This window comes from Anomaloglossus baeobatrachus, chromosome 5 (genome assembly GCF_048569485.1).
Source record: "Anomaloglossus baeobatrachus isolate aAnoBae1 chromosome 5, aAnoBae1.hap1, whole genome shotgun sequence".
NCBI lineage: Eukaryota > Metazoa > Chordata > Amphibia > Anura > Aromobatidae > Anomaloglossus > Anomaloglossus baeobatrachus.
Window position 1 is genome coordinate 234892754 of NC_134357.1, and position 144179 is coordinate 235036932.

General features: G+C 45.5%; 1 protein-coding gene across 2 annotated transcripts; it reads right to left on the reverse strand.

Moving 5' to 3' along the window:
• Positions 1 to 21001: 21001 nt before the first annotated feature.
• On the reverse strand, positions 21002 to 100910 carry LOC142311087 (uncharacterized). 2 transcript variants are annotated; one of them, XM_075349163.1, is made up of 8 exons: positions 100868 to 100910; positions 60396 to 60450; positions 60186 to 60296; positions 47830 to 47915; positions 35534 to 35645; positions 34971 to 35240; positions 28269 to 28419; positions 21002 to 28180 (listed from the first exon to the last, which is right to left on the reverse strand). In XM_075349163.1, exons 2-8 carry the CDS (start codon positions 60421 to 60423, stop codon positions 27271 to 27273), a joined length of 1668 nt encoding a protein of 555 aa, XP_075205278.1. In that variant the 5' UTR covers positions 60424 to 60450; positions 100868 to 100910; the 3' UTR covers positions 21002 to 27270. The 2 variants fall into 2 exon arrangements, with proteins under 2 accessions (XP_075205278.1, XP_075205277.1); XM_075349162.1 differs by having other exon boundaries at positions 100827 to 100899.
• Between the last annotated feature and the right edge of the window lie 43269 nt (positions 100911 to 144179).

Consider the following 144179-nt stretch of genomic DNA (forward strand, 5'->3'; position numbering starts at 1 on the left):
TGTCTGGGTGACCCCAAACTTTGGAACTGTAGTGTAGTTTTCCGGCTTTAATCCTCATTTTACTTCCTAGCCCTTACTAGTAACATCATTTTATGACATTAAGTCTGGTTGCCATAGACTTATATGATGTTCAGTATTTGGGTCAAGTTGGGTCCCAAACCTGACTTTTTTTTTTTTTTGTCCAGCTGTACCCACCAAACCCAAATATCTGTGGGTTCGCCCATTTGTGCCCCTAACATGACAACATTATAGGCTTTGGTCTGGAGACATGCTTGGCCAGTCAAGCACCTGTACCCTTGGTTTCTTTAGCAAGGCAGTGGTTGTCTTGGAGGTGTGTTTGAGGGTCGTTATAGTGTTGGAATACCTCCCTGCGGCCCACTTTCTTTGAATGGAGGTGATCAGGCTCTGCTTCAGTATGTCACAGTACGTGGTTCCCTCAATGAACTGTAGTTCCCCACAGCCGGCACTCATGTCACCCAAAACCATGACACTCACACCATCATGCTTGACTGTAGGTAAGACACACTTGTCTTTGTACTCCTCACCTGGTTGTCGTCACACACATGACACCATTTGAACCAAATACGTTTATATTGGTCTCATGATACCACAGGACATGGTTCCAGTAATCCATGTCATTTAGTTTGCTTGTCTGCAGCAAACTGTTTGCGGGCTTTCTTGTGCATCATCTGTAGAAGAGACTTCCTTCTGGACAACAGCCTTGCAGACCAATTTGAAGTAGTGAGCAGCGTATGGTGTGAGCACTGACAGGCTGCCCCACCCACCCTTTTAACCTCTGCAGCAATACTGGCAGCACTAATACATCTATTTTGAAAATACAGTGGAACCTTGGTTAATGAGAACAATCCGTTCTGGGAGTGTGCTTGTTAACCAAGTTACTCGTTCAGCAAAGCAAGATTTCCCATAGGAAATCATTGCAATGCAGACGATTCGTTCCACAACTTGTTAAATGTCCCATCCTGGTCGCCTATTTTGTCATTCAAAACACACACACACATATATTATGCTCCCCTTACCTTACGTTCCATCGCCAGTCTCCTGGGACTGGCTGTTTGCTGGTACGGGCTGTGTATCGGGTTACCATCACGACGAGGGAGGAACTTCCACTGCTAGAGCGCTGATGTCAAAGGCAGGAGCCACTTGCCTCTGATTGGCCAGCGCGCTGCCTTTGAGTAGCGTTAACAGGGGAAGTTCCTGCTTCGTCGCTATGGTTGCCGATGCACAGCCTATGCCGGTGAACTACAGGACCCAGAAGGCCGGCGATGGAACGGAAGGTACACCTATTATGCTCACCTTACCTTCCGTTCCATCGCCGGCCTCCTGGATCTTGTAGTTCGCCGCGAGGATTACTCACTCGTCGCGATGTACCGGGGAACTACAAGAACCATGAGACCAGCGATGGAACAGAAGGTAAGGTGAGCATAATACTGTATGTGTGTGCGTGCTTGCGTGTGTGTGTGCGCGTGCTTGTGTGTGTTTGTGCGTACTGCAAGAGCGGGTCAGAGCGCGGTGGATGTACGGAACCGGAAGTGTGTGCGATGAGTATTTTGCTCGTACCGCAAAGCTTTCTCGTAAACAGAGTTACAAATTTACAGAAAGCTTTGCTTGTTAAGCGAAATTCTCGTTAACTGGGTTACTTGTTAAGCGAGGTTCCACTATACATGTCTGGACATAACGCTGAGCCACATGCACTCAACTTCTTCGGTCAACCATTCTATTTTGAGCGGTACCTGTCTTGTTAAACTGCTGTATAGTCTTCGCAATCCTGCTGCATCTCGGTTTTAGAGTGTTAATATTCTTATAGCCTCGACCATCTTTATCTAGAGCAACAATTCTTTTTTTCAGATCCTAAGAAAATGCTAAGGGATGCCTGTGCTGATATTTTCGGGGTCTATAATTGCTGTGGGTATGCCTACAGTAGAGTTTTCGGAGTCTATGATGCCTGTGGTGTGATTTGGGGTGTAAGCAATACGGGGGGGATGCTTTTGGATTTTATAGGGGCTGCCATTCTGGGGGAATGCTTGTGGTGGGATTTTGGGGTGTGTACGATGACTGTGATGGGATATTTTTGAGTGTATAATGCTGTAGGTACGCCTGTGGTGGGATTTGTAGGATGGGGATACCTGCAGTGGGATTGTGGTTGTCTATAATGCTGTAGGGATGCCTGCAATGGGAGTATGTTCAGTGTGATGTCGGGAGTGGAGGAAGGAGGTTGATGCCTATGTAGTTCTTGGGGGGGGGGGGGGGGGTTTCAATGCTGTGGCGATGCCTGTGGTGGAATTTTAGTGGTCTATAATTTTGTGCATGTGGTGTGATATGGGGTGTGTAGTGCTGGGGAGGAGAGGGGGTAGCTAGTGGTGGGATTTTAAATCCAGACACTGTGCCTGTCCCCAGGTTTTTGCTCCCACATCTGAGAGCAGCATAACGTAGAGACAGAGACCCTGATTCCAGCAACGTGTCACTAACTGGGCTGTTTGCTGTCACTTTGATAAAATCACGTTTTCTCTGCTGCAGATCTAGTAGTACATACAGAGTTTATGAATATGCTGGCCTATGTGGCAGCAGGCCAAGTAGATCTCTAATGATAAAAATCACTGATTAATCATCAGTAGGTTATCAAAACTACACTAAAGCTGGTGTCACACATAACGACGACGACAACGACGTCGCTGCTACGTCACCATTTTCTGTGACGTTGCAGCGACGTCCCGTCGCTGTCGCTGTGTGTGACATCCAGCAACGACCTGGCCCCTGCTGTGAGGTCGCCGGTCGTTGCTGAATGTCCAGCTTCATTTTTTGGTCGTCACTCTCCCGCTGTGACACACACATCGCTGTGTGTGACAGCGAGAGAGCGACGAAATGAAGCGATCAGGAGCCGGCACTGGCAGCTGCGGTAAGCTGTAACCAGCGTAAACATCGGGTAACCAAGGGAAGACCTTTCCCTGGTTACCCGATGTTTACGCTGGTTACCAGCCTCCGCTCTTGCTGCCAGTGCCGGCTCCTGCACTGTGACATGTGGCTGCAGTACGCATCGGGTAATTAACCCGATGTATACTGTAGCAAGGAGAGCAAGGAGCCAGCGCTAAGCAGTGCGCGCGGCTCCCTGCTCTCTGCACTGTGACATGTAGCTGCAGCACACATCGAGTTAATTAACCCGATGTGTGCTGCAGGAGAGCAAGGAGCCAGCGCTAAGCGCGGCTCCCTGCTCTCTGAACTGTGACATGTAGCTGCAGCACACATCGGGTTAATTAACCCGATGTGTGCTGCAGGAGAGCAAGGAGCCAGCGCTAAGCGCGGCTCCCTGCTCTCTGAACTGTGACATGTAGCTGCAGCACACATCGGGTTAATTAACCCGATGTGTGCTGCAGGAGAGCAAGGAGCCAGCGCTAAGCGCGGCTCCCTGCTCTCTGAACATGTAGCACAGCGACCTTATGATCGCTGCTTCTGCTGTGTTTGACAGCTAAGCAGCGATCATAACAGCGACTTACAAGGTCGCTGTTACGTCACCGAAAATGGTGACGTAACAGCGACGTCGTTGTCGCTGTCGTTTAGTGTGACACCAGCTTAAGCAGCCCAGTAAGTGAAACACCACTGGAATCAGGATCTCTGTCTCTACGTTATGCTGCTCTTAGATTAGGTGTTGAAAACCTAGTAACAGATTATCTTTAAGCCCTACAACCCCAGGACAGCGCCCTTAGCCCTAAAACCAAGGGACAGCTGTTGCATAGCCCTACTACCCAGGGACTGCTTTCTTATATTCATACTCTCAGGGGCAGCTTTTGTATAGCCCTTCTACAAAAAGACAATGCTCGTACAGCAATACTACCCAGGGACAGCTGTTGTATAGCCCTGATATACAGGGACAGCTCTTATATTCTCTGGTCAGTTTGTTCATTGCAGTCTGTCATGAAAATATAATAAGCAGATATGTTTTCATGGTCCCTGGATCAGGGGTGATTCCCCCCGTCCCTCCAGAGCCCTACCAAATTAACAGCCAGGAAACTATTTCCTTGTCAGGAGATGTAACAGGTACCTTTTTAAATTATCTTACAACACCTCTTCCCAGCTCTTCAAAGACCCCCTGCGTAGCCAGAGACGCTCCGACTACAATCTGTATACACAGGGGCGGAGTAAAAGTTTCCTGCAGGAATATAGCTTTGCTGATCAAAAGGCTAGGGCAGCCGTATTGTCTCCGTTGGGGAAGTATTAATATTGCGAGATACATATGTCCCCCAGATATGGTGGGCATACCGCTGATTTTGAAATTCCATAACGCACATATTTAAGCTTAATCGTAGGACATACGGAAGAGCCACTGATTAATATCTGCCCCCTGAAACATGCCAGATCCCCCTTGTGTAGTATCCACCTTCTGCTAAAATCCTAAAATGAAATACGACGGTAATATCGTCTGCGTGGGATGCTCCCACACGGAGATATAAGGACCATGAGGATTCCATAATTTTGGAAGAGGGGAAAAACCCCTCCCTTAAATGATGTCAGCAGAGGTGGGGGCTGTGGGTCGGAGAGAGGTTAATAAAAGCCAGTGTCTTAGTACACTCTGTGTCAATGCCAGAGGATGTACATTCTGTGTATAGGATTCTCCATTTCCAAGGGACTGCCTCTCCCCCTATATCCCCTATATCTGAGCCATAATCCATGACCAGGTGTAGTAATCTTTCATTTTTGTTCCCTTTTATTTTTATGTAATTGTATACTGTACTTGTATTGTTCCCTCTTGTAAATTCTTGTATATGTTTATAAACACTGCCTATTTTTGGATTAAATATATAAAATTTAATAGTTTCTTTCCTCATGCTCTATATTTATGAATCCAAAACTCAAAGGTCCTTATGCTATCTGTAACGGATGTCCGAACTTCCTGTACCAAGTTTCGGTGGTGGCAGCAGAATTATTGTGGTGTAGAATTATTGTGGTGCTATCATTAAGGGTACCGAGGTATATATATATTCCATTAGCGAGAATCAGTGATATATACATTTACCCTTGCTGTGAGACCTCCAATATTTGGCATTATTAGCTCAGCAGCCTCATTTACTTATTGTCCGGCAGTTCCGAAATTGACCTGACACTAAGGGGGCGCTAGAGAGTAGTCGTGTTCTTGGCAAATCCGTGAACAGCTGAGGGATATCTGAGTGACTCCCCCGGCTGTTCATGACACAGTCCATGATCGTACTGTGTTGCATAGAGATCTGCATGAGCCCTTAAAATTACAAGCGGCCCTTTGAAGGCAGCCATAATGCTCATGTGGCCCTTGGTGAAAATGAGTTTGACACACCTGGTCTAGAGGACAGGAGTCCTAGATGCCTTACTTGAAAGATGTAATATTACAGGATATGTGCACTAGATTCTGTTATGGGACATTGATCTATGGAACTAGTCTGATGGCCATATGTGGAGTCGGGAAGGAATTCTTCCACTAACATGAGGCTATAAAATTCTTTCTGATGGGGATTTTGCCTTCCTCTGGATCAACATGTTGGGTGAACAAGATGGATTTGTATGTTCTCTCAACTTTAAAACTATGAATCAACCTATTGAATATTTTGTTTTCTTACATAAACACCCAGGATAGGACCAGGCACGACCATCGCTCAAAAGAACATGCCCTCATTATGAGTTGGTTAAAAGCAAATGTCCTCATTCTGAAAGCATTTCATGTCAAAGCAGACTGATTGAAGACGGGATGAGTGAGTTCATGCTCAAAGTACCATATCTATTTAACTTTCGTCTACATGAGGGCTTTTATTTTTGGTAGATGAGTTAATTTTGAATGGCACCATTCATTTTTACAGTGAACTGGACAATGAGAATAAAAATTCCAATTGTAGAGAAATTCTAAAAAGAAACCAACTTAATTCCATAAGTTTCTTTTGGGCGTTCATCTTTCTGTAAGGCCTCTTTCACACGTCAGTGATTCTGGTACGTTTGTGCTTTTTTTTAAACGTACCAGAATCACTGACATACGCAGACCCATTATAATGAATGGGTCTGCTCACACGTCAGTGATTTTTCACTGCACGTGTCTCCGTGTGGCGTACCCGCGTGTGCGTGATTGCCGCACGGAGACATGTCCATTTTTTTCTGGCATCACTGATGTCCAACGGACCACGCAGTGGTGTGGTCCGTGAAACACGTGCCAGAAAAAAACGTGCTTTTAAAATAAAAAACATTTTAACTCACCCGGCGTCCAGCGATGTCCTCTGCAGCCCATTCTGCCTGCTGCTTCTGAGCCGGCTCATTATTGTCGTGCATATTCATGATGCGCGACACAGCCGACCCGTAAGCAGCTGCTGCGGGGGTCAGCGCCGGCCGGATGCTGCACCGCGGGAGCGATCAGCACCATGGAGAGCGGGAGCGGGCGCAGGTGAGTTGATTACTAAGTGCAATCACGGGCCACGGAGAACGGAGCCCGGATTGCACTTAGACAACCCACGTGTGCCGTGATTCACGGCACACGCAGGGACATGTGCGTGTTTTACACGCCAGTGAAAAACATCCGTGTTTGTCACTGACGTGTGAAACGGGCCTAAGACTTAGGCCGGTGTCACACTTGCAAGTGCCTTACGTGCATCTCGCGTGAGTCTCGCGGTGCATCACCCGTCACGGACTCACACTCTCACAGGAGCGTCTCAGCTGCATAGAGATGAATGCAACCGACCCGCTGCTGTGAGGAGAGTGTGAGGCCGTGTCGGGTGATGCAACGCGAAACTCGCACGAGATACACGTCTGGCACTCGCAAGTGTGACACTGGCCTTAACCTGATTCTCCGTGTCAGGTTTTTTTTTTGTGAAAAAAAATTGGAAATCCGAAAAAAAAAATAAAATCTTTTTCTGAGACCCTGGGGGGCTTGGTTTTTTTTACATGGCAAAGTAATGCTTTTATTGATGTCATTTATACTCCCAAATGGTATTTTGATTACTTTCTACTGATTTTTTCTGTGAATGTTGTTGCAGCAGAGAAACCACAATTCTGGAGTTTCAATTTTTTTTTCTTGTTGCAGCATTTACCAATTAGGTTAAATAATTTTATTTTGATAGACCACAATGGTACGGAAGTGGCGATACCAAGTATAACCATTTTTTATTTTCTACATTTTTTTTAATCCTTAGTGGGAAAAAGGGGTGATTCATTTATTTTTAGTCCCCTTAGGGAACTTGAACCTGTGATTCTCTGATTGCTTATATTTTACAGTGGGTACGGAAAATATTCAGACTCCTTTAAATTTTTCATTGTTTCATTGCAGCCATTTGGTAAACGCAAAAAAGTTCATTTTTTTTCTCATTAATGTACACTCTGCACCCCATCTTTACAGAAAAAAAACAAATGTAGAATTTTTGCAAATTAAACAAGAAAAACGGAAATATCACATGGTTATAAGTATTCAGACCCTTTGCTCAGTATTGAGTAGAAACACCCTCATTTTGAGCTAGGACAGCCATGAGTCTTCTTGGGAATGATGCAACAAGTTTTTCACACCTGGATTTGGGGATCCTCAGCCATTCTTCCTTGCAGATCCTCTCCAGTTCCGTCATGTTGGATGGTGAACGTTGGTGGACAGCCATGTTCAGGTCTCTCCAGAGATGCTCAATTGGGTTTAGGTCAGGGCTCTGGCTGGGCAAGTCAAGAATGGTCACAGAGTTGTTCTGAAGCCACTCCTTTGTTATTTTAGCTGTATACCCACTTTATATCATGTGTATATCACAGTATTGAAGTATGTAGTAAACATTGTGGACCCCTATGAACATCAGCCAAAACACCAGCAGGCCCCCGGCTGCCATGGCATGGCCCCCCATCAGCAGCCCAGGGAACCTATGGGCACGTGAAATCTTGCACCCCCAGAATTTACTCACTAAATGCCACAGTCAAGAGATTGACAGTGGCACGTAAGTGGTTAACAGCAGTGAACAGAGCTCAGGGCTGTCAGAGGCACATTATAGCTGTACAGCACAGCCATTATCTACCACGAAAGATGCAGGCTAAGCTCCTGAGCCTGCATAAAAAATACTGATTATACTGAAAAATAGTGATTAATTTGTAGTTTCCTGGAGAAGACAAAGGATGACAGAGGAAGCCATTTTAATTGTTCCTTTTTGGCCAAGAAGGGCTTTATTTGCTGCATTATTGATTTTTAGAGGAAAATTATTGCAGACTCCTGAACAAGCTGAACCTTGAGTCTAATAGAAATTACCTATTCGCTTGTGGATATTCTTAAAATGTCACCAACACTATCCTAGGGTCTTGAAAAGCTCCAGAAGCCAGAACATACAGTAAAATTAAAAAAAAAATCTTCAGTTAGTGAGAAAGAAATAAAATCCCTTCCACGGGTCTTCCAATTTCTTCAAAGCGGCATTTATTAAGGTGTAAAGTAGAATTCATTAAAATCACAAGTTTTTGTTATCTCACCTGCTTTTTCAGGGAAGGTTGTCAAGAAAAACTTTTTTTAATAATGAAATAGACCTCCTATTTGTTCTCCATCTCCTTCTTAGAATCTATGTATCTATGCAGAATTTCATTTAATATAGCGACCTTGGAAAATTGTGGGGGCTTTCTATGTGATGGGTGGGTCAGTGGTTAGCATTGCTGGGTTCAAATCTCATCAAGACAGCAAGGAGATTCTATGTCCTCCCAATGTTTGCGTGTGTTTCCTCCGGGTTCTCCGGTTTCCTCCCACACTCCAAAACCATACAGATAAGGAATTTAGATTGTGAGCCCCAATGGGGACAGTGTTGCTGATGTACAGTACCTTGCGAAAGTATTCGCCCCCTTTGCATTTTTCAACCTTTTCCCAAATTTCAGGCTTGAAACATAAAGATTAAAATTTTAATGTTATGGTGAAGAATCAACAAGTGGGACACAATTGTGAAGTTGAATGAAATTTATTGCTTATTTTAAACTTTTTAAAAAAAAAATAACTGAAAATTGGGGCGTGCAATATTATTCATCCCCTGTAAGTTAATACCCCAAGCGACTGTAGCTGTAATCGCAGCAAAAGGTGGTGCTACAAAGTATGTGTCTATCAGTTTTGCACATCGAGAGACTGACATATTTGCCCATTCTTCCTTACAAATAGCTGGAGCTGAGTGTGGTTGGATGGAGAGCGTTTGTGGAAAGAGCTGAAAACTGCTGTTCACAGATTCTGGATTGGATTCAGGTCTGGACTGTGACTTGGCCATTCTAACACCTGGATACGTTTATTTGTGAACCCTTCCATTGTAGATTTTTCTTTGTTTGGGATTATTGTCTTGTTGGAAGACAAATCTCTGTCCCAGTCTCTTGTCTTTTGAAGACTCCAACAGGTTTTCTTCAAGAATGGTCCTGTATTTGGCCTCCATTCATCTTCCCATCAATTTTACCCATCTTCTCTGTCCCTGCTGAAGAAAAGCAGGCCCAAACTATGATGCTGCTGCCACCACCATGTTTGACAGTGGGGATGGTGTGTTCAGGGTGACGAGCAGTGTTGCTTTTACGCCAAACATATCGTTTGGCATTGTGCCCAAATAGTTTGATTTTGGTTTTAGCTGACCAGAGCACCTTCTTCCACATGTTTGGTGTGTCTCCAAGGTGCCTTGTGGCAAACTGTAAATGACACTTTTTTTTGGATATCTGTGAGAAATGGCTTTCTTCTTACCACTCTTCCATAAAGGCCAGATTTGTGCAGTGTACGACTGATTGTTGTCCTATTGACAGACTCTCCCACCTCAGCTGTAAATCTCTGCAGTTCATCCAGAGTGATCATGGGCCTCTTGGCTGCATCTCTTAGTCTTCTCTTTGTTTGAGATGAAAATTTGGATGGACAGCCGGGTCTTGGTAGATTTGCAGTGGTATGATACTCCTTTAATTTCAATATGATCGCTTGCACAGTGCTTCTTGGGATGTTTAAAGTTTTGGAAATCTTTTTGTACCCAAATACAGCTTTAAACGTCTCCACAACAGTATCACGGACCTGCCTGTTGTGTTCCTTGGTCTTCATGATGCTATCTGCGCTTTAAACAGAACACTGAGACTATCACAGAGCAGGTGCATTTATACGGAGACTTGATTACACACAGGTGGCTTACATTTATTATCATCAGTCATTTAGGACAACATTGGATCATTCAGAGATCCTCAATTAACTCCTGGAGTGAGTTTGCTGCACTAAAAGTAATGGGGACGAATAATATTGCACGCCCCAATTTTCAGTTATTTATTTATTTTAAAAAGTTTAAAATCCGCAATAAATTTCGTTCAACTTCACAATTGTGTCCACTTGTTGTTGATTCTTCACCATATCTTTATGTTTGAATCCTGAAATGTGGGACAAGGTTGAAAAATTCAAGGGAGCCGAATACTTTTGCAAGGCACTGTATGTAAAACGCTGCAGAATATGTTGGTGCTATATAAAAATAAAGATTATTATTGCATCTGCTCGCCGCCATGGAGAAATACAGTCATACAAACCTCTTTATGTTAGAGACTAATCAAATTCAGGTAGTCAGAATCTCTGCTTGCTTTTGTTCCAAAAGTGATTTCATCCTTAGCTTTCAATCAGGTAATCTATCTTGCGGTCCTTACATACATTCTCTGAAAATAACACAAAGCCTTCTTTTCATGTTTTGGGTGTTATGTGAGCAGTTCCAATATATACTTAAAGAAATACACATTTTAGGAAGGATGAGTCCCTGTTAACACAATTCTATGGTCCAACTCAAGCATAGAAAGCTACACTGGCCAGATTTACCAAGCCCGCCAATTGCAAGTGTTACCATGAGTGAGCGAACGGGTAACAATGTTTTGAACTTTTGACTTTCAGGCTCCATATCTCACGATCCGCTACAGCTTTCAGTGTGAGACTACCTTCATTTTATAGACAATCAACTTGGCTATCTCATATATAAATTTGACTTGCAACTATTGAGCATATGATTAGTTATGCAGATTCTTGTCATGTCACTGCATTGTTACTATTTTGCTCCTAAAAATCTAAATTTGCATTATTATTTTGGCAGTATTTTGTAAATACATCTTTGGCTTTCAACTCTGCCTGAATCCTTCTGGGAATGCTCTCCATCAGATTCAAGCACATCTCGACCGAAATCTGATCCCAGGTCTTTACACATTACAAATATTGGTGCATACTGGTCATTTGGGTACGTGTACAGCTTTTTCTTCTTCTCTACCCACAGATGTTTGATTGGGTTGAGTTCTGAGGACTGGGGGGGGTCACCCCAAAACCTCTACTTCATTGTCCTTGAACCATTTCTTCGCCAATCTTGACGTATGCTTCGGGTCGTCTATTCCTACCCATAGTACTCAAGTATATGAAGTAACTCATCTCTTCAGAAAATATATGTGTCCAAAAAACACACACACGTCGGAGTACAAATTTCCATAAAATTCAATTTTTATTAGACATATAAATAAACACACAATTGTATAAAATGACATAATTCATCGATCAAAAGGTATAAGGAGGACCTCTACCTGAAATCCACCCACCACAACCGTAATTGTATGTGTCCGGATAGTACAACCTATCATAAATATATAATATAAAGGGCAGACAGAGAGAGTAGATCCCAGGTCTTAATTTAAACTTACAGAGAGATCTGCTGCCACTATCTTTCTTTATAAAGCTCCCAAATAGTCCAGGGTAAATGCCACGTCATATGAAGTCATTCAGTCAGTCAATCTAAACAACATGTTCAAGGCTTACCCATATTGTGGACAAAGATAGGAGCGCCGGACGCACAACAGTGGGGGGAAGGAATACAGCTCCCAGTCCCGGACGCGTGTCGCTATCGCTTATTCAGCAGGAAGGAGGCAGGGGCGGAAGTGCGTTCGTTCCCCAATTATCCATGTTAAATACCCATGTGTTATGATCCGGAACCATGGAAGATCACCACAAATCATTGGCAAAAAGGTGACAAGAGCCTTGGCAACTAATCTGGCCGCCATCCCCTTACTAACCAACACAACTAGAAGTAGCCGAGGGGTGAACTAACATCCTGTGCACCGCGAACCCAGCCGGAGAACTAACTATCCTAAAGGTAGGAAAGATGAATAACTCTCTGCCTCATAAAATAGACAAGAATAGCAAGCCCCCAACATTCAAAGACTGCGGTGATATAGGAAAAACACAATACACAGGTAGATGACAGGATTAGCAAAAGGTGAGGCCCCCGCTGACTAAAATAGGAAAGGACAGGAAAGGGACTGATGGTAGCCAGAGAAAAACCCTGCAAAATACCAACTTCCTGATAGTACAAAAAGGCCCTCAGATCGCTCGATCTGAACTCAGTCCTATACCAGGTGCCCTTGTCATACCAATGAACAGAAAACAAGAATTATAACAAATTCAACAAGCCATAAACACATGGACCCAAAGGAGCTATACTCCACACAGAACTGCAGGGAGTTCCTCGACAATCCACTGAGGGGGAAAATCCCTGGAAGGAAATAAACTGAAACCAACCACTACAAATGACAAACCCAGAAAAGCAAAAGAACCAGGCAATAAATAAAGAGCAAGAACTTATCTGGAGTGGATGTGATGTAGAGCAGGATTAAGCAGGCTAGAGATACAAAGAACAACTGACATCCGGCAACAGCCTGCAATTAGACCAGGACTTAAATAAGCAGAGAGTTAGGAAAGGAAACACCCACTGCACAACACACCTGGTCTCTGTCCAAACCCTTCCTGGACACCAGAGGGAGCCTCCCAGCAGCCAAGACATAACTAACATTCACAACACCCATGTGTTATTAGTTAAGCTCCAGGTGATGTGTGTGCGCCGTGAACAGTCTCCAGTACTCATGTAAAGCAGACCACAGCACTCCAACCCCAATGCGCAGACTCAGGGAGAAATCTCCCAGTGACGTCACCGGGCATGCGCATTAGGTAAACGGAGGCCGTGAGGTGTCTACACCCAAGGAGAACTGTCAGAGAGCGCGCGCTCAGACACACCCACATCATCAGGAGCCTTGCGGAGGCTGGACGCAACACAAGCCACATCACGAATCTGTTTAAAGCCACCCAATATATACTAGACAGCAGGTACAAAGCATAAGGAAAACCTGAATATAGTACATTGCAGTCCTATGAGAATTACAATAGGAAAAACCGCATGAGCCAAATAGACATAGTATGTCAGTCAGAGTCATGTACAAACTCATGCACAATAGTGGATCTTACAATTGTATCGGGGGGGCCGTTCATATAGGAGTCACGAGGGACACAGTTCCATCCCACAAAAAACTACAAAGTTCCCCCTACCTTAAAGAGGGAGGGGGAGGAAGGGAGGAGGAAAAAGGTTTTTAAACTTAGGAGTAATACATCTGCAAGATCATGCATCCCATAATAATATTGCTAATGGATATAATTTATCCATATGAGTGTTAATTTCCTGACTAGGACACATAGATCCTCCTCCATATGTGATGGTTAACTCAAACTGCGGAACTGAGTCCCACATAGACCCCAAATGCAACTATGAGTATACAGTGTTCCTATATGGTATTATGAAAAACATTTCTTTTTTATAACTGAATGTTTTATTAAGTTTTTAGAACAGATACAAAAAAAATACATGCATGCATGGATATGTCTCACAAGCTTGTTAATAACTGTAAACCAGAAATCCGTATCCCTATTATCCACTAATACACTGAAAACAGGGAATATGACAAGACGAACAATACAATACTAGACAGGGAAACATAAGGGAGGGGGGGATGGATTGGGGAGGGTGAGCATATCAGGCTTCCATCAAGGCCGTACTTCACTGTTATTCTTTGTTGGCCCAATAAGTATCCCAAAGTGACCAAACACTCTCAAAAAGATCTACTGTGTTATTTGACAGGGCAGATAAATACTCCATCCTTCTCACATCTTGGATCAGAGATTGGAGATCTGTAAGTGAGGATGGATGGGCCAACCTCCAGTTACGGGCAATTAGACATCTAGCTGCTGTGGTCATGTGTAATAGTAACCGCTTCATTCTTTTCCCCAGCTGAGCAAGTGGTATATTTAATAAATAGAATTTAGGATCCAGGGGAATCTGAAGGTTAGTTACTTTATAAATAAGAGATTGCACCAACCTCCAGAAACACTGGATATTGGGGCATACCCAGAATATGTGCGGTATGTCTCCTCCTGTGGCTCCACACCTCCAACAATTGTCAGGTATAGCTGGGTTTAGTTTATGTAGTAGTGATGGGGTGTGATACCAATACATAAGTAATTTATACTGATTTTCCTTATAGACATAGCATGACGATGTCTTAGAGGCCGTATCCCAGATCCGCTTCCACATACACAAGGGAATGGACTCACCAAGGAAATCTTCCCATTTCCTCATATATGTATGCTTTGGCTTGTCTTCTGGGCACGGAGCCATTAAAATACGATATATATCGGAGATGAGGCCTTTAGTAGAGGCCCCAGCTCTACACAATCTCTCAAAAAGTGTAGGGATAGAGACTTCTAATGAGGTAAAAAGGGAATGCATCAGGTGTCTAACTTGTAAATACCGATATTGGGAATTGCCTGGGAGATTAAATTTATCAGCTATGGTGGCGTATGGGAGAAGGACTCTGGAACGTGCGTCTACTATGTCAGCAAAGCAAAAGAGTTTCCTGTCAAACCACGTTTTAGTCGCTGTACCCTGCATACCGTCCGTCATTCTGGGATTAAAAAGAAAAGAAGTCAATGGAGAGTGTTCAGATTTAAGTGGAAACTTCTTGACACAACAGTCCCATATCCTCTTCGTGAAGGCTATCGGGCCCAGAGTATTTGGGTCAGGCTTATTAGATGAGGTGCCCCAAAGGTAGGAGTTAGGGTGTATTGGGGCAAGCCATAACTTCTCTATTTCCATCCATCTAGAGAAGGCACAGCGATTAGACCATGCAGGGATGTGACGTAAGTGTGCTGCCCAATAGTACCTAGTAATATCAGGGACTCCCAGGCCTCCTCTCAGTTTACTGTCAAATAATGTTGTTTTCTTGATTCTATGTCTCTTATGGGCCCAAACAAATTGAAGTATACTAGACTGAATGTTGCGCAATTCTTTGTATGGTACACACACCGGAAGGGTCTCAAACAGGTAAAGGAGCTTTGGCAGAACAGACATTTTGACTGCAGAGATTCTTCCAAACAGAGACAATGGGAGCTTATTCCAATTGAGCAGGAGCCTTTTTATCTCAGGAAATAAACTAGGATAGTTCTGCTGGTACAAGAGCTTATACTTAGATGTTAATTGTATCCCAAGGTATGTCAAGGATATGTTTTTCCATTTATAGTTGTAGTTTCCCTGTAAGGAGGAGACCCGCACCTGTGGAATATTAAGAGGCAGAGCTTCCGTTTTGTTCTGATTGACCTTATACCCTGACAACCTTCCAAATTGTAGTAACAAGGAATGCAAATTCGGGAGGTTAATATGTGGTTGGGACAAGATCAATAGGACATCATCCGCATATAGAGATAGCTTAAATTCCTTATCTCGTACCATTACTCCATGTATATTAGGGTCATTGCGAATAGCAGCAGCCAATGGTTCAATACACATGACAAAGAGAAGGGGGGACAAAGGGCATCCCTGACGAGTGCCGTTGTGTATTTGAAAGGGTTGAGATGTGGCATAAGGAAGCTTGACCGAAGCTGAGGGGCATGAATATAGACTTTTCAGGGCAGTAATAAATGGACCTGAAATTCCAAATTGATGCAATGTTTCGAACATGAATGGCCACCCCAGACGGTCAAACGCCTTCTCCGCATCCAAACTAAGAAGGAGTGCTTCACTCTCTGTCTTATTAACAACCTCTACTAAGTCAATGATCTTCCTGGTATTGTCCCCTCCCTGTCTACATGGGACAAAACCCACCTGGTCTTTATGTATTAGGTGAGGAAGTAGAACTGAAAGGCGTAGAGCTAGTAGTTTAGTGAAGATTTTCAAATCAGCATTAAGGAGTGCTATGGGCCTATAGTTGGCACATTCCATAGCATCCTTCCCAGGTTTGGGTATAAGCGTAATATATGAATGTAACATACTTCTGGGTATAGGGGAGCCCGTGAGGAAGCTATTAAATAATTTAACTAAATAGGGGGTAAGTCGAGCCGCAAATGCCTTGTAGTAGAAGTATGTCAGGCCATCTGGACCCGGTGATTTTCCATCAGGAAGTAATTTAAGCACCTCTCCTACCTCTTCACACGTGATTTCTTTATTCAGTGTGTTTACAGTATTCTTAGTAAGGGTAGGCAGCTTACACTGCTCAAGAAAGGAGTGGATTAGCTCCCTCTGTTTTCCTGGGTCTGTAGGAAGGGTGCTGGGCAAAGAATACAATCTTGACAAATAATCCTGAAAAATCTTTGCAACTTTAGTGGGGTCATATAACGTATTCCCTCCCGAATCTCTCAAGGCATAAACGGATGAGTTCCCCCTCTCCTCCCTAAGTTGGCGGGCTAAAAGAGAGTGAGATTTATTTCCTTTGTCATAGTATTTATGCCTGCTATAGAGTAGTATTTTTTCTGTTATATTGACCTCTAGGTCCTTCAGTTGGGCACGAGTCTTTACTATACCTCTAAGGGTACGTATTGATGGGTTAAGGGTCATCCTATTTTCTAAGTCTCTGAGACTTTTAAGGAGCTGATCTCTCTGATATAGTCTATCTTTTTTGATGCGGGAGCTTAAAGCTATGCATTGCCCTCTAAAGACGGCCTTATGGGCTTCCCAAACAGTAGAAAAATTAGGCACTGACCCCTCATTGTTCTCAAAGTATTCCATCAATCCTGATTCCAGTTTGTCTCTGTAGGAAGTTCTCTTGAGAAGGGACTCATTGAGCCTCCAGTGGCAGACTCTTGTACATTGGGTTGTCTGATCTAGGGTGAGAGTCATTGGCGCGTGGTCTGACCACGTTATTGCACCAATATCTACTTTGCTCGTCCATCTAAGGGCCTGAATGTTGCCAAAGAAGAAATCGATCCTGGTGTGTGTACCATGAGGGGGAGAGTAGAAGGTAAAGGTTTTTTCTGAGGGATGTTTAACTCGCCACAAATCAAATAAGGCAAACCTGCGGATCAGTCTTCGAAAGGCAGCTGTCAATTTACGTTGAGACGGGCTCGACAATTGATTGTTAATAGTCAACCTGTCTAAAGAGTCAGAGAAAATAGTGTTAAAATCTCCACCCACTATCCACACTGAGGGGGGAAGGCGTGTTAATTTGAGGAATACCCGGTTCAAAAAAAGGATCTGGGAGGTGTTAGGGGCATAAATGTTACACAAAAGGATTGGAACTTCCTTATATGTCCCTTGTAGGATAAGGTATCTACCCTGTGGGTCTGCCAGGGAGGTAGTAACTTGAATGGGACAGGTCCTTGATATCAAGATCGCCACACCGGCTTTTTTCCTTTCCTGAGAGGCTAAAAAAATCGTAGGGTAAAGGTGTTTGGCGAAATTGCAGTTCCCGTTGAGATTCAAGTGCATTTCCTGCAAGAAAACCACATCAGCTCGCTGGGTCCGCATCTCACCTAATGCCATTCGCCTCTTAATGTTTGAGTTTAAACCCTTAACATTTAGTGTTAAAATTTTAACCATATTTTAAGTTATAGTGGTATAAAGCAAAATTAGCATTACATACAAAGGCTAACCGGGTATTGCCCATCTCAAACTTGCCTGACGGCCCATGATGGATGGCTCTCAATGGGGTACAAAAGATTCCCTCACCACAATCAGGGTAAACACATAAGGAATGGTAAAAGACAATGACAAAACACATAACATATAAAGCATAACATTTACATGTCATAAATGTTACCGGTGAGGAGTGAAGCCGCAGGCAAAAGCCTTCACCTCCGCTTCCGTCCTCCCCGGTCAGGGTCAAAGAAGAAAAAATTGGCATAATTTAAAACTTTACCAATATCTAAACCCTAACCTCCTATACCAACTCTTCCGTAGGAGGAACCAGGGTAACTCTAACCCTTAAAGGGAGTTTGTAGCTATGGACACACTGCTATCACAGTCAGTGTCTAAAGATAGATTCTAAACATCTAAGAGAGGGGAGCATTCGGTTCTCACCGCCCTAGTAGCAAACCAATGCAAATGATATGAGGAATCGTAACCAGATATATCAATATCAGAAAAGAAAAAAGAAAGTGAACAACTAGTTATGAAAGAAAAGACCAACCAAAGTCCTTATAATAAATCAGGGAGGGCATGAAGCCACCCCCCAAGGGGGGGACTACAGCCTGAAACCAGAGACTCAAACTCAAGGCTCCTGTTCCTAGAAGAAAGAAAAAATAAAATTGTCGTCTCAGGTCGGAGCCGGTCGTGCCTTAGGCCGTGATGAGGGAGAACCCCCCTTAGAGTCCACTTGTTGCCAGATCGGACGGGGTGGATTGGATGGCATCTCTAATTCCCAGTCTACCAGGGAGGGCGAAGGGATTCCCAGGTCAGTGCAGAAGGCTGGGAGGTCCTGAGTAGAGCGTAGCACAGCCGTACGACCATCTTTTGAGGCTATGAGGGCAAACGGGAACCCCCAGCGGTATCGGATGCCCTTATCTTTTAGGGATGCAAGTAGTGGCTGCAGATGTCTCCTTTTCTGTAAGGTGATCCAAGATAGATCAGGGAATAATTGGATCCGAGTACCTTTATATTCAATTCCCTCCGAAGTGCGGGCTTTGGCCATGATAGACTCTTTTAGTTGGAAGTCATGGACACAGCAAATAATGTCACGAGAGTAATTTTGAGGCCCCCTGGGGCGTAATGCTCTATGTGCTCTGTCCAATTTTATCCTTTGAGTTGTAGGGCGCTCCAGTACAGTGTTGAATATGGTTTCAAGTATGGCATGGACGTCTTCATTACCTGTAGCCTCAGGGACGCCTCTCACTCGGATATTATTACGGCGCCCTCTGTTGTCTAGGTCCTCCAGATGTTTGTTAGTTTCACTCAGAGCCCAAGCATAAGAGGTCACGTTCTTTTTTAATTTGATGATGTACTGTCTAGTGTTATCGTGATCCCTTTCCACCGAGTCCACTCTATCTGCTAGTATCCCAACATCTTGGCGGATTGAGTTAATCTCTGATTTACAGGTTTCTTTTACTTCCGAGATCAGGGATCTGAAGTCTTCCTTGGTAGGAAGGAGATCCAGGTACTTTTTTAATTTTCTGTGGTCACAATGGTGTTCCATGTCTCCCGGCTCAGATTCTGATGGGGAGTCGCGTGACCCTCCTCCGTCTTCCTGTTGAGACACCAAAGCAGACAGCGAAGGCGTAGAGTCTAGGTCCATATCCACGGAACCCGACCGCGTAGTTTTATTTTTCGCTTGATTGCTTTTATATGAAAAACATTTCTGATTAAATAAAAATAATAATGATGAGGAAAATGAAAAAAAGAAAAAAAGAAAAAGAAAAAAAAAAGGGATGGGAAAAAAAGGGAGAGGGAGGGGGGGGGGGGAATTGTACTATCCCGACACATACAATTACGGTTGTGGGGGGTGGATTTCAGGTAGAGGTCCTGCCTGCTTATACCTTTTGATCGATGAATTATGTAATTTTCTACAATTGTGTGTGTATTTATATGTCTAATAAAAATTGAATTTTATGGAAATTTGTACTCCGATGTGTATGTGTTTTTTTGTACACATATTTTCTGAATAATTGCTGATGGAGTTGTTCCAGTTATGAATCCGTACATAAGGGAATTATAAAAAATTGTCACTAAAATGATACAGTATTTTTCCCTTTGGTCTTTGATCTTGTTTATTTTGAAGTAACTCATCTCGTAGGATACTCACATATAGCTTAGCATTGAGACCACCATCGAACCTGGTCAAGCATTCGACAGAAGGAATCCAGTTCCACTGAAATAAATTAAAAATTTGTATTGGTAATGTCGTTAAAATCCATGATCCAAATGTGCTTAAAGTCTTTTCAGTTTAAATAAAGTGCATGGTAAAACCTGTGAATACAGCTGACACAGTAATCAACACTCTTCTGGTGGTAAAACACCCTTAATAATGAGAACAGGTTTCCAATTTTCTACTATCCACTTTTCGGCAAATTCGAGCCAACACTTCTTATGACGATATTGAAGTCGAGACTATTTTAACTTTTTGCGGGCCACCACTCCAGACTTGTGTAATGTGCTTCGCATGGTGCTCTCATGGATGTCTGTGATCTCACTGTTGACCTGTAGTCACACTTGTATGTGGCTCACTCGAGGATCGCATTGCACTGCCCGGACAGGCCGCCAGCTCTTCTGTCAGGAGCTGGTCAGCTACATGTATCTTTATGCAGTTGCACGCTCCTGTCAGGAGAGCGTGTGGCCTTTCTGGGTGATACGAACCTTGCGCAAGTCGGACACAAGTGTGACTCGCCACCTCCCACTATGGTGTTTGATGCTCCAGAATCGATAGACCTTGCCATGAGCCAACTTGTTTACTCCGATATTTTGCCTGCACATCCACCTTTTTAATGGATAGACGGACTTCATTTCGTATTCTTCCAACTGTCATGGCACTCGCATAATGCAGTTTAGCAATTTTCTTGGCCGAGAGACTGCTATCGATGATTTGTATGATGCAGTTTATCTTTTCTTGGAAAGATCTTCTTCATGGCTGCTCCTCTATTAAAACCAGGGACTTATCGTTTAGATATCAACTTATTAAAACACTGGACTATTAGTGAATGTGAGAAATGGTTGTAATTTGTAGTATACATGAAGAAAAAGAAGATCTGTTCACCACTCGGAGCAACAGCGTAACAATGCAGTGACATGACAAGAATCTGCACAAACTAAATAATTGCAAGTCAAATTTATGTATGAGATATGTATGAGCTAGCCAAGATGATTGGCTATAAAATTAAGGTAGTCTCACATTCTAAGCTGTAGTGGATGGTGAGATATGGAGCCTAAAAGTCAAAATTCAAGTTATCCTTTTGCTTGTCGATATATTCATGGTTAGAGATGAGAGAACCTGAAAAGTAAAGTTCTGCGTTTATACCGAACACTGACTTTACAAAAAAAAAAAAAAAACAAGTGTTGGCGTTCGCGTACTTTACGCATGCAAACTACTTGCTCAAGCATTGCTGCGCTGAGGTACGCGCATTGCTCAGTCCAGTGTGAGCAGCTTGCAGTATTTAACAGCTTGCACTGGCGGTAACAACGTGATCAACTGTAGTGTGCACCCCTCAGAAAAAAGAAAAAAAAAGTCTGCCCACCCTCCCCCAGACGTGATCTCTTTACGGCTGGCTGTATGTGCACGGAAATCCAAACTGCTCAATCAGTGACTTCCATTAGGGTTCAGGTCAAGTTCGGGTCCAGAACCAATCTTTATCTAAAGTCTACCTGAACCAAATTTCAACGGGTCCACTCATCTCTATTCATGGTATTTCCAGTTCCATTTCACATTAAAGCACACTCCACTTACTTCCTGGGCTGAGGCTGGTAAATTCTGTTGGAACAAATCTGTATTGTTACAACCTGGTCTCCCTTGACATTTGTTAAGCACCACAAATAGCATACTGGAAGAGCAAAAAAAAATAAATCATCTTTTGGCAGAACAGTGCTCGAAAAGGCTGGTGACTCTCCCCTACCTATCTTTGAGATTGCTTTTCAAAAATGTCCAGGGAGATACAAATTTCCTTGCCCCAAATTTTGTTTTCCTGTGGTTGATGCATGTGGTTATTGTGGGAAATAAATAGAGTTAATTATTGCTAATTAATCAGTTGTCTTTGATCAATACGTTTAACCCATTGTGTGCTACCTTTGGTCTACAGGAAAATAGCATTTCAGGTAAGGAAATATTAACTGTTTTATTGCAAGCAGCAAAGGCTTTCTTATTTTTACTAAGATAGCAATTGTACATATTCAAAGAACGCTAATAAGTTATTTCAATATCTTTTAAATAAAAATGTACTTAAACACTACAAAATAATAGATTAAAAATATATCAAATATAACCACATGGCTTACAACTAGCCTTACAGCTTTTGCACATACAGCAAAACTCAAAAGTGACATTAAAAGAAATATATGGTCGTGGCCAAAAGTTGAGACTGACAGATTTTGGTTAACACAAAATTTGCTGGTTTAGTGAGTTTAAATCTTATGAACAGATGTTTATATGGTTACTGAAGTACAATTATCAGCATTTCATAAGTTTTTACACTTTTCTTGACAAATGCATCAAGTTTATACAAAGACTCAATATTAACAATGCTGTTGCTTGTTTTAAAAACTTCTGCACTTTGCACAGGCAGCTGGATATCAGCTTCTTGGCCAGATCCTGAATGATAACACATTCTTGTCTAACTAGTGCTTGGAGTTTATCATAATTTTCTGTGTTTTTGTTTGTCCTTCTGCTGCTGATTGACCACAGGTTCTCAATGATTTGCGATCTGGAGTGTTTCTTGGCCATGGACCCAAAATGTTTATGTTGTGTTCACTAAGCCACTTAGTTATCACTATGCCTTGATACATGGTCTCCATTATGCTGGAAAAATTGTTCAACACCAAATTGTTCCTGTATTATTGGGAGACGTTGCGCTTGGAAGATGTTTACACACTATTCTATAGTCATGGCAGTGTTCTTAAGGCCTCTTTCACACGTTCGTGAAAAACCACGCACGTTTTTCACGGACGTGTCAGAGGTGCGTTTTGCCCTCCGTGAGCAGTGTTTATGGGCTAGGTATGTTCTCACACATGGAGAACGGGAACTTTCTACTCACCTGTACCTGGCGTCGCTGTCCGTGGCGCTGATCTTCGGTCCTGACGACTCCCCGCTGCTGCCGGCCGCAGTGAAGTGAAAATTCAATTAACATATAATGAGCGGCGGTCGGCTGCAAGTGACTGCAGGGCTGGTGAAGGGGAGTAAAGTTTTTTTTTTTCTCAGACACATGTCTTCTCTCCGGTGCGTGTCACACGGAACACATCCGTGTGGTCCGTGTGTGTTGTGTGTGACACGTTTGCGTTCCGTGTGACACCCGTGATGTCGGAGAGAAAACGTACATGTCGGCGTGAGAAACACATGGACACACGTAAGTACGGAATGGACACACATTCCGTGCGCAAATACGTGTGTCCAAAACCATAGGAATACCTAGATTACGTGTGTACGTGTCTCCGGTACGTCAGAAAACTGCCAAACACGTACCGGAGGCACGTACGTGTGAAAGAGGCCTAAAGGGAATCTGTCACAAGGTTTTTGCTACCTCATCTGAGAACAGTATAATGTAGGCAAAGAGATCCTGAATCTAATGATGTATCACTAAAATTACTGGGAGCAGCTGTGCTAACACAATCAAAGATTTTAGTTTTTAGCAAAGCAGCAGAAATTAGAAAGCTGCGCCCACCCACACCAGGCTTTATGTATACATTTCTATATACAGATGCTTGTAATCACAGAAAGGGGCAAAGTCAAACTTGAGCTCACCTGCTCCTCAGTCCCACTAATGATAAAGCTACTGAAGCTTAAACTAATACTGTAGGTAAACAAACACACACTTTGTGACAAGAGACACATGGTTGAAATCTCCGTTAACCCTTACAGCAAAAAGCCATCAGATTACATAGAAAAAACCTACAGACAGATTCCCTCTAAGCAAAATTGTTTACGTTTACGCAAAAGAGCTCACGCTTGGATGAAAAGAAACCTCACACATAAATGGTCTCACGATGCTTTACTATTGGTATGAAACAGGTCTCATGGTAGTAAAAGTGATAGACATTATCAAGGATAGCAGAGAAGCCACTTCTCTCAGAGAAAAAAAAAATCGTACAGACTAACCTTCTGCAGGAAGTACAGGGATTTGACAATTGAAGAACAGTTTACGCTTATTTTCTCTGATAACCCCCCCCTCAGACTGTGTGAGACATGGGAGAATGACGGTCCGGAGAAGAAAAGGTGAGCGCTACCATGAGTCCTGTATCATGCCAAGAGTAGTGTGTGTGTGTGTGTGTTTTTCATCCAGGAAGAGGACGGATATGTCCTTGAAACGCGTAGACCTGTGTAAAGACCTGTGAAAATAAAGAAAAGAGTTTTACTATCTCCACCTGGACTCCTGTGGTTTGGCGCGGTATTCTAATCCTGCATTTCCCCTGCTGATTTAAACCTGTTTTTCATCCATGGGAGGGGGCTCACTCGCAATTTTGTCTAAGAACGCTGCTGTCAGTAGAGAATGTCATCTAAATATTCTCCAAGAGAAACATCTCTCAACCATAAAGAAGCAATATGGTGATGAACAATACTTTTCCAGCATGATGAAGCACCATGTCAGAGCAAAAGTGATAATAAACTGTCACAGTAAACAAAACATTTAGATTTTCGTCCAAGGTTAGGAAACTCCACCTGCTGAGAACCAGTGATGAATACTCAAAGAGCGGGTGGGCAAACAAAAACACAGAAATTGTGATAAACTCCAATTACTGATTAAATCAAGAATCAGTTTTCATCAGTCAGGATCTGGCCCAGAAGCAAACATCCAGCGGCCAGGGCAAATTGCAGAAATCTTGTAAAATAAAAAAGGTCAAAACTGTGAATATTGAGTCTTGTTATCATCTTGTCACTAAAAGTCTAAAAAATATCAAATGCCTATATTTGTACTCCTGTAACCATATAAACATCTCACTAAAACACTGAAGGAGCACAATGTGTGAAAACCAAAATTTGTTTGTCTTAAAAACTTTTGGCCATGTTTTCAAAAAACATGACAGAAAACAAACCCAATTCCAAATAGTTGGGATACTCTGTAAGGAACACAAGAATGCAATAAATTGGAAGCGTCTTATAGCCATATTTTATTCACAACAGGACATAGATCGGAAGGTGAAAAGTAGACATTTCATTTGAAAGAATTCATTTAGAAATTGATGACTGCAACACACCTCAAAACAAGTTGGGCTCGGGTCATATCTACAGTTGTGCAGGATCCCTGCTTTCTTTCATAATAGTCTGTAGTCGACTGGGAAGAGCAGAGAGTAATTGCTGGAGTTTTGGGAAAGGATTGTTGTCCCATTTTTGTCTGATGTAGGATTTCAGCTGTCCTGCGTCCTTCTTTGCTCGATTTTTCGGTTCATAACACGCCAAATGTTTGTTAGAAAATCCAAACTCTTCTTCTGAGAAGCCATGCTATTGTGATGCGATTTAGCATTGTTGAAATACGCAAGGCCTATCCGGAGTCTGACGTGGTCTGGATGGGAACACGCAGTAGTGCTTAAAAGTCTGTCAGCCTTTCAGAACTTTCCATATTTCTGAATAAATTTGACCTAAAACAACATCAGATTTTCACACAAAGACCTAAAGCAAATAAACAGAACCAAAATCAAAAGTAGTAAAAAAATATTGGACTTCGTCATTTTTTTTCTTTAGCAAGGAAAAGGATCAATATTACGTGTGGGAGTGGGAAAAGTATGTGAACCATTGATTTCAATATATGGTATGACCCCTATTTTACAGCAAAACTTTTTCTAAATGTTTGTCTCCTCCAATCCACAGACAAATTATGTACAAACTATTGATATGGTTTTGAAGCCTTTTTCCAACCTGATGAGCAAAAGCTTCTTTTGAAGTCTTCAGAAATCTCATTTGTGCCATGATGCACTTCCATAAATGTGTTCGGAAGATTAGTATTTGATAGAGCCCTGTTCTTTAAAAACATGTAACCAACTCACACCTGATTGTCAAATTGATTGAAAACAGTACATTTAAACTTCAAATGATCACCTACTCTTAAAGGTTCAGCTACTTTTGACAGACATGTAATATTGGATCATTTTCCTCATTAAAAAATGACAGTCTGATATTTTTGGATTGGTTATTTGATTTCATCTATGTTTAATATGTGTAAAAATCATGGAGTTTTAGGTCAAATTTATTCAGAAATATGGAAAATTCTGAAGGGTTCACAAACTTTGAAGTACCATTGCTGTTTTAAATCTCTAAATAATGCTCAGGATAGTGACTAGAGATGAACGGACCCGTAGACGATCGGTCCGGCGGGGTTAGCCAAACTTAAATTAAAGTTACGTTTGGGACCCAGACTTGAACGGAATCACAATGGAAGTCACTTATTGGGCAGTTCAGGTCTCTGCCCACATGCAGCCAGCAATAAAACAGAGCTCTTGCGGGGGCGGGTTTTTCAATTATTTTTTTTTCGGCGCATACTACATGCGATCACACTGTTGCTACCCCCAGCGCGAGCCAAACACTGCAAGTGGCTTGCACTGGGCAGAGCACCGATCTTACCCGAGCATAGGGATATTTGCGTGAGTAAAGTTCATACATAAAGCACCCGAACAAGGTTTTTTTTCTTTTTGGAAAAGTCTGAACACAGAACCTCAGGTTCTTTAGTGACTTTCAAGATGTGTAAGCTGCCCATGCCATAGGCACTAATGCAGCCCCATACAATCAGTGATGTAGCTTTTTGAACCGAGATTTTAAGCTGGGAGGATACTCTCTTCTTGAGTATTCAGGATACGTCTTTGGTTTCTATAATCATAATTTCACATTTTGATTCATCTGACCACAGAATTGTTCTCAATTTTGCCTCCGTTCATTAAAATGAGCGCTGGCCCAGAGATGGCAGTGTTTTTGGATTGTGTTGATATATGGCTTCTTCTATGCATGACAGAGCTTTATCTTGCATTTATGGATTGCACGGTGCTCACCAACAATGATTTCTGTAGGTATTCCATACATGCAGCCATATAGCCCATGCAGTGATTTGCAACTTGTGGACCCATAGATCACGAACATTCAATATTGATCATTGGCCTTGTCCCTTTTACACGATATGAATTTCTCCAGAATCCCTGAATCTTTTGATATTATGTACTGTAGATAGTGGGACTTTCAACTTTTTTTTACAATTGTACTTGCTCTTTATAAGCAGCCATGTGACTTACTTGAAAACTGACCCTCCAATAGTTTTTCATTAATACGACTTACTTTTCAGTGTTTTGTTATATGAGATATGTTGCAGCCACTAATTTCTAAATAAGTTAATTTTCTCAAATGAAATAGAAAAATGTCTAACTTTCACCTTCTGATCCGAGCTCTATATTCTGTTGTGAATAAAATAAGGATAAAGGATTTCCAAATCACTGGATTCTGTTTTCTTTACATTTTACACAGTGTGACAACTTGTTTGGAATTAGATGATGTACATCTAAACTTTTTTTTTTTGTCTCAAACAGAAATAAAAATGACTTATTTAGGTCAAATCTGTTTGCAGAAAAGGTAATATTAGTATGCCTACTGTGACTGAAGCTGTGATGTAGTGTAGGAGGAGTGAGTGGATGGAGATGCAGACATGGAACCATACGCAGTAAGGCAAGATGGAGAAGTGGACATATGACCATGGTCAGAAGAACTGGAAGAGGAGGTAGGAATATTTAAAGATGATAATGGGGAGTTGTAGGAGACACTAGGGGGAAAAGAGGCAGGACGTCTGGATTCCCGATGAGAGTGGAAGGCATAGCTGGGTTGGGAGGGAGAGTCCTGGGTATAACTTGTGGAAGGATGTGAATGGTATGAAGAGAGTCGAGGGAAAGAATGTGAAATACATGGAGGGGACTGAGAGTATGAATTGGAAGTGGCTTGAGAGGAAGTTGAGAGGCAATATTGGGGTTGACTTGGTGATTGATAGGCAGCCAATGGGGATATGAACTCTATTTCTATAGGTGGTGCTGTATTCAGAGGACAGGCCAGCTTTACTTGGTCTATTAAACCAAGCACCTTCTCAGGATCATTGGGAGGAATGCAGGCTTCTATGAGGGTCTGAATGCTAGAACGCAACCAAAGCCTCCATCGCTCAGGAACTTTTCGGATATAACTTCCCAAACTGCGGACAAATGCGTCCTCTGAATCTTCCTCAATATTTCTTTGCAAGTAAGCCAGAACTTGGCTATCAATTGTGTCTGCACTGGTTGAGCTAAAGCTTGACTTTTTGTCTTTCCTCTCCCTGTATTGAAGTGGCAAAACTTGTTGGGTAACCAATGTGGCAGAGCCTGTGACTGGTGGTTCTTCATAGCACAAAGATCTGCCTCCATCACTAGGATCTGATGCTCCTCCTGCTGTTGCTGTCGGCAATTCCGGCTCAGATTCTCCCAGATGATGTTCCTGAGGCACTTGGACATCTATTTCTACTCCATTAAGGTTTGCGCTGTATAATGAAAAGGAACATGCATAAGCTTTAACCATCATGAGAACAGAAAAAACAAAACAAATTGTGTTACCGCAACAACACTTACGGCCGAATATCCAAGACCGGTATAAGAAACATTAATTCTTCCAGATGGATATAAGGTCTCTTGCTGGGGGGAGCTAAACCATTTTGACCCTGCACAATCTCCCTGCGAAATTGATCTCGAGCACTACGCCACCTTTTCCGGACTTCATTATCTACGAATAACAACACACACAACTAGGAATAACAAAACAAAAGTCAAACCAACATTTTTAATTAAACAATTACATCCTCCTCAGTAGCTTTCAGCAACAAAAAAGGATTTAAGTACAGGTTTATGGCTATACACATGTTAAATAATGTTTTAATTAAAAGGTGCATGCTAAAGAATTGCAGGCCTACAAAAGTAACTGTTACGAACAATACCAGTTTTCATGTAGCTCCTACTTGGTATCTTTCACGATCAATTAAAGGTGTATACATTTGGAGCCATAGATCTGTGGGACTGTAGTCAATGCGTGCAGCTCAAAGTGAAGGTTGTTAAATGCACAATAGAAATATATCAGAAATGCAAAGAGTGAAAAGAAGGAAAGGGCAATAAACTGCACTTCCCTTTTTTTATTATTTTTCCAGAATTACTTATATGCCCTCAGAATTATTGCTCCCGTAATTCTCACTCTCCTTCACAATCGCCAAACTTCAACAACCTCCTAAGAAATCTTTAGCTCTCCAACCTTCCTACATCTTTTGCAAACATACCCCTAATCCTCATATCACTACTTTTGAAAACAAACTAAAATTCTGCACTCCCCTTCTTCCACACACCCTCCCTCCCACTCTTTTCTTCTCGTCATTGCAGGTGATACGAGGGGCGATCCAAAAGTAATGATAATCGGTTATTTCTATTGCACACAGAAATTGAAATAAAATGTTTTCTTCTCTCTTAGGTACCCACTAGTCCAGGAAAAAAAGAAAATCACTTAAATAGGCCACGATTCCCGGGAGCTACATTCATTTGACTATGAACTGCCGAGGAGTGAACATCAAAATGGAAAAAAACAAGCTCAGAGCTGTCATCAAATACCTCTGCTTGAAAAAAAATGACTACCAAGGACATACACAGCGACTTGGTGGAAACATTGGGGGACTCTTCTCCTCCATATTCCACAGTTGCACGCTGGGCCAAGGAATTTAAGCTGGGAAGAACATCGACGGAAGATGAACATCGTGAAGGACGCCCATCCACATCCCTCAATGAAGAAAACGTGAAAAAAGTTGAAGTTGTATTGGCAGATCGAAGAGTGACTGTCAGGCATGTAGCTGAGGTCACAGGGATCTCATATGGCAGTATTCAAAGAATCCTTGCAAAAGAATTGCATATGAGAAAGGTCTCCACGCGTTGGGTGCCAAAAATGTTAACCGACGAGCAAAAGTAGAAACGAGTTGACATTTTAATAGCAAATCACCAAAAGTTTCAAGCAGACAAGGATAATTTTTTGTCACGTTTTTTTGACCATGGACGAGACCTGGATCCACCATTTTGATCCCGAAACTAAACAACAAATCGATGACATGGAAACGAGCCGACGAACTGACACCGAAGAAAATCAAAGTGTCAAGCTCACCAGGGAAGGTTATGGCGACCGTTTTTTGGGACGCTGAAGGAATTATTATGGTGGACTATTTGGAGAAGGGAGCCACTATTACGGGCTCCTACTATGCAGAACAAATAAGAAGATTGCGGGAGACTATCAAGGATATCTCCCATTCTTGATACTTCGCAACTAATGCCTACTAATATTTTGCCTTCCTATCAATCTGCAATTACTTGAATTTCTAGCAACCTCTGAAACCAAACACCCATTCATTTGAACCCACATTTGAACCTCCATGCTCATCTCCCTCTCTCTGGGAGGACTATGGAACACTGGGTTCATGTCAATCACAACCTTTTTATTTCTCTTAATCTTTCCTTCCTGGTCCTCACAGAAACATGGCTGAGACTCTCTGACACAGCCTTCCCTGCAGCATTGTGTTATAGTGGCCTTCACTTCACCCACGCCTGGCAAAAAAAAAAAAAAAAAAACAAACAAACCGGTGGCCGACCTGGCCTTTTCTGTTCTAACAACTGGACCTTCAACCTAATCCAACCACTACCCTGCCTTATCTGACCGTCCTATGAAGTTCAATTTGTCCATATTCAATATCTCTATAACCTGCAAGTGGCCATCATAAACTGACTCTAGGCCCTGTCACAGTCTTTATCGACCACTTCACCACCTGGATTACATTTTTTGGGTGATTTCAACATCTCCATTGACACTCACCAATCAGCAGCCTCCAAACTCGTCACTTTCTTTATCATTTGGTCTTATACAATAGCTCTCCACATCCACCCATACAAACGGACATACACTAGACATCATCTTCACCTGCCACTGTTCCCTATCTAACCTCACAAACCTACCTCTCCCTGTCATCTAACAATCTCATCACTGACCTCTTTACCTGTCTCAAGTTCAGCAGTTAGAACACCCCACAAAAACCTCTCACACCAGACATTGACTCTCCACTACAACTGTCCACAATATCTGCACTCCACGACACATATTTTTTAGAACACCATTAGTGATGGGCGATGGTCGGGATCGGGAGCCTCGACTGATCTTTTTTTAAAATCGAGATCGGGATAACACGAACTTGGGTCCAATCCCCGATCTTGGACTTTAGTTATGGGATGGGGTGGGCGGGGGGGGGGGGGGGCTGTAAAATAAAGTATATAGTTAATAATAAACATTATCATTATACTTGCAGGTCCCGCGACACGCCCTGCAGACTCTGTCTCCCGGCCACTTCTGCTTCAGTGTCCGATCTTTGCTGTAACCAGCACTGACTTAAAGGACCTTCAATGATGTCATAACCATGTGACTAGTCTGGTGTGAATGTTGTACAGGCATTGGCTTACAGACTGGTCAAATGGCTATGACGTCATCGAAGGTCCTGGAATCAGGAAGGTGGAATCATACCCTCACTGTCAGCCTGCTTCTCGCTCTGTACAGAGCGATGTAACAGAGCTGACATAGCTCTCCCTGCTTTTCTCTCTGTAGAGCCGCTTGTCTTTAGAGATGAAGCAGAGTTGACATGGCTCTCCCTGTGGACTATGTTGGACTAAGGAGGTTTTTTTTAATAAAGATGGAGTCTTTAAATGTTTTTGTTCTATTTCTTATAAAAAAAAAAATTTCTAGTGTTTTTTTTTACTGTTTACTGGAAATTCATGGTGGCCATGTCGGATTTGTCGTGACACCATGAATTTCGGGCTTAGTACCATTTGAGAATATAAAGCTAGTATTAACCCCTTTATTACCCAGCGTGCAACCGCCATCAGAGCCACTGGACGAGCCGGGTAAAACCCCTGGAATGGCGCTAAGAAACAATGCGCCATTTCCAGGGACGGCTGCGGAGAATCCCAGCCCACAGCTGCCTGGTTTTACCTGGCTGGCAATCAAAATACAGCGGGAGCTCATGCATTTTTTTTTTAATTATTTTTTAAATAATTAAAAAAAAAAAAAAAAAAAAGATAATGTGCTTCCTGTATTTTGATTGCCAGCCAAGGTAAAGCCAGGCAGATGGGGTGGCAGCCCATAGCTGGCTGCTTTATCTGCGCTGAGAAGCAAAAATAACACGGAGCGCTACGTCATTTTTATTTTTAATGATAAACACTACCTACCTTTTGCTTCAAAACTCCTTGAACAGCATGTCCATATTCAATTTCTTTTCATCTAAAACACTCATCAAAAATCTACAAACTGGCTTCTCTTCCCACCACTCTACTGAAACTGCCTCGACAAAAGTTACTAATGACCAAACTTCCAAAGATAACAGACTATGCTCTATACTCCTACTTCTAGACTTGTGCCTTTGGCACAACTGACCACTTTCTCCTACTACAGATCCTCTTTTCCCTTGGGATCCTTGCTTGGATCTCCTCATACTTCAATAACAGCACAATTAACATTTCCCATTCCCATACTACCTTCTCATCCCACCTTATCTGTTGGGTGTCCCTCAAAACTCTGTTCTGCAACCTTTACTCTTCTCCATCTATACATTTGGTCAAGGACAACTCGTAAAGTGCCATGGCTTTCACTAGTACAAAATATATGCTGATAATACACATCTACTTCTCTGGCCAAAATGACACCTCTCTGATGTCCTGAAGCCCAGAATGTCTATCAGCCATATCGGCCTTCTTATCAAACTTTCTAAAATTGAACGTAGACAAAACCTAAACTCATCATCTTTTCTCCATCTCACTTAACTTCCCTACCTGATCTATTATAGTAAATGACATCACACTTTGTAGTCTCAATGTAACCTTTGTCTCTGCTCTGTCCTTCAAAACACACATTCAAGCCCTTTCCACCTCCTTCCACTCAAAAATATTTCTAGAATTTGTCCCTTCGTCAACTTAGAATCTACATAAATGCTAGCACATGCCCTTATTTCCCACCCTGACTACTGCAATGTCTTTCTCTGTGGCCTCCCAGCTTACACACGTTCGCATTACCATTCTATACTTAAAGGGGTATTCCTATCTACAAGGGCCTATCCCAATATGTATTTGTAATAATTATTATTATAAAGGTAATACAGTTCTCCTGATAAGCTTTTTCACTTACCTCATGTGCAGGACATTACAGTAGCTTAGGTATCCTTGGTTACGACCAATAGCAAATAAATATTTGCTCACACTGGCATATATATATATATAAAAAAAAAAAAAAATCGGTCCAATTCTAATCCAGAAAAGTGGGCAGTGATATCCGTTTGGTAATCCGTATTTAATGAGAGTGTGTGATTTTTTTTTTTTTTCTCGAATAGCTTCCTTATGCCATAGGCATGCAATGTGGTTTTTCTCTCCGCAGCTATTATTCAACAATTATTTGCAGGACCATTTACAAAATTCTATATTACAAAATGGTAATGTGTCCATAAAAAAACGGATGCCATTACGATGGTCCATGTGGTATCCATTTTTTTCGCCAGTGTGAGCAAATCCTGTCAGTACATAAGTCGTAACCATGGATACCTAAGTAGCAATGCCTTGCACACGAGGTAAGCGATCTAGGTAATCTTGAGAACTTTACTATGTTTGTACTTGGAACCACCACCACCACCACCACCGGGGATAAAATCTTGTAGATGGGAATACCTCTTTAGCTCTGCTGCCGGACTTATCCACCCCTCTCCTCACTACTCCTCCACCTCTGCCATCCCTTTCAGTGGCTTCCAATTCCCTAACAATTCCCGTTTAAACTATTAAAAATGACTTCAAGGCTGTTCATATGTAGTGACTCAAAGAACACATTACTAGAATGTCCCCTAATGGGTCATGTGTTTTTCTATAATGCTGGACATTATCTGTGCCTTCTGAAGCCTTGCTCTGAGAGTTGTAGCATTTCCAATCTGCACTGACCTCTGCTGGCCATTCTCAAAACTACATTTGCCATAAATGGTAAAAGGAAATGGGGCAGCAGTGGGGAAATTTGGAAATTTCCAGGTCTTTTTTCTGACAGAAAAATTAGAAAATGGCTGTGACTGAGGACTCAGGAGATGAGGACTGAGTTTGGTGGGAGAGGTGTATGAACGTTGGAGTCAGTGGGCCAACTTTCAGTCACTTCTATCCTCTAGTGACTGTGCCAGGTAAGGAGAAGAAAACTCTGTGGAAATGAAAAATTAAGGCTGCCATTTATTCTAAATCAAGGTAGGCCCCGAATATAGCAAGATCCAGAAAGCCCACAAACTGCTCAAAGCCAAGATAGTTATAGATGCCAAGATGCTAACATACTCCCAGAGCTTGGATGAGGGAGAGTTAATCCTGCAAAGGAAAGAACTGGAATATAGGTTGTGGAAACTTATAAGGACAGGCTTATACTCTGCAGTATCAACACTGTAGTTTATGTGGAGTAAAAGTTCTCTCTCTTTGTTCATGAAACGTACGGTGTCTGTATTTCTTGTGGGATTACATTCTTCCCGGCTACCACTTCATGCCATATGATCTGGGTCTCTGCGCATTCCAGGAACCACATGAAAGTCAAACCAGACCAGGGAGCTTAGTCACTACCCATAGCTGCAGTACGTAATCAGCCCCTGTGACCACCTACTTACCTTCTACTACTGTATTCCTATCTACATTTGCCTACCAACCTGTGGATTGTCAGAGGCATCGTTACAGGATAAGGCTCAGAGTTCTGAGGCCCTGCATTTCTGCTGGAAGTTGTGGCACATATAGCTCCAAACTAATATCCTGACACCTTCACACGTTATCTTCTGCCCTCACAAGAGCTCATTCTCTTTCCTATGTTCCTGACCCAATCACCTCCAAGATTTTTCCTGAACATCCCCTCCCTGTACGCTGGATTTCAGTATCTCAGCACATCTGTTTGTCTCCTACATTTGGAATCTTCAGACACAACCTGTACACTCACCTTTTTAGGAAAGCCTACAATAACCATGATGCCACTGGAATTACTCCAACTTACGACCCAATGTCTCCTCCCCATTACCGATTATAACTCCATCAGGGCTGAGTTCTCTCCTCTTCTGTACCATTCTATCACTGTTTGTTCATTGTAATTTATATATGTATTTTATAAGTAAACGCTTTCCACATGTATGGCACCCTGAAATTGATGGTGCTTTAAAAATAAAACACTATGATTGGTTACTGATGTTTTGTGATAAAATAGCACATTACTGTATTTACCAAGAATTCCTTTGTCTCGGTTATCAAGGTCATCCCAGTCTGGGTACAAACAGCAGCATACAGATAACCATGCATCCGCTTTCTTCTGTCGGTCACTGTATCCACGGTCTGAAGGGTCCCAGAGCACAGGATGACTTCGGACAGCAGAAATCAACTCCTTGACTTTCAGCTGCATCTTCCTGAGACGAGGAATCTTTGCTGTCGGACGCTCTACGAAACAAATGGAGCGGCTGGTGGCCTGTTTCCTGTTCCTGTGGGGCCGCCTAGTGACTATGGTAGATGAGATATAGATCAAATTAAGAGGATGTATATGCTTTTCACGTTCCACTTACCTCTATGTGCTAAATGTGGCAATGTTAATAGATGCATCAATTCTGCATTTTAGGACATTCCAGATACGAAGCTAACACACAAAATATATTTAGTTCTTTGCCTTTTAGCTTCTACTACTTTCCACACAATAGATTCACACTGTACTAACAGGATACCATGAAGAATTAGACATTTTTGTAGGGACTAAATATACAGAATGTGCAGAATTCTTCTACTCAGTGGCTTATTACCTCGGCTGATATTTACTGGAACCTCCTCCTCTTCAATGGTCACAAGTATCACATCCTTCTCCTCTTTTACCTCTTCCTTAACAATAATATCAAAGTCATTGAAATGTTCACTCTATAATATAAAAAAAAAAAAAAAAAAGTGAGTGACCAACTATAGACAACAAGCAATCTGTAGTAACGTGTCGCTCGTGACACTTTATGAAGTGTAAAAATGTCATGATCATGCCCTAATACATTATAACCCTTCACTAAAACTCCATTCATTCCTGATGCCTTGTCATTGGCAATGCCTCCTATGGCTTACTCCAGTTCATCCATTGTAAACTCTCCCTACCCTTCCTCTCTATCCACTTGATCCAACACTGGCAGTATAATTAAAAAAAAAACCAAAACAACTCTTCTAGTTGTTGCATATTAAAAACAAACAGACAAAAAGCGCAATCAGAGTAGAGTAGTGGATTTGAAGGGATCAGGAAGGCTCACCTCTAGTATTGTGAAAGCCACAACCACTGTTAAAATGTGTATCAATGGCTGGTGCAGCTACCTGCTGGAAGATGATAGGTGCAGATCAAGGAAAGGGTTAAACGCCGAGCTGCCATGGAAGAAAATCCGAATGGTTAGGAATGGTGATCTTTATTTGTGTACGCATTTCAGAGATTATTCTTCTTCAGGACATTCATGTGATGAGGAAGTATTGCCCCTCTGTATCTGAGCTATGCTCACCAAGAGTCGCCCTATCCTTTCCCCTTCTCAGTACTGTATTGCTCCTTCACAAACATCTGTAAGTTTTCAGTCTGGTTCTAGTCAACAACAGATTCTGAGCCCAATTTCATATTGCAATGAGGCAGGATAATTTACTTATATATATCTAGCCTCCTTCACCCTTAAAAGGGTTTCCCCCTTTCATCATCTGTAAAAGAAAATATGCTTGCTGAAATAAAAACAATATCAGACAGTCCTTACACACTCTCCAGTGCTATATCTCCACTGTTGTTTAGAGTTGAGCGCGGTTCGCGGTTCTCCAGTTCGCGGCTCGAGTGATTTTGGGGGCTGTTCTAGATAGAACTAGAACTCGAGCTTTTTGCTAAAGCTCGATAGTTCTAGATACGTTAGAGAACGGTTCTAGCAGCAAAAAGACCAGCTAATTACTAGCTGGCTTTCCGCTGTAATAGTGTAAGTCACTCTGTGACTCACACTATTATGAAATTTCAGTGTATAGTGTGCGGGAACAGCGCATTCAGATCACTGCTATATGGATAATGGCGATCACCATTTTTTTTTTTTCCTTGTCTTCCTTCCCTAAGCGCGCGCGTGTAGTGGGGCGGGCCAGCATGTCAGCCAATCCCAGACACACACACAGCTAAGTGGACTTTTAGCCAGAGAAGCAACGGCATGTGTGATAGGATGTCCATGTCACATGTCCCTGCATTATAAAAACGAGTATCTGCCCGTCCGGACGCCATTATCTCTTCTGCGTCCTTGGTGTCAGTCACCGCTGGCGCAGCGCCTATCTCCGATACTGCTGTGTACGCTCTATACACAGCGCTGGACAGCATAGGGATAGCACTTTCTATCAGTCCTTTTAAGGGCTAATACAGGCAGGGTCAGAGCCATAGGTGACAGGTCCGTGAAAACAGAGTTTAACAGCTACACAAGATGACAGCGTCTGTGTAGCTAAGGTCAGGGATTTCCTCGCTGCATTTTCCCATTAGGAGGGATAGAAAGGCAGGCTTCCTTTCCTCTACCCAGAGACCCACAACCCTGCCACTGTACCCTCCTGCCCTTTGCACACTCAAACTCATTGTTACTAAGCCATTATACTAGCAAACACTGAGTGAACTTCGTGGCATCCTAAACGCGGCTGTTGGACTTCTGTATTGTCCCACAAGTGCAAAGATATTTGCAGCACGTCTGCCTGCATTGCACACTCAAACTCATTGTTACTAAGCCATTATACTAGCAAACACTGCTGCCAGTTTAAGGGCCGTAGTTGCATTGTCAGGGATAATTATTGTTGTTTATTCTGCTGTTAATAAATCTAGACCACCGCTGAAATCTACACCACCTGTCAATTTTTACTACCACATTTTAAGTGCTCAATCTTGTCGCTATCAAAATGAGTGGCAAAATGACAGATGCTGGTGGAAAGGGGAAGAGGCGTGTGGGAAAAGGAAAAAAAAGGGTTTGTCAGTGGGGAAGGTAGCAAAGCTCCATTAACATCTGCTGAAGATAGACCATCTTCCAGCAAAAGTAAGATGTCTACTACTTACCGTGGACAATCCGATGTGCTCCCTTTTTTACGGACACGAACAACTGGAACAAAGGTAGATGATGGCCAAAAAAGGAAAATGCTTGAATGGATCTCAAGTGGTCCAACAAGTGCCCTCTCCGCCACCTCAACTACCGCATCCAAAAAACACCAGTCCTCTGAGTTGTCATCCCAATCAAACTTGCTTTCTCCCAGCTCTGAAGTCTCCATCCGCCCTGCACAGTATGGTGGAACTGAGATGGCTGAGTCTGCAGAGCTGTTCAGTCACACTAAAGCCTGGGAATCAGAGGTCTGCTCCCAAGCTACAGTGCGTACAGACCAGGAAATGGTCTGCAGTGATGCCCAGAACCTTTGTGACTCTGATTCAGGCCGTGAGGACCAAGTTTCTGAGCATAATGTTGACCCTTTTTCACCAACTGTAACACCTGTTGTTATAGACAATGAGGAACATACTGATGACGATAAGACGCAGATACCAGATTGGGATGACAACTTAAATATTCGGTCAGGGCAAGTAGAGGCTCGGTCTGAGGGTGAGGGGAGTGCAAACATAACAATTGATGAGGAAGTTCTAGATCCCACCTACTGTCAACCCACAGTCAGGCACTCGAGGAGGTCAACAGAGGCGGTGGAGGAGGATGCAACTGACGACGAAGTTACCTTGCGCCTTCCTGGACAGAGTAGGAGTACTGGTAGCACGTCTACAACTGCATCCTCAGCCACCACTGTGCCTCTGAGCACTAGTCGGGGTGGATCAGCAGGTCGCATGCCCTCTAAGCCATGCCTAGCCTGGTCCTTTTTTGACATAGCAAAAGATCGCCCAAATTATGTGATCTGTAAAATGTGTCATGATTCTGTTAGTAGAGGTCAAAACCTCAGCAGTTTGACAACTTCTTCCATGAATCGTCACATGAATAAATATCATATGTCCCGGTGGGAAGCTCACCGTGCTGCAATGCGGCCTAGCGGAGCGAACCATCCACTGCCTGCCCCTTCTAGTGCATCCGCGCGCTCTTCATCTTCTAGGACTGTGGGGACAGCTGTCACACCTGGTTTTCCACGCACAACTTCCACCACTGTAACCGCAACAGGCAGTTTGCTTGGTAGGTCGTCAGTTGGTTTGGAAGGGGAAACAAGTACGTGTGTACAGCTCTCTCAGACATCGATAGCACCAACGTTGGATGAAGGCGACATGTCTACGCCTGCAGTTTCCTCACAAAGCTGCATTTTTCCAGGGACACCCCACTCAACACCGTCTACACACAGCAGCCAGATCTCTGTCCCTCAGATGTGGACAAATAAAAGGCCATTTCTTGCGACCCATGACAAAGCTAAGAGGTTGACTTTATCCCTCTGTAAGCTCTTGGCTACCGAAATGCTGCCTTTCCGCCTGGTGGACACACAGGATTTTAGAGACCTTATGTCTGTCGCTGTGCCCCAGTACCAGATGCCCAGTCGCCACTACTTCTCTAAGAAAGGTGTGCCCGCGCTACACCAGCATGTCGCACACAACATCACCGCTTCCTTGAGAAACTCTGTGTGTCAACGGGTGCATTTCACCACCGATACTTGGACCAGTAAGCATGGACAGGGACGTTACATGTCGCTGACTGGGCACTGGGTAACTATGGTGATAGATGGTGAAGGGTCTGCTGCACAAGTCTTGCCGTCCCCACGACTTGTGTGTCAATCCTCTGTCTGTCCAAGTTCCGCCACTGCTTCTGCCTCCTCCACCTCATCTGGGTCCTCCACCTCCGCCCCAAGCCTGCCTGGTCAGGCCACCAGCGTTCGCACTGCGCAGAACGAATCATGCACCCCTCATTACTATGCTGGCAGCAGAGCGCAACGGCATCAGGCGGTCTTTAGCTTGACATGTCTTGGAAATAGGAGTCACACAGCGGCTGAGTTGTGGGCAGCTCTGGAGACTGAGTTTAATAAATGGTTGTCTCCACTCAACCTGCAGCCTGCAGCCTGGTAAGGCCGTGTGCGACAATGCTGCAAACCTGGGTGCGGCCCTTCGCCTGGGCAAGGTGACACACGTGCCTTGTATGGCTCACGTGTTGAACCTTGTTGTCCAGCAATTTTTAACACACTATCCCGGCCTAGATGGCCTTCTGACCAGGGCACGAAAACTGTCTGCTCACTTCCGCCGTTCAACCGCCGCAGCTGAGCGACTTGCATCGCTCCAGAAGTCTTTCGGCCTGCCGGTTCATCGCCTGAAATGCGATGTGCCGACACGCTGGAATTCGACTCTCCACATGTGGCAGCACCGCCGAGCCCTGGTGCAATACATCATGACGTATAGCCTGGGCCAACGAGATGCAGAGGTGGGGCAGATCACCCTGATGGAGTGGTCTCAGATCAAGGACCTATGCACCCTTCTGCACAGTTTCGACATGGCGACGAATATGTTTAGCGCTGACAATGCCATTATCAGCATGACAATTCCAGTCATTTACATGCTGGAGCACACGCTAAACAATATTCGGAGTCAGGGGGTGAGACAACAGGAAGGGGAGGAACTACAGGAGGATTCATATGCGCAAGACACAACAACATCACCAAGGTCCAGACGTTCATCACCAACACGGCAGGCATGGGACCATGGGGGACAGGGATCAACAAGTGCGCATGGTAGCAGGCGAAATGTTGAGGAAGGTGCAGGAGAACATGAAGAAATGGATGACGAACTGTCCATGGACATGGAAGACTCAGCGGATGAGGGAGACCTTGGTCAAATTTCAGTTGAAAGAGGTTGGGGGGAGATGTAAGAGGAAGAAAGAACGGTTAGCACCTCTATGCCACAAACACAGCGTGGACTTGGTCCGCATGGCTGCGCAAGACACATGAGCGCCTTCTTGCTGCACTACCTCCAACATGACCCTCGTATTGTCAAAATTAGAAGTGATGATGACTACTGGCTTGCCACACTATTAGATCCCCGGTACAAGTCCAAATTTTGTGACATAATTCCAGCCATAGAAAGGGACGCACGTATGCAGGAGTATCAGCAGAAGCTGTTACTCGATCTTAGCTCGGCTTTTCCACCAAACAACCGTGCAGGTGCAGGAAGTGAATCTCCCAGTTGTAACGTGACAAACATGAGACGGTCTCGTCATCTTCAACAGTACCAGTAGCACCGTATCTGGTGCTGGTAACAGCAATTTTATGGAATCTTTTCATAATTTTTTTAGACCGTCCTTTGCAAGGCCACCAGAGACAACAAGTCTGACACATAGTCAATGGCTGGAGAGGATGATACAGGAGTATCTCCAAATGAACATTGATGCCATGACTTTGCAAATGGAGCCTTGCTCATTTTGGGCTTCAAATCTTGAAAAATGGCCAGAGCTCACCAGTTACGCCTTGGAGATTTTGTCGTGTCCAGCTGCCAGCGTTGTCTCTGAACGTGTCTTCAGTGCTGCTGGGTGTGTGCTGACAGATAAGCGCACGCGTCTGTCCAGTGACAATGTGGACAGACTAACGTTCATCAAAATGAACAAGTCATGGATCCACAAGGAATTTACTACCCCTGTGTCATCCTGGGGAGAGTAAATGCTTGTGGATTTGGAATGTGCTTGATGCAAATCAAAACATCCTGTTTGCAACTAGGGCACAAGTGCTGCCACTGATGGGGTGTCTGTGTGGCCCAATTTTTGGAAAAAAGGGAGACTCCGCTTGGAGTAACCCTTGCTTACATTGTTTTTAAAAATGATCCAAGATGAACAACTCATGGTTCAGCAAAGACTTTATCTACCTACCCCGGTGTCATGCTGGGGACGGTTAATTATGGCGTATTTTTGAATGTGAATGATGCAAATCTAGCTGTGAAGTATACAACTGGGGCACAAGTGCTGCCACTGAAGGGGTGGGTGTGTGTGGGCCTAATTTTTGGAAAAAAGGGAGACTCCGCTTGGAGTAATCCTTGCTTGCTGTGTTTTTTAAAAGGAGCCAAGATGAACAGAGCTGGGATCAGGAAAGACTTAACCGTCCCCAGGATGACACCAGGGTAGGTAGCTAAGGATGGCGTATTTTTGAATGTACTTGATGCAAATCTAGCTGTGAAGTGTACAACTGGGGCACAACTGCTGCCACTGATGGGGTGTCTGTGTGGCCCAATTTTTGGAAAAAAGGGAGACTCCGCTTGGAGTAACCCTTGATTGCTGTGTTTTTTTAAAAGGAGCCAAGATGAACAAGTCATGGTTCAGCAAAGACTTTGCTACCTACCCCGGTGTCATCCTGGGGACGGTTAAGGATGGCGTATTTTTGAATATGCTTGATGCAAATCTAGCTGTGAAGTGTACAACTGGGGCCCAACTGCTGCCACTGAAGGGGTGGGTGTGTGTGGGGCCCAATTTTTGGAAAAAAAGGGAGACTCCGCTTGGAGTAACCCTTGCTTGCTGTGTTTTTTAAAAGGAGCCAAGATGAACAGAGCTGGGATCAGGAAAGACTTAGCTACCTACCCCGGTGTCATCCTGGGGACGGTTAAGGATGCCGTATTTTTGAATGTGCTTGATGCAAATCTAGCTGTGAAGTGTACAACTGGGGCACAAGTGCTGCCACTGAAGGGGTGGGTGTCTGTGTGGCCCAATTTTTGGAAAAAAGGGAGACTCCACTTGGAGTCACCTTGCGGTGTTTTACATGATTTTAGAAGGGCGTGCCATGCCTATATCTGTGTCTCCTCCTCTTTTTCCTTGTCCAGCTCTTTTGTTTTCGCATGAGTATATGTCCTTGTCACTTTCCCATGTGTTTGTGTTGTGTTGTGAGTTGTTTGTCACCTTTTGGACACCTTTGAGGGTGTTTTCTAGGTGTTTTTATGTGTTTGTGAATGCCTGCCATTGTTTCCTATGCGGTTTGAGTTCGGTTCGTCGAACGTTCGACGAACTGAACTCGAACGGGACCTCCGTTCGACGAACCGAACTCGAGCCGAACCACGACCGGTTCGCTCATCTCTACTGTTGTTGTGAATGTTTATAGGCTTCATAATTGAAGTCACATTGACAGCACTGCGGCCCATTATGATGCTCCGCGTCTCTGCCACTAAAGATGGCAGGAGCTGCTGTGCAAAACTATGTGACATTGCTGCTGCAGCCAATCACCAGAGCAGCGGTTGACACAGCACAGAATCCCAGGGATTTCAAATAAATAAATTACGGACAATTTTTTTTTAAAATCTGACTTGTGTCATCTTATGTGGTAATATCTGCAGTTTTACCATATAGTGAACATGGTAAATAAAAAAAACAAAACTACAATTGTGCACTTGGACTTTTTTTCTTGCAATTTCACCGCAATTTAATTTTTTCCCCATTTTCCAGTACACTATATGGTAAAACTAATGGTTTCATTCAAAAGTACAACCCATCAAGCAAAATGAAGCCTCATATGGCAAGATTGACGGAGAAATAAGTAGTTATGGCTCTTGGAAGAAGGGGAGGAAAAACGAAAAATAGAAAAATCGCAGAGTGGTAAAGGGGTTAACACTTTTAATTGTTACAAACATTTTTCATGACATATTCCCTTTAACCCCTTCCCGACAAACAGTTATGTCATATGTGGGGTCCCTGACTTTTATGCGGGCTCGCACACAGAGCCCACATCTTTCCCAGCATCATCTGCCTCCATCAGCCATGAGCAGAGTGGAGCTCAGCCTGCGGCATTAAATGCACACTGGCATGAGGGCATGCCATTCTACGCGCAACTGACGTGATTGCAGGGCGCCGAAGGGTTGCCATGACAGCCGAGGGTCTGCCAAAGAACTCTGTACTTGTCAGGACGGTTCTGTGAAAGCCAGGGTTTAGCTGGAGGTCATAGGAGACCATGGTTTATGCTATACATAGCAGTGCTAACCTACTACTATGTATAGTACCATCGGATGATTGCAAGATCAAGTCCCCTAAGAGTACTAACAAATACAGTAAAAAAAATAAATTAAAAAAATATTACAACTTCAAATCACCTTTTGCCGTGTTAAAAATAAAGCAATTACATTTTTAAAATTACATATATTTGGTATTGCTGTGTACGTTAAGGTTCAATCTACCAAAATATACAATAAAATAACCCAATCGGAAAACTATATAATGAAGACAAAAATTGTGTCAAAATTACGTTTTTGTTTTTTTTTTACAGCCACTACACTGTAATTAAATGCAATAAGAGGTAATTAAACCATGGTATCTACCCCAAAATGGTATCAGCAGATACATCTTTTTTTTTTTATATATATACCGTATTTTTCGGACTATAAGACGCACCTGACCATAAGACGCACCCTGGTTTTAGAGCAGGAAAATAGAAAAATAAAATTTTAAGCAAAAAATTGAGTCATGACACACTGTTATGGGGCGAGGATCTGCTGCTGACACTGTTATGGGGGTAATGTCCCCAAATTCTCTACTAAAATACCCCATCCTGGTAATGATCCTCCTGCCTTGTATATACAGTATATACCCCCAACCTGCTCATATACCCCCATCCTTGCTCATAATATACCCCCATCCTGCTCATAATATACCTCCATTCTGCTCATAATATACCCTCATCCTGCTCATAATATACCCTCATCCTGCTCATAATATACCCTCATCCTGCTCATAATATACCCCCATCCTGCTCATAATATGCCCCCATCCTGCTCATAATATGCCCCCATCCTGCTCATAATATACCCCCATCCTGCTCATAATATACCCCCATCCTGCTCATAATATACCCCCATCCTGCTATACAACCCCATGCTGGTATACAGCCCGCATCCTGTGGCACATAAAAAAAAATAAACGTTCATACTCACCTTACCTCACCTCACTCCCTGCAGCATCGCTCCTCCTCCCGTCTGTGTCAGCGCCGCTGAGTGGAGCCGTCCCCGTTCCCCTGCAGTACTGCGACCTCCTCCTGGCTGCCACTGAGTGGAGCCATCCCCGTTCCCCTGCAGCACCGCGATGTCCTCCTGGCTGCCGGTGGCTGCGTGACGTCATCGCTGTGCCCACCGCTAGTCTCCACTCAGCGGCCGCCGCACAGACAGGAAGACATCACGGTGCTGCAGGGGAACGGGGACGGCTCCACTCAGCGGCCGCCGGCAGCCAGGAGGAGATCACGGTACTGCAGGGGAATGGTGACAGGTGAGTGTACTGATTCACTGCACCCCGCACTGATGATTATGCACGGGGGGCAGTGAATACAGCCGCACATGATCACTCCAGGCTGTAGTTGCCAGGGATGATCATGTGGGCCGGCTGATTATCCCTCGCCCATCATCCCGCCCACCTGTCAGCGCTGAGATATGATGGGCGGGAGGATGGGCGTGCATATTCAATGAGCGGGTCCACGTGGTCACGGCAGGCGCTGCTGCAGCCTGCTCATGACCCGCTCCACCGCAGCACCCTCATTCCACGCAGCTCTACATTCAGACCATAAGACGCACCCCCCCACTTTCCCCCAACATTTGGGGGGAAAAAAGTGTGTCTTATGGTCCGAAAAATACGGTATATATTCTTTATTTAGGATGTTTCTTAATGATACAGAAATAAGATAATATGAAGCCAACAATCATAAACATGTGTTTTACAAAGAAATACGTCATCTTTCGGTGCAAAAACAAGCCTTCACACTGCCCTATATCCCAAAAATAGAAACCGTTACAGGTCTCAGAAAATAGTGACAAGCAAAATGTATTTAGTTTTAAACATTTCCGTATTCATCTGACTCATGGCCTGGAGAATCATACTGCCAGGTCAGTTTTATTTTATACTGAACTTGGGAAATAAAGACAAATTGTGAAATTGCACTTTTTTTTCACTATGTCATCGCACTTTTTTCACTGCTTTCCAGTGTGTCACATGATGACCATTTATATGAATACACCTAATTAAAATGGGAATGGATGGTGATATCAACTTCCTGTTTGTGGCTCATTAGTATATGGGAGGGGCGAAACTTTTCATGGTGGGTGGTGACCATGGCGGCAATTTTGAAGTTGGCCATTTTGGATCCAACTTTATTTTTTCCAATTGGAAGAGGGTCATGTAACACATCAAACCTATTGAGAATTTCACAAAAAAACAATGGTGTGCTTGGTTTTAAAAGAACTTTATTTGTTCATTAGTTATTTAAAATTTTAAGACCATGTATACAATGTGTTCAAAGTGCTGCCCATTGTGTTGGATTGTCACAGCACGCCCACAAGGGTGTATGCTAACATGCTAAGAAAGCAGACTAGTCGGGGGAAGTAACGCCTTTGCGACTAGTCCCTGCACTCATTTGCATCTCAAAGGATCTTTAGAAACAGGGCTGTGGAGTCGGTAAGCCAAACCTTCGACTCCGACTCCTCAAATTCTCTTGCACCGACTCCGACTCCGGCTCCGACTCCGACTCCGGCTCCGGCTCCGACTCCGACTCCGACTCCGGCTCCGGCTCCGACTCCGACTCCGACTCCTACATATATTGCTTAGTTAGGTGAAAAATTTATTGTAGTACATGAATATGTGTATGTGAACATCAGACATTTAATAATTTTTATGATACGATAATCAAGATATTTGGATAGAACATAAAATATATTTATTGGAATACAACTTTAGAACACAAAAAACTGTAATAAATTGTAAATATGTAATACACTATGTAATATACAGTAGATTACATATATATCTTGTGTGTGTATATACACTGTGTGTGTATATATATATATATATATATATATATATATATATATATATATATATATATATATTACATATTTACAATTTATTAGTTTTTTGTGTTCTAAAGTTGTATTCCAAAAAATATTTTATGTTCTATCCAAATATCTTGATTATTGTATCATAAAAACAATTAAATGTCTGATGTTCACATTGTTCTACAATAAATTTTTCACGTAAATATAAGCATTATACTAAATGTTATTATTTAGTAAAATATTCAGCACATTCTGCATTGCAATCCTGTCCCCAATTTATTATATATTTTAGGAGTCGGAGTCGGTGCATTTTATACCGACTCCGACTCCACCAAAATGAGCTCCGACTCCGACTCCACGACTCCGACTCCGACTCCACAGCCCTGTTTAGAAATACTTTTTCTAAAGATCCCTTTATCTATGCTACTATATGCAGGGACAGGTAGGCAGGGATTAGAACTGCTCGTGGTTCTGGGTGCATAGCAGGGCTGTGGAGTCGGAGTCGGAGTCGTGGAGTCGGAGTCGGAGTCGGAGCTCATTTTGGTGGAGTCGGAGTCGGAGTCGGTATAAAATGCACCGACTCCGACTCCTAAAATATATAATAAATTGGGGACAGGATTGCAATGCAGAATGTGCTGAATATTTTACTAAATAATAACATTTAGTATAATGCTTATATTTAAGTGAAAAATTTATTGTAGTACAATGTGAACATCAGACATTTAATTGTTTTTATGATACAATAATCAAGATATTTGGATAGAACATAAAATATTTATTGGAATACAACTTTAGAACACAAAAAACTAATAAATTGTAAATATGTAATATATATATATATATATATATATATATATATATATATATATATATATATATACACACACAGTGTATATACACACACAAGATATATATGTAATCTACTGTATATTACATAGTGTATTACATATTTACAATTTATTACAGTTTTTTGTGTTCTAAAGTTGTATTCCAATAAATATATTTTATGTTCTATCCAAATATCTTGATTATCGTATCATAAAAATTATTAAATGTCTGATGTTCACATACACATATTCATGTACTACAATAAATTTTTCACCTAACTAAGCAATATATGTAGGAGTCGGAGTCGGAGCCGGAGTCGGAGCCGGAGTCGGAGTCGGTGCAAGAGAATTTGAGGAGTCGGAGTCGGAGTCGAAGGTTTGGCTTACCGACTCCACAGCCCTGGTGCATAGGGGACCTGACAGGTTTACTTTAATATATGAAGGGTCAAGTTATAATATTTGATCTATTCAGAATCTAGAAGATGTCTAATTGCTAGCAAGTATCTAAGATTCCACGTACCTGGTTGTCTTGTAGAATGCTGTCATCTTGTTGGAAATAAGGAGGACTAGGGCATATTTCCGGGGCGCTTTTCTTCTTGGTCTCATCTAGAAACATAAGTTTTCAGTTTAAAAAAAGAAGTTCAGAGAAACATAACAGTATAACAGTAAATCTATAAGAATAGACGTTGGCACCATAAAGCTAAGACATTTCAAATGATAAAAATGAAGTTTCCACGGCCATGTCCGCCACTACCTTTTTTATCATAGACAACATCTTATTTATTTTAACCTGTTCCCAATTGCAGACAATAAATAGATGTTGGCTTTTGCAGGGCCTTGCGCAGCACCGATGTTTGTTTTCAGGCAGCAGTCAGGCTGACATCTTGAGGCCCTCTGTAACGGGGGCAGGGGGCGCCTCAGGGGGTGTAGTCGGGTCCCCTCGCCTTGTGGGCCGCAGGCTGAACCCCGGCCCGGCCGTTACTTGCAAAACAGGTGTGTTGTTGGGGCAGAGTGTGGATGCATGGGGCCCATTCATGACAGCGTTCTTTCTGTGCTCTCCAGCTCCTTCTTCACTTTCAGGAAAGAGACAATTGCAGGCAGCAGATAAACCAAACACCGATTTATTAAACAAAGCTTCCATCTTTCTGTTTGCAGCAGGTTTACTTTAGTATGTTACAAGTTACAAGTCCTTTTCTACAAAAACGGTTTCCTTTTTCTCTACGGGCACTTTCCTTTGCCTGCAGGGGACATACGTTAACCCCCTAGTAGCTGCGCTCTAACCCGGATTTACTGTAGGGCAGATCCAGCACACACTACCGGCTCTGGATAAGTTCTCACCTCTCCACTTCTTTGTCAGGGCACTAACCTTCGCCTGCAGGGGCCACTTGTTATCCCCCTGATAGCTGCACTCCACTCTAGTACACACCACCGGCTCCGGACTAGTCCCAACTCTTCCACCGTTTCTCATGGGTTTCCTCTGCTTTCTAGCCAAGAGTACTCACTCAGGCTGACTGCCTCGTCTCACTCCCACACTCTGCCCCGTCACCTCAGACCGAGCTTGCTCGCCTCTCACATCTCACTGCACACTGGACTCTGCATTCAGAAACCTTCCTTCCCCACCTAGGCTGCCCTGCCCCCTTCCTTCCCTGCCACTGTTACCAGGGGAACCACTGCTCTACACTGGCACCTAGTGGGGAAACAGTTTATGACAGGTAACATTTTACCATTAACATTTACAATTTGCCACCATACTACTGTGGCGTCTTCAGGGGGGGGGAAACCGCTCCTTCACTACCAGGGGTCCGACTACCCCTTACACCTCCACGTCCAGCAGGTGCCATGATTCCAGTACAGAACCCTTGTCCTGACGGGCGATATCATCGTATCTAATTGATTCAGGTTCCGATGAGGTTATCTTCTATATTCCGACAAACAGAAGTTTGTGAGAAGGAGGGGATCCCTCTTTCACCCCTGCAGCTCCCTCGCAACATGATCACTGGGGAACTGAGAATGGTCATAGCAGCCAGAGGTCAAATCATGACCCTGGGTCTGCCAGGTATGGTGGCATGTTAGACCCAGCCCGGGTCTAACAGGTGATCGGTCAGTGTGACACTGACAGGTGTAAAGCCTTGCCGTATTTGTGCATGGCAATGCATTATACCAGCAATCAGACTAATAAAAGTTCAAAGTCCCATAGAGTGACTAAGTAAAAAAAAAAAAAAAAAAAAAAAAGAAATTTTTTTTTTGTACCAATAAATAAGTGTATTTATGTAAAAACAAAGATAAAACAAAAAATACGCATTTGGCATTGTCACATCCAGAAAGACCCCATCTTCACAGGGGTTTTCCCATGGACAACATTAATTTTAAAAGTTGATTTTAATCAATAGATCTTGGAATAATAATAATTTCCACAATTTGATGTGTTTAAAAAAATACGTTCCTCTCTGATTTCTAGTGTATGGTTTGTCATGGAGTGTTAGCATAAGGATAGTTTATAGAGTTCCAATGAAATATACAATGTGATGTTATTTTTGTCAAGCTAAAACTGAGAGATCACCGTTTATGTTTTATAATCTTTATAAATGTTCAAGATGTATGTTTGATTTATAAACTTAATAATAATAAAACAGATTTGAAATAAAAAAATACCTTCCTGTGCTAAGATAATCTTATATGTGTGTCCTTGCTATGTACTGTGTAATGGCAGTGTCTGACCGTACAGGAACATGGTCAGATCACACCACATCTCCTGGGCCGGGGAGGACACAAAAGAGTATAAAGACAGAACAGCACAGGATCATAGCTGATTCTTTTTGTGAGGTAAAACATTTCCCTGCCAGTTTTAAAAAAATGTTTCACTTGAAAGAAATAATTATTTGCGATCACATGCTGTAATGTCTGTATACTTTCTAGCCAAAGAGATGTGGTGAGATCAGACCATGTTCCGGCATAGTCAGACACGGCCATTCCACAGTACACAGCAGGGGGGACATAAAAGCTCACAGCACAGGAAAATAAAAACAGCTTCAGCTCTCAGAATAGAGCGATCCAAAACAAATTCTTTTTTCTATTAAATTCTTTTTATTGTGTAAAAGTGTCAAAACATACAAAATTATATTAATGTGGTATCGCTGTAGTCATACTGAGCCAAAGACTAAAGCTATCTTATCACTTATACAGCACTGCGAAATCCCAAAAATCGGAATAGCAAGCGATCAAAAAATTTTATGTGCCCGAAAATAATAAAAAAGGTCAACTGTTCCCACAACACACAAGCCCTTACATGAGTGGGCAGGAGTATAGAAAAACTATAGCTCTCGAAATATCGGAGATTCAAAAAAACGTTTTTAAATTTGTTGGTTTTTTTAGAGTGATAGTAGCCAAACATAAAACAATATAAACCTGGCATCACTGAAATCAAACCGACCCAAAGAATAAAGACATGTAATCACTTACACGCACCGTGAATAGCGTAAAAAATAAATAAAAGCTATTCTTGACCTGCTGTTGGTTTGTTCATTCTTCCTCCCAAAGATCACAGTAAGGCTCGGCTCACATTTATCCGGTACTCTACGCTGACCGCTAACACCTGGGTTTCGCTGTACACCTTGGAAATACGTGATGCAAACAGGAAGATTCACTATAGTAAGATAGATGGAGTCATTTTGGATTCTCTCTGGCCTATGATCCAGCGTTCTTAGTCTTTTTAAACGTTTGTAAAAGTATAGTTGGACCCAGTTTTGAACATTTCTGAGAGACGGACACTGCCGAACAGAGGTCAAAGTCCAAAGTAACTCTGCTGCATTATTATAGTTAAGTGATCTGTTGTGGGTTAATACATGATTTGGAGATTTAGATGTAAATCCCCAATGTAAGTGCTCAGAGAAGAGTACAAGGTAAATGTGATCCATAAAGTCATGTAAAATGATCCCAGTAAAAGTTTAAACGCTTTCCACAAAAATAAAGCAAGTCCTCACTCTATCTGTTAACGGAAATACAGGGCTTTTCATGGTCCTGGTAGCACGAAGGCTCTGGAAGACCACCATGGCTTTTCTTCCTCCAACCCTCAAAAGAATTCCAGACAAATCTGCGCTTTCAAATCCAAAGTGCACTCCTCCCTTCTGAGACCCACAGAGAGTGCCTAAAATGCAGTTAGTTTCAATACGTTTCTTAGTACAATAGAGCAGAAAAACCACGTAATTATTGGAAGTGTTCCTCCTGAAGTACAAGCTGGGAACAATGTATGGGCACTACAATGTATGGGCAATATAATAGCAGATTTGCATTTTCATTCTGCAAGATCCCCTACTCGTTCTTGGAAATCACCCATGGAGTCAAAATAGTCACTACACCTGCAGATAAGTGTAATTTCTAAAATGAGGTTACCGTATATACGCGAGTATAAGCCGAGGCCCATAATTCTACCACAAACAACTGGGAAACCGTATATGCAGCAGCTACTGGGAAGTTTCAAAAATAAAAAAAATCCCAATAAAATGTACTTGGCCCATCCTTGTAGTAATTTGCACATCCTTGTCCCCCCTTGTAGTAATGTGCCCCATCCTTGTGCTCCCTCCCCTTATTGTAATGTGTCCATCCTTGTGTCCCTTCCTTGGGCCCTCCAGTAATGTGCCCTACAGTAATGTCCTCCTATCGGTTCCCTTCTTGTCCTCTATTATGAAATATAAATTATTCTTACCTGTCCTCCATTCCCGTTGCTCTGTGCACGGGACATGATCATCGAGGGGTGCCTCTTGCAGACTGCAGACATAGACCCCTCCGTGATCGTGTCCTGTACACGGAGCCACCACTGCTGTCAGCGCTTTACAGCAGTTGAATGCTTTGCTGCACCGCTGCCGCTATAAAGCATTCAACTGCATTAAAGACATGATGACAAACAGCAGCCTCGTGCATCAGACGCTATCACGGAGGAGTCTACGTGCCTTGCGGTCTACAAGATCACAGCGGGAACAGAGGACAGATGAGAATATTTTTTTTTGTGGGACCCTGACTCGAGTATAAGCCGAGCGGGCATTTTCAACTTAAACAAATGGGCTGAAAAACTCGGCTTATACTCAAGTATATACGGTACTTAAGGGCAATACTTCTCTTCTGGAACTCAGGGGCTCTGGAAATGGAGCCAGTAAACTATTATTAAATTAATTTAATTAGTTTAATTATTAAACCTGCTCTCCAAAAGTCAAATAACGTTCCTTCCTCCCACAAACTGCAGTGTGGTCAAACTGGACTTCGTTCACAATACTAGGCTTTCTGGTTTCCCACATCGTTGGTAACAACTATACCTATCACTATGTTTAATGTGGGTATTCCCGAAATTGTAAACTTTACAAGGTATCAACCTCCTTATCTCTCCACAGTTAAGTTTTGTTTTTGCTTGCTGCCAAGACTCTAGTTAGTTCGTGTCACGTACACACTCCTCAGCTCGTGACGTAGAGTGCGCCCGCATGGGTTATTTTATATCCCCCCACTCAATCCAGCACTCAACTCTGTTATAGGATATCAAGTGAGCAGATACACACTCAGATACAATCCACACACCCCGGCTACACAACTAAAAACACTGCGAAAACTCATCAAACACGCGGGGTGAGGAGTCCCTGAAATATACAACTGTCTGCCAATCAACAAAGTCAGCACTCTCGGTAAGGCTGAGGCCACACGGGGTTATGTGCGATCCTTGCATAACACTCGGCTCACACTGGCAGGACAGCAGGAGCAGAGTGTTCTGCGACTATGGTCCAATCGTGCGATCAGACCACAGCCGCAGAGGGCGGGGGATTTATCTCCCTATCTCCTCCGTTGCCGGCTGATGCGAGAGCAGTGCGATGTTTCTCTCGCCCCACAGACTTGCATGGGTGCGAGTGGAACAGGATCGCACTGCACTCACAACATGCTGTGACTGTTTTCTCGGTCCGATTAGGGCTGAGAAAATAATCACTCATGGGAGCGGGAACAGAGTAATATTGGTCCGAGTGGAATGCGATTTTTTTCGCATTCCACTCGCACCTTTTTTTCTCGCCGTGTGTCCTAGGCCTAAGGCTATCGATTCTTTAGAACATATAAAGATGAAAATTATGAAAGTTTTAAGCGTTAATCTAAAAAAAATATAGCGCTTGCAATAAAAAATGTATAAAAGACAAAGATAAATATGACACACACATGCAAAGCAGTTATTAAATAAAAAGGGAGAACATTTACGGCCCCGGTGTTGGTCACTCCTCTAAGGCTAAGTTCACACTTCCGTTGTTTTGCATCAGTCACATGCGTCGCTTGACGCATGTGACTGATGCGCTGTACAACGGATGACAAAGAACAGAATTCTTTGTCGGACTCCGTTGTGTGCGGGGGGCAGAGTTCGGGGTGGGTGGAGCAGAGCAAGGCCGTGGCATTGAGTATGTCAGTGCCGCGGGGACTGCAGGACAGGTGAGTGTGAGTGTGTGTATATGTATACATGCTGTGTGCGGGGGGGCGGAGTTCGGGGTGAGTGGAGCCGAGCGGGACCTCAGTGCCGCGGGGACTGCAGGACAAGTGAGTGTGTGAGTGTGAGTGTGGGTGTGTGCGTACATGCTGAGTGCGGGAGGGGGCGGAGCCGAGCGGTGAAGTGTCTGGCTCCGTGCACAGCCAGGGTAAATATGGGGTAAGAGCAAAGCACTTTGCTTGGTTACCCGACATTTATCTTGGTTACCAGCATACACCGCTCAGCGCTGGCTCCCTGCATCCGTAACCAGTGTAAATAACGGGTAACTAACCAAAGCGTGTTGCTTAGTAACCCGATATTTATCCTGGTTACCTGTGCGGGGAGCCAGAGAGCGCATGCGCAGCGAAATCCAACGGATTCCACTGCACAAAAAACGTTACATGCTGCGTTGCTCCCGCCCGGCGGTCAGTCAAAAAACGACTGACCGCGACGCAGCGGATGCAGCGCAGCATCATCAGTCACAATCCGTCGCCAATAGAAGTCTATAGGGAAAAACTGGAACCCTGCAAAATATTTTGCATGATACCGTAATTCCTCAAGGCGACGGATTGTGACTGATACAAAACAACGGAAGTGTGAACTTAGCCTAAGGTGGCCTCGTTATCTAATATATAAAGCTCAGCGTATGTGTATATGTGTGTGTATGTCCGCTAAAGGAATCCGCACCGTTGCATTTACACTCACTAAATTTTGCACAGACACGCCATGTGACCCAGGGAGCGTCGTAGACTATGTTTTGACAGAAAAATTTAACCCCGTGCTTTACAGTTAGTCTCTAAAGTCCTGCCGCCATTAAACTGAATGGAGGTGGGAGCTATAGGTTATTAATAGCAACTGTCAGTGGTTGCTATAGGAACAAAATAAACTGTTAGTTGAAGATTATGTGTGGGGTAATATGATGTCGGTGGAGACATGGATAGAGAGACAGACAGACGGGAAAGAGACAGACAGACGGGAAAGAGACAGACAGACGGGAAAGAGACAGACAGACGGGAAAGAGACAGACAGACGGGAAAGAGACAGACAGACGGGAAAGAGACAGACAGACGGGAAAGAGACAGACAGACGGGAAAGAGACAGACAGACGGGAAAGAGACAGACAGACGGGAAAGAGACAGACAGACGGGAAAGAGACAGACAGACGGGAAAGAGACAGACAGACGGGAAAGAGACAGACAGACACACACAGAGACAGAGATAGAGAGAGACAGACAGACACAGAGATGGAGACAGACTGATACAAATACAGACAGAGATAGAAATAGACAGAGATAGACACAGACAGACAATGAAAGAGACAGACAGACAGAGATGCAGACAGATAGCGACACACAGAGAGACTGGGAGAGAGACAGAGAGACAGTTACTATTCCGGGGAACGCCCGGGTACTACAGCTAGTATAGTATAAAAAGGTATTATGTTGATCCTCCGACAGTAGTCTGTTACAGTTCTCATCGTTGTTTATACAGTCTTGAGTTTTGTATCTCCCCATGTTTTAGGATTTGATCTGCTAACAATTCCTCGATACAATGCTTATGTTCTGACATTGTGCTTTATTACGTACAATACGGTGTTTCCTGTGTTATTAATAATGTTAATAAAAGTTAAATTTATAAAAAAAAAAAAAAAAAAGGGAGAACATAGCAAATACCTACACTTTCCAGTCTAAAGAAATCTTCTGTTTCCTTGGGGGGGTGGGAGGAGAAAATGAAATATGGAACACACTCCAGCATAGGCAGACCCCCATATGTGAACGGCTTCTTTCTGTGCCACCCAGCTGGTTATAATGTTTATCCCTGGGCTCGTCTTTCCAGGATGCCCTTGATTTTAATATTTCAAGCTCAGGTCTGTGACTGGACCATGGGCTAATTTAGGGGTGCGTACTCTATATTAAATGCCCTGTTTTTCCCATCATACTGCTTTCTAGAGTAAACAGAGTGTCAGGCCTGGCGCCAAGAACCATCTGTTCAGGCTTTGATGCTCAGGTAGAGCGGCCACAAATGACACCCTCTGTATTCTCATGGAAAGAACCCCCCTTGGTTCTGAGTTCCTGTAAGCAAAATACCTAAAGGTGACTTTACACACTGCAACATCGCAAACGACATCGCTGTAACGTCACCGGTTTTGTGACGTAATAGCGACCTCCCCAGCGACATTGCAGTGTGTGAAACACATCAGCGACCTGGCCCCTGCTGTGAAGTTGCTGATCGCTACAAATCGTTCAGGACCATTCTTTGGTCCTTTGTTTCCCGCTGTGCAGCATGATCGCTAGAAAGTCTCAGTGTGTAAAGGGGACTTTACAGCGACTTCGTTAGCGACTTCCCTTTCAAAAAGCTGCTTTACAACGTCCCCAATGACTAGCTAGGTTGTTCTGCAGGTCCGGATCGCTGTTGCGTCGTTGGCCAGGTCTGCCTGTTTGACAGCTCACCAGGGACTTTGTAGCGATCCCGGCCAGGTTGGGATCGCTGGTGGGATCGCTAGAAAGTCTCGGTGTGTAAAGGGGCCTTTAAGGTTATGCTCTTTGTATAGAGATGGCAGACTTAAACCAATGTTACTTTACTGCTGCTGCCATACATTTATCCCTACAGTTACACAATTCCTTCACAGTTCCACTCTCTGACGTCGCTTAACTCCTTCACCCTGGCGATTTTCCGTTTTTCACGACCCTGTATATTTTTTATTTTTCTGTCAATCTTGCCATATGAGGGCTTGTTTTTTGCAGGATGAGTGGTACTTATAAATAAAACCATGAGTTTTACCATATAGTGCACTGGAAAATGGGAAAAAAATTCCAAGTGTGGAAAAATTGCAAAAAAAAAAAGTGCAATTGCATGATTGCTTTTGGGGTATGTTATTCACAGTGTTCACTATATAGTAAAACTGACGTGTCGTTGTGATGCCTGAGGTCGGAACTCGGAACGTGTTCGTAGACACCAAACAGGTATAGCTTTACCTTTATGTAGGGAATAAAAAAAAAAAAAAACAAAACAGAAATTTGCCCAAAAAAGTGGAGCACTTTTTGCGCTGTTTTCTGCAACCCCTAGCATTCTTATATTTCAGGATATGCATCTCAGTGGTGGCTTATATTTTTGCATCTTGAGCTGATGTTTTTAACGGCACCATTTTTGTGCAGATGCTACGTTTTGATTGCCTGTTATTGCATTTTACGCAAAATTCACCACAACCAAAAACGTAATTTTGGCATTTGGAATTTTTTTGCCGCTACGCCGGTTACCGATTAGAGTAAGTGATATATTTTGATAGATCGGCCATTTCTGAATGAAGCGATACCAAATGTGTATTTTTTTTCTTAACCCTTTACTTTTCAATGGGGTGTGATTTGAACTTTTAGCTCTAATTTTTTTTTTTTTGTAATTGTACTAGTCCCCTTAGGGGACTAGAAGGATTAGCAGTATAATTGCTGATTCATTCCGGTTGATCAGAGCAGCACAGCTCTGATCAGCAGAAATGCTGTGTTCCTGTTACAGACGCTACTCTGTCGGCTGTAACAGGAACTACGTGAAAATAGCGACAGGAGTCCTCACATGACCCATCGCTACCATGGCAACCATCTGCTCCCCATAATCATGTCACGGGGCATCCGATGGCGGCGGGGAAAGGCGATTTTCCCACTGCAGCCATTTACATCACACTGTCATATTTTCACAGCACAATCTAAGAGGTTAACAGGCGTGGGTGGATCGCAGATACACCTTCACCTGCGAGGCACACATGTCTGCTGTTCAAATTAGCAGACATGTTTGGGGATCGCTGCTGACTCGCTGCAGCAGCCGGCGATTACCCCTTCATGATTTAGGATGCACCGTTACGTCCTAAAGTCGAGAAGGGGTTAATGTCTCAAATTGGACGAGTCACCTGTTGTGGAAGACTCTGTCCTATTACCAATCACAGTAAGCAGACTGGCTCTCTTATATCCTTCATGATAACGTTTCTGCTTTCTGAAGCGGTACTTCCTTTTAATCTTCTTTAGATTTTCTACAGATTTATGGCTTCCCAATTAAAATATATGTCTTGGAACAAGAGGGACCTCGGATACCCTGGTGAGAGTATTTTCTCTGGCTAAAAAGTACCAACCACATATATTAGGCCTTTTGGAGACGATCTCACTATAGACTCAGCTAGGTGGTTGAAGAAACCCTGGGTACAATGGCTGGCACACTTTCCACACCATCTATTCTAGAGGAGTCTCAACAAATTGGTTAGGTGGGAAGCTAAGGTGACATGCAAAGATCCAGGAGGCCGTTATGTTTTTACATATGCAGTAATAAATTGTAAAGTGTATGTGTTTATATCACCCTCCACCACCTCATTTAGAAATAATTACATGAGTGGTGAGCTTCTCCTTAAGCTTTCCAGATGCTCACATTTTATTTATGGAATGATTATCTGCACAGATTTAGTTTGGGAGAAACAAACCCTGTGACGAGACCCTCTTCTAACACTTCGTCATCATATATGGAGGGTAATGGATGGGAGGATCTATAGCAAGCTTCCCACCCTGATTACTCTACAATTCACTTATCATTCCTTACTTACGGTACCTAGGCATACTTAATCTCGCAAAGATTATATTTTTGGCTCTACTGGTGTGGCTATCCGGGTGGAGAAGTTGGAGCATGGTCGCAGAAGGGATTTCAGAACAAAGCCCGGTAATAGTTATGCTTCTAATGGACCAAATAGAGCATAGGCCTCCGTGGAAACTTAATCCTTTTTGACTGACACTCATAGGCTCCAATCATAGAATTCCTGATCAAATGGAAAGTTTTGTAGCTGAACATGAAACTCCCAGAGACATTAATTCATTTTGGGATATACTTAAATGGAATCTGTCGATTTTTGCTCCCCCACCTGAGAGCAGCATAATGTAGAGACAGAGACCCCGATTCCGGCAATGTGTCACTTACTGAGCTGTTTTCTGTCATTTTGATAAAATCACTGTTTTCTCTGCTGCAGATCTAGCAGTTATACAGAGGTCATGAATATGATGGACTACCTGCAGCATGCCAAGTAGATCTCGAATGATAATCTGCTGCTGGTTATACAGTGATTTTATCAAAACTACACTAAGCAGCCCAATAAGTGACACACCTCTGGAATCAGGATGTCTGCCCCTACGTTATGCTGCTCTCAGATTAGGTGTTGAAAACCTAATGACCGATTCCCTCTAAGGCATATCTTAGAGGTTGCCTGTCCTTTACTATTTCAGACATAAAGAAAGTGACTTCCATAGAGGACATGGATACAGAGTCCAATTTAAGGGAGGCCGAAAGTACATATATAGCTAACCCACAAAGGCAAATAAAGTGAGGTGGTTGCAGTATCAACGTCTTCATGCACAACATAATGATACTAAGATTAAAAGTAACTTTCGACTCGTCAGTCTTATTTTGAACTGGGGATACAATCTAGAAAACTATCTGCATTTATGGTTCGTCAATATAATATGTCTAATGCTATTCACAAAGTCAGAGGTATGGATCGCTCGACTAACGTCTGCTAAAGATATTGCTCATGGTTTCTGAGCATATTATGACACTTTATACAAATCTGTGCGCCCTGTTAACCCCTTCACGACAAATCACGTAACCTGTACATCATGGTTGACAAGGTGCTCCCAATAGATGACGATTGGGGCAAGTCATGGCTTTCATGTGGGCACAGAAGCTGTGCCCGGATGATCACCACCAGGAGCTCGGCTTACGGGAAGGCCGATCTCTAGCTCTCACAACCAGGAGCGGTCCCCTGCACCGCCCCAGGCTGTTTAACCACATCATTTCTGCGATCAATAGCGATTGCAACATTTAGGAGGCTGGGAAAGGAGTGCACTCCTCCCAAGCGATCGGGACCCCTGCGGGGGCCCAACCGTTGCCATAGTAACCTGAGGTCATCAGGACTACGTCATGACGTCCTCCGGGTCATCCAGCTATGGCAAGCTGCTTAGAGTATGCCAGGAGAATGGTATATGTTAATTCTGTGTAAAACTGACTGGTATAATCCATTGCAATGGATTGTACCAGTGATCAGAATAATGAAAGTTAATGCCCTAAATAGGGACTAAATAATATAAAAATAAAAAAAGAAAAAAACAAAAAAAAAAAACCACGTTACCAATAAATATGTATATTTCTGTAAATAAAAAAAATATAAACAAAAGCCAAACAAGTTCACATATTTGGTATCGCTTCGTTCAGAACAACACAATCTATAAACAGTCACATTATTTAACCCCTTCCCTGAACTCTGTAAAATCCGTAAAATCTGTACCAGTACGTCACAGGTCAAGAAGAAGTTATGGGTATAAAAACTTTAAAAGTTTAAAAATCGCAAAAACTTTCAAAATGTTTGGCTTTACCTTTAGGTGATACCTTAGCTCTGCCAATCAGACGTCTCCGAGATGATCGTGAGGTTTTGTGACTTTTCTCCAGAATTCGACTCTTTGAAGGATTTCTCTTACTGGATCTTTCTGTAGGAAACGCACACAATGACAGAATACATTTGTAATATTTGTATCTAAATTTTACCCAATCAAAACCTCTGTATTTAAAATCAATAAAAGTCTTACTTGAGGAAGTAAAAGACGTGCTCTCCATCTTTTTGTGCTTCTAAATTCTCCCAATCTTCAATAGAAAAAAAGAGTGGTTACATAATGACACAAAGAATGATATAGTCAGATACATTATACATCTGAAAAGCAACCATTGATGAAAAGTGTGTTATGCATCAAACTGTCACAAATAAAACATTTTGAAAATGAAAATGGATTTTATAGATTATTAGCTGTAATGTGTAAACTAGTAATTCTCATAATAGGAATGTGATGAGATACATAAATCTAGGATGAGCTGACATCCTGAGCACTTTCCTGTGCCAAGAAGAGCACAAACTTTGGAAACGTGTCATAAGGTGAAAACTCGGCCTGTCCAGAGTTCAAACTGTGTGGAAAAGCGATCAATAGTTCCCAAAGTCATAATATAGCGAGGGACCTCCTTTAGCTGAGAACATAATGGTTATTCATTACTTCCCAAATTTTACATGTATTAGTCTATGAAAGGGATGCAATCATCAAAAAAAAAAGTTATTTGATTTAAATTTATTTTTTTTTACTTTGGCAATGGCTTTTATATATACATATCACAATCTGTATTACAAGTAGAAATCCTGCACTTTTCACACCGGCGCTTTTGTAGATTTAGGCTTTCTGTTGTTTCTGTGCATAGTAAATGATGAGCAAATTCCCATCCTGTCTTTTTTACTGTAGCATATAATGAACCTGTGCAAAATTCATTGTGAAGGGACGGGAGCAGGGTCAGCTGTGACATCGCCTATCAAGATTGGTGGATCCTGTGTTATCAAGAGTATACCTGGCACTGTAAGGCTATGTGCCCACGGGAGCTCGCACCTGTGGATTTTGCCGCGGAAAACCTGTGGATTTATCTGGATTTTCTAGATAAATCTGTAGGTTTTAGCAAGTACAGACACTCCCCATGTTATCCTATGGGACATGGGGAGTGTCTGTCAATGCTGCGGTATGTGCGGCTGCAGAATATGCTGCGAATGTCCCGCAGCTGCACATGACTGCATGTCAATTATTCCTGCGGAAATACCGGCCCTCCACTATGGAGATAGAGGCCGGGCCTTCCGCAAGTAAGTCGCATGAATGTCCACAGCTATTTCGTTGTACTACCGCAGCTATGGATAGCTGCGGATTCTGAGGAGCTGCTGCTGGAAACCTGCGGACGTACATAGCCTAAAGGGTACTTTACATGCTGCGACATTGCCAGCGATCTCATTAGCGATGTGAAATTCTAGATCGCAAGTGCGATCTTTCGAGATCGCACATGTGTAAAATAACCTATGTGCGATCTAGAATTTTAGCACTTGCGATCTAGAATTTTACATCGCTAATGAGATCGCTAGCGATGTCGCAGCATGTAAAGTAGCCTTTAGACTGATTGTGTGGAAAAGTTGCTGGCAACTGTTCCTGAAAACAAAAACAAAGCAAGTAACAACCCTAAAGCCGAGAGTGAAAACTCCAAAATCACCCCACCCACAAATAATTATTTATAAAAAGGGCAGGATAAAATTGTTAGCAACAACAACTAAATATTTGGTTGCACACCCTTTGAAATAACTAATCAGTCGATTTCTATAACAAATCAACAAGTTTCACTCAATTGGAATTTTGGACCACCCTGCTGGAAGACCCATGACCTAGGACACAAACCCAGCTTTTTGACACTGGGCACTACATTGCAAAAAAAAATTAAAAAATCCTTTGGCAATCTTTCTGATTTCATGATGCTGTGCACTCCGCAAAGGCACCCAGTGCTAGAGACAGCAAAACTACCCCAAAAACATCTTTGAGCCTGCACCATATTGACTGTGGGTATTGGGTTCTTTTCTTTGTAGGTCTTAGGCTGCTTTCACATCAGCGTTTTTTGCCTGACACCAAAAAAACGCAAAATGCATCTGACTGAATCATTTACAAATGCGTTGTCATTTCAATGCATTTGCAATGAAATCGTGGAAATATGCGGTGACTTGCGGTTGCATGCAACACACACTGGATCCGTTTTGCGGTATTTTACAGAGTTTCAAAAACGCTACTTGTTGCGTTTTTGACCTCTGTCAAAATACTGCATCTCACTGGATCCGGTGCATTGCAGCGGTACCTGCAATGTAGTTCAATGGGCGCCAGATCCTGTTGTAGTGGCAGCCGCCGGATCCTGATAGACAGGATCCTGTTTTCTGTACTGAGCATGCCCAGAAAGCAGCCTGGCATAGTCCGTACAGAAATCTCTCTCTCTGGCCGGTTTCAGACGTCCGTGTTTTATCAGGTACAAGCCACATGCATGGTTATGGTCATACGTGTGACACGTACTGGAGAAAACACTGGTTTGTGAAATAAAAATGTTTTATAATCACCTGTATCCAGAGTTGTTTTCTTCTGCTTTGCTGCCTCCCGCTCCTGACCACCGCTCATTATACTCACTGAATATCCACTGCCCGAGGATCTGGAAGCAGGAGCATTGCGGGGACAGCACCGCGGGGACAGGCGAGTATACAGCAAGCTGTGTGTGTGCAGTGACCTCCAGGAGGTCATTGGAGTTCCCAATGAACTCTGATGACATCCTGATGACACCCCCGCGACAGTGTCAGAAGGGTGACTTCACGGTTTCATCAGAGTTCATTGGGAACTATGATGAGTCCCCGATGCTGGCCCCACGATGCTCCGGCTTCCAGGTCCTTACTACACACAGACACACATGGATACACATAGCACATACACACACATAGCGCACAAGCATGTATACACTGAACAGACACACTGCTGGATACTCACCTGTCCCCAGCGATGCTGTCCCCGGCACTGAAGTCTCCAGCACTGCTCCTGCTTCCAGCTCTTCAGTGCAGTGAATATTCAGTATTAGGCCTTGTGCCCACAGGGTGTTTTTCTAGCGTTTTTTCTAGCGTTTTTCATTACTTTTTTTAATCAATAAAAGCAAGGAAAAAGCATCCCAGCAAAGTCTATGAGAATCGGGACTTGCTGTGCCCACGTTGCTTCTTTTTCAGTTGCTTTTTTTTCTTGCTGAAAAAAGAAGCAACATGTCAATTGTTTTAGCGTTTTTCCCTGCTTTTTTCCCCAATTGACTTCAATGGAGTAGAGAAAAAAGCAGGAAAAAACGCATGTGTATTGCCCACGTTGCTTTATATTTTATGCGTTTGGGCGTTTTTAGGGAGAAAAGAAAGCTATAGCTATGTAGATTCCTTCATAGAAGAAAGCCACATAGCCAGTGTCTGCAGCGATTTCATCATCTCCCATTGTTTACCGGGACACCTCTGCAGAGACCCCCGCTGACGTCACAAGTTCATCCCAACGGGGGATCTCCAGGAAATCCCACAGTAAAGCGACGCTCCAGCGAACCCACCAGCAACCTGACCTGGCAGGGATCGCTGGATCGTCGCTACACGGGTTGCTGGTGAGCTGTCAGGCCGATCTCACCAGCAACTAGTGACCAGCCCCCAGCGCCGCGAGGAAGCGATGCTGCGCTTGGTAACTAAGGTAAATATCGGGTCACCAACCCGATATTTACCTTGGTTACCAGCTCACACCGCTTAGCGCTGGCTCCTTGCACACCTAGCCACAGTACACATCGGGTTAATTACCCGATGTGTACTCTGCTACGTGTGCAGGCAGCAGGGAGCCGTCTTCTGTGGACGCTGGTAACCACGGTAAACATCGGGTAACCAAGAAGCCCTTCCCTTGGTTACCTGATATTTACCTTCGTTACCAGCGTCCGCCGCTCTCACACTGCCAGTGCCGGCTACCTGTTCCCTGCACTCCTAGCCACAGTACACATCGGGTTAATTACCCGATGTGTAGTCCGGCTACGTGTGCAGAGAGCAGGGAGCCGGCACTGGCAGTGTGAGAGCGGCGGACGCTGGTAACGAAGGTAAATATCAGGTAACCAAGGGAAGGGCTTCTTGGCTACCCGATATTTACATTGGTTACCAGCGACCGCAGTAGCCGGCTCCCTGCTCACTGCACATTCAGTTGTTGCTCTCTCGCTGTCACACACAACGATGTGTCCTTCACAGCCTGAGAGCAACAACTAAAAAAATGGTCTGAGGACATTCAGCAACAGCCAGCGCCCTCACAGCAGGGGCCAGGTTGTTGCTGGATGTCACACACAACAACATTGCTAGCAACATCGCTGTTACGTCACAAAAGTCGTGCCTCAGCAGCGATTTTGCTAGCGATGTTGCTTAGTGTGACGGTACCTTAAGGCAGGGGTCTCAAACTCGGCTGGGTGTATGGGCTATGTGCCCTCGGTGCTTTTTTTTCAGCACAAAAAAGCAGCTTTTTTCTGTGCTTCTTTTCATGCTTTCATGATTTTTTTCTTCCTTTTCTTGCTTTTTTCATGCTTCTTCTCATGCTTCTTTTCACGCTTGTTTCAGCTCATTAAAGTTGGATGTGAAAAAAAAGGTGTTCTGATGTAATTTCCTTGTTCAACCCATTTTCTTCAATCTCCATTTTGGAATAAAAGTGATATGAAAATGATGATCTATTAGATCGTTTACCGGCACCGCTATTCACCATGAATAGCGGCGGAGGGAATCGGGTGCACGGAGATCACCGTTGCTATAGTAACCCTCTAATTAGGTTACTATGGCAATGGTGGCAGTGGTGATGTCACCGCTTACCAACCCGCAGTCTTTGCTCACACATTGAGTGATTAGACAGCACGAGGAGCAGCATTCTTCCTCCCCCGTTCTGATATAGCAAAGCTAGATCAGTGACAGAAGACCAGGATCGAGGAGGGGGGAGAGAGGGAGTAATAAAGATGGGCGTCCCTAAGTGTGTCTGTGTATTTATTTCTAATAAAGTATTTTTTCTGTGTGGTGTCTTTTTTAACACTTTATTGGAGATTCTTAATGGCCGGGTCAAACTTAGCCTGACATTAAGAATCTCGGACTTAATACCAGCTGGTAAAACAAAGCTGGTATTAAAGCCTTATTACCCAGCGTGCCACCCGACACCAGGTCCGCTGGCAGAGTTGGATACAGTGCCAGAAGATGGCGCTTCTATGAAAGCACCATTTTCTGGGGCAGCTGCAGACTGCAGTATGCAGCAGGGGGCCAGAAAGCTTGGGCCACACTATGCACTGCAGATTCCACTCCTTAGCTGTCTGGTTGTACCTGGCTGGACACAAAAATTTGGCGAAGTCCACGTCATTTCTTTTTTAGTTTTTTGGCAAAAAAACCCTCAAGAAAATATTGCTTCCCTGGATTTTCCATTGCCAGTGAAGGTAACACTAAGAAGTAGGGGTTAGCAGCCAGTAGCTGTTTGGGTTACCCTTAGTTAGCAATAGAAAATGCAGCGGGAGCCTACGCATTTATTTTCTTTACCCCCTAACCCTTTTGGGTTATGTGTTTGTTTTTTTATTTTTTTTTAATAAATTTAAAAAAAAATAAAACCAAAAAAATCGACATGGGTTTCGCCATATTTTTGTATGCCAGCCAGGTACAGCAGGCAGGTACGGGCTGCCCCCAACCCCCAGCTGCCTATTTGTACCCAGCTGGGAACCAAAAATATAGGGAAGCCCTTCTTTTTAATTATTTTATGAATTTCATAAAATAAAATAAAAAAAACCGACGTGGGCTTCACACAATTTATGTGTCCAGCCAGGTACAACTAGGCAGCTGGGGACTGAAATCTGCAGCACAGGGTGGCCCAAGCTTTCTGGCCCCCCCTCCCCCCGCTGCGAATTGCAGTCCGCAGCCACCCTAGAAAATGGCGCGTTCATAGGAAGCGCCATCTTCTGGCGCTGTATCCAACTCTTCCAGTGGCCCTGGTATCGGGTGGCTCGCTGGGTAATAATAGGATTAGGGACAGCTTTGTATTATCAGCTGGCCCTAAGCCTGAAATTCATGGTGTCACGCCAATATTAGACATAGCCACCATGAATTTTTAGTAAAGATAATAAAAAACACAACACAGAAAAATATTTTTTATTAGAAATAAAACACAACACAATTAGTGACTCCATCTTTATTGAACTAAAGAACCGCCCTCGGCCGTAGTCGTGGTTCGAGGGTCCCGCAATGTCCAATCCGGATCCAATATCATCTGATCAGAAGGCAAACTGATCAGATCTGATCGGTTTGCCTTCTGATTAGATGATATTGGATTTAGGTCTTTGAACCTGACACAGGTTCAAGAACCTGAATCAGATTACACATCAGCTGATTGTCTAAAAGTCCCATGGGCTCCAGGACCCGCCCGTAAGCAGCTGATGCTGTCACCTGATAGCATCATCTGATCTTTACATCCAGCAAAATCAGCTGATTCATCATCGGATTGTTAAAAAGCCGGCAGGCTTTTCACCACTGGACGTAAACAATCAGCTGCTTACCGGTGGGTCCTGGAGCACATCGGACATGACCCGGGAGTCTGCAGAGAGATGAGTAAGGTGCAGAGTTCATAAAGCAGGAGAGAAGCAAAGTCGTGCACCACCGCAGATTACCTGCAATATCGCTTGCGGTACCGCCTGTGCCTGTGCTCGGGTGGAGAGCCTGGAGGGTCCGACAATCCAAGAGCGGGGTGCTGGTCATAAGGCAAAGTCCATTGATGAAGCGTGAGAGTAGAAAGAGACCGCACTCAATCCGCTGTGAAGGATTTCTTTATTCAAACACGTGCAGAGTGGAGGGCTGGAGACACACTGTGAGCTGGCTCCTCAAGAATGGACGATAGCTGTTTCGCCCAAATTGGGCTTCCACAGGTCCACATGTGGAGCTACGGCTACACCCCTTTTAAAGGAGTGCTCACAGATTGCCCCAGACCACATAAAAACAAATAGGAGATTTGTGTATGCATATAAAATACATGTATCCATTTCCATGCATGAATTTACAACAAATTTTAAACATGTAAAAGAACACACTTGAATAAAATGAAGCAATGGGTGATAGACAGGCAGAACTATCATAGGAACATAGATATTAAACATGTAAAAGAACACACTTGAATAAAATGAAGCAATGGGTGATAGACAGGCAGAACTATCATAGGAACATAGATATTAAACATGTAAAAGAACACACTTGAATAAAATGAAGCAATGGGTGATAGACAGGCAGAACTATCATAGGAACACAGATAGATCCACACGATCGTTTAACCCTTGGGGGCCCTGTGCCCCATAATTAATAATTAACCTAGCCTCCTCTTGTGGCAACAATTTGTGCAGGTCGCCCCCCTTCAAAGGGAGGGAGACCTTTTTAAGGCCGGCAAAACGCAAAACGTCGGGGTCACCATCATGACAATCCTGGATATGGGAAATTAATCTGGGAGAACCTTTCCCTGATGTTATTGAACTGTAATGTTCCCTGAATCGCACATATAAGCATCTTATAGTCTTGCCTATGTAGAACCTGCCACAAGGGCAGAGCACCACATAGACCACAAACTTGGTTTTGCATGAGATGAATTGATGGACAGTGTGCAAGTGCGGGCCGACTTGTACGGAGCGACCTTTTAGATGCTGGCTGCAAAAACGACACTGACCGCACCGGTAATTCCCTGGTGGGCAGCATTTGTCTAGCCAGGTTGTCGAATTGGTAAGTCTGTTCCTCACAAGTCTGTCCCGCAAATTGCCGCATCGTCTGAACGATACCAAAGGATTGGACATTGTCCTGTCAGATAAAGCCGGATCATTCTTCAAGATGTGCCAATTTCTGCAAAGAGCAGTTCTAATGGCATGCTCCAGAGGTCCAAATTTAAAATTAAAGACAAACCTACCCAAATTGTCAACACATTTTCTGGTGCGGTTTTTACGGACAGACGTGGCGCCGTCTGATCTAGCTCTCTCACAGGCTGAATCAATCAGTTTTTTTGGGTAACCTCTTTGATGCAATCTAATCTTCAACTCCTGAGATTGTTGAAAAAAAGATTCCTCTGAACTGTTTGCTCTACGTACTCTCAGGAATTGGCTGTAGGGCAAACCCGTCTTAATGTGGGGGGGGTGGGCACTTTGATAATGAAGAAGGGAGTTTGATGCCGTCGGCTTTCTGAACAACCTTGTACATATATCACCCTCCTTGATAGAAACCTCAATATCTAAAAAATTGAGAGTATCGCCACCATATGAGGAAGTAAAGGACATATTCATGGTGTTACAGGTGTTGAGATAGGACACGAAATCTGCAAAAAGGACCTCAGTGCCAGCCCACACTATGAATATGTCGTCCACATACCTCAAAAAATGGCGAATATATTTCAAAAAAGGGTTGGTGTCAGAAAAAACATATTTGCTTTCAAAGGAGCCCAAAAAAATATTGGCCATGGCACAAGGGACAGGGGTGCCCATAGCGGTACCCCTGCACTGCAAGTACCAACGGTCCAAAAACATGAAAGCGCTTTTAGATAAAACGAAATCAAGGGCTTCCTCAATGAAACTGCAAAACAACGCATCTTTTCCAGTCTGCACCACCAAATCCCTAACAGTCTGTATACCCAAATTCTGAGGAATGCGGGTATACAGACTCTCCACATCAATCGAGGTTAAAGCAAAGCCCTCCTGCCATGTCATACCCTTTAGCAGTGTTAAAAGATCACTGCTATCCTTGACATAAGAGGGGATATGACTCATAATTGGTCTTAACAGCCAGTCCAAATAGTGCGACAAAGGCTCTGTTAAGGAGCCGATGCCGGCCACTATTGGGCGACCAGGTGGATTATCCCTGCTCTTATGTATCTTTGGTATGCAATACCAGTGGGGCTTCGTAGGAAAAGGAGGAATTAGTTTATCAGCCTGTGAGCGAGACAGAAAACCCAGCCCCATGTATTTGTCCAGCAACCGCACCAAAGATTTCTTAAAATCTTGAATAGGATTTGCAGAAAGAGGACAATAGGTAGATCTGTCCATTAATTGTCTATTGCATTCCTGGATGTAATCATGTTTAGGAAGGAGGACAACGTTGCCCCCCTTGTCAGCCTCGCGGAACACCGTGTCCTCCCAACCCTGCATGATACATATCGCAGCCTGTTCTTTTTGACTTAGATTCTGGATCGGCCTGGCGTACACCAATGACTCGACATCCTTCAAGACAGCTTCCTGATATAAATCAATCAAATTTCCAGGTACAGTAGGGGGACAAAAATCCGATTTTATCCCCTTAGTAAACCTTTCCAAACCTGGACTATTGCTGGAACCCACAATATCAGTTGAAACATTTGGCTCATTCAAGCTGAGCAACAACTCAGCGTCTTGAAGGATCCCAGAATCAAAAGCTCCTATCAGACCGGTCCGAGAATCAGCTATACTGCACGGAACATGTCCAGCAGGCGCTGTATGAGCTGTATTAGGCGCCATTTGGAAATGTTTGTGCAGATGGATCTTTCTAATAGCCTTAAAAAGATCAATCTTGAACTCAGCAAAAATCGAACTTTTCCGGAATGCAATATTTAAAACCTTTAATTAATACCGAGACCATATCTGGAGTAAGAGTATGAGATGTTAGATTGATGATCGCATCGGAAGGGGGACAAGAAGTAGATTGGAAACTTAATTCCTCCAAGTTACAGACTTCCTCTTGCGACCTCTGCCCCGTGTGCCTTTTCCTGCCCCCCCGTCGGATCCGTTTCCTAAAGGGGTGGTGGGTGCAGCACCATGGGGATTAATACTAGAGGGGCCCGAGATCACGTCCTCAGATCCACTGGATTCCGAGTCCGTGGTCCAGTACCCCCTGTTAGAGCCAGCACTACCTCGTTTTTTTATGTGCGCTCTCTGTCTATAATTATGTGGCCCATCTTTTGTCCAACAAAAAATCTGTTTCTTTTCATAATCCTTCTTGTCCCTCAGGAACTTTTCCCTTTTTCTATGTTTTATTTCCGTCTGTACGGTCACCACGCGTTTATCCAGCCTCTGACTAAAGGTGTTCCAATCATCCGCTGACATCCGTGCTTGGGTGTCATGCTTTAACGTATCTAATTCAGCAACCAATGCAGCATAATTATCCTTGTTTTTATCTAATACTAAATGCAGTAATTTTCTAGAACACTCTAACTGAATGTTTTCCCACTGCACAGTAAACGTGGGATCCTCCTGGAAATGAGAAAGAGTCTTTATGACCCGGAGTCCACGTGGCACACGATCACAATCGACATATGACTGCAGGGATTGAATAGTCCAAAACAATCTAACTTCTTTTTCCGCCAAAGTCTGTATCTGGAATTCCAGAGTTTTAACACCCAAAACTTCAGTGTCTTTCTTAAAATTGCAATCTCCAAAGAAGGAGCCAGCATCAGGTGCAGAGTTCATCCCAGCGGCGGATCTCCAGGAAACCCCGGTGATCCTCCTACATGAACTGTATTCAACTTGTGACATCCCCGGACCTCCCTGTACAGTGGTGTCGTAAAACACCGCAAGAATACTGAATGCCTGGTGCATGGCACAAGGTGAACACAGCTCATGCAGGAGGATCACTGGGGTTTTTCGGGGTTCACCTTGACGTCAGCGGGGGTTCCCTGCATTTATGTGGCATAGGCTGTGCACCAGGCATTCAGTATTCTTGCAGTGTTTTACCACGACATTTCTCTGCAGGGAGGTCCGGGCATGTCAGGAGGTGAATATAATTAATTAAGGAGGAATACGGGAAGGTTTCCTGGAGATCCCCCGCTGGGATGAACTATTTACCTTGTGACATCAGCGGGGGTCCCTGCATTGTTTACCGTGACATCTCACTGTATAAGTTCGGGGACGTCACAAGGTGAATACAATTCATACAGGAGGATTACTGTGGGATTTCCTGGAGATCCCCCACTGGGATGAACTCTTTACCTTGTGACGTCAGTGGGGGTCCCTGCAAGAGGTGTCCCGGTAAACAATGGGAGATAAGAAAATAGCTGCCAATGCTGGCTATGTGGCTTTCTTCTATGAAGGAATCTACATAGCCATAGCTTTCTTTTCTCCCTAAAAATGCCCAAACGCATAAAATATAAAGCAACGTGGACATTACACATGCGTCTTTTCCTGCTTTTTTTCCCTACTCCATTGAAGTCAATTGGGGAAAAAAGCAGGAAAAACCGCAAAAACAATTGACATGTTGCTTCTTTTTTCAGCAAGAAAAAAAGCAACTGAAAAAGAAGCAACGTGGGCACAGCAAGTCCCGATTCTCATAGACTTTGCTGGGATGCTTTTTCCTTGCTTTTATTGATTAAAAAAAGGAATGAAAAACGCTGTAAAAACGCCCTGTGTGCACAAGGCCTAAGGCTATGTGCGCACTTTGCTTTTTTAACCTGCTTTTACACTGCTTTTTCAACTGCAGCGTTTTCATGCCAAAATGCTTGCGTTATGCTGTTCAAGCAAAGTCAATGGGACATTGAGTTTTCTTGTACGCACTTTGTTGTTCAAAACGCTGTGTTTAATTTGCATAAAATTTGGGCAAAAACTCAGCGTTTAAAGAAGCAGCATGTCAATTGTTTTGCCATTTTGGCTGCGTTTCCCATCCATTCAATTTAATACAAAACTGCAGCGTTTCTTAAAGCACCGGAAAAGCACTAAGAACTCAAGAAAACCGCAAGGTGCGCATAGGCTACTTTCTTTGCATTTTACATGCATTTTTAAAGCCAAAAGCATTGTCCTTTCTGCCAGAGGATGCTTTTTGAACTGCAACTACATCCATGCAAAGTGCGCACATAGCCTAATAGGCGGCAGTCAGGAGCGGGAGGCAGCAGATGGACATCTGAAACCAGCCTCTCTCTCTCCAGAAGACCAGGATCGTGGAGGGGTGAGAGGGAGTAATAAAGATGGAGTCCCTAAGTGTGTCTGTGTATTTCTAATAAAGTATTTTTTCTCTTTCTGGTGTCTTTTTTTTTTTAACCTTTTATTGGAGATTTTTAATGGCGAGCCTAACATTAAGAACCTCGGGCTTTATACCAGCTGGTAAAACAAAGCTGGTACTAACTTCTTATTACCCAGCATGCTACCCGGCACCAGGGCCGCTGGAACAGATGGATACAGCGCCAGAAAATGGCACTTTTCTAAAAGCGCCATTTTCTGGGGCGGCTGTGGACTGCAATTCGCATCGGGGGGGCCCATAAACCTTGTGCACCCTGCGCTGCGGATTCCAATCCCCAGCTGCCTAGTTGTACCTGACTGGACACAAAAATTGGGCAAAGCCCATGTCTTTTTCTTTTTTAATTATTTCATGAAATTCATTAAATAATTAAAAAAAAGGGCCTCCCTATACTTTTGGTTCCCAGCCGGCTACAAATAGGCAGCTAGGGGTTGGGGGCAGGCCGTATCTGCCTGCAGTACCTGGCTAGCATATAAAAATGCCCACGTCGTCTTTTTTTTTTAGTTTTTGGGCAAAAACGTAAAAAAAGGGCCTTCTCTGGATTTTCCATTGCCAGTGAAGGTAAGACCAAGCAGCGGGGGTTAACAGCCAGTAGCTGCTTGGGTTACCCTTAGCAATAGAAAATGCAGCGGGAGCCCACGCATTTTTTCTTTACCCCTAACCCTAGGGTTAGTGTTGTGTTTGGGGTTTGTTTTTTTTTAATGAATTTAAAAAAAAAAAAAATATCGACATCGCCCACCGAGCACCCGAGAATTTTACTGCTTACTCATCCCTATTCCTGACCACACAGCCAGCAGTACAAGTAATCAGATGACTCCAGTGTCGGCCGATTACTTTTTCTGTATCCCCCTGCATACATCGCAGCGTGTGTGGGCTGTGAGGTCAGCTGAGTTCGGCCTGCACTGGAGTCAGCTGATCTGAACTCATAGAACAAGTAATCAGATCAGCTGACTCCAGTGTCAGCTGATTACTTATTCTGTGTCCTGCTGCATCCTGCGTCCTCAGCTGATCTGAACTCAGCTGAACTCCTGACCACACAGCCCGCACACAGTCACACGTGATCGGCAGCAGCCAGTGACTGTTGTTAACCTGCATCCATTGCAGCGTGTGCGATCTGTCAGATCATGAGTTCAGCTGACTCCAGTGCCGATAAATTCTGTGTCCCGCTGCAGATGGATCCAGTAAAATAACAACTGCGGTTGCATGCGGGCAAAAAAGCGCTGATGTGGAAGCAGCCTTATTCTGTTTTTAGTAAACAGTATAATGATGTGCTTTATCAAAAGGCTATCTTGGGCTCATCTGTCCACAAGACGCTTACCAAGAAAGGTTTTGGCTTACTCACCTACATTTTGGCAAACTGTAGTCTAGTTTTTTTTATGTATGTGTGTCAGCAGTGAGGTCCTCCTGGGTCTCCTGCGATGACATTTGAATGAAATGAAAACCTAACGGATAGTTAGCCCTAATGCTGATGCATCCTGGGCCTGCAGGACCGCTTGAATTTCTTTGGAACTTGATTGGGGATGTTTATTCACCATCTGGATTATTCTGCATTGCAAACTTTAATACATTTTTCTCCGCCATCTACATCCAGGGAGATTAGCTACAGCAATGAGTTGTAAATTTTTTGATTATGTTGCACACTGTGGACAAAGGAACATCAAGATCTCTGAAGATGGACATGTAACCTTAAGATTGTTTAGTTTAAAAAAAAAAAAATCTTAATTACTCACCGGTAATGGGATTTTCAATAGCCCATGACAGCACCACCTGAGAGATAGGTTCCGCCCACATCAGGACAGGAAACCCACTGATAAAAAGGCGGTACCTCTCCTCCACATCAGTAGGTTTTCAGAGCCAGAGAGGACCAACAAAACACAACAAACAGATTAATCATACCACCACCCAAGGAAAAACACCAATAACTAACACTCCCCGAAGGGTGCCCACAACCAGTGAATAGGGGGGAACTAAGGGTGCTGTCATGGGCTATTGAAAATCCCATTACCGGTGAGTAATTAAGATTTTTCCCTGCCGCCAATGACAGCACCACCTGAGAGATTTATGTAGACCACCACCTTAGGGAGGGACCACCGCCTGTAAGACCCGTCTCCCAAAGAAAAGGTCAGTTGTGGAGGATAAGTCCAGCCTATAGTGCAGAAAGAAAGTACCAGGAGACGACCAAGTAGCCACCCGACAGATCTGGTCAATAGAGGCATCCGCTCTCTCTGCCCAAGACGTAGACACTGCTCTAGTGGAGTGCGCCCTTATGCCCTGAGGAGGAGTGGTGTGTTTAGCCAAGTATGCCAAACCGATGGCATCCCTGACCCATCTGGCCAAGGTAGCCTTAGAAGCCCCATGCCCCCTGGAATGCCCCTGAAAAGTGACAAACAGGACCTGAGACTTCCTCCATTCCCTAGTCCTATCTAGGTACGGTGATTAAGGCCCTCCGGACATCCAACGTGTGCAACCTAGCCTCTTTCTCGTTATGAGGGGGGTCACAGAGGGAAGGGAGCACGATTTCTTGGGACCGATGAAAGGGTTTAGAAACCTTGGGCAGGTAGAAGGGATCAGTCCGCAACACTACCCTATCATCCAGAATCTGGGTATAAGGGTGAAATACAGACAAGGCTTGGAGATCCCCCACCCGCCTGGCCGAGGTGAGTGCGACGAGGAGAAAAACCCTAAGTGACAACAGTTTGAGAGGGACCTCCCCTATGGGTTCTAACGGTGGCCCTGTGAGGGCATCCAACACTAAATTGAGGTCCCATGGGTGAACCCTGGGAGCCTGAACAGGTACAGACCTGGACTTAGATTTAATGAACCTGCAAATCCACTCATTCTGTGCCAGACTACAATTAAACAGTTCCCCTAAGGCTGATACCTGCACCTTGAGCATACTGGTGGAGAGCCCCAATTCCAACCCCCTCTGGAGGAATTCTAGAATAGCCGAGATAGGAGGGGGGGGCCTCCGCCCGAGCCCCAGACTGAAGGAGAAAACGCTTCCAGACCCTCCCGTAAATGGCCGTGGTGACCGCTTTCCAACTGCGAAGAAGAGTGTCTATTAAGCCAGAGGAAAAACCCCGTCGAGTTAGCAGCCGCCGCTCAAACGCCAGGCCGTCAAATGGAGAGCCGGGTCCGGGGGGTGACGGACTTGGCCCTGGGAAAGGAGATGAGGGGCGTCCGGGAGAACCCAAGGATGCACCAGAGACAGTGTCCGCAGCCAGTAAAACCATGCCCGCTTCAGAAGGGGGCGATGAGAATAACCTCCGCTCTGTCGTCCCGGATTTTCCGGAGAACCGAAGGCAGCAGGATCAGGGGAGGAAACGCGTACAGGAAACCGTGAGACCAAGACATCTGGAACGCATCGAGGGCAACAGGATCGTCTCGGGGGTTGAGAGAGCAGAACCTGTCCACTTTCCGATTCGCCTTGGTAGCGAACAGGTCGAGAACAGGGACACCCCATAGAAGCGTGATCTTGCGAAAGACCTCCAGGTCTAAGGACCACTCTCCCTGACTGAGACCGTGCCGGCTGAGGAAGTCTGCCTCCTCGTTTTCTGTCCCCTTGATATGAAGAGCTGTTAAGGAGGAGAGATGTTGTTCGGCCAGCTGGAAGATGCGCATAGTCAGAGTCAGAAGAGAAGGGGATCTGGTGCCTCCCTGATGGTTGACGTACGCCACCGTCACCCTGTTGTCCGAAAGGATCCGAACATAGCGACCTCTCAAGAAGGGGAGGAACCCCTCTAGTGCCTTGAAAACCGCCATGAGTTCCCTGTAGTTGGAGGACTGTCTGACCAACTGAGCGTCCCAGGGACCCTGAAGCACCTGTTGGCGCAGATGGGCACCCCACCCCCAACGGCTGGCATCCGTGACTATAGTGTCCGTGACCGGGGAAAGCCAAGGAACCCCCATCCGGAGGTGAGAGGGGTCCTGCCACCAACCCAGGGAGTGCAAGGTGTTTGCAGACAGGGTCAATTTTTTCTCCAAACAGTCTCCAAACAGTCTCTGAAACCGAAGGACCTCCATCTGGCTGGAGGATTCTGGAACGCAGTTGGGACCACCATACTCCTGGGATGCAAGAGGTAAGAGTCCCGACCAGCGACATAGCCTGCCGTAAGGACATGCCTGGGCAACTCCTTACGGAAGAGAGCAAGGACAAGATCCTGGTGACCTTGTCCTCTGGCAGGTGGCACAACTGGCTTGTGGAGTCCAAGACGAGACCCAGGAAGACTTGACATTGGAGAGGCTGGAGTCTGGACTTCTGCTGATTCACCACCCACCCCAGGCCTTCCAGGATGGTGATGACCCTGGTCACGTGAGCCGCACATAGAGACTCCGACTGACCCACTATCAGGAGGTCGTCCAGATACGGAACGATCAATATGTCTTGTTCCCTGACATGTGCCATGACCTCCGCGAGGACTTTGGTGAAGATCCGTGGGGCCATGGAAAGCCCGAATGGCAGCGCTGCGAATTGGAAGTGTCTCAGCCTCCCGGAGACATGTAGTGCGAACCTGAGAAACCGCCGGTGAGACGGAAAAATAGGGATGTGATAATAGGCGTCCTTCAAGTCGAGGACCGCCATAAAACACTCTAGATACAACAGCCTGACAGTTGACTTCATGGTCTCCATTTTGAAGGCTCGCTGCACCAGATGCAAATTCAGGTTCCTCAGGTTGAAGATGGTGCGGAAGGTGGAGTCCGGCTTCCGAACCAGAAACAGAGTGGAGTAAAAGCCGTCCCCTTCTTGTCCTATGGGGACCTCCTGAATGACTTTCCTTGAGAGGAGAGTCAGCACTTCTACTTCCAAGGCCATCTGCCGCTCTGGGGACCGCAAGGATGTTATTATTAGAGACCTCCGAGGGGGTGAACTGAAGTCAAATTTTAACCCTTCCGCCACAATCTGAAGGAGCCACTTGTTGGAGGAGATCGCCTTCCAGGCATGGAGAAAGAGGGACAGCCGGCCCCCTACCTGATGACTGGCATCATTGGGAGGGTTTGTTCTTATTATCGGAGTGCTTGCCAAAGAGAAAGCCCGAGGTATTCTTTTTACGGTCCTTCCACTGATCTTGCGTTTTTTGGGACTTCTTTGTGAAAAACTGACGTCTCCGAAAGGGCCGGCTGCGAGAGGACGCCACCGGGAAAACCGGAAACCCCTGTTTCTTATCGGATGCCTTAGTGAGGAGGTCGTCCAGGCCTGAGCCAAAAAGATAGGTACCTTCACAAGGCATGCTGCATAGCCGTCCCTTGGATTGGACATCACCCTTCCATTTTTTCAGCCAGAAGGCCCGACGCGCGGAATTGGAAAGCGCCGCCGACCTGGCGAAAAGTCTTAAGGAATCAACCGAGGCATCTGCCATAAAGGCTGCAGCACCCTGTATTAAGGGCAAGGACGAGATAATATCCTTTCTTGGAGTGTCATTTCTCAACTGGTCTTCTAATTGCTGAAGCCACACCATCAAAGACCGGGCAACGCAGGCGCTGGTCACGGCAGGGCGCAAGCCACCTGCTGTGGATTCCCAAGTTCCTCTCAGAAACCCATCAGCCTTCCTATCCAGCTGATCCTTAAGGTACTCTAAGTCCTCAAACGGCAAGGTAGTTGAGCGGGAAGCCTTGGCAATAGCGACATCAATCTTCGGGGTTCTATCCCAGGAGGTAGACTCCTCCCCATCCACTGGGTACTTCCTTTTAAGGGAAGAGCTAAAATTCAATCTTTTGTCCACTTTTCTCCACTGGTCAGCAATGAGACCCTGAACCTTCTGGGGAATAGGAAACCCCTTACGTTTTTTGGAATCCAAGCCCCCAAGCATGACATCCTGGGTAGATTCGGGCCCCCTGGGGTCCACCATTCCCATGGTCGAACGCACCGCCTTCACCAAGGGTCCCACGTCCGCAGTAGGGAAACAAGGACGACCACCTTCATCGGAAGAGGAGGAGGAGTCAGAATCGGAGGGTGAGGATCCCGAGGAGCCTGACGACCGAGAGTCATGAGCCGAACCCGCCGAGGTATCGGGAGTAGACAGCTTAGGATGACGGGATTTCTTGCGTCTCTTGCCCCCCCTTAAGGGATTTAAGGGACTCCTGTACTTCTGCTCTGATAATGGAACGTAATTCAGACGAGAACCCTGGCCCTTCTTTGAGGAGGGTCTGTTGGATACAGCCTGCACATAGGGCCTTGGTGTAATCAGAAGATAGGGAGGATTGGCATATGGCACATTCCTTGTGACGCTGCTTGGAGGTACATTTTTTCTGTACCTAACAAGAGAGGGGACATGGAAACGGGGTCTTAGTAACACGGCTGACCACGAAGTTCACTCACCCCCACGACTCCTGGCAATACCGGATCAGGAGGCGGATTCTTATCTCCCTTGGACCTCTTGGGACCCACCGACCGAACGCTGCCTGGACTGGATACAGCATTCCTGGAACGATCCCCTGAGCCGCGTTCTGAGCCACGCTGTGGCGACTCCTTGCGCTGCTCCTTGCTGCGGGGTGAATCTCCTCCCATAATGGAGAATAATGGAGGAGAAAAACTCACCAGTCCCAGGCGCCGACCACATTTTAAACGGAGATCCCTCGTTACATGGGCGCCGCCATCTTGGATCCTAGTGCGCATGCGCACACCAGTCACTTCCTGGTCGCACTGCGCACGTCACCAGGGTACACACATCACTTCCGGCCAGAGCGTCCTGCTTCACTCCAGCGTGCTGCACAGCAGGGACAAGCCTTCCAGCGGCCGCCGTGAGTGCGCACATCCCTGGAGCGAAGCCGGGCCGAGCTCCCGCTCCAGGCCCGCGCCACATCGCCGCAGAGGTCTGAGACCGAGGGGGGGGGTGCATCCAGGCCCGAGCACCGGCTTCTGGTAAGTACCAGGCTTCCACACCGGGTCGGACCTGGGACAGCAATGGGTTGTCCATACCAGGACAGGAAACCAAACTGATGTGGAGGAGAGGTACTGCCTTTTTATCAGTGGGTTTCCTGTCCTGATGTGGGCGGAACCTATCTCTCAGGTGGTGCTGTCATGGGCGGCAGGGAAAAATTGAGCAAACTGTAGTCTAGCTTATTTATTTATGCGTGTCAGCAGTGAGGTCCTCCTGGGTCTCCTGCGATGACATTTGAATGAAATGAAAACCTAACGGATAGTTAGCCCTAATGCTGATGCATCCTGGGCCTGCAGGACCGCTTGAATTTCTTTGGAACTTGATTGGGGATGTTTATTCACCATCTGGATTATTCTGCATTGCAAACTTTAATACATTTTTCTCCGCCATCTACATCCAGGGAGATTAGCTACAGCAATGAGTTGTAAATTTTTCGATTATGTTGCACACTGTGGACAAAGGAACATCAAGATCTCTGAAGATGCACATGTAACCTTTAAGATTGTTTAAAGTTTAAAAAAAAAAATTGGTTCTCAAGTTTTCAGATTATTCTCTTCTACTCTCTGTACTCCATGCTGTGTGATGCCCACACAAAATGCTATGAAAAGATTTAGTCAACTTCTCCCTTTTTACCTGCTTTCAGCTATGGTTTCCATATTGCCCACATCTGTTACTTGCCAGAGAGGAGTTTGAACAAGCATCACATGCTTGAAACAATTTTAGAAAGGTGGCACCCTACTAACCAAAATCCACAATGTTTGTCTGCTACTCCATCCTTCTCTGCACGATTCCTAAAGCTTAACATGGACAAAACTGAATTTATTATCTTTCCTCCTCTTCTCTCAACCCCTCCAACAAGCCTATCCATCAAAGTTGATGGCTGCTCACTGTCGCCAGTCTTGCAAAGGCTGGAGTTGAGGCAGTTTGGCTGCAGCTCGGCAGTATTATGTCAGGACTGACGTCTGCCCTGATGAAGCAGTATAGGCTGCAGTTGAGGCTGTTTGGCTACAGCTCGGCAGTATTATGTCACTAATGACGTCTGCTCTGATGAAGCAGTATAGGATGCAGTTGAGGCTGTTTGGCCGCAGCTCGGCAGTATTATGTCAGTACTGACGTCTGCTCTGATGAAGCAGTATAGGCTGCAGTTGAGGCAGTTTGGCTGCAGCTCGGCAGTATTATGTCAGTACTGACGTCTGCCCTGATGAAGCAGTATAGGCTGCAGTTGAGGCCGTTTGGCTGCAGCTCGGCAGTATTATGTCAGCACTGACGTCTGCTCTGATAAAGCAGTATAGGCTGCAGTTGAGGCCGCTGTTTGGCCGCAGCTCGGCAGTATTATGTCAGTACTGACGACTGCTCTGATGAAGCAGTATAGGCTGCAGTTGAGGCTGTTTGGCTGCAGCTCGGCAGTATTATGTCAGTACTGACGTCTGCCCTGATGAAGCAGTATAGGCTGCAGTTGAGGCCGTTTGGCTGCAGCTCGGCAGTATTATGTCAGCACTGACGTCTGCTCTGATAAAGCAGTATAGGCTGCAGTTGAGGCCGCTGTTTGGCCGCAGCTCGGCAGTATTATGTCAGTACTGACGTCTGCCCTGATGAAGCAGTATAGGCTGCAGTTGAGGCTGTTTGGCCGCAGCTCGGCAGTATTATGTCAGTACTGACGTCTGCCCTGATGAAGCAGTATAGGCTGCAGTTGAGGCTGTTTGGCTGCAGCTCGGCAGTATTATGTCAGTACTGACGTCTGCCCTGATGAAGCAGTATAGGCTGCAGTTGAGGCTGTTTGGCTGCAGCTCGGCAGTATTATGTCAGTACTGACGTCTGCCCTGATGAAGCAGTATAGGCTGCAGTTGAGGCCGTTTGGCTGTAGCTCGGCAGTATTATGTCAGTACTGACGACTGCTCTGATGAAGCAGTATAGGCTGCAGTTGAGGCCGTTTGGCTACAACTCGGCAGTATTATGTCAGTACTGACGTCTGCTCTGATGAAGCAGTATAGGCTGCAGTTGAGGCTGTTTGGCTGCAGCTGGGCAGTATTATGTCAGTACTGACGTCTGCTCTGATGAAGCAGTATAGGCTGCAGTTGAGGCCGTTTGGCTGTAGCTCGGCAGTATTATGTCAGTACTGACGTCTGCTCTGATGAAGCAGTATAGGCTGCAGTTGAGGCTGTTTGGCTGCAGCTCGGCAGTATTATGTCAGTACTGACGTCTGCCCTGATGAAGCAGTATAGGCTGCAGTTGAGGCTGTTTGGCCACAGCTCGGCAGTATTATGTCAGTACTGACGTCTGCTCTGATGAAGCAGTATAGGCTGCAGTTGAGGCCGCAGTTTGGCTACAGCTCGGCAGTATTATGTCAGTACTAACATCTGCTCTGATGAAGCAGTATAGGCTGCAGTTGAGGCTGTTTGGCTGCAGCTTGGCAGTATTATGTCAGTACTAACATCTGCTGTGATGAAGCAGTATAGGCTGCAGTTGAGGCTGTTTGGCTGCAGCTCGGCAGTATTATGTCAGTACTGACGTCTGCCCTGATGAAGCAGTATAGGCTGCAGTTGAGGCAGTTTGGCTGCAGCTCGGCAGTATTATGTCAGGACTGACGTCTGCTCTGATGAAGCAGTATAGGCTGCAGTTGAGGCCGTTTGGCTGCAGCTCGGCAGTTTTATGTCAGTACTGACGTCTGCCCTGATGAAGCAGTTTAGGCTGCAGTTGAGGCCGTTTGGCTACAGCTCGGCAGTATTATGTCAGTACTGACGTCTGCTCTGATGAAGCAGTATAGGCTGCAGTTGAGGCTGTTTGGCCACAGCTCGGCAGTATTATGTCAGTACTAACATCTGCTCTGATGAAGCAGTTTAGGCTGCAGTTGAGGCCGTTTGGCTGCAGCTCGGCAGTTTTATGTCAGTACTGACGTCTGCTCTGATGAAGCAGTATAGGCTGCAGTTGAGGCCGTTTGGCCGCAGCTCGGCAGTATTATGTCAGTACTGACGTCTGCTCTGATGAAGCAGTATAGGCTGCAGTTGAGGCTGTTTGGCTACAGCTCGGCAGTATTATGTCAGTACTGACGTCTGCTCTGATGAAGCAGTATAGGCTGCAGTTGAGGCTGTTTGGCTACAGCTCGGCAGTATTATGTCAGTACTGACGTCTGCCCTGATGAAGCAGTATAGGCTGCAGTTGAGGCAGTTTGGCTGCAGCTCGGCAGTATTATGTCAGTACTGACGTCTGCCCTGATGAAGCAGTATAGGCTGCAGTTGAGGCAGTTTGGCTGCAGCTCGGCAGTATTATGTCAGTACTGACGTCTGCTCTGATGAAGCAGTATAGGCTGCAGTTGAGGCAGTTTGGCTGCAGCTCGGCAGTATTATGTCAGTACTGACGTCTGCCCTGATGAAGCAGTATAGGCTGCAGTTGAGGCTGTTTGGCCACAGCTCGGCAGTATTATGTCAGTACTGACGTCTGCTCTGATGAAGCAGTATAGGCTGCAGTTGAGGCCGCAGTTTGGCTACAGCTCGGCAGTATTATGTCAGTACTGACGTCTGCCCTGATGAAGCAGTATAGACTGCAGTTGAGGCTGTTTGGCTGCAGCTCGGCAGTATTATGTCAGTACTGACGTCTGCTCTGATAAAGCAGTATAGGCTGCAGTTGAGGCTGTTTGGCTGCAGCTCGGCAGTATTATGTCAGTACTGACGTCTGCCCTGATGAAGCAGTATAGGCTGCAGTTGAGGCCGTTTGGCCGCAGCTCGGCAGTATTATGTCAGTACTGACGTCTGCCCTGATGAAGCAGTATAGGCTGCAGTTGAGGCTGTTTGGCCACAGCTCGGCAGTATTATGTCAGTACTGACGTCTGCTCTGATGAAGCAGTATAGGCTGCAGTTGAGGCCGCAGTTTGGCTACAGCTCGGCAGTATTATGTCAGTACTGACATCTGCTCTGATGAAGCAGTATAGGCTGCAGTTGAGGCTGTTTGGCTGCAGCTCGGCAGTATTATGTCAGTACTGACGTCTGCGCTGATGAAGCAGTATAGGCTGCAGTTGAGGCTGTTTGGCTGCAGCTCGGCAGTATTATGTCAGTACTGACGTCTGCTCTGATGAAGCAGTATAGGCTGCAGTTGAGGCCGCAGTTTGGCCGCAGCTCGGCAGTATTATGTCAGTACTGACGTCTGCTCTGATGAAGCAGTATAGGCTGCAGTTGAGGCTGTTTGGCTGCACCTGGGCAGTATTATGTCAGTACTGACGTCTGCTCTGATGAAGCAGTATAGGCTGCAGTTGAGGCTGTTTGGCTGCAGCTCGGCAGTATTATGTCAGTACTGACGTCTGCTCTGATGAAGCAGTATAGGCTGCAGTTGAGGCAGTTTGGCTGCAGCTCGGCAGTATTATGTCAGTACTGACGTCTGCCCTGATGAAACAGTATAGGCTGCAGTTGAGGCCGTTTGGCTGCAGCTCGGCAGTATTATGTCAGTACTGACGTCTGCTCTGATGAAGCAGTATAGGCTGCAGTTGAGGCTGTTTGGCTACAGCTCGGCAGTATTATGTCAGTACTGACGTCTGCTCTGATGAAACAGTATAGGCTGCAGTTGAGGCCGTTTGGCTGCAGCTCGGCAGTATTATGTCAGTACTGACGTCTGCTCTGATGAAGCAGTATAGGCTGCAGTTGAGGCTGTTTGGCTACAGCTCGGCAGTATTATGTCAGTACTGACGTCTGCTCTGATGAAGCAGTATAGGCTGCAGTTGAGGCTGTTTGGCTGAAGCTCGGCAGTATTATGTCAGTACTGACGTCTGCTCTGATGAAGCAGTATAGGCTGCAGTTGAGGCTGTTTGGCCGCAGCTCGGCAGTATTATGTCAGTACTGACGTCTGCTCTGATGAAGCAGTATAGGCTGCAGTTGAGGCTGTTTGGCTGCAGCTCGGCAGTATTATGTCAGTACTGACGTCTGCCCTGATGAAGCAGTATAGGCTGCAGTTGAGGCTGTTTGGCCACAGCTCGGCAGTATTATGTCAGTACTGACGTCTGCTCTGATGAAGCAGTATAGGCTGCAGTTGAGGCAGTTTGGCTGCAGCTCGGCAGTATTATGTCAGTACTGACGTCTGCCCTGATGAAGCAGTATAGGCTGCAGTTGAGGCTGTTTGGCCACAGCTCGGCAGTATTATGTCAGTATTGACGTCTGCTCTGATGAAGCAGTATAGGCTGCAGTTGAGGCCGCAGTTTGGCTACAGCTCGGCAGTATTATGTCAGTACTGACGTCTGCCCTGATGAAGCAGTATAGGCTGCAGTTGAGGCTGTTTGGCTGCAGCTCGGCAGTATTATGTCAGTACTGACGTCTGCTCTGATGAAGCAGTATAGGCTGCAGTTGAGGCTGTTTGGCTGCAGCTCGGCAGTATTATGTCAGTACTGACGTCTGCTCTGATAAAGCAGTATAGGCTGCAGTTGAGGCTGTTTGGCTGCAGCTCGGCAGTATTATGTCAGTACTGACGTCTGCCCTGATGAAGCAGTATAGGCTGCAGTTGAGGCCGTTTGGCCGCAGCTCGGCAGTATTATGTCAGTACTGACGTCTGCCCTGATGAAGCAGTATAGGCTGCAGTTGAGGCTGTTTGGCCACAGCTCGGCAGTATTATGTCAGTACTGACGTCTGCTCTGATGAAGCAGTATAGGCTGCAGTTGAGGCCGCAGTTTGGCTACAGCTCGGCAGTATTATGTCAGTACTGACATCTGCTCTGATGAAGCAGTATAGGCTGCAGTTGAGGCTGTTTGGCTGCAGCTCGGCAGTATTATGTCAGTACTGACGTCTGCGCTGATGAAGCAGTATAGGCTGCAGTTGAGGCTGTTTGGCTGCAGCTCGGCAGTATTATGTCAGTACTGACGTCTGCTCTGATGAAGCAGTATAGGCTGCAGTTGAGGCCGCAGTTTGGCCGCAGCTCGGCAGTATTATGTCAGTACTAACATCTGCTCTGATGAAGCAGTATAGGCTGCAGTTGAGGCTGTTTGGCTGCAGCTCGGCAGTATTATGTCAGTACTGACGTCTGCTCTGATGAAGCAGTATAGGCTGCAGTTGAGGCTGTTTGGCTGCAGCTCGGCAGTATTATGTCAGTACTGACGTCTGCTCTGATGAAGCAGTATAGGCTGCAGTTGAGGCCGCAGTTTGGCTACAGCTCGGCAGTATTATGTCAGTACTAACATCTGCTCTGATGAAGCAGTATAGGCTGCAGTTGAGGCTGTTTGGCTGCAGCTCGGCAGTATTATGTCAGTACTGACGTCTGCTCTGATGAAGCAGTATAGGCTGCAGTTGAGGCTGTTTGGCTACAGCTCGGCAGTATTATGTCAGTACTGACGTCTGCTCTGATGAAGCAGTATAGGCTGCAGTTGAGGCTGTTTGGCTGCAGCTCGGCAGTATTATGTCAGTACTGACGTCTGCTCTGATGAAGCAGTAGAGGCTGCAGTTGAGGCTGTTTGGCTACAGCTCGGCAGTATTATGTCAGTACTGACGTCTGCTCTGATGAAGCAGTATAGGCTGCAGTTGAGGCTGTTTGGCTGCAGCTCGGCAGTATTATGTCAGTACTGACGTCTGCTCTGATGAAGCAGTAGAGGCTGTTTGGCTGCAGCTCGGCAGTATTATGTCAGCACTGACGTCTGCTCTGATGAAGCATTATAGGCTGCAGTTGAGGCAGTTTGGCTGCAGCTCGGCAGTATTATGTCAGTACTGACGTCTGCCCTGATGAAGCATTATAGGCTGCAGTTGAGGCGGTTTGGCTGCAGCTCGGCAGTATTATGTCAGTACTGACGTCTGCTCTGATGAAGCAGTATAGGCTGCTGCAGCTCGGCAGTATTATGTCAGTACTGACGTCTGCCCTGATGAAGCAGTATAGGCTGCAGTTGAGGCTGTTTGGCTGTAGCTCGGCAGTATTATGTCAGTACTGACGTCTGCTCTGATGAAGCAGTATAGGCTGCAGTTGAGGCCGTTTGGCCGCAGCTCGGCAGTATTATGTCAGTACTGACGTCTGCTCTGATGAAACAGTATAGGCTGCAGTTGAGGCCGTTTGGCTGCAGCTCGGCAGTATTATGTCAGTACTGACGTCTGCTCTGATGAAGCAGTATAGGCTGCAGTTGAGGCTGTTTGGCTACAGCTCGGCAGTATTATGTCAGTACTGACGTCTGCTCTGATGAAGCAGTATAGGCTGCAGTTGAGGCTGTTTGGCTACAGCTCGGCAGTATTATGTCAGTACTGACGTCTGCTCTGATGAAGCAGTATAGGCTGCAGTTGAGGCCGCAGTTTGGCCGCAGCTCGGCAGTATTATGTCAGTACTAACATCTGCTCTGATGAAGCAGTATAGGCTGCAGTTGAGGCTGTTTGGCTGCAGCTCGGCAGTATTATGTCAGTACTGACGTCTGCTCTGATGAAGCAGTATAGGCTGCAGTTAAGGCTGTTTGGCTGCAGCTCGGCAGTATTATGTCAGTACTGACGTCTGCTCTGATGAAGCAGTATAGGCTGCAGTTGAGGCCGCAGTTTGGCTACAGCTCGGCAGTATTATGTCAGTACTAACATCTGCTCTGATGAAGCAGTATAGGCTGCAGTTGAGGCTGTTTGGCTGCAGCTCGGCAGTATTATGTCAGTACTGACGTCTGCTCTGATGAAGCAGTATAGGCTGCAGTTGAGGCTGTTTGGCTGCAGCTCGGCAGTATTATGTCAGTACTGACGTCTGCTCTGATGAAGCAGTATAGGCTGCAGTTGAGGCCGCAGTTTGGCTACAGCTCGGCAGTATTATGTCAGTACTAACATCTGCTCTGATGAAGCAGTATAGGCTGCAGTTGAGGCTGTTTGGCTGCAGCTAGGCAGTATTATGTCAGTACTGACGTCTGCTCTGATGAAACAGTATAGGCTGCAGTTGAGGCCGTTTGGCTGCAGCTCGGCAGTATTATGTCAGTACTGACGTCTGCTCTGATGAAGCAGTATAGGCTGAAGTTGAGGCTGTTTGGCTACAGCTCGGCAGTATTATGTCAGTACTGATGTCTGCTCTGATGAAGCAGTATAGGCTGCAGTTGAGGCTGTTTGGCTACAGCTCGGCAGTATTATGTCAGTACTGACGTCTGCTCTGATGAAGCAGTATAGGCTGCAGTTGAGGCCGCAGTTTGGCCGCAGCTCGGCAGTATTATGTCAGTACTAACATCTGCTCTGATGAAGCAGTATAGGCTGCAGTTGAGGCTGTTTGGCTGCAGCTCGGCAGTATTATGTCAGTACTGATGTCTGCTCTGATGAAGCAGTATAGGCTGCAGTTGAGGCTGTTTGGCTACAGCTCGGCAGTATTATGTCAGTACTGACGTCTGCTCTGATGAAGCAGTATAGGCTGCAGTTGAGGCCGCAGTTTGGCTACAGCTCGGCAGTATTATGTCAGTACTAACATCTGCTCTGATGAAGCAGTATAGGCTGCAGTTGAGGCTGTTTGGCTACAGCTCGGCAGTATTATGTCAGTACTGACGTCTGCTCTGATGAAGCAGTATAGGCTGCAGTTGAGGCTGTTTGGCTGCAGCTCGGCAGTATTATGTCAGTACTGACGTCTGCTCTGATGAAGCAGTAGAGGCTGTTTGGCTGCAGCTCGGCAGTATTATGTCAGCACTGACGTCTGCTCTGATGAAGCATTATAGGCTGCAGTTGAGGCAGTTTGGCTGCAGCTCGGCAGTATTATGTCAGTACTGACGTCTGCCCTGATGAAGCATTATAGGCTGCAGTTGAGGCGGTTTGGCTGCAGCTCGGCAGTATTATGTCAGTACTGACGTCTGCTCTGATGAAGCAGTATAGGCTGCTGCAGCTCGGCAGTATTATGTCAGTACTGACGTCTGCCCTGATGAAGCAGTATAGGCTGCAGTTGAGGCTGTTTGGCTGTAGCTCGGCAGTATTATGTCAGTACTGACGTCTGCTCTGATGAAGCAGTATAGGCTGCAGTTGAGGCCGTTTGGCCGCAGCTCGGCAGTATTATGTCAGTACTGACGTCTGCTCTGATGAAACAGTATAGGCTGCAGTTGAGGCCGTTTGGCTGCAGCTCGGCAGTATTATGTCAGTACTGACGTCTGCTCTGATGAAGCAGTATAGGCTGCAGTTGAGGCTGTTTGGCTACAGCTCGGCAGTATTATGTCAGTACTGACGTCTGCTCTGATGAAGCAGTATAGGCTGCAGTTGAGGCCGCAGTTTGGCTACAGCTCGGCAGTATTATGTCAGTACTAACATCTGCTCTGATGAAGCAGTATAGGCTGCAGTTGAGGCTGTTTGGCTGCAGCTCGGCAGTATTATGTCAGTACTGACGTCTGCTCTGATGAAGCAGTATAGGCTGCAGTTGAGGCCGTTTGGCTGCAGCTCGGCAGTATTATGTCAGTACTGACGTCTGCCCTGATGAAGCAGTATAGGCTGCAGTTGAGGCTGTTTGGCTACAGCTCGGCAGTATTATGTCAGTACTGACGTCTGCTCTGATGAAGCAGTATAGGCTGCAGTTGAGGCCGCAGTTTGGCTACAGCTCGGCAGTATTATGTCAGTACTGACGTCTGCCCTGATGAAGCAGTATAGGCTGCAGTTGAGGCTGTTTGGCTACAGCTCGGCAGTATTATGTCAGTACTGATGTCTGCTCTGATGAAGCAGTATAGGCTGCAGTTGAGGCCGCAGTTTGGCTACAGCTCGGCAGTATTATGTCAGTACTAACATCTGCTCTGATGAAGCAGTATAGGCTGCAGTTGAGGCTGTTTGGCTGCAGCTCGGCAGTATTATGTCAGTACTGACATCTGCTCTGATGAAGCAGTATAGGCTGCAGTTGAGGCTGTTTGGCTACAGCTCGGCAGTATTATGTCAGTACTGATGTCTGCTCTGATGAAGCAGTATAGGCTGCAGTTGAGGCTGTTTGGCTGCAGCTCGGCAGTATTATGTCAGTACTGACGTCTGCTCTGATGAAGCAGTAGAGGCTGTTTGGCTGCAGCTCGGCAGTATTATGTCAGCACTGACGTCTGCTCTGATGAAGCATTATAGGCTGCAGTTGAGGCCGTTTGGCTGCAGCTCGGCAGTATTATGTCAGTACTGACGTCTGCCCTGATGAAGCATTATAGGCTGCAGTTGAGGCGGTTTGGCTGCAGCTCGGCAGTATTATGTCAGTACTGACGTCTGCTCTGATGAAGCAGTATAGGCTGCAGTTGAGGCTGTTTGGCTGCAGCTCGGCAGTATTATGTCAGTACTGACGTCTGCCCTGATGAAGCAGTAGAGGCTGCAGTTGAGGCTGTTTGGCTGTAGCTCAGCAGTATTATGTCAGTACTGACGTCTGCTCTGATGAAGCAGTAGAGGCTGCAGTTGAGGCTGTTTGGCTGTAGCTCGGCAGTATTATGTCAGTACTGACATCTGCTCTGATGAAGCAGTATAGGCTGCTGCAGCTCGGCAGTATTATGTCAGTACTAACATCTGCTCTGATGAAGCAGTATAGGCTGCAGTTGAGGCCGTTTGGCCGCAGCTCGGCAGTATTATGTCAGTACTGACGTCTGCTCTGATGAAGCAGTATAGGCTGCAGTTGAGGCTGTTTGGCTGCAGCTCGGCAGTATTATGTCAGTACTGACGTCTGCCCTGATGAAGCAGTATAGGCTGCAGTTGAGGTTGTTTGGCTACAGCTCGGCAGTATTATGTCAGTACTGACGTCTGCTCTGATGAAGCAGTATAGGCTGCAGTTGAGGCCGCAGTTTGGCTACAGCTCGGCAGTATTATGTCAGTACTAACATCTGCTCTGATGAAGCAGTAGAGGCTGTTTGGCTGCAGCTCGGCAGTATTATGTCAGCACTGACGTCTGCCCTGATGAAGCAGTATAGGCTGCAGTTGAGGCCGTTTGGCTGCAGCTCGGCAGTATTATGTCAGTACTGACGTCTGCCCTGATGAAGCAGTATAGGCTGCAGTTGAGGCTGTTTGGCTGCAGCTCAGCAGTATTATGTCAGCACTGACGTCTGCTCTGATGAAGCAGTATAGGCTGCAGTTGAGGCTGTTTGGCTGCAGCTCGGCAGTATTATGTCAGTACTGACGTCTGCTCTGATGAAGCAGTAGAGGCTGTTTGGCTGCAGCTCGGCAGTATTATGTCAGCACTGACGTCTGCCCTGATGAAGCAGTATAGGCTGCAGTTGAGGCTGTTTGGCTGCAGCTCGGCAGTATTATGTCAGTACTGACGTCTGCTCTGATGAAGCAGTATAGGCTGCAGTTGAGGCTGTTTGGCTGCAGCTCGGCAGTATTATGTCAGTACTGACGTCTGCTCTGATGAAGCAGTATAGGCTGCAGTTGAGGCTGTTTGGCTGCAGCTCGGCAGTATTATGTCAGTACTGACGTCTGCTCTGATGAAGCAGTATAGGCTGCAGTTGAGGCCGTTTGGCTACAGCTCGGCAGTATTATGTCAGTACTGACGTCTGCCCTGATGAAGCAGTATAGGCTGCAGTTGAGGCCGTTTGGCTACAGCTCGGCAGTATTATGTCAGTACTGACGTCTGCTCTGATGAAGCAGTATAGGCTGAAGTTGAGGCCGTTTGGCCGCAGCTCGGCAGTATTATGTCAGTACTGACGTCTGCTCTGATGAAGCAGTATAGGCTGCAGTTGAGGCTGTTTGGCTGCAGCTCGGTAGTATTATGTCAGTACTGACGTCTGCTCTGATGAAGCAGTATAGGCTGCAGTTGAGGCCGTTTGGCTGCAGCTCGGCAGTATTATGTCAGTACTGACGTCTGCCCTGATGAAGCAGTATAGGCTGCAGTTGAGGCCGTTTGGCTACAGCTCGGCAGTATTATGTCAGTACTGACGTCTGCTCTGATGAAGCAGTATAGGCTGCAGTTGAGGCCGTTTGGCTGCAGCTGGGCAGTATTATGTCAGTACTGACGTCTGCTCTGATGAAGCAGTATAGGCTGCAGTTGAGGCCGTTTGGCCGCAGCTCGGCAGTATTATGTCAGTACTGACGTCTGCCCTGATGAAGCAGTATAGGCTGCAGTTGAGGCCGCAGTTTGGCTACAGCTCGGCAGTATTATGTCAGTACTGACGTCTGCTCTGATGAAGCAGTATAGGCTGCAGTTGAGGCTGTTTGGCTGCAGCTCGGCAGTATTATGTCAGTACTGACGTCTGCTCTGATGAAGCAGTATAGGCTGCAGTTGAGGCCGTTTGGCCGCAGCTCGGCAGTATTATGTCAGTACTGACGTCTGCCCTGATGAAGCAGTATAGGCTGCAGTTGAGGCCGCAGTTTGGCTACAGCTCGGCAGTATTATGTCAGTACTGACGTCTGCTCTGATGAAGCAGTATAGGCTGCAGTTGAGGCCGTTTGGCTGCAGCTGGGCAGTATTATGTCAGTACTGACGTCTGCTCTGATGAAGCAGTATAGGCTGCAGTTGAGGCTGTTTGGCGGCAGCTCGGTAGTATTATGTCAGTACTGACGTCTGCTCTGATGAAGCAGTATAGGCTGCAGTTGAGGCTGTTTGGCTGCAGCTCGGCAGTATTATGTCAGTACTGACGTCTGCTCTGATGAAGCAGTATAGGCTGCAGTTGAGGCCGTTTGGCCGCAGCTCGGCAGTAATATGTCAGTACTGACGTCTGCTCTGATGAAGCAGTATAGGCTGCAGTTGAGGCCGTTTGGCCGCAGCTCGGCAGTATTATGTCAGTACTGACGTCTGCCCTGATGAAGCAGTATAGGCTGCAGTTGAGGCCGCAGTTTGGCTACAGCTCGGCAGTATTATGTCAGTACTGACGTCTGCTCTGATGAAGCAGTATAGGCTGCAGTTGAGGCCGCAGTTTGGCTACAGCTCGGCAGTATTATGTCAGTACTGACGTCTGCCCTGATGAAGCAGTATAGGCTGCAGTTGAGGCCGCAGTTTGGCTACAGCTCGGCAGTATTATGTCAGTACTGACGTCTGCCCTGATGAAGCAGTATAGGCTGCAGTTGAGGCTGTTTGGCTGCAGCTCGGCAGTATTATGTCAGTACTGACGTCTTCCCTGATGAAGCAGTATAGGCTGCAGTTGAGGCCGTTTGGCCGCAGCTCGGCAGTATTATGTCAGTACTGACGTCTGCTCTGATGAAGCAGTATAGGCTGCAGTTGAGGCCGCAGTTTGGCTACAGCTCGGCAGTATTATGTCAGTACTGACGTCTGCTCTGATGAAGCAGTATAGGCTGCAGTTGAGGCTGTTTGGCGGCAGCTCGGCAGTATTATGTCAGTACTGACGTCTGCTCTGATGAAGCAGTATAGGCTGCAGTTGAGGCTGTTTGGCTGCAGCTCGGCAGTATTATGTCAGTACTGACGTCTGCTCTGATGAAGCAGTATAGGCTGCAGTTGAGGCTGTTTGGCGGCAGCTCGGCAGTATTATGTCAGTACTGACGTCTGCTCTGATGAAGCAGTATAGGCTGCAGTTGAGGCTGTTTGGCTGCAGCTCGGCAGTATTATGTCAGTACTGACGTCTGCCCTGATGAAGCAGTATAGGCTGCAGTTGAGGCTGTTTGGCCGCAGCTCGGCAGTATTATGTCAGTACTGACGTCTGCTCTGATGAAGCAGTATAGGCTGCAGTTGAGGCTGTTTGGCTGAAGCTCGGCAGTATTATGTCAGTACTGACGTCTGCTCTGATGAAGCAGTATAGGCTGCAGTTGAGGCTGTTTGGCCGCAGCTCGGCAGTATTATGTCAGTACTGACGTCTGCTCTGATGAAGCAGTATAGGCTGCAGTTGAGGCCGTTTGGCCGCAGCTCGGCAGTATTATGTCAGTATTGACGTCTGCTCTGATGAAGCAGTATAGGCTGCAGTTGAGGCCGTTTGGCCGCAGCTCGGCAGTATTATGTCAGTACTGACGTCTGCCCTGATGAAGCAGTATAGGCTGCAGTTGAGGCCGCAGTTTGGCTACAGCTCGGCAGTATTATGTCAGTACTGACGTCTGCTCTGGTGAAGCAGTATAGGCTGCAGTTGAGGCCGTTTGGCTACAGCTCGGCAGTATTATGTCAGTACTGACGTCTGCTCTGATGAAGCAGTATAGGCTGCAGTTGAGGCCGCAGTTTGGCTACAGCTCGGCAGTATTATGTCAGTACTGACGTCTGCTCTGATGAAGCAGTATAGGCTGCAGTTAAGGCTGTTTGGCGGCAGCTCGGCAGTATTATGTCAGTACTGACGTCTGCTCTGATGAAGCAGTATAGGCTGCAGTTGAGGGTGTTTGGCCGCAGCTCGGCAGTATTATGTCAGTACTGACGTCTGCCCTGATGAAGCAGTATAGGCTGCAGTTGAGGCCGCAGTTTGGCTACAGCTCGGCAGTATTATGTCAGTACTGACGTCTGCTCTGATGAAGCAGTATAGGCTGCAGTTGAGGCTGTTTGGCGGCAGCTTGGCAGTATTATGTCAGTACTGACGTCTGCTGCGATGAAGCAGTATAGGCTGCAGTTGAGGCCGTTTGGCTGTAGCTCGGCAGTATTAGGTCAGTACTGACGTCTGCTCTGATGAAGCAGTATAGGCTGCAGTTGAGGCTGTTTGGCTGCAGCTCGGCAGTATTATGTCAGTACTGACGTCTGCCCTGATGAAGCAGTATAGGCTGCAGTTGAGGCCGTTTGGCCGCAGCTCGGCAGTATTATGTCAGTACTGACGTCTGCTCTGATGAAGCAGTATAGGCTGCAGTTGAGGCCGCAGTTTGGCTACAGCTCGGCAGTATTATGTCAGTACTGACGTCTGCTCTGATGAAGCAGTATAGGCTGCAGTTGAGGCTGTTTGGCGGCAGCTCGGCAGTATTATGTCAGTACTGACGTCTGCTCTGATGAAGCAGTATAGGCTGCAGTTGAGGCCGCAGTTTGGCTACAGCTCGGCAGTATTATGTCAGTACTGACGTCTGCTCTGATGAAGCAGTATAGGCTGCAGTTGAGGCTGTTTGGCGGCAGCTCGGCAGTATTATGTCAGTACTGACGTCTGCTCTGATGAAGCAGTATAGGCTGCAGTTGAGGCTGTTTGGCTGCAGCTCGGCAGTATTATGTCAGTACTGACGTCTGCTCTGATGAAGCAGTATAGGCTGCAGTTGAGGCCGTTTGGCCGCAGCTCGGCATTATTATGTCAGTACTGACGTCTGCTCTGATGAAGCAGTATAGGCTGCAGTTGAGGCCGTTTGGCCGCAGCTCGGCAGTATTATGTCAGTACTGACGTCTGCCCTGATGAAGCAGTATAGGCTGCAGTTGAGGCCGCAGTTTGGCTACAGCTCGGCAGTATTATGTCAGTACTGACGTCTGCTCTGATGAAGCAGTATAGGCTGCAGTTGAGGCCGCAGTTTGGCTACAGCTCGGCAGTATTATGTCAGTACTGACGTCTGCTCTGATGAAGCAGTATAGGCTGCAGTTGAGGCTGTTTGGCGGCAGCTCGGCAGTATTATGTCAGTACTGACGTCTGCTCTGATGAAGCAGTATAGGCTGCAGTTGAGGGTGTTTGGCCGCAGCTCGGCAGTATTATGTCAGTACTGACGTCTGCCCTGATGAAGCAGTATAGGCTGCAGTTGAGGCCGCAGTTTGGCTACAGCTCGGCAGTATTATGTCAGTACTGACGTCTGCTCTGATGAAGCAGTATAGGCTGCAGTTGAGGCTGTTTGGCGGCAGCTCGGCAGTATTATGTCAGTACTGACGTCTGCTGTGATGAAGCAGTATAGGCTGCAGTTGAGGCCGTTTGGCTGTAGCTCGGCAGTATTATGTCAGTACTGACGTCTGCTCTGATGAAGCAGTATAGGCTGCAGTTGAGGCTGTTTGGCTGCAGCTCGGCAGTATTATGTCAGTACTGACGTCTGCCCTGATGAAGCAGTATAGGCTGCAGTTGAGGCCGTTTGGCCGCAGCTCGGCAGTATTATGTCAGTACTGACGTCTGCTCTGATGAAGCAGTATAGGCTGCAGTTGAGGCCGCAGTTTGGCTACAGCTCGGCAGTATTATGTCAGTACTGACGTCTGCTCTGATGAAGCAGTATAGGCTGCAGTTGAGGCTGTTTGGCGGCAGCTCGGCAGTATTATGTCAGTACTGACGTCTGCTCTGATGAAGCAGTATAGGCTGCAGTTGAGGCTGTTTGGCTGCAGCTCGGCAGTATTATGTCAGTACTGACGTCTGCTCTGATGAAGCAGTATAGGCTGCAGTTGAGGCCGTTTGGCCGCAGCTCGGCAGTATTATGTCAGTACTGACGTCTGCTCTGATGAAGCAGTATAGGCTGCAGTTGAGGCTGTTTGGCTGAAGCTCGGCAGTATTATGTCAGTACTGACGTCTGCTCTGATGAAGCAGTATAGGCTGCAGTTGAGGCTGTTTGGCCGCAGCTCGGCAGTATTATGTCAGTACTGACGTCTGCTCTGATGAAGCAGTATAGGCTGCAGTTGAGGCTGTTTGGCTGCAGCTCGGCAGTATTATGTCAGTACTGACGTCTGCTCTGATGAAGCAGTATAGGCTGCAGTTGAGGCCGTTTGGCCGCAGCTCGGCAGTATTATGTCAGTACTGACGTCTGCTCTGATGAAGCAGTATAGGCTGCAGTTGAGGCCGTTTGGCCGCAGCTCGGCAGTATTATGTCAGTACTGACGTCTGCCCTGATGAAGCAGTATAGGCTGCAGTTGAGGCCGCAGTTTGGCTACAGCTCGGCAGTATTATGTCAGTACTGACGTCTGCTCTGGTGAAGCAGTATAGGCTGCAGTTGAGGCCGTTTGGCTACAGCTCGGCAGTATTATGTCAGTACTGACGTCTGCTCTGATGAAGCAGTATAGGCTGCAGTTAAGGCTGTTTGGCGGCAGCTCGGCAGTATTATGTCAGTACTGACGTCTGCTCTGATGAAGCAGTATAGGCTGCAGTTGAGGGTGTTTGGCCGCAGCTCGGCAGTATTATGTCAGTACTGACGTCTGCCCTGATGAAGCAGTATAGGCTGCAGTTGAGGCCGCAGTTTGGCTACAGCTCGGCAGTATTATGTCAGTACTGACGTCTGCTGTGATGAAGCAGTATAGGCTGCAGTTGAGGCCGTTTGGCTGTAGCTCGGCAGTATTATGTCAGTACTGACGTCTGCTCTGATGAAGCAGTATAGGCTGCAGTTGAGGCTGTTTGGCTGCAGCTCGGCAGTATTATGTCAGTACTGACGTCTGCCCTGATGAAGCAGTATAGGCTGCAGTTGAGGCCGTTTGGCCGCAGCTCGGCAGTATTATGTCAGTACTGACGTCTGCTCTGATGAAGCAGTATAGGCTGCAGTTGAGGCCGCAGTTTGGCTACAGCTCGGCAGTATTATGTCAGTACTGACGTCTGCTCTGATGAAGCAGTATAGGCTGCAGTTGAGGCTGTTTGGCGGCAGCTCGGCAGTATTATGTCAGTACTGACGTCTGCTCTGATGAAGCAGTATAGGCTGCAGTTGAGGCCGCAGTTTGGCTACAGCTCGGCAGTATTATGTCAGTACTGACGTCTGCTCTGATGAAGCAGTATAGGCTGCAGTTGAGGCTGTTTGGCGGCAGCTCGGCATTATTATGTCAGTACTGACGTCTGCTCTGATGAAGCAGTATAGGCTGCAGTTGAGGCCGTTTGGCCGCAGCTCGGCAGTATTATGTCAGTACTGACGTCTGCTCTGATGAAGCAGTATAGGCTGCAGTTGAGGCTGTTTGGCTGAAGCTCGGCAGTATTATGTCAGTACTGACGTCTGCTCTGATGAAGCAGTATAGGCTGCAGTTGAGGCTGTTTGGCCGCAGCTCGGCAGTATTATGTCAGTACTGACGTCTGCTCTGATGAAGCAGTATAGGCTGCAGTTGAGGCTGTTTGGCGGCAGCTCGGCAGTATTATGTCAGTACTGACGTCTGCTCTGATGAAGCAGTATAGGCTGCAGTTGAGGCTGTTTGGCGGCAGCTCGGCAGTATTATGTCAGTACTGACGTCTGCTCTGATGAAGCAGTATAGGCTGCAGTTGAGGCCGTTTGGCCGCAGCTCGGCAGTATTATGTCAGTACTGACGTCTGCCCTGATGAAGCAGTATAGGCTGCAGTTGAGGCCGCAGTTTGGCTACAGCTCGGCAGTATTATGTCAGTACTGACGACTGCTCTGATGAAGCAGTATAGGCTGCAGTTGAGGCCGCAGTTTGGCTACAGCTCGGCAGTATTATGTCAGTACTGACGTCTGCTCTGATGAAGCAGTATAGGCTGCAGTTGAGGCTGTTTGGCTGCACCTGGGCAGTATTATGTCAGTACTGACGTCTGCTCTGATGAAGCAGTATAGGCTGCAGTTGAGGCCGTTTGGCCGCAGCTCGGCAGTATTATGTCAGTACTGACGTCTGCTCTGATGAAGCAGTATAGGCTGCAGTTGAGGCTGTTTGGCTGCAGCTCGGCAGTATTATGTCAGTACTGACGTCTGCCCTGATGAAGCAGTATAGGCTGCAGTTGAGGGTGTTTGGCCGCAGCTCGGCAGTATTATGTCAGTACTGACGTCTGCTCTGATGAAGCAGTATAGGCTGCAGTTGAGGCCGTTTGGCCGCAGCTCGGCAGTATTATGTCAGTACTGACGTCTGCTCTGATGAAGCAGTATAGGCTGCAGTTGAGGCTGTTTGGCTGCAGCTCGGCAGTATTATGTCAGTAATGACGTCTGCTCTGATGAAGCAGTATAGGCTGCAGTTGAGGCTGTTTTGGTGCAACCTGCAAGTGACAAGTTCCGTTAGGCTGCTTTCACACTACGTTTTTTTAACATTTGTCATGAACGTTTTTTAACGCAAAACCGGATCCAGTGCAGACACCTTTTCATTTCAATGCATTTTCAATGGACTCGCGTTAACATGCGTTCACATGCGTTTGCGTGCGTTATAGTGTGGATCCAGCGATTTGCAGTTTTTTAACTTTTTTCAAAAACGCTACTTGTAGAGTTTTTGAGCTGCGTCTAAATACTGCAAATTGCTGGATCCTGACTATACTGCATGCAAACGCATGTGAATGCTGGGATGCTGATAGACTGGATCCTGCTTGCTCTACTGAGCATGCCCAGAAGCCAGCCTCGCGTGATCAGTCTCCCTCTGCTCCCTCAATATCGGGTAACCGTGGGCTTAGTTACCCGATGTTTATCTTGGTTACGTGTGCAGGGAGCAGGCAGCCCGGCTCCTAGCAGCTGCAGACGCTCGTAACCAATGTAAATATTGGGTATCCAAGCAAGTTACCCGATGTTTTCCTTGGTTTCGAGCCTCCACAGCTGTCAGATGCCGGCTCCCAGTCTTTCACGTTCAGTTCCCCTCACTCCCGATCACATAACTCCAATGCCCGCCCATAAACTTAAAGTGACAGGATCCTGCAAAATAACACATGCGTTTTGTTTTGCAAAAACAGGATCCGCTTTTGCAGCAAAAAAACGTTCATGACGCATGCTAAAAAAACGTAGTGTGAAAGCAGCCTTACTCTCTGGGAACAGCTGTGCCGACATTACTGGAATGACAACTGCACAAGAGGAGTATCTGTTGATTAAGCTGGGGTTATCGCGTAGTGGACAACCACTTTAGGGGTGTGTGTAAAATACGTCTTTTTTAGGTGGGCAAACCTGACAAGGTTTTGAAGAGGCAGAAGCAGGAAACTCCTGTATGTTTTTTGACTATTTTCTCAATGCTTTTTGTCGCTTTAGAGCACCGAAGGGGTTGGGTTTTTTTTTAACCTTTTATTGCTATTTTTGGAGTTTCCTTTCAACTACATTTTACTATGAAGAAATCATTACAGGTTTTCAAAAAAAAAAAACAAATAAAAACCCCCAATCCGCTGGTAACAGCTAAAAAAGTTGCCTGGGCGTCTTCTGAGCTTTCCATTTAATCCCATTATAAAGTACAGGCCGTCTTCACATCGGACGTCGTCAGAGGAACAGACAGCTCACTTCTACACGACTGCCTGAAGCGGTTAATGGACACTACATAGAGATTAATGTGTGCATTGTATGGAGCGTTTTCTGAGAAGAGCCCCTGAAAAAAACGTTGTGATCACATACTAGCATTTCGCAACCACAAACATTCCCCAGAACATCCTCTATAATATGTCACAGGAATTATGGGACATCCATGGACAAGTTGCGGAACGTATGACGCTATTATAACTGACAAGACACGCTATGTACGGTGACATAATGGACAAGGCACGCTACGTACGGTGACATAACGGACAAGGCATGCTACGTACGGTGACATAACGGACAAGGCACGCTACGTACGGTGACATAACGGACAAGGCACGCTACGTACGGTGACATAACGGACAAGGCACGCTACGTACGGTGACATAATGGACAAGGCACGCTACGTACGGTGACATAACGGACAAGGCACGCTACGTACGGTGACATAACGGACAAGGCACGCTACGTACGGTGACATAATGGACAAGGCACGCTACGTACGGTGACATAATAGACAAGGCACGCTACGTACGGTGACATTACAACGGACAAGGCACGCTACGTACGGTGACATAACGGACAAGGCACGCTACGTACGGTGACATTATAACGGACAAGGCATGCTACGTACGGTGACATAACGGACAAGGCATGCTACGTACGGTGACATAACGGACAAGGCACGCTACGTACGGTGACATAACGGACAAGGCACGCTACGTACGGTGACATAATGGACAAGGCACGCTACGTACGGTGACATAACGGACAAGGCACGCTACGTACGGTGACATAACGGACAAGGCACGCTACGTACGGTGACATAACGGACAAGGCACGCTACGTACGGTGACATAATGGACAAGGCACGCTACGTACGGTGACATAATGGACAAGGCACGCTACGTACGGTGACATAATGGACAAGGCACGCTACGTACGGTGACATAATGGACAAGGCATGCTACGTACGGTGACATAATGGACAAGGCATGCTACGTATGGTGACATAATGGACAAGGCACGCTACGTACGGTGACATAACGGACAAGGCACGCTACGTACGGTGACATAACGGACAAGGCACGCTACGTACGGTGACATAATGGACAAGGCACGCTACGTACGGTGACATAATAGACAAGGCACGCTACGTACGGTGACATTACAACGGACAAGGCACGCTACGTACGGTGACATAACGGACAAGGCACGCTACGTACGGTGACATTATAACGGACAAGGCACGCTACGTACGGTGACATTATAACGGACAAGGCACGCTACGTACGGTGACATTATAACGGACAAGGCGCGCTACGTACGGTGACATAATGGACAAGGCACGCTACGTACGGTGACATTATAACGGACAAGGCGCGCTACGTACGGTGACATAATGGACAAGGCACGCTACGTACGGTGACATTATAATGGACAAGGGGCGCTACGTACGGTGACATTATAACGGACAAGGGGCGCTACGTACGGTGACATAACGGAGAAGGTGCGCTACGTACGGTACATTATAACGGACAAGGGGCACTACGTGCGGTGACATTATAACGAAGAAGGGGCGCTACGCATGGTGACATTATAATGGACAAGGGGCGCTACGCATGGTGACATTATAATGGACAAGGGGCGCTACGTACGGTGACATAACGGAGAAGGTGCGCTACGTACGGTACATTATAACGGACAAGGCGCGCTACGCACAGTGACATAACAGACAAGGGGCGCTACGTGCGGTGACATTATCATGGGTACAGTCATGGGAAAGTAGGAAAATGAAGAAAAGAACTAAACACTGCTATCAGGACGGGCAAACCCCTATAAAGCCAGTGTCGCTCCTCAGATAACAAAGCTTGATGATCTCAACAAAGCCTGCTCCACCTGCTGTAGGTACAATAATGCCAAGGAAGACCTGGAACATGTTTGCCGGAAACGTACCAACCTGCCGGCTTCCATCCACTTCTGCCCACTCCCCTCACCTTCACTGCCAGCTTCCACGGCTCCGAGAACCTACACGCCACGCTTCCGGTCTGTGCGGCCAGCTGGTCGCTTCCCGCGTCTGTGGTTGGCTGAGTGTTTGTTGTGCCCGGTGCCTTGTGGGGGATGTAGTTCGTAACGCTTTAATGTTTATCGTGTATAGTAGCCTTAGGGACTTCAGCTCCCATGATACAACACTTTCAGGTCACGCTGCCGTCGTCCCGTGATTTTGGGGTGAGATTTTCAGGTGGTCGGCTGAGGGGGAGGTGTAGTGTAAACGGCAATTTAGAGGGGGGGGGGGGTAACAGCCTATGACCACTTTATTACTTCTTCTATGCACTATATTGCCTCTTGTATCCTAAAGGCCCCTTTACACACTGAGACTTTCAGCGATCCCAACCTGGCCGGGATCGCTACAAAGTCTCTGGTGAGTCGCTGGTGAGCTGTCAAACAGGCAGACCTGGCCAACGACGCAACAGCGATCCGGACTTGCAGAACGACCTCGCTAGTCATTGGGGACGTTGTAAAGCAGCTTTTTGAAAGGGAAGTCGCTAACAAAGTCGCTGTAAAGTCCCCTTTACACACTGAAACTTTCTTGCGATCATGCTGCACAGCGGGAAACAAAGGACCAAAGAATGGTCCTGAACGATTTGTAGCGATCACAACTTCACAGCAGGGGCCAGGTCGCTGATGTGTTTCACACACTGCAATGTCGCTGGGGAGGTCGCTATTACGTCACAAAACCGGTGACGTTACAGCGATGTCGTTTGCGATGTTGCAGTGTGTAAAGCCACCTTTACAGTGTGCCCATCATGGGTAGGGGGCTGTTTTACACACCCCGGCACTCCCGCACTCATCATCATCACCGCACACCCCGGCATTACCTCAGTGACGTCACCGCTGACAGCGCGACTCCCTTCAGTTGCTGCGTGGAGCTCCCAGGAGAGGCGGTGTTTTACTGCCGCTCCTGTTAGCTTCATGTAGCAGAGCTGAAATCGTCGTGGGACCTCTGTGGATTACGTCGGACCTGGAGGGGTATTTGGGGATTTTAATAAAATGGTGAAAGAGGGTGTTTTTTTGTATTTTATTCCAAATAAAGTATTTTTTTCGGGTGTATGTGTTTATTTACTTTCACTTACAGGTTAATCATTGGGGGTATCTCATAGACGCCTGCCATGATTAACCCCTAATTACTTCGATTGCCACCGCACCAGGGCAATTCGGGATGAGCCGGGTAGAGTCCCGGGACTGTCGCAACTAATGGATGCAGCAATTCCGGGCGGCTGATGGCTGATATTGTTAGGCTGGGGGGCTCCCCATCCTGAGAATACCAGCCTTCAGCCGTGTGGCTTTATCTTGGCTGGTATCAAAATTGGGGGGACCGCATGTCGTTTTTTTTTTAATTATTTATTTTACTGGAAGATATAGACCCGCCCACCGGCGGCTGTGATTGGTTGCAGTGAGCTGTCACTCATCGTGGGGGCGTGTCTGCCTGCAACCAATCATAGGCGCCGGTGGGCGGGGAAAGCAGTGAATACGAGATTGAATATTGGGCGGTCGGCATTTTCAAATCAGGAGAAGCTGCCAGAGGAGTGTGAGAGCCGTGCAGCGCCACACCGGTGATCGGTGAGTGGGTGAGTGAGTCAGTGAGTGTGAGAGAGAGAGGCTGGCCACACGGGGCACTACTGCGATGCTCGCATGACACTCGGCTCACGCTGGCAGCACAGCAGGAGCCGAGTGTCATGCTAGTGTCCCTGCGTCTGCGGCCCGACCGTGTGAGCGGACCATAGCTGCGGGGGGCGGGCAGGCTCTCAGGTGGGTGGCCGGCACGGAGGAGGGGAAGGTGGGATTTATCTCCCTCTCTCCTCTGTAGCCGGCTATTGCGACTCTCGCTCTGCACGCATGGTACACCGTTGTACCGCAAGTGCAGATTTTTCTCTCGCCCCATTCACTTGAATGGGTGTGAGAGAAAAGAGTCTCACATTACAGTCGCAGCATGCTGCAATTGTTTTCTCGGTCCGATTAGGGCTGAGAAAATAATCGCTCATGTGTGCTGATACACAGGCTAATATTGGTCCGAGTGGAATGCGATGTTTTATCACACTCCACTCGCACCGATTTTCTTAGGCCACAGAGAGAGAGTGAGATTTTCTGACAAGCAATGTTTTTCTCACTTCTGGGCATGCTCAGAAGTAAAAACCGAATCCGGTACATGCTTCCGGCGTTTGATGCATGCCACCGGATTCGGCGTGCATAGACTTTCATTATGCACCATGCCGCACGGCGCCGCACCCGGCGCTATGCGGATTTTTGCCGCTGGCAAAAAACGTTCCTCTCTGCGTCCTGTGTGGCCGCCGGAGTGACGATTTTTGCCGCAACCGGCAAAAACCGGATCAAACGCAAGTACATGTGGCACAATCCAGCGCTAATAAAAGTCTATGAGGAAAAACCGCACCCGGTGGCAAAAAAAACCCGGATGCGTTTTTTCTGCAAAGCGCCGGATTGTGCCGCACAGCAAAAACCTGATGTGTGAAAGCAGCCTTAGGGTACCTTCACACTTTAGCGATGCAGCAGCGATCCGACCAGCGATCTGACCTGGTCAGGATCGCTGCTGCATCGCTACATGGTCGCTGGTGAGCTGTCAAACAGGCAGATCTCACCAGCGACCAGTGAACAGCCCCCAGCCAGCAGCGACGTGCAAGCGACGCTGCGCTTGCACGGAGCCGCCGTCTGGAAGCTGCGGACACAGGTAACTAAGGTAAACATCGGGTATGGTTACCCGATGTTTACATTAGTTACCAGCGCACACCGCTTAGCTGTGTGTGCAGGGAGCAGGGAGCCGCGCACACTGAGCGCTGGCTCCTTGCTCTCCTAGCTACAGTACACCGGGTTAATTAACCCGATGTGTACTGCAGCTACATGTGCAGAGAGCCGCGCACACTGCTTAGCACTGGCTCCTTGCTCTCCTAGCTGCTGTACACATCGGGTTAATTAACCCGATGTGTACAGCAGCTACATGTGCAGAGAGCCGGAGCCGGCAGCACAGGCAGCGTGAGAGCGGCGGAGGTTGGTAACTAAGGTAAATATCGGGTAACCACCTTGGTTACCCGATGTTTATCTTGGTTACAGCTTACCGCAGCTGCCAGACGCCGGCTCCTGCTCCCCTGCTCGCTTCATTTGTCGCTTTCTCGCTGTCACACACAGCGATGTGTGTGTCACAGCGGGAGAGCGCCTTTGAAGAAAACGAACCGGGGCTGTGTGTAACGAGCAGCGATCTCGCAGCAGGGGCCAGATCGCTGCTCATTGTCACATACAGCGAGATCGCTAATGAGGTCACTGCTGCGTCACAAAAAACGTGACTCAGCAGCGATCTCGGCAGCGAGCTCGCTGTGTGTGAAGCACCCCTTAGCCAGATGACAGGTTTGGGCACTGTTAGATAACAGGCAGCCAACTGGGAGGAAGAGACCAGACCTGGGGGAGGAGAAAGTGACCTGGGGAGTGTGGGTAGTCAGTAAAGAGTCAGTTTAGTTTAGGAAGAGGAAGTAGTAGGTTGTGAGGAGAGGAGTAGTAAGCCTTGTGCGCACTAGGCGTTTTTGCCGCGTTTTTAGCGGCGTTTTTTACCGCGTTTTTGTGCTGAAAACGCAGTGACATTGCTTCCCCAGCAATGTCAATGGGTTTTCAGAAGTGCTGTCCTCACACAGCGTTTTTTTTTAGCTGCGTTTTTGTGGTGACCACAAAAACGCAGCATGTCAATTATTTCTGCGTTTTCCACTGCGTTTTTCACTCATTGAATTCAATGAGATGTTAAAAACGCAATGAAAAACGCATATAGCCGCGTTTCTATGACTAAAAACGCAGCTATAAACGCAAGGGGTGGGTACTACAGTGACGTGTACAGGAAGAGGATTCCTTCTGTTGGTAAACACAGAAGCATGAATCCTCCCGGTACCGTCACCGCTGCCTCCACCTCCCGTCCGGTGCCATGTCAGCTCCGTGTGGCGCCATGTCTGGGCGGGAGGTGGAGGCAGCGGCGAAAACCAAAGTGAACAGTAGAAAAAAAAAAATGTCATATATACTCACCTGTCCGCAGGGTCCCGGTGCCATGCCCGCTCCCAGCTCCTGTCCCGGTACCGCCGCTCTGGCTGTGTGCAGTCTCCCCGGGGCAGGACCTTGCTTGCAGGACCTGGCGGTGGATCACCTGATGCAGTCACCTGACGCATCAGCTGATCGCGGTGTCGCCGGCTTTTTCGCGCCCGGCCGGCTATCAGCTGATCCTGCCGTCAGGGGACTTCATCAGCTGATTACCGGCAGCTCCTGCAGCGATCGGACGGGATCAGGCTCCTGTCCAATCGATCGCTCCAGGAGCTGCCGGTAATCAGCACATAAGTGAGTATTATTTTTTTTTTTTTCTACTGATGCTTCAGCTGATTGTATAACCGGCTTTTATACAATCAGCTGATGTGTGATGTGATTCAGGCACTTGATCCTGACACATCATCTGGTCGCTTTGCCTTCCAGCAAACCGATCAGATGATATTGGATCCGGATTGGACGGACGGCGCGGGACCCTAACCCAGGATTACTGCGGAGGGGTGTTTATTTCAATAAAGATGGAGTCACTAATTGTGTTGTGTTTTATTTCTAATAAAAATATTTTTCTGTGTGTTGTGTTTTTTTTTTTATCATTACTAGAAATTCATGGTGGCCATGTCTAATATTGGCGTGACACCATGAATTTCGGGCTTAGGGCTAGCTGATAATATACAGCTAGCCCTAACTCCATTATTACCCGGCTAGCCACCCGGCATCAGGGCAGCTGGAAGAGTTGGATACAGCGCCAGAAGATGGCGCTTCTATGAAAGCGCCATTTTCTGGGGTGGCTGCGGACTGCAATTCGCAGTGGGGGTGCCCAGAAAGCTTGGGCACCCTGCACTGTGGATTCCAATCCCCAGCTGCCTAGTTGTACCCGGCTGGACTCAAAAATTAGGCGAAGCCCACGTCATTTTTTTTTTTTAATTATTTCATAAAATAATTAAAAAAAAGGGCTTCTCTATATTTTTGGTTCCCAGCCGGGTACAAATAGGCAGCTGGGGGTTGGGGGCAGCCCGTACCTGCCTGCTGTACCCGGCTAGCATACAAAAATATGGCGAAGCCCATGTCATTTTTTTTTTCTTTTGCAAAAAACTGCATACAGTCCTGGATGGAGGATGCTGAGCCTTGTGGTTCTGCAGCTGCTGTCTGCTCTCCTGCATACACTAGTGAATGGAGGATGCTGAGACTTGTAGTTCTGCAGCTGCTGTCTGCTCTCCTGCATACACTAGTGAATGGAGGATGCTGAGACTTGTAGTTCTGCAGCTGCTGTCTGCTCTCCTGCATACACTAGTGAATGGAGGATGCTGAGACTTTTAGTTCTGCAGCTGCTGTCTGCTCTCCTGCATACAATAGTGAATGGAGGATGCTGAGACTTGTAGTTCTGCAGCTGCTGTCTGCTCTCCTGCATACACTAGTGAATGGAGGATGCTGAGACTTGTAGTTCTGCAGCTGCTGTCTGCTCTCCTGCATACACTACTTCTGCAGCTGTCTGCTCTCCTGCATACAATGAACATTTTGAAGAAGGAAATGACATCAGACCTTTTTTTTTTTTTTTTCATCAACAATCTTTAATGGCATTGTGCACTGATTAAAAACACTGAGTAAAAACGCAGCAAAAAACGCACCAAATCGCGGAAAAAACGCATGCGTTTTGCCGCGTTTTTTTTAGCCACGGGTGCGTTTTTTTAGACAAAAACGCACATAAAAACGCAGCGTGAAAAAAACGCCTAGTGCGCACATACCCGTAAGAAAGGTGTCAAGACAGACCAGAGACTCTTGAGACACAGAGAGAAAGTGAAGAGAACCAGAAAGGAAAGACGATGCTGAAGTTGGTTTCTTATTCGTCAGTTTCTTATTCGGCAATTTAGTTTTTTCAGTTTTTTATGCATTTATCAACAAAAATAACACATGACAATAATAAAATACAATGCACTGATGAGCCCTAATATAAATACACTCAAAACCAGCTGCGAAAATTATAAAACTGGCAAACAAATGGGCATCAAAGTGGGCACCGAAGTATGTTAGTGAAAGGATTAAATGGCTTTGGGCCACTGATCTAACACCACAATTGCATATCTAGTGATGCCTCTAATCAAACTCAAGTGTCTCCAGCCTGGCCCAAAGGGGTTCTGGGCATCAAAACTGGCATCAAAGTGGGCAAAACCCCAGTTTTCACAGATTTGAATAAGTAACCAGTGTTTTTGAGGGGTTAAATGGCTTTGGGCCACTGACCTCACACCACAATTACTTACCTACTGATGCCACACATCAATATCAGATCAGTCCAGCCTGGCCCAAACAGGTTCTGGGCATCAGAACTGGCATCAAAGTGGGCAAAACCCCAGTTTTCACAGATTTGAATAAGTAACCAGTGTTTCTTCAGCGCTCTATTGGGAGACCCAGACGATTGGGGTATAGCTACTGCCCTCCGGAGGCCACACAAAGCACTACACTAAAAAGTGCAAGGCCCCTCCCCTTCTGGCTATACCCCCCCGTGATATCACGGGTTCTCCAGTTTTAGCTTTGTGTGCGAAGGAGGTCAGACATCCATGCATAGCTCCACAGATTTTAGTCAGCAGCAGCTGCTGACTATGTCGGATGGAAGAAAAGAGGGCCCATGTAGGGCCCCCAGCATGCTCCCTTCTCACCCGTGGATGGTGTTGTAAGGTTGAGGTACTTATTGCTAGTACAGAGGCCGGAGCCCACATGCTGTTTTCCTTCCCCATCCCCATGAGGGGCTCTGGGTGAAGTGGGATCTTACCGGTCTCCAGGCACAGAGACCGAGCTCCATCCACAGACCCAAAAGAACCTGCTGGATATGGAGCTGAGTATCGTCAGGGACAGGGCCCTGCTACATCAAGGTACTCTGTGTTCCCATGCACATCGCGCCCACACACACCAGCATTGCTGGGAGTGTTAGTGCGCCGGGGACAACAGCGCGGAGCGCTGGTGCTATTATTCACTGCAGCTTTGCTGAGTGAATTTATGTATTGAAAACGGCCGCGCCGGCCGCTGCTGGTTGTTTTTTACATTGTGGCGCGGCTGGGACTTGTGGTGCGCCGGGGGACTTCGGCGTCGGCCGTGCACATAGGACGGCTGCGCTTATTACTAGAGTCCCCGGCTTTGCGGCCTAGTTTTCGTTTCGTTCCCGCCCCAGCCCTGCCAGTCAGAGGAGGGGCGGGACGCTGTACAGAAGCTCAGCGCAGGGAGCTGGAGTCTGCTTTGCATTCTCCAGCCCCCTCTCACTGAACACAGTGAGACGCCGGGTTCCCGCTCTTGGCTGGGGCTCGCCCACGGCCCGCCCCTCTGCACAGGACGGGGAAGAGAAGCCGGCAGCCATTATGGTTTCCACTCTGGGAGAACGGAACCAGTCACAGGTTTTTGGGCGACCTCGCACCCGCTCTTGTGCGGGCGGTAAGCAACTGACACCACTAATGCTGAAGTGGGCTTTTGGGCTGTGTGCTGATATGCTATGCACTGTACTGTACTGTCGCTATTCTGGGCAACAGCAGCAAATAAGCAATGCTGCTGAGGCACAAGCTTTCAATGCTTCTTCGTTTGCATGTGCTGCAGTGTTTACGGTCAGATTGGGCAACAGCAGCAGTAGAGCAATTTGTGCTAAGGCACAAGCTTTCAATGCTGCTTCGCTTGCATGTGCTGCACGGTTTATTGTTATGATATACATTCACTGTATGTCGCTATTCTTGGCTAATGCGCCCAGATAAACAGACAAAAGCAGCAGTAGAGCAATGGTGCTACGGCACAAGTTTTCAATGCTGCTTGACTTGCATTGGCTGCAGTGTTTACTGTCATGCTTGTATGCTATACATTCACTGTATGTCGCTATCCTTGGCTAATGTTCCTGGATAAATAGACAACAGCAGCAGAAAGGCTAGGGTGCTAACGCGCAAGCTTTCAATGCTGCTTGGATTGCATGGGCTGCAGTGTTTACTGTCATGCTGTATGCTATACATTCACTGTATGTCGCTATCCTTGTCTCATGCTCCTAGATAAATAGACAACAGCAGCAGAAGAGCAAATGTGCCAAGCCACAAGTTTTCAATGCTGCGTGTACTACATGTGCTGAAGTGTTTATTTGTACTTCATGCTTGTATGACTATTCACTGTACGGTCGCTATCCTCGGCTAGGCTCTTAGATAGCTAGACAACAACAGCAGAAAAAGACAAGTTGCCAATGCACGGGCTTTCTATGCTGCTTGTACTGCATGTCATACGGTTTCAGGACCCCCAGTGCGTGCAATTGCTCAACCGGGGTCTCTGCTATATGTGGCCAAAGGAACCACCTGTGATCTCTGTCCAGAGACAGGGACGAAGTTGCAGTTTTTCCGCTGATATATTGTCTGTGACTATGACTGACATCTTACAGACTTTGCACCCCAAGCAGACCGTGGGCAATATGGTTGCAATGACCCTGGCCGCCCTGATCTGGAGCATCTCAAGGCGCCAGAGTGATTCCAGGCATCCCAGAGAGCAGGCATCCGACACGGTCGACAGTCCCAGATGGCCTAAGCGGGCTCGCTGGCATTAGCCCTCGACTACATCACTGGGCAAGGTCCCAGCTGGAGTACTCTCTGTACGATGAGGCAGACGTAGCTGTTCAGGACTCTGTTCCTGAGACCGCTCTCAATCCGGATACACCGGATGGTGACGCTATAGTGAATAATCTTATTGCGTCCATCAACGAAAGGTTGGGTATTTCTCCCTCAACTCCTCCAGTGGAGGGGTCAGCTTCACAGCAAGAGAAATCTCTATATATTGAGTACTTGTTTAGCACTCTGACTCCAGAGACGCAGTCCAGAAACGACACGCTTATCACGATAAGCGTTTCTCCGACCGTATTAATGAGACACGTGTCGCTCCCCCTGACGTGGTCAAGCGCTAGACCCAGTATCCAAATGTGGATCCCCCAATCTCCATGCTTGCAGCTAGATCTATAGTTGTAGTGGTGGATAGGACTTCACTTCCAAATGCCATTGACAGGCAGATTGGCCTCTGGTTGCAATCTGTCTATGAAGCTATCGGCAGGTCGGCTGCTCCGGCAGTCGCAGCCGTGAAGGCACTCCAAGCTATTTCAGCTAGTATTGCGCAGAGGGTCGCTGTCACAGGTACTCTCGGTCCCAGCAGCGTCTTTAACTCGCAATGTCGGCATGGCGAATCATGCTGTTATTGCTGTCCGAGACTCTACGAGCCGGACGTCAGTGGCATCCGCCAACTCCGTGTTTTTACGCAGAGGCTAGTAGTTGAGAGATTGGAACAGAGGCTGCTTCCAACGAAGTGCTTAACCAGGTTGCCTTTATCTAGTGATAGTCTGTTGGTAAGGGTTGAATGAAATCATTCAACTATCCAAGACGACTCAAAAAGCCCAGAAGGGCATAGATTCCTAGCGGGCTCAATTCACGCCCGGGGAAGGCAGCCGGAGGATCCGCTACCAAAGTGTTTTCCTCATAATTTTCAGCCCTCTCACTCCGCAACCGCGGGGGGGGCAGACTCCCCCGCTTTAGCGGCATTTACCTACCGCAGGTTGAGGGCCTGTGAGTGAGAGTCAGTTTGTTTTCAAACTACCGCACCGACCGAGCCGAGGCTCTTCTGCAGGCGGAAAGAGCGGTAATCCCTGTTCCTCTTCAGGAACCAGATACGCATTTTGCCCCGACCTGGTCGTGGTGCCAAAATAGGACGGCTCCTTCCGTCCCGTTCTGGACTTTATACTGCTTAACGAGCACGTGAAAACCAGGCGGTTCCGGATGGCATCACTCCGCTCCGTCATTGCCTCTCTGTCTCAAGGAGTTTTCCTAGCTTCAATAGACATCAGGATGCTTATCTACACGTGCCGATTGCTCCGAGGCACCGGCGTTGGCTACGATTCGTTATTAAAGACGAGAATATTTCGTTTCGTAGCCATACCCTTTGGCTGGCGACAGCCCCACGGGTGTTCACCAAGTTCGTGGCAGCAGAGGGAGCAGTCCCGCGCTCTCACGGTCACTCTGTGATCGTTTACTTGGGCAATCTACTGGTCAAGGCACTCTCCTTTACAAGCATGCCAACACAACCTGAACATGGCGCTGGACCCTTCCCAGAGTTTCGGGTGGGTCTTCAACTTTTCAAGGTTGAACCCAATCGCTGGCATCTCCTGGAGAGTTTTCACACTCTCTCAGCGATAGTGAAGCTTCCGCTGGACAAACAGCGTTCACTACAGACGAGGGGACAGTCTCTCCTTCAAGGAGGCGCCTCATCCAGAGGCGAGTTTTAGCTTTTCCAGACGGTCAAAGACCATCTTCAGAGGAGTCCACTCTTCAATTCAGTGGTCTGGAGCTCTGGGCAGTGTATCTTGCACTGCAAGCCTTCCTGCAGTGGCTGGAATGCAAATAGATCCGAATTCAGTCGGACTATCCACAGCGGTGGCATACACCAACCACCAAGGCGGACTACGCAGTCGACAAGACTCCCAAGAGGTCCGGCGGATTCTGCTATGGGTAGAAGACAGAGCATACACCATATCAGCTGTTCACATCCCGGGCGTACGACACTAGGAAGCAGACTTCCTCAGTCGCCAGGGCGTGGACGCAGGGGAATGGGCTCTGCACCCGTTTGTTTGCAAGAATTCTGTAGACGCAGGATGAAGACGGACGTCGACGTCATGGCTTCTCGGCAACAACAAGGTCCCGATTTTCATGACGCGGTCTTACGATCAAAGAGCTCTGGCGACAGGCGCCTTGGCTCAGGATTGGTCACAATTCCAGCTACCGATTGCTGCCACACCATCCTCGTCGCCCCAGACTGGCCGGGGAGGTCGTGGTACCGTGATCTGTGGCATCTCACCGTCGGTCGACCGTGAGCACGACGTCATTGCCACCATGAGACGGGCTAGCCAGCCGCGGTCTGCCAAGATCTACCACAACTCGTGGAAGATATTCTTATCTTAGTGTTCTGCTCAGGGAGGGTCTCCCTGGCCATCGGCATTGCCTACTTTGCCTTCCCTCCTGCAATCTGGTTGGGAAAGAGGTTGGTCGCTCGGCTCCCTTTAAGGGCAAGTCTCGGCACTATCCGTGTTCTTTTCAGAAGCGTCTAGCACGTCTTCCTAAGGTGCGCACGTTACTACAGGGGGTTTGTCATATTGTGCCCCCGTACAAGCGGCCGTTAGATCCATGGGATCTGAACAGGGTACTAGTTGCTCTCCAGAAGCCGCATTTCGAGCCTCTGAGGGAAGTTTCCCTTTCGCGCCTGTCACAGAAAGTGGCCTTTCTGATTGCGATCACGTCGCTTCGGCGAGTGTCTAAGCTGGCGGCTCTGTCATTCAAGGCTCCCTTCCTAGTGTTCCACCAGGACAAGGTAGTGCTGCGCCCTATTCAGGAGTTTCTCCCTAAGGTTGTATCCGCGTTTCTTCTTAATCGGGATATACCCTTTCCTTCCTTTTGTTCTCATCCGGTTCTCCGGTATGAAAAGGATTTACAGTTGTTAGTTCTGGTGAGAGCACTCAGAATCTACATTTCCCGCACGGCGCCCATGCGCCGCTCTGATGCATTTTTTGTCCTTGTCGCTGGTACGCGCAAGGGGTTGCAGGTTTCTAAAGCCACCATGGCTCGATGGATCAAAGAACCAATTCTTGAAGACTACCGTTCTGCGGGGCTTCCGGTTCCTTCAGGGCTGAAGGTCCATTCTACCAGAGCCGTAGGTGCGTTTTGGGCATTACGACACCAGGCTACGGCTCAACAGGTGTGCCAGGCAGCTACCTGGTCGAGCCTGCACATTTTTCACCAAACATTATCAGGTGCATACCTATGCTTCGGCGGACGCCAGCCTAGGTAGAAGAGCCCTGCAGGTGGCAGTGGCTTCCCCATAGGGGAGGGCTGTCTTGCAGCTCTAACATGAGGTATTTCTTTACCCACCCAGGGACAGCTTTTGGACGTCCCAATCGTCTGGGTCTCCCAATAGAGCGCTGAAGAAGAAGGGAATTTTGTTACTTACCGTAAATTCCTTTTCTTCTAGCTCTTATTGGGAGACCCAGCACCCGCCCTGTTGTCCTTCGGGATTTTTTTGTTGTTTGCGGGTACACATGTTGTTCATGTTGAACGGTTTTTCAGTTCTCCGATGTTACTCGGAGTTAATTTGTTTAAACCAGTTATTGGCTTTCCTCCTTCTTGCTTTGGCACTAAAACTGGAGAACCCGTGATATCACGGGGGGGTATAGCCAGAAGGGGAGGGGCCTTGCACTTTTTAGTGTAGTGCTTTGTGTGGCCTCCGGAGGGCAGTAGCTATACCCCAATCGTCTGGGTCTCCCAATAAGAGCTAGAAGAAAAGGAATTTACGGTAAGTAACAAAATTCCCTTCTTTTGAGGGTTTAATTGGCTTTGGGCCACTGATCTCACACCACATTTACATACCTAGTGATGCCACACATCAAATTCAGATCACTCCAGCCTGGCCCAAACAGGTTCTGGGCATCAGAACTGGCATCAAAGTGGGCAAAACCCCAGTTTTCACAGATTTGAATAAGTAACTGGTGTTTTTGAGGGGTTAAATGGCTTTGGGCCACTGATCTCACACCACATTTACATACCTAGTGATGGCACACATCAAATTCAGATCACTCCAGCCTGGCCCAAACAGGTTCCGGGCATCAGAACTGGCATCAAAGTGGGCAAAACCCCAGTTTTCACAGATTTGAATAAGTAACTGGTGTTTTTGAGGGGTTAAATGGCTTTGGGCCACTGATCTCACACCACACTTACATACCTAGTGATGACACACATCAAATTCAGATCACTCCAGCCTGGCCCAAACAGGTTCTGGGCATCAGAACTGGCATCAAAGTGGGCAAAACCCCAGTTTTCACAGATTTGAATAAGTAACTGGTGTTTTTGAGGGGTTAAATGGCTTTGGGCCACTGATACCACACCACATTTACATACCTAGTGATGCCACACATCAAATTCAGATCACTCCAGCCTGGCCCAAACAGGTTCTGGGCATCAGAACTGGCATCAAAGTGGGCAAAACCCCAGTTTTCACAGATTTGAATAAGTAACTGGTGTTTTTGAAGGGTTAAATGGCTTTGGGCCACTGATCTCACACCACATTTACATACCTAGTGATGTCGCACATCAAATTCAGATCACTCCAGTTTGGCCCAAACAGGTTCTGGGCATCAGAACTGGCATCAAAGTGTGCAAAACCCCAGTTTTCACAGATTTGAATAAGTAACCAGTGTTTTTGAGGGGTTAAGTGGCTTTGGGCCACTGATCTCACACCACATTTACATACCTAGTGATGCCACACATCAAACTCAGATCACTGCAGCCTGGTCCAAACTGGTTCTGGGCATCATAACTGGCATCAAAGTGAGCAAAACCCCAGTTTTCACAGATTTGAATAAGTAACCAGTGTTTTTGAGGAGTTAAATGGCTTTGGGCCACTGATCTCACACCACATTTACATACCTAGTGATGACACACATCAAATTCAGATCACTCCAGCCTGGCGCAAACAGGTTCTGGGCATCAGAACTGGCATCAAAGTGGGCAAAACCTTACTTTTCACAGATTTGAATAAGTAACCAGTGTTTTTGACGGGTTAAACGGCTTTGGGCCACTGATCTCACACCACATTTACATACCTAGTGATGTCGCACATCAAATTCAGATCACTCCAGTTTGGCCCAAACAGGTTCTGGGCATCAGAACTGGCATCAAAGTGGGCAAAACCCCAGTTTTCACAGATTTGAATAAGTAACCAGTGTTTTGAGGGGTTAAGTGGCTTTGGGCCACTGATCTCACACCACATTTACATACCTAGTGATGTCGCACATCAAATTCAGATCACTCCAGCCTGGCCCAAACAGGTTCTGGGCATCAGAACTGGCATCAAAGTGAGCAAAACCCCAGTTTTCACAGATTTGAATAAGTAACTGGTGTTTTTGAGGGGTTAAATGGCTTTGGGCCACTGATCTCACACCACATTTACATACCTAGTGATGACACACATCCAATTCAGATCACTCCAGCCTGGCGCAAACATGTTCTGGGCATCAGAACTGGCATCAAAGTGGGCAAAACCTTACTTTTCACAGATTTGAATAAGTAACCAGTGTTTTTGAGGGGTTAAATGGCTTTGGGCCACTGATCTCACACCACATTTACATACCTAGTGATGTCGCACATAAAATTCAGATCCCTCCAGCCTGGCCCAAACAGGTTCTGGGCATCAGAACTGGCATCAAAGTGGGCAAAACCCCAGTTTTCACAGATTTGAATAAGTAACTGGTGTTTTTGAGGGGTTAAATGGCTTTGGGCCACTGATCTCACAACACATTTACATACCTAGTGATGCCACACATCAAATTCAGATCACTCCAGCCTGGCCCAAACAGGTTCTGGGCATCAGAACTGGCATCAAAGTGGGCAAAACCCCAGTTTTCACAGATTTGAATAAGTAACCAGTGTTTTGAGGGGTTAAATGGCTTTGGGCCACTGATCTCACACCACATTTACATACCTAGTGATGACAAACATCAAATTCAGATCACTCCAGCCTGGCCCAAGCAGGTTCTGGGCATCAGAACTGGCATCAAAGTGGGCAAAAGCCCAGTTTTCACAGATTTGAATAAGTAACCAGTGTTTTTGAGGGGTTAAATGGCTTTGGGCCACTGATCTCACAAGACATTTCCATACCTAGTGATGTCACACATCAAACTCAGATCACTCCAGCCTGGCCCAAACTGGTTCTGGGCATCAGAACTGGCATCAAAGTGGGCAAAACCCCAGTTTTCACAGATTTGAATAAGTAACTGGTGTTTTTGAGGAGTTAAATGGCTTTGGGTGTAAAAACATTAAAATTAATACATCTAGTTATCAAATATTTTATAGAAGGACATATAAGTTCACAGTTCTGTTTATGTTGAAGGGCATAGTATATTAATAAAGTTTTTATACGGAATAAGTATTAAAATATCCATATTGAATATATATATATATGCTGAGCATGGAAGGATATATATAAATCCTTCCAGAAGCTTCTGGTAGCTTCTAGAAGCTTATGTCATATGGAGCTATATTCAACTAAACACCCTATATGGACTAAACAGCTGGTATATAATACACGATGGAGGGGGCTATTGGCTCGCTCCTCCACATTGCCTGCTGTCAAGAAGACTCGAGGCTGCAAAGATGAAGACACGCTAAGAGATGACATCCCTTGCCTTGCCATTCAGGAGCCAAAGAGAGATGGGTAAAGACTTCCCATTGTTCAGTATGGACTAAATGAACTCTTTGCGTAAGCTATCAAAGTATATTATTTTTCCTTTCTGTAACTGAACCCTGGCAACCATTTTTAAATAGATAAAAATACATTTATTTTTTACATTTTTGGAAGTCCTTTCTTTCATGTGCCTTTACGTATTTGAAGAAAAATATATTTAAGAGTATATTTTTTAACATTTTGGCGAGCCAGGTCATTCGTGTTTTTCTACATTTTTTGTGCTTCTTCCTTCACTTTGCATACGGGGGGAGAGACAGAGACATATATCTCCTGCAAAGGATCAGGAATCGACAATTTATAAAAATCACGCAGAACCTAGGAAATACGTATAAGTTGCATGAATGTTTTTTTTTAAATGAACTTTAAAGACTTTATAAAGCCACAGAAGTTAACTTTTGACGTATTTTTTTGAGCAAGAAAGATAAAGTCAGTCCATAAGAAGTATTGGACGTGCTGTGCAAGGTGAATCAAGTCTTACAGGATCATCCATCAGATCATCTGATCATTTCAGGTAAGAAAATGGATTTTATCTCTTCATATGTTAAGCAAAGTAAACTTCAGTTCACTTATCCAGATATTTCTAATGTGGAAGAGATTTGGTTACGCTTTTATGAGGAGTGTGAACTTGAGAATTCACGTATAGAATGTGCAAGGTCTTTTAATAGAGAGAAACAGAAAATCAGAAATGTCTGTCATTTAGTCTATGATTTTCACAAGTTAATCGTAGAAAAGTGTAAAAATGGTGGAAATAGACAACCTGAATTGTCAGGAGAGTCAGTGACAGAGAAATCCGAAGACTGCTTAGAACTTGGAATGTCAGTCAGTGATATTGTGAATTCTGACTGTAATGTTGGAAATGATAAATTAGATTTTGACTGTAATTTTGCAAATCAGAATTTTGATAATGGCGGCAGAAATGTGCTACGTAATCAAGGTCATTTTCAGGACACTGGGAAAGACGCAGGAAATGACGTAGAGAAGCCAGAAGGGGGAGGAGCCAGAGTGGGAGACGTGCAGAAAGGACACGTGGAGAGAGAAAATGGCGACGATCAGTTTCTAAAAATAGAACAGGCTAAGTTAGGGATTAAACTTAGAAAAAATTTATTGGACATATGCAAATTAATTCCCGCATATAATCCTAAAATACATGTTTGCAGAAATTCAGAGATATTTGAAAGTTCCATTGAGAAGTTAAATTTAACCAATAGTGAGACGAATCAGTTATTCCGTATGTGGTTACCTCAGCATTTTTTTAGACAATTGGCATTAAAAAAGTCTTCTGACAATGAGACATTCGATTGTTCAAATGATAATGATATCATAAGGCTGAAAAATCTCATCTTCTGTGCAAGGAATGAATCTGATCCAAATTATGAGATGTTGAAGGAATTACAAATTGAACAGAATGAGAGTACGTTCTCATTTATGTCCGTTTTTGAACGTTTGTATAGGGCGGTCATTCCAAATGTCAGATTGGATGGAATGATACGTTTATTCATCAAGAAATTTAATTTCCTTGATAATGCAGCTTGTGCGGTGGCATTAAATAAAAAGTCCCTATTCGAATGTACGACATTTATCGATTTTGTTAGAAGTCGCCAAAGTCAATCAAAACAGAAATTAATTAATTCTGAAAAACCAATACAAAAAATAAGAATTATTCTTACCGATAATTCGGTTTCTGGGACCTTCCACGACAGCATAGGAGGTTGTCTCTCCACGCCCTAATTGGGACAGGAAGTTCAAGAGGTTTAAAAGGACCCTCCCACCTCCCACAGCCAGTGTCTTACAAAGAATCCATAGCATATGAGAAGTACTACACATTCAGGAATAAATGAATACATAGGGGAGGGAATTACCTGCTGTCGTGGAAGGTCCCAGAAACCGAATTATCGGTAAGAATAATTCTTATTTCTCTAGTCCCTTCCACGACAGCATAGGAGGAATACCAAAGAATTGATACCTAGGGGGGGACCACAGCCTGCAGGACCCTCCTACCAAAGGCCAAATCCCTGTTGGAATCCAGATCCAACCGATAATGCTTCGTGAAAGTATGGAGCGAAGACCACGTAGCCGCCTTGCAGATCTGCTCAGGGGAGGCCCCTGCCCGTTCGGCCCAGGAGGCAGAGGTAGCCCTGGTGGAGTGCGCCGTGAATCCAGTAGGTGGAGAGAGATGCTGAGCGAGGTAGGCATCTCTAATTGCCCGCACAATCCAGTTGGCGACGGTACTCTTAGCCACCTTCTTGCCCTTATTGCGGCCAAAGGGCTGGATGAACAGGTTAGAATCAAGGCGCCAAGAAGCAGTAACCTCTAGGTAGTGCAACACTATCCGACGGACATCTAAAGAATGAAACACTTCCTCACCCGGAGTCCGAGGATTCTGACAGAAGGAAGGCAGGACGATGGACTGCGAACGGTGAAAATCCGAAACCACCTTGGGAAGGAAGGAAGGGTCCAGCTGAAAAACAATGCTGTCATCTCTGACGGTCAGGTAAGGTTCCCTAACAGACAAAGCCTGAAGTTCGCCGACTCTGCGAGCTGATGTAATAGCCACAAGAAAGGCAGTCTTGTGAGAAAGGGAACGAATGTTACAAGAGCACAGAGGTTCAAACGGAGACTGAGATAGACCTGTAAGGACCGTATTGAGATCCCAGCGAGGCGTCAGGACCCTCTGACGTGGACAGAGTCTACTAGCGGACACAAAGAACCGACGGATCCAACGATGATCTGCCAGATCCGTGTCAAAGACTGCACTGAGTGCTGACACCTGAACTTTCAGGGTGCTAGGCCTAAGACCTAAGTCTAACCCACTCTGGAGAAAGTCCAGAATCTGCGCAATATTTGGTCGAAGAGGGTCAGGAGGCCGAGAACCACACCAGGAGGAAAATCTCTTCCAGATTTTGTTGTATATACTATTAGTCACAGGTTTACGGTTCTTCTGTAGTGTAGCCACAACTTTGTCAGAAAGCCCTTGGGCCTTCAGTGCCCGGGCCTCAGAAGCCAGGCAGCCAAGTTGAGTTTCTGGGGAGCCGGATGGAAAATCGGACCCTGTGACAGTAAGCTGGGGTCCGAACCTAAGAGGACTGGGCCGTCGATTCCTAGCGTCATGACCAGGCTGTACCAACTCCTCCGGGGCCACAGAGGGGCTACCAGTATGGTTGGGACCCCCTCGTCTCTGATCTTCCTCAGGGCCCGTGCGAGAAGAGGAAGAGGGGGGAATGCGTAAACGAGGCGAAAGGACCATCTGTGGCAGAAAGCGTCTACCCCTAACGCCCCGTCCCTTGGGTTCAGGGAGAAATATGTTGCGACCTTGCGATTCCCTGCCGAGGCAAAGAGGTCTACCTCTGGTGCACCCCACCTTGCCACTAGAGAGCAGAACACCGCCTGATCCAGGCTCCATTCCCCTGGATGAACATCCCGACGACTCAGGAAATCCGCCTGAAGATTGAGGGAGCCCTTCAGATGGACCGCAGAAAGGGAGAGCAGAGATTGTTCTGCCCATTGAAAGATTCGGGAGGATACCGACTTCAGGGCGCCTGAGCGTGTACTGCCCTGATGGCGGAGATGTGCCACTGTTGTGACATTGTCTGAATATACCAGGACGTGAGAGTCCCGGACGAGGTCCTGAGCCGCAAGGAGGGCTTCCCTGACTGCCCTGAGCTCCCGGTAGTTGGATGATTGGGAGCTGACGTAAGGACTCCAGACCCCTTGAAATGGGGAATTTGCCACCATTGCCCCCCATCCTCGTAGGCTGGCATCTGTGGTCAGTGTAACCAGGGGTTTCTGAGTCCAGGCAACCCCCACCTGCAGGTTGGCGGGACTCAGCCACCAGAAAAGGGATGAGGAGACGGACTCCGAGAGGCTAAACCGTCTGTTTAGGGATGACGGGAGTCTGTCCCAATGTGCCAGGATATGATCCTGGAGACACCGAGAATGGGCCTGAGCCCACCTGACTGAAGGAATGCAGGATGTCATGGAACCCAGAGCTGACATAGCCGCTCGAAGCGTCGGGCGAGCCTGCCTGCAGAGCTTTGATATTTTGGCTAACAGAGCTATCCTGTGGCCCTCTGGGAGAAAAGATGCCTGTCTGTCGGAGTCCAGCAGCACTCCGAGAAACTGCCGAGTGGAGGAGGGGGTTAACTGTGATTTTTTGAGATTGGGAATCCATCCCAGAGACCGAAGGATTCCCAAAGACCTTTCCACATGGCTCCGGAGGGTTGGAGCAGATGGAGCCATGAGAAGAAAGTCGTCCAAATATGGAACCAGACAGATACCCTGCAATCTCATGAAGGCGACCACCTCTGCCATGATCTTGGAAAAGATCCTTGGAGCTGAGGAGATCCCGAAGGGAAGTACATTGAATTGGAAATGAAGTACTTCCTCCCCGTGAAGCACCGCAAACCTGAGGTATTGCCTGTGTCCCGGATGGACGGGTACATGGAAGTAGGCGTCTTTCAGATCTATAGAGGCCATCTGATGGTGTAGACCTATCAGGGGAATAGCTGATTTCACTGACTCCATCTTGAACCGCCGGTACCTGACCTGACGGTTTAGACGTTTTAAATTGATAATTATACGGACGTCGCCGGATGGCTTCTTGACCAGGAAGAGACGGGAGTAGTGTCCTACCCCTTCTTCCTGACTCGGGACTGGGGAAACTACCCCCGAGTGCACTAGCTCTATAATCTTTGTGTACAACAGAGCCTGTGAACCCGGTGACGCCAGCGCAGTGACTCGGAGACCCGGAAGAGGGGGGGAAAGGAATTCTATGAGAAGACCGTCCGAGATGATCTTCAGAACCCATTGGCAGGTGGTTATGGACTGCCACTGGGGAAGAAACGCTGAGAGTCTTCCCCCCACCCGGGACGAGTCACTGTTTGTCCTGCTGAGGACGTTGCTGATGGGGAGGGATGAGGATGTTTCTCCCTCTACCTTTGGGATAGCTCCACCTGCCTTCCCTTTCCCTCTGGGCTGGGAGGCCTGAGGCATCGAGGGACGAAAGGACCGCTTCCTGTTAGGTCTAGGATCGGGCAAGGCCTTACGATCGGTCGCCTTGTCCAGGATATCATCCAGGGCAGGCCCAAACACTAAATCCCCTTTAAACGGAAGTGAACAAAGCCTCATTTTGGAGGTGGAGTCTCCGCTCCAGGCCTTAAGCCAGAGGGCACGTCGGGCAGAGTTAGAAAGCACCGAGGTCCTGGCTGCCAGGCGGACAGATTCCACCGAGGTATCTGCCAGAAAACAGGTAGCCTTCCTAAGCAAGGGAAGGGATTCCAGTAATTCCTCCCTAGGGGTCCCTTGGGAAATATGAGCCTCCAACTGGTCTAACCACCTAATTAGGGACCTGGATACGCAGGTGGAGGCAATGTTGGCTTGAATAGAGGAAGACGATGCCTCCCAGGACCGCTTCATCAGGCCCTCTACCTTCCTATCCATCTGATCCTTCAGTTGGGAAGTATCCTCAAAGGGAAGAGCCGTTTGCTTAGCTACCCTAGCCACCTGAACGTCTACTCTTGGGACCTCCCAATGTAGTCCCGAAGGTTCCAGAGGAAACCGGCGTCTAAGGTCACTCCGTACCCGCCTCTCAGGAAATTCCCATTCCTGAGAGACAATATCCAAAACATTGGCATGAACTGGGAATCCCAACTGTCTGACTGACTTCAGGCCAGCAAACATTTCGTCCTGGATAGAAGGAAGAGACTGCACTATCTCTAAACCCATAGTGCTCCGAACTGCCCCAATAAGATCCCCCAACTCTTCTGAGTGAAATAGCAAGGACTGGTCAGACCCCCCCGATGGAAATCCTTCATCAGGACCCTCAGAGGTGGAATCAGCGTCCTCCTGATCAGATGGGGTCGACTGGAGTCTCCTCTTTTTTGGAGGAGAGGGTCCAGGAGCAGGGCCAGGAGCAGGGCCAGGAGCAGGGCCAAGAGCAGGAAGGGAGGCCAGAGAGGCCCTAATCTCCTGTTTCATCATGGACCGCAACTCATCTATCAGAGATGGTTGTTCGGCCCTAATAATCTGGTCCGTACATTGCTGGCAAAGCTTTTTATCCCATACTGCAGGGAGCTTTTTTATACAAATAGGACATTTTTTAATTTTTTCCACTCTGTCAGGTCTATCAGGCTTATCGGACTTGTCAGCTTTCTCTGACTTCTCAGGCTTCTCTGACTTTTCATTTCTGTCAGTTTTCTTGGTGGCCTTGTCCTCCTAGAAAACACAGACCATAGAGCCATAAATCACCTGATGAGACCTATGTCCGAGGGACCATTCCCCTCCATACTCACAGTAGCAGGGGGCACACTGGGTTCTGCAGAGGCTGCTGCAGCGGAAGACATGACAGGGAGCACGGTTGCTTACCATGATCTGATGTCTTCGTGGCAGCCCTTATGCAAAAGGGCCTGCCCCCCCAGTGACGGTGCATGTTCCCCGCCTCCCGCATCCGGTCCTGGGCAGGCCGTGTCACCGTCGGCGTGCCTCCACGCTGCCTCCGCAAAACCGGAAGCGCTCGACCGGAAGTCCGCAAGACCGGAAGTCCCGCCCCCGGGAGCACTTCCGGATCGCTCCGGCAGCGTGCATGCGGGAAGCGGCCGGCGGCTCAGGGAGGACGCCGGCCGGGGAGCTCAACAGCCTGCATCACCCCTCAGGAGGATCCGGAAGACTGGAGCAGCGGTCCCCCACAGCGTGAGGGAACAGCAAGGGAGGAGCGGTGAGGCCCAACCGATGCTGTCCGGCTTAAGGTACAGGGGAAGAAGAAAACAAAAAAAAAAAAAATATACTGTAGTTCGCCGGCCACCACAGCATAGGAGAAAAACAAAAACCTCTCCATGCCCCATGGGGACAGGAAAGACACTGGCTGTGGGAGGTGGGAGGGTCCTTTTAAACCTCTTGAACTTCCTGTCCCAATTAGGGCGTGGAGAGACAACCTCCTATGCTGTCGTGGAAGGGACTAGAGAAAGGGAGAGTTTTTGTGAAAAATCAACAGTGTCTCCCAGATCCAGATATTTTTGTGACAGGGTGTATGAAATTCGCAGGAAGATGCATACGTGTTTCAAACCATACAATCCATCCCAATTTTTGTCATCTAAAAGTCTTTTTCCACAGGAAAAACCCTTGTCACCAGTGACAGGATCGGTCACTGGGATTGAGGATTCCAGACAAATTCTGAGTAAAAGCTTTGAAAGACAGAAACAGGTGTCTTGTGGAGATCCTCTCCCTGGGATAGAATTTGATAGCCCGCGACAGCTGGGTGATCTTTCAGAGAGAGACATTCTTTCTCGTATAATAGAAAAACTTGAATTACATAAGTTCAGAGATTCCTATAAGTTTAAAATGGACCTCATAAATCGAATCTTTGAAGAAAAATTTAGGTTTGGTCTTCAGCAAGATAAAGTGGATTTCTGGGTAAATTAATTTTATTGTTTGATAGGTATGTTTATTCATATACAGTGAATCTATGTATGTATATATATATATATATATATATATATATATATATATATATATATATATATATATATATATATTAAAGGTAGTGATAGTAAATTAAGGTCATAGTTTCATTTAGTAAAATGATAGTTTAATGTTATAAATAAATAATTTGATCTCTGTATATGAATAATAATATTTAAAATAAAACAATAAGAGAAAGTAACAGATTTCAAGTGTTTCATTTTTATCATAAATATGATAATAATTTTATTCTTTTATTTCCCTCAGAATTTATCAGTAAAGCAGATTGATGAAGTATTAACTTTTTATTTATACATTTGTTCTTGTCCTCAATCAGGTAACATATAAAGCACGATTAAATTAATAATTATTATTTTCTCAGGTACCAATTGCCAGAGTATTATTGCTTTAACGTTTCTTTTATGAATATATATCTTCTATAGAGTTATTAGAAATGTAATCTGAGCTTTGGAGTGTAGTAAAACTGCTTGCTGTTTTGGAATGGTGTTCTTTGCACGTGACCAAAGCATGTGACTTGGTACTAAAGCTAATAATAAATGTTTGTTCCATGGTCAAAGGTACAGTGTGTAATACATTGTAATTTGTTTTTTTCAAGAAGTACTTCAAATTAGTAACATAATTTTTTTAAATGCGCATAGAATAATTGGAAAAAAGGGATATGTGTTTGTCAGTTTCTATGTAGAAGTGTATGTTGGAAAAAAACATGACAGTCTTGTGTGCATAGATGTGTCTTTGAATGATTGATTGTTTGAGCAGCTGCTAAAGTCAGAGTACTTGGATCCAGAAAAAAAAAAAAAGGGAATTTTTGTTTTAACTTCGAGGTTATAATATATGTATGTATACTATTAGATAATAAGTTATAGTACATAAGTATAAATGAAGGAATTTATACCGAATATATATATTATTCTTAGACATATTTCTTTAGTATAGAGATATTAGGATTTTTTTTATTAAGGGTTTATTCTGAAGAGTTACATTCTAGAATAAGGTTATAACGTTTTGATTTTTTTTATATCTTTTGTGTTAGTCACTTCTTTTATTGGTACATAGATTGGAAATCATTTTTCTTTTCAAATATGGAAGTGATATTTATAAATGGTCTTGAAGATTTACAACACAAATTTGAATTTAATTTAATCTAAACATATTAATTTTTATAATATCATATTTCATGATATTGAAAGGGAGAGGTTTGGTCTCAATCACACACATTTATATTTGATAATATATGTGTTTACAGGATACTTTAATAATTAATATTTCAAGTACAAAGGAAGAATTGGGAATAAAAAAAATATATTTGAAGTATATCATAATGCATTTATATACTAAGAGAAGTGTATTATTTGCAAGGTTACATGACTTAATTATTTTTATTGGTTACTGATAGGTTTGGTAATCTTATAAGATACTGGTAATATTAAGGTTATCTGGTAACATTAAGGTTATGTATTATTAAAGACATAGGTGTTATATACATAGAAGGCCTTATTTTAATTTCAATTTTTTATTTTTATTCCGATTTTCATTTTTCCTTTTATTCCTATTTTTTTATATTAATTATTTTAATATTCACATTTTTAATCAAAATCTAAATTCTACAATTTTTATTTTTTCTTCAGATTTTAAATATCTCAATTGAGAAAACACTGCAATATTTAGTTCAGTAATATCTAATATAAGAATATTACTTTATTAAATATGAATCATATTAAAAGGGAAAAGTTCCATTTTTTTTTTGGAAGAAAAGATACTTCCTTCATCAATATATACAATTGTTTACTTCCTAGTTGTACATTATTTTTATATTAGTATGTTAACACAATAAGGATGAAAAATTACTTATAGTTACACATTTTCTTATAGTAGGTTATTTAATAAATAATAGACAAATCAAATAAATTAAATTAGAATAATAAAGATGGAAGATCAAGGTATATCTAGGTTTACCTTCCTATATTTACAAATAATATATATTATATTTTTAATCAATAATAATTTATAATGGGTATTATTGTGTTTTGATGAAATCATCCAGTCTTTTCCAAAAGGTTATTTGCTTTGGTTTATAATTTTACAAATGATCTAACTAAATAAGCCACATTGTTGCCTTTCATATTTATAATATGATACATGTTATAGGTACACATTATATTATTTCATATTTTATATTATATTTTGGTTACATTCAACACATTGCCACCTATGGGTTTGGAAGGGTAATACACCAATGATAAAAAAAGGTCATTACAAGAGAATACTATTGTCTATACCATTATGCAGTATTTTATCATTCTGAGTATCAATTATATCAATACTTCTACGATAATAATAATGACATGGTATTATAGTATTAGAGTTATGGTACGCTGTGACATTTATTAGTGATAGTTATTGCCATATTTGGTATTTAGATTAGGGAATGAATCAGTCTTCAATCAAGATTACAGAAGATAAAAAGACTTTATAATTATCCTAAAGTTAAAAGGGATTCTGCAAAAAGGTCCAAAAGGTAACGTCTCAAATAAGACTGTGAAACATACAAAATACACTTACCGCGTTTGCACTTCAGAAACACAGTGGTCCTATGATTCCAGGATGGACAATGACACATGGTCTGTGCATTAAGACCTCCCTAAAGTTACTAAGAAGAGCAATGACGTGTTAAAGTTAACCCCTGTCGTGCTGACCAAGAACGTCTTAACATCTGTTCCAGGATTTGACACCAGGCAGCATGAAGGAAATTACACTGCACAGACATCAAAGACTTTTGCTATTCTTCTACACTCATGAACTGTGGTTTATCAACATTGGCTATGGACTTTGTAATAAAGAATAAAGTTTATGGACTTTGATCTAACAATGATAAACGCAATACGGGACTGTATTAAATTGGTAACCATCCATTTTTATCAAAGGATTTATTTCTAAGAGACTGTGTTTATGCCGGATTACATCGGAGATAAGAAGACATCAACTCAGAGGACATCATATGGTGACCGGATTTGTTTTTGCATTTCTTTTTAGGTCTAGCGAAGTATAGTTATATATTTTTATATGATTAATCAGTCATGGCCTATCATAACATGAATCCACATTATTATATTATTGAACTTACAACATGAATAATGCAAATTAATTATTATTCATCATTATTATTGATATTAATCCGTTATTGCCAAATAAGGAAAGAAGATTTGTTATTTTAATGATGTATTAATTAATTTTCGGGGTTATTCTACCCGCTTCAAGGGGGAATTGTAAAAACATTAAAATTAATACATCTAGTTATCAAATATTTTATAGAAGGACATATAAGTTCACAGTTCTGTTTATGTTGAAGGGCATAGTATATTAATAAAGTTTTTATACGGAATAAGTATTAAAATATCCATATTGAATATATATATATGCTGAGCATGGAAGGATATATATAAATCCTTCCAGAAGCTTCTGGTAGCTTCTAGAAGCTTATGTCATATGGAGCTATATTCAACTAAACACCCTATATGGACTAAACAGCTGGTATATAATACACGATGGAGGGGGCTATTGGCTCGCTCCTCCACATTGCCTGCTGTCAAGAAGACTCGAGGCTGCAAAGATGAAGACACGCTAAGAGATGACATCCCTTGCCTTGCCATTCAGGAGCCAAAGAGAGATGGGTAAAGACTTCCCATTGTTCAGTATGGACTAAATGAACTCTTTGCGTAAGCTATCAAAGTATATTACTTTTCCTTTCTGTAACTGAACCCTGGCAACCATTTTTAAATAGATAAAAATACATTTATTTTTTACATTTTTGGAAGTCCTTTCTTTCATGTGCCTTTACGTATTTGAAGAAAAATATATTTAAGAGTATATTTTTTAACATTTGGCCACTGATCTCACACCACATTTACATACCTAGTGATGTCGCACATCAAACTCAGATCACTCCAGTTTGGCCCAAACAGGTTTTGGGCATCAGAACTGGCATCAAAGTGGGCAAAACCCCAGTTTTCACAGATTTGAATAAGTAACTGGTGTTTTTGAGGGGTTAAATGGCTTTGGGCCACTGATCTCACACCACATTTACATACCTAGTGATGTCGCACATAAAATTCAGATCCCTCCAGCCTGGCCCAAACAGGTTCTGGGCATCAGAACTGGCATCAAAGTGGGCAAAACCCCAGTTTTCACAGATTTGAATAAGTAACTGGTGTTTTTGAGGGGTTAAATGGCTTTGGGCCACTGATCTCACACCACATTTACATACCTAGTGATGTCGCACATAAAATTCAGATCCCTCCAGCCTGGCCCAAACAGGTTCTGGGCATCAGAACTGCCATCAAAGTGGGCAAAACCCCAGTTTTCACAGATTTGAATAATTAGTGTTTTTGAGGGGTTAAGTGGCTTTGGGCCAGTGATCTCACACCACATTTACATACCTAGTGATGCCACACATCAAATTCACATCACTCCAGCCTGGCCCAAACAGGTTCGGGGCATCAGAACTGGCATCAAAGTGGGCAAAACCCCAGTTTTCACAGATTTGAATAAGTAACTGGTGTTTTTGAGGGGTTAAATGGCTTTGGGCCACTGATCTCACAACACATTTACATACCTAGTGATGCCACCCATCAAATTCAGATCACTCCAGCCTGGCCCAAACAGGTTCTGGGCATCAGAACTGGCATCAAAGTGGGCAAAACCCCAGTTTTCACAGATTTGAATAAGTAACCAGTGTTTTGAGGGGTTAAATGGCTTTGGGCCACTGATCTCACACCACATTTACATACCTGGTGATGCCACACATCAAATTCAAATCACTCCAGCCTGGCCCAAACAGGTTCTGGGCATCAGAACTGGCATCAAAGTGGGCAAAACCCCAGTTTTCACAGATTTGAATAAGTAACTGGTGTTTTTGAGGGGTTAAATGGCTTTGGGCCACTGATCTCACACCACATTTACATACCTAGTGATGACACACATCAAATTCAGATCACTCCAGCCTGGCCCAAACAGGTTCTGGGCATCAGAACTGGCATCAAATTGGTCAAAACCCCAGTTTTCACAGATTTGAATAAGTAACCAGTGTTTTTGAGGGGTTAAATGGCTTTGGGCCACTGATCTCCCAAGACATTTACATACCTAGTGATGTCACACATCAAACTCAGATCACTCCAGCCTGGCCCAAACTGGTTCTGGGCATCAGAACTGGCATCAAAGTGGGCAAAACCCCAGTTTTCACAGATTTGAATAAGTAACTGGTGTTTGTGAGGGGTTAAATGGCTTTGGGCCACTGATCTCACACCACATTTACATACCTAGTGATGTCGCACATAAAATTCAGATCACTCCAGCCTGGGCCAAACAGGTTCTGGGCATCAGAACTGGCATCAAAGTGGGCAAAACCCCAGTTTTCACAGATTTGAATAAGTAACCAGTGTTTTTGAGGGGTTAAATGGCTTTGGGCCACTGATCTCACACCACATTTACATACCTAGTGATGTCGCACATAAAATTCAGATCACTCCAGCCTGGGCCAAACAGGTTCTGGGCATCAGAACTGGCATCAAAGTGGGCAAAACCCCAGTTTTCACAGATTTGAATAAGTAACTGGTGTTTGTGAGGGGTTAAATGGCTTTGGGACACTGATCTCACACCACATTTACATACCTAGTGATGCCACATATCAAATTCACATCACTCCAGCCTGGCCCAAACTGGTTCTGGGCATCAGAACTGGCATCAAAGTGGGCAAAACCCCAGTTTTCACAGATTTGAATAAGTAACTGGTGTTTGTGAGGGGTTAAATGGCTTTGGGACACTGATCTCACACCACATTTACATACCTAGTGATGCCACATATCAAATTCACATCACTCCAGCCTGGCCCAAACTGGTTCTGGGCATCAGAACTGGCATCAAAGTGGTCAAAACCCCAGTTTTCACAGATTTGAATAAGTAACCAGTGTTTTGAGGGGTTAAATGGCTTTGGGCCACTGATCTCACACCACATTTACATACCTAAAGATGCCACACATCAAATTCAGATCACTCCAGCCTGGCCCAAACTAGTTCTGGGCATCAGAACTGGCATCAAAGTGGTCAAAACCCCAGTTTTCACAGATTTGAATAAGTAACCAGTGTTTTTGAGGGGTTAAATGGCTTTGGGCCACTGATCTCACAACACATTTACATACCTAGTGATGACAAACATCAAATTCAGATCACTCCAGCCTGGCCCAAACAGGTTCTGGGCATCAGAACTGGCATCAAAGTGGGCAAAACCCCAGTTTTCACAGATTTGAATAAGTAACTGGTGTTTGTGAGGGGTTAAATGGCTTTGGGACACTGATCTCACACCACATTTACATACCTAGTGATGCCACATATCAAATTCACATCACTCCAGCCTGGCCCAAACTGGTTCTGGGCATCAGAACTGGCATCAAAGTGGTCAAAACCCCAGTTTTCACAGATTTGAATAAGTAACCAGTGTTTTGAGGGGTTAAATGGCTTTGGGCCACTGATCTCACACCACATTTACATACCTAAAGATGCCACATATCAAATTCAGATCACTCCAGCCTGGCCCAAACTAGTTCTGGGCATCAGAACTGGCATCAAAGTGGTCAAAACCAGAGTTTTCACAGATTTGAATAAGTAACCAGTGTTTTTGAGGGGTTAAATGGCTTTGGGCCACTGATCTCACAACACATTTACATACCTAGTGATGACAAACATCAAATTCAGATCACTCCAGCCTGGCCCAAACAGGTTCTGGGCATCAGAACTGGCATCAAAGTGGGCAAAACCCCAGTTTTCACAGATTTGAATAAGTAACCAGTGTTTTTGAGGGGTTAAATGGCTTTGGGCCACTGATCTCCCAAGACATTTACATACCTAGTGATGTCACACATCAAACTCAGATCACTCCAGCCTGGCCCAAACTGGTTCTGGGCATCAGAACTGGCATCAAAGTGGGCAAAACCCCAGTTTTCACAGATTTGAATAAGTAACTGGTGTTTTTGAGGAGTTAAATGGCTTTGGGCCACTGATCTCACACCACATTTACATACCTAGTGATGTCGCACATCAAACTCAGATCACTCCAGTTTGGCCCAAACAGGTTTTGGGCATCAGAACTGGCATCAAAGTGGTCAAAACCCCAGTTTTCACAGATTTGAATAAGTAATCAGTGTTTTGAGGGGTTAAATGGCTTTGGGCCACTGATCTCACACCACATTTACATACCTAAAGATGCCACACATCAAATTCAGATCACTCCAGCCTGGCCCAAACTAGTTCTGGGCATCAGAACTGGCATCAAAGTGGTCAAAACCCCAGTTTTCACAGATTTGAATAAGTAACCAGTGTTTTTGAGGGGTTAAATGGCTTTGGGCCACTGATCTCACAACACATTTACATACCTAGTGATGACAAACATCAAATTCAGATCACTCCAGCCTGGCCCAAACAGGTTCTGGGCATCAGAACTGGCATCAAAGTGGGCAAAACCCCAGTTTTCACAGATTTGAATAAGTAACCAGTGTTTTTGAGGGGTTAAATGGCTTTGGGCCACTGATCTCCCAAGACATTTACATACCTAGTGATGTCACACATCAAACTCAGATCACTCCAGCCTGGCCCAAACTGGTTCTGGGCATCAGAACTGGCATCAAAGTGGGCAAAACCCCAGTTTTCACAGATTTGAATAAGTAACTGGTGTTTTTGAGGAGTTAAATGGCTTTGAGCCACTGATCTCACACCACATTTACATACCTAGTGATGTCGCACATCAAACTCAGATCACTCCAGTTTGGCCCAAACAGGTTTTGGGCATCAGAACTGGCATCAAAGTGGGCAAAACCCCAGTTTTCACAGATTTGAATAAGTAACTGGTGTTTTTGAGGGGTTTAAAGGCTTTGGGCCACTGATCTCACACCATATTTACATACCTAGTGATGTCGCACATAAAATTCAGATCACTCCAGCCTGGGCCAAACAGGTTCTGGGCATCAGAACTGGCATCAAAGTGGGCAAAACCCCAGTTTTCACAGATTTGAATAAGTAACCAGTGTTTTGAGGGGTTAAATGGCTTTCGGCCACTGATCTCACAACACATTTACATACCTAGTGATGCCCCACATCAACATCAGATCAGTCCAGCCTGGCCCAAACAGGTTCTGGGCATCAGAACTGGCATCAAAGTGGGCAAAACCCCAGTTTTCACAGATTTGAATAATTAGTGTTTTTGAGGGGTTAAGTGGCTTTGGGCCAGTGATCTCACACCACATTTACATACCTAGTGATGCCACACATCAAATTCACATCACTCCAGCCTGGCCCAAACAGGTTCGGGGCATCAGAACTGGCATCAAAGTGGGCAAAACCCCAGTTTTCACAGATTTGAATAAGTAACTGGTGTTTTTGAGGGGTTAAATGGCTTTGGGCCACTGATCTCACAACACATTTACATACCTAGTGATGCCACCCATCAAATTCAGATCACTCCAGCCTGGCCCAAACAGGTTCTGGGCATCAGAACTGGCATCAAAGTGGGCAAAACCCCAGTTTTCACAGATTTGAATAAGTAACCAGTGTTTTGAGGGGTTAAATGGCTTTGGGCCACTGATCTCACACCACATTTACATACCTGGTGATGCCACACATCAAATTCAAATCACTCCAGCCTGGCCCAAACAGGTTCTGGGCATCAGAACTGGCATCAAAGTGGGCAAAACCCCAGTTTTCACAGATTTGAATAAGTAACTGGTGTTTTTGAGGGGTTAAATGGCTTTGGGCCACTGATCTCACACCACATTTACATACCTAGTGATGACACACATCAAATTCAGATCACTCCAGCCTGGCCCAAACAGGTTCTGGGCATCAGAACTGGCATCAAATTGGTCAAAACCCCAGTTTTCACAGATTTGAATAAGTAACCAGTGTTTTTGAGGGGTTAAATGGCTTTGGGCCACTGATCTCCCAAGACATTTACATACCTAGTGATGTCACACATCAAACTCAGATCACTCCAGCCTGGCCCAAACTGGTTCTGGGCATCAGAACTGGCATCAAAGTGGGCAAAACCCCAGTTTTCACAGATTTGAATAAGTAACTGGTGTTTGTGAGGGGTTAAATGGCTTTGGGCCACTGATCTCACACCACATTTACATACCTAGTGATGTCGCACATAAAATTCAGATCACTCCAGCCTGGGCCAAACAGGTTCTGGGCATCAGAACTGGCATCAAAGTGGGCAAAACCCCAGTTTTCACAGATTTGAATAAGTAACCAGTGTTTTTGAGGGGTTAAATGGCTTTGGGCCACTGATCTCACACCACATTTACATACCTAGTGATGTCGCACATAAAATTCAGATCACTCCAGCCTGGGCCAAACAGGTTCTGGGCATCAGAACTGGCATCAAAGTGGGCAAAACCCCAGTTTTCACAGATTTGAATAAGTAACTGGTGTTTGTGAGGGGTTAAATGGCTTTGGGACACTGATCTCACACCACATTTACATACCTAGTGATGCCACATATCAAATTCACATCACTCCAGCCTGGCCCAAACTGGTTCTGGGCATCAGAACTGGCATCAAAGTGGGCAAAACCCCAGTTTTCACAGATTTGAATAAGTAACTGGTGTTTGTGAGGGGTTAAATGGCTTTGGGACACTGATCTCACACCACATTTACATACCTAGTGATGCCACATATCAAATTCACATCACTCCAGCCTGGCCCAAACTGGTTCTGGGCATCAGAACTGGCATCAAAGTGGTCAAAACCCCAGTTTTCACAGATTTGAATAAGTAACCAGTGTTTTGAGGGGTTAAATGGCTTTGGGCCACTGATCTCACACCACATTTACATACCTAAAGATGCCACACATCAAATTCAGATCACTCCAGCCTGGCCCAAACTAGTTCTGGGCATCAGAACTGGCATCAAAGTGGTCAAAACCCCAGTTTTCACAGATTTGAATAAGTAACCAGTGTTTTTGAGGGGTTAAATGGCTTTGGGCCACTGATCTCACAACACATTTACATACCTAGTGATGACAAACATCAAATTCAGATCACTCCAGCCTGGCCCAAACAGGTTCTGGGCATCAGAACTGGCATCAAAGTGGGCAAAACCCCAGTTTTCACAGATTTGAATAAGTAACTGGTGTTTGTGAGGGGTTAAATGGCTTTGGGACACTGATCTCACACCACATTTACATACCTAGTGATGCCACATATCAAATTCACATCACTCCAGCCTGGCCCAAACTGGTTCTGGGCATCAGAACTGGCATCAAAGTGGTCAAAACCCCAGTTTTCACAGATTTGAATAAGTAACCAGTGTTTTGAGGGGTTAAATGGCTTTGGGCCACTGATCTCACACCACATTTACATACCTAAAGATGCCACACATCAAATTCAGATCACTCCAGCCTGGCCCAAACTAGTTCTGGGCATCAGAACTGGCATCAAAGTGGTCAAAACCAGAGTTTTCACAGATTTGAATAAGTAACCAGTGTTTTTGAGGGGTTAAATGGCTTTGGGCCACTGATCTCACAACACATTTACATACCTAGTGATGACAAACATCAAATTCAGATCACTCCAGCCTGGCCCAAACAGGTTCTGGGCATCAGAACTGGCATCAAAGTGGGCAAAACCCCAGTTTTCACAGATTTGAATAAGTAACCAGTGTTTTTGAGGGGTTAAATGGCTTTGGGCCACTGATCTCCCAAGACATTTACATACCTAGTGATGTCACACATCAAACTCAGATCACTCCAGCCTGGCCCAAACTGGTTCTGGGCATCAGAACTGGCATCAAAGTGGGCAAAACCCCAGTTTTCACAGATTTGAATAAGTAACTGGTGTTTTTGAGGGGTTAAATGGCTTTGGGCCACTGATCTCACACCACATTTACATACCTAGTGATGTCGCCCATCAAACTCAGATCACTCCAGTTTGGCCCAAACAGGTTTTGGGCATCAGAACTGGCATCAAAGTGGTCAAAACCCCAGTTTTCACAGATTTGAATAAGTAATCAGTGTTTTGAGGGGTTAAATGGCTTTGGGCCACTGATCTCACACCACATTTACATACCTAAAGATGCCACACATCAAATTCAGATCACTCCAGCCTGGCCCAAACTAGTTCTGGGCATCAGAACTGGCATCAAAGTGGTCAAAACCCCAGTTTTCACAGATTTGAATAAGTAACCAGTGTTTTTGAGGGGTTAAATGGCTTTGGGCCACTGATCTCACAACACATTTACATACCTAGTGATGACAAACATCAAATTCAGATCACTCCAGCCTGGCCCAAACAGGTTCTGGGCATCAGAACTGGCATCAAAGTGGGCAAAACCCCAGTTTTCACAGATTTGAATAAGTAACCAGTGTTTTTGAGGGGTTAAATGGCTTTGGGCCACTGATCTCCCAAGACATTTACATACCTAGTGATGTCACACATCAAACTCAGATCACTCCAGCCTGGCCCAAACTGGTTCTGGGCATCAGAACTGGCATCAAAGTGGGCAAAACCCCAGTTTTCACAGATTTGAATAAGTAACTGGTGTTTTTGAGGAGTTAAATGGCTTTGAGCCACTGATCTCACACCACATTTACATACCTAGTGATGTCGCACATCAAACTCAGATCACTCCAGTTTGGCCCAAACAGGTTTTGGGCATCAGAACTGGCATCAAAGTGGGCAAAACCCCAGTTTTCACAGATTTGAATAAGTAACTGGTGTTTTTGAGGGGTTTAAAGGCTTTGGGCCACTGATCTCACACCATATTTACATACCTAGTGATGTCGCACATAAAATTCAGATCACTCCAGCCTGGGCCAAACAGGTTCTGGGCATCAGAACTGGCATCAAAGTGGGCAAAACCCCAGTTTTCACAGATTTGAATAAGTAACCAGTGTTTTGAGGGGTTAAATGGCTTTCGGCCACTGATCTCACAACACATTTACATACCTAGTGATGCCCCACATCAACATCAGATCAGTCCAGCCTGGCCCAAACAGGTTCTGGGCATCAGAACTGGCATCAAAGTGGGCAAAACCCCAGTTTTCACAGATTTGAATAATTAGTGTTTTTGAGGGGTTAAGTGGCTTTGGGCCAGTGATCTCACACCACATTTACATACCTAGTGATGCCACACATCAAATTCACATCACTCCAGCCTGGCCCAAACAGGTTCGGGGCATCAGAACTGGCATCAAAGTGGGCAAAACCCCAGTTTTCACAGATTTGAATAAGTAACTGGTGTTTTTGAGGGGTTAAATGGCTTTGGGCCACTGATCTCACAACACATTTACATACCTAGTGATGCCACCCATCAAATTCAGATCACTCCAGCCTGGCCCAAACAGGTTCTGGGCATCAGAACTGGCATCAAAGTGGGCAAAACCCCAGTTTTCACAGATTTGAATAAGTAACCAGTGTTTTGAGGGGTTAAATGGCTTTGGGCCACTGATCTCACACCACATTTACATACCTGGTGATGCCACACATCAAATTCAAATCACTCCAGCCTGGCCCAAACAGGTTCTGGGCATCAGAACTGGCATCAAAGTGGGCAAAACCCCAGTTTTCACAGATTTGAATAAGTAACTGGTGTTTTTGAGGGGTTAAATGGCTTTGGGCCACTGATCTCACACCACATTTACATACCTAGTGATGACACACATCAAATTCAGATCACTCCAGCCTGGCCCAAACAGGTTCTGGGCATCAGAACTGGCATCAAATTGGTCAAAACCCCAGTTTTCACAGATTTGAATAAGTAACCAGTGTTTTTGAGGGGTTAAATGGCTTTGGGCCACTGATCTCCCAAGACATTTACATACCTAGTGATGTCACACATCAAACTCAGATCACTCCAGCCTGGCCCAAACTGGTTCTGGGCATCAGAACTGGCATCAAAGTGGGCAAAACCCCAGTTTTCACAGATTTGAATAAGTAACTGGTGTTTGTGAGGGGTTAAATGGCTTTGGGCCACTGATCTCACACCACATTTACATACCTAGTGATGTCGCACATAAAATTCAGATCACTCCAGCCTGGGCCAAACAGGTTCTGGGCATCAGAACTGGCATCAAAGTGGGCAAAACCCCAGTTTTCACAGATTTGAATAAGTAACCAGTGTTTTTGAGGGGTTAAATGGCTTTGGGCCACTGATCTCACACCACATTTACATACCTAGTGATGTCGCACATAAAATTCAGATCACTCCAGCCTGGGCCAAACAGGTTCTGGGCATCAGAACTGGCATCAAAGTGGGCAAAACCCCAGTTTTCACAGATTTGAATAAGTAACTGGTGTTTGTGAGGGGTTAAATGGCTTTGGGACACTGATCTCACACCACATTTACATACCTAGTGATGCCACATATCAAATTCACATCACTCCAGCCTGGCCCAAACTGGTTCTGGGCATCAGAACTGGCATCAAAGTGGGCAAAACCCCAGTTTTCACAGATTTGAATAAGTAACTGGTGTTTGTGAGGGGTTAAATGGCTTTGGGACACTGATCTCACACCACATTTACATACCTAGTGATGCCACATATCAAATTCACATCACTTCAGCCTGGCCCAAACTGGTTCTGGGCATCAGAACTGGCATCAAAGTGGTCAAAACCCCAGTTTTCACAGATTTGAATAAGTAACCAGTGTTTTGAGGGGTTAAATGGCTTTGGGCCACTGATCTCACACCACATTTACATACCTAAAGATGCCACACATCAAATTCAGATCACTCCAGCCTGGCCCAAACTAGTTCTGGGCATCAGAACTGGCATCAAAGTGGTCAAAACCCCAGTTTTCACAGATTTGAATAAGTAACCAGTGTTTTTGAGGGGTTAAATGGCTTTGGGCCACTGATCTCACAACACATTTACATACCTAGTGATGACAAACATCAAATTCAGATCACTCCAGCCTGGCCCAAACAGGTTCTGGGCATCAGAACTGGCATCAAAGTGGGCAAAACCCCAGTTTTCACAGATTTGAATAAGTAACTGGTGTTTGTGAGGGGTTAAATGGCTTTGGGACACTGATCTCACACCACATTTACATACCTAGTGATGCCACATATCAAATTCACATCACTCCAGCCTGGCCCAAACTGGTTCTGGGCATCAGAACTGGCATCAAAGTGGTCAAAACCCCAGTTTTCACAGATTTGAATAAGTAACCAGTGTTTTGAGGGGTTAAATGGCTTTGGGCCACTGATCTCACACCACATTTACATACCTAAAGATGCCACACATCAAATTCAGATCACTCCAGCCTGGCCCAAACTAGTTCTGGGCATCAGAACTGGCATCAAAGTGGTCAAAACCAGAGTTTTCACAGATTTGAATAAGTAACCAGTGTTTTTGAGGGGTTAAATGGCTTTGGGCCACTGATCTCACAACACATTTACATACCTAGTGATGACAAACATCAAATTCAGATCACTCCAGCCTGGCCCAAACAGGTTCTGGGCATCAGAACTGGCATCAAAGTGGGCAAAACCCCAGTTTTCACAGATTTGAATAAGTAACCAGTGTTTTTGAGGGGTTAAATGGCTTTGGGCCACTGATCTCCCAAGACATTTACATACCTAGTGATGTCACACATCAAACTCAGATCACTCCAGCCTGGCCCAAACTGGTTCTGGGCATCAGAACTGGCATCAAAGTGGGCAAAACCCCAGTTTTCACAGATTTGAATAAGTAACTGGTGTTTTTGAGGAGTTAAATGGCTTTGGGCCACTGATCTCACACCACATTTACATACCTAGTGATGTCGCACATCAAACTCAGATCACTCCAGTTTGGCCCAAACAGGTTTTGGGCATCAGAACTGGCATCAAAGTGGTCAAAACCCCAGTTTTCACAGATTTGAATAAGTAATCAGTGTTTTGAGGGGTTAAATGGCTTTGGGCCACTGATCTCACACCACATTTACATACCTAAAGATGCCACACATCAAATTCAGATCACTCCAGCCTGGCCCAAACTAGTTCTGGGCATCAGAACTGGCATCAAAGTGGTCAAAACCCCAGTTTTCACAGATTTGAATAAGTAACCAGTGTTTTTGAGGGGTTAAATGGCTTTGGGCCACTGATCTCACAACACATTTACATACCTAGTGATGACAAACATCAAATTCAGATCACTCCAGCCTGGCCCAAACAGGTTCTGGGCATCAGAACTGGCATCAAAGTGGGCAAAACCCCAGTTTTCACAGATTTGAATAAGTAACCAGTGTTTTTGAGGGGTTAAATGGCTTTGGGCCACTGATCTCCCAAGACATTTACATACCTAGTGATGTCACACATCAAACTCAGATCACTCCAGCCTGGCCCAAACTGGTTCTGGGCATCAGAACTGGCATCAAAGTGGGCAAAACCCCAGTTTTCACAGATTTGAATAAGTAACTGGTGTTTTTGAGGAGTTAAATGGCTTTGAGCCACTGATCTCACACCACATTTACATACCTAGTGATGTCGCACATCAAACTCAGATCACTCCAGTTTGGCCCAAACAGGTTTTGGGCATCAGAACTGGCATCAAAGTGGGCAAAACCCCAGTTTTCACAGATTTGAATAAGTAACTGGTGTTTTTGAGGGGTTTAAAGGCTTTGGGCCACTGATCTCACACCATATTTACATACCTAGTGATGTCGCACATAAAATTCAGATCACTCCAGCCTGGGCCAAACAGGTTCTGGGCATCAGAACTGGCATCAAAGTGGGCAAAACCCCAGTTTTCACAGATTTGAATAAGTAACCAGTGTTTTTGAGGGGTTAAATGGCTTTGGGCCACTGATCTGACACCACATTTACATACCTAGTGATGTCGGACATCAAATTCAGATCACTCCAGCCTGGCCCAAACAGGTTCTGGGCATCAGAACTGGCATCAAAGTGGGCAAAACCCCAGTTTTCACAGATTTGAATAAGTAACCAGTGTTTTGAGGGGTTAAATGGCTTTCGGCCACTGATCTCACAACACATTTACATACCTAGTGATGCCCCACATCAACATCAGATCAGTCCAGCCTGGCCCAAACAGATTCTGGGCATCAGAACTGGCATCAAAGTGGGCAAAACCCCAGTTTTCACAGATTTCAATAAGTAACTGGTGTTTTTAAGGGGTTAAATGGCTTTGGGCCACTGATCTCACAACACATTTACATACCTAGTGATGCCACACATCAAATTCACATCACTCCAGCCTGGCCCAAACTGGTTCTGGGCATCAGAACTGGCATCAAAGTGGTCAAAACCCCAGTTTTCACAGATTTGAATAAGTAATCAGTGTTTTGAGGGGTTAAATGGCTTTGGGCCACTGATCTCACACGACATTTACATACCTAAAGATGCCACACATCAAATTCAGATCACTCCAGCCTGGCCCAAACTAGTTCTGGGCATCAGAACTGGCATCAAAGTGGTCAAAACCCCAGTTTTCACAGATTTGAATAAGTAACCAGTGTTTTTGAGGGGTTAAATGGCTTTGGGCCACTGATCTCACAACACATTTACATACCTAGTGATGTCACACATCAAACTCAGATCACTCCAGCCTGGCCCAAACTGGTTCTGGGCATCAGAACTGGCATCAAAGTGGGCAAAACCCCAGTTTTCACAGATTTGAATAAGTAACTGGTGTTTTTGAGGAGTTAAATGGCTTTGAGCCACTGATCTCACACCACATTTACATACCTAGTGATGTCGCACATCAAACTCAGATCACTCCAGTTTGGCCCAAACAGGTTTTGGGCATCAGAACTGGCATCAAAGTGGGCAAAACCCCAGTTTTCACAGATTTGAATAAGTAACTGGTGTTTTTGAGGGGTTTAAAGGCTTTGGGCCACTGATCTCACACCATATTTACATACCTAGTGATGTCGCACATAAAATTCAGATCACTCCAGCCTGGGCCAAACAGGTTCTGGGCATCAGAACTGGCATCAAAGTGGGCAAAACCCCAGTTTTCACAGATTTGAATAAGTAACCAGTGTTTTTGAGGGGTTAAATGGCTTTGGGCCACTGATCTCACACCACATTTACATACCTAGTGATGTCGCACATCAAATTCAGATCACTCCAGCCTGGCCCAAACAGGTTCTGGGCATCAGAACTGGCATCAAAGTGGGCAAAACCCCAGTTTTCACAGATTTGAATAAGTAACCAGTGTTTTGAGGGGTTAAATGGCTTTCGGCCACTGATCTCACAACACATTTACATACCTAGTGATGCCCCACATCAACATCAGATCAGTCCAGCCTGGCCCAAACAGGTTCTGGGCATCAGAACTGGCATCAAAGTGGGCAAAACCCCAGTTTTCACAGATTTCAATAAGTAACTGGTGTTTTTGAGGGGTTAAATGGCTTTGGGCCACTGATCTCACAACACATTTACATACCTAGTGATGCCACACATCAACATCAGATCAGTCCAGCCTGGCCCAAACAGGTTCTGGGCATCAGAACTGGCATCAAAGTGGGCAAAACCCCAGTTTTCACAGATTTCAATAAGTAACTGGTGTTTTTGAGGGGTTAAATGGCTTTGGGCCACTGATCTCACAACACATTTACATACCTAGTGATGCCACACATCAAATTCACATCACTCCAGCCTGGCCCAAACTGGTTCTGGGCATCAGAACTGGCATCAAAGTGGGCAAAACCCCAGTTTTCCCAGATTTGAATAAGTAACTGGTGTTTGTGAGGGGTTAAATGGCTTTGGGACACTGATCTCACACCACATTTACATACCTAGTGATGCCACATATCAAATTCACATCACTCCAGCCTGGCCCAAACTGGTTCTGGGCATCAGAACTGGCATCAAAGTGGTCAAAACCCCAGTTTTCCCAGATTTGAATAAGTAACCAGTGTTTTGAGGGGTTAAATGGCTTTGGGCCACTGATCTCACACCACATTTACATACCTAAAGATGCCACACATCAAATTCAGATCACTCCAGCCTGGCCCAAACTAGTTCTGGGCATCAGAACTGGCATCAAAGTGGCCAAAACCCCAGTTTTCACAGATTTGAATAAGTAACCAGTGTTTTTGAGGGGTTAAATGGCTTTGGGCCACTGATCTCACAACACATTTACATACCTAGTCATGCCACACATCAAATTCACATCACTCCAGCCTGGCCCAAACTGGTTCTGGGCATCAGAACTGGCATCAAAGTGGGCAAAACCCCAGTTTTCACAGATTTGAATAAGTAACCAGTGTTTTTGAGGGGATAAATGGCTTTGGGCCACTGATCTGACACCACATTTACATACCTAGTGATGACACACATCAAATTCAGATCACTCCAGCCTGGCCCAAACAGGTTCTGGGCATCAGAACTGGCATCAAAGTGGGCAAAACCCCAGTTTTCACAGATTTGAATAAGTAACCAGTGTTTTGAGGGGTTAAATGGCTTTGGGCCAGTGATCTCACACCACATTTACATACCTAAAGATGCCACACATCAAATTCAGATCACTCCAGCCTGGCCCAAACTGGTTCTGGGCATCAGAACTGGCATCAAAGTGGGCAAAACCCCAGTTTTCACAGATTTGAATAAGTAACCAGTGTTTTTGAGGGGATAAATGGCTTTGGGCCACTGATCTCACACCACATTTACATACCTAGTGATGCCACACATCAAATTCAGATCACTCCAGCCTGGCCCAAACAGGTTCTGGGCATCAGAACTGGCATCAAAGTGGGCAAAACCCCAGTTTTCACAGATTTGAATAAGTAACCAGTGTTTTTGACGGGTTAAACGGCTTTGGGCCACTGATCTCACACCACATTTACATACCTAGTGATGTCGCACATAAAATTCAGATCCCTCCAGCCTGGCCCAAACAGGTTCTGGGCATCAGAACTGGCATCAAAGTGGGCAAAACCCCAGTTTTCACAGATTTGAATAATTGGTGTTTTTGAGGGGTTAAGTGGCTTTGGGCCAGTGATCTCACACCACATTTACATACCTAGTGATGCCACACATCAAATTCACATCACTCCAGCCTGGGCCAAACAGTTTCGGGGCATCAGAACTGGCATCAAAGTGGGCAAAACCCCAGTTTTCACAGATTTGAATAAGTAACTGGTGTTTTTGAGGGGTTAAGTGGCTTTGGGCCACTGATCTCACACCACATTTACATACCTAGTGATGCCACACATCAAATTCAGATCACTCCAGCCTGGCCCAAACAGGTTCTGGGCATCAGAACTGGCATCAAAGTGGGCAAAACCCCAGTTTTCACAGATTTGAATAAGTAACCAGTGTTTTGAGGGGTTAAATGGCTTTGGGCCACTGATCTCACACCACATTTACATACCTGGTGATGCCACACATCAAATTCACATCACTCCAGCCTGGCCCAAACAGGTTCTGGGCATCAGAACTGGCATCAAAGTGGGCAAAACCCCAGTTTTCACAGATTTGAATAAGTAACTGGTGTTTTTGAGGGGTTAAATGGCTTTGGGCCACTGATCTCACAACACATTTACATACCTAGTCATGCCACACATCAAATTCAGATCAGTCCAGCTTGGTCCAAACAGGTTCTGGGCATCAGAACTGGCATCAAAGTGGGCAAAACCCCAGTTTTCACAGAGTTGAATAAGTAACTGGTGTTTTTGAGGGGTTAAATGGCTTTGGGCTACTGATCTCACACCACATTTACATACCTAGTGATGACAAACATCAAATTCAGATCAGTCCAGCCTGGCCCAAACAGGTTCTGGGCATCAGAACTGGCATCAAAGTGGGCAAAAGCCCAGTTTTCACAGATTTGAATAAGTAACCAGTGTTTTGAGGGGTTAAATGGCTTTGGGCCACTGATCTCACAACACATTTACATACCTAGTGATGCCCCACATCAACATCAGTTCAGTCCAGCCTGGCCCAAACAGGTTCTGGGCATCAGAACTGGCATCAAAGTGGGCAAAACCCCAGTTTTCACAGATTTGAATAAGTAACTGGTGTTTTTGAGGGGTTTAATGGCTTTGGGACACTGATCTCACACCACATTTACATACCTAGTGATGACACACATCAAATTCAGATCACTCCAGCCTGGCCCAAACAGGTTCTGGGCATCAGAACTGGCATCAAAGTGGGCAAAACCCCAGTTTTCACAGATTTGAATAAGTAACTGGTGTTTTTGAGGGGTTAAATGGCTTTGGGACACTGATCTCACACCACATTTACATACCTAGTGATGCCACACATCAAATTCAGATCACTCCAGCCTGGCCCAAACAGGTTCTGGGAATCAGAACTGGCATCAAAGTGGGCAAAATCCCCTCAAAAACACTGGTTACTTATTCAAATCTAACTGGGGTTTTGCCCACTTTGATGCCAGTTCTGATGCCCAGAACCTGTTTGGGCCAGGCTGGAGTGATGTGAATTTGATGTGTGACATCACTAGGTATGAAAATGTGTTGTGA

What these genes read in the sequence shown, in the direction of transcription:
- LOC142311087 (XM_075349163.1), bottom strand. Translation starts at nt 60,423, where the DNA reads ATGGAGAGCACGTCTTTTACTTCCTCAA. An exon ending in GCATTCTACAAGACAACCAG is followed by an intron (nt 35,646 to 47,829) that starts GTACGTGGAATC and finishes TTTATATTATAG; the next exon opens with AGTGAACATTTCAATGACTT. An exon ending in CCGGTCTTGGATATTCGGCC is followed by an intron (nt 28,181 to 28,268) that starts GTAAGTGTTGTT and finishes TTCATTATACAG; the next exon opens with CGCAAACCTTAATGGAGTAG.